Here is a 132534-nt window from a genome sequence, read left to right on the forward strand (position 1 = left end):
CCTCATACTCATCTGAACCTGACCCTCCTCTGCCTACAGTAAGATGTGACTCACCTTGGAACACAGCATAAACAGACTAGGGTTAGAGTCCTCATCTCTGAGCCTGTTTTTTGACCTGTAAATGGGGATCTAGTCATTCGACAAACAAGGAACCTCTTGCATGCTCTTTTTAAAAAATTAATTAGGCTTCGCCAGGTCCTAGTTGCCGCAGGGAACTTTGAGTTGCGGCATGTGGGGTCTAGTTCCCTGACCAGGCATCAAACTCAGGCCCTGAGCATTGGGAGCGTGGAATCTTAACAACTGAACCACGGAAGTCCTCAACATGCACTTGTTAAAAGGTAGAACCAATCGCTGCTTTCCTGGAGCTTCTGTCCTGGAGGAGACAGATACTCGACAGATCAACCCACACCTGACTGAGGCTGTGCCAGAGGTCAGTGCTAAGACAGAGAAGAAGAGGGAGCTGGGAGCGAGAGCAGTGATGAGACCCGAAGTCCAGGAAGCCCCTCTGACAAAGGGACTTTTAAGCCAGGAGCTGAAGGAGGAGCAGGAGTTAACGGGTGTACAGTCCACCCAGCGTGGGGGGAAGGCTGGAGGAGGCCTGAGGGATTGAGGGGAATTTCGGAGGGGACAGTTGACACTGTCATGCCGGGATGGGGGGTAGGAAGAAGATTCATTTCTTCCAGGAGCTGAGACAGGGCCAGCGGAGCAACAGGGTGGGGAGGTAGAGAGAGAGAGAGCATCCGGAGGCGGAGGCGGGAGGCCATGGTGAGGAGTCTTGAGTTTTATTTTCATCGCAGTGGAACTGTATCAGAGCAAGAAGGGTGTTCTTGCTATCTTCCCAGGAGAGACGTGGTGGAGATGTGTTTGGGGGTAGAATCCAGAGACTAGGTGAAGTGGAGGGTACCGGAGAGGCAAGTGGTATGAATGCTTCCCAGGTGTCTGCCTGAGCCCCCAGGTGGGTGAGGAATGTGACAGGGGAGAGGGAGACCCACAAAGGAGTGTGGGTTCTGTTTGCAACTTGCTGAGTTTGAGATAGAGCCTCCCTGGTGGCTCAGATGGTAAAGCGTCTGCCTGCAATGCAGGAGACCGGGGTTCGATCCCTGAGTCGGGAAGATCCCCTGGAGAAGGAAATGGCAATCCGCTCCAGTATTCTTGCCTGGAAAATCCCATGGATGGAGGAGCCTGGTAGGCTACAGTCCATGGGCTCACAAAGAGTTGGACATGACTGAGCGTTTTAGATTGGACATGACTGAGAGTTTGAGATGCTTGTGTCATCCAAGTGGAGACGTCTCAATCCAGATATGTGGAGCTCAGCCAGGATGCCCGCCCTGGAGACATGGGCTTGGTGTCCTCAGCACACACGGGCATTTATAGCCACGGGAAAGGAGGGGCTCTGCTGGGGAGAAGAGGGTCGGGGAGAAGAGGGTCAGGGAGAACCAGGGAGGTCTCCTCCCCCAGGTCACAGAGAGGAGGCAGAGTCTGATGTGACTCAGTGGAAGGAGCAGCTGGAGGAAGCTGAGGAAAGAAAACCAGGAGTGTGATGTCAGAGAGCCCAGAGAAGCAAGTGTTTTGGGAGGAGAGCATGGCCAAGGGTGTCTAATGCTGCTGACAGGAGGATGGAGGTAAGGCAGCCTCTGTTCCGGGACCGCTGAGGGGGCTGAGTGACCGGGAGCCATGAGGGCCAGCGCCCAGCCCCATGCTTGGCATGCAGTGAGTACTCCATACATTTACTTACTGTCATTACCAGACTCCTTAAGCTCATCAGGGCTTCCCTGATAGCTCAGTCGGTAAAGAATCTGCCTGCAATGCAGGAGACCCCGGTTTGATTCCTGAGTCAGGAAGATCCGCTGGAGAAGGGATAGGCTACCCACTCCAGTATTCTTGGCTTCCCTGATAGCTCAGTTGGTAAAGAATCCACCTGCAATGCAGGAGACCTGGGTTTGATCCCTGGGTTGGGAAGATCCCCTGGAGAAGGGAAAGGCTACCCACTCCATTATTCTGGCCTGGAGAATTCCATGGACTGTTACAGTCCATGGGGTCACAAAGAGTTGGACACGACTGAGCAACTTTCAGTTTCACTTAAGCTTATCAGAGGCCCAGCTGGAAGCAGTCGGCACTGTTACGTGGGTTATGAACATTAACCGAAGCCTGGAGCCGCAGAAGCTGGAGCTGGAGCTGAAACGCGGGGTGGGGGGGCCTGCCCTCGGGAGCCTCGGCTTTCTGTAGACACTGACAGTACCTGTCCTCCTGCAGCCAGCAGGGAGGGAGCTCTGGAAATCATATTCCTCCTGTCCAGCCCAGCCTCCCAGGGGCCAAACCCCAAAGGAAGTCTGTGGGCAGCGGGGCTGGGGAGGGCACAGGGCAGGCAGGGTTGGCCTCGGGGCGTGAGGCCTGGAGGACACAGATGCAGAGTGGATCCACAGGGCTCACTGCAACGGCCCAACCAGGGAGTGTCCGTAGCTTGTCCTCCTTTTCTGTCTGCATCTCCTGTGTCACCACACCCAGGCAGCCCAGGTTCTTGGAATCTACCAGCATGTCTCCCAGATGGAAGTTCTTCTATAAGTCCAAGGAGGCCATGACCTCTGTGCTCAGTGCGGATCACTTCGGCCACCTAATGGGTCTCCACACTGCCATTGCTTCCCAGTCCCATCCCTCCTCCACCTGATACAGGACTCACCTTTTAAAACCTCATTCCAGGACTTCCCTGCTGGTCCAGTGGTTAAGACTCCACCTGCCTGTACTCCAGTATTCTTGCCTGAAAAATCCGATGGGCAGAGGAGTCTGGTGGGCTTCCTATCTTATCCAGACTGGGAAAAAAAAAAGGATCCACCTGCCAATGCGGGGGACACAGTTTCGATCTGTGGCCTGGGAAGATTCCTCATGCCACTGAGCAACTAAGCCCGTGGGCCACAATTACTGAGCCTGTGCTCTTGAGCCTGAGAGCCACAACTACTGAAGCCCACGCAGTTAGAGCCCGTGTGGGAAGCCCACATGCTGCAGTGAAAACACAGCACAGCCAAAAAAAAACTGATTTCAGAGGGCTTCCCTGGCAGCCCACTGGTAAAGACTCCATACTTCCACCCCAGGAGATCGGGTTTAATCCCTGGTCAGGGAACTAAGATCCTACACAATGCAAGGCGTGGCCAAAAGCAAAAACAAAAACCTAATTGCAACCGAGCTCCTTCTCAGTTTACAAAACCTCCAGCAGCTTCCCTCTGCTCACCTGGCCTGCAAGGTCCTCTGTGCCTCCCCGTGGACCTAGTCCTGCACGTCTCTAGTTCCTGCCTCCAGGAGGCATTTCTCTAAAACAGCTACCCCCAGCCCTTTGAGTCACATCCCGTGTTTATCTCCTGCTGGTCCTCCTCACAGCCTGAAGCATTCTTCTCTATGGGTTTGATTACATATTGTCCATCTCACCGCCCTCCCAGGAAGCACAACCTCGCCTCCAGCTCTTAGCACATCATGACCTGGCAGGCAGAGGGCACTGACATTTGTTGACTGATTGGATGGACTGAGACTACGAGGCTGTGAAAGATGAAACAGTTAGACTCGGCTCATCTGGCGAGTAAGATGTGGGGATTGAATGTAGGCTGGCCTGATCCAAAACCCACAGGGCGTTCCTGGGAGGAGGAAGGAGAGGAGTCCCACAGATAGTCTACAAACAGGAGGGCGGGGCCCTGAGGGCAATAAGGGGCTTTTAGCCCGAGGAATGGTCTGTCTGCCACAACCTCAGGGAAGGGCGCCTTTGTGCAGAGAGGTTCTTGAGGCCCAGAGATTGCAGGGACTTGGCCAAGGTTACGTTATTGGGTCTTCCCAGGCACTGGTGGTAAAGAACCCACCTGCCAATGCAGGAGACACGAGATGCGGGTTCGATCCCTGGGTCGGAAAGATCCCCTGGAGCAAGGTATGGCAACCCACTCCAGTATTCTTCCCTGGAGAATCCCATGGACAGAGCGGCCTGGTGGGCTGCAGTCCATAGAGTCATGAAGAGCCGGATATCCCAGGACTCAAACCTAGGGTTCCTGATGCTTCCTTAGGGACATTGGCTGGACGGGGTGGCCCCAGCCTGTGTAACGGAAGTTAGGTTTCAGGAGGCAGCATACCACAGTGGTAGTTTTCTGGAATACCTGCTGTGAGCATTGGGAAAATTCTTCATCTTCTGTATGCCTCCTTCCTCATTTTCAGACAAGGAAGTAAAGCAGCCGACATTCATGAAACCCTCGGTGGATGCTGGCCGCACTGTAAGCCCTCAGTATATATTACCCCTATTTTCTTTTCTTTCAGTCTTTTTAAAAAGATACTCATTTTTTTATTTGGCTGCACTAGGTCTTAGTTGCGGCACGTGGGATCTTTTTTAGTTTTGGCATGAAAACTCTTAGTTGCAGCACGTGGGATCTAGTTCCCTGACTAGGAATCCAACCCGGACCCCCTGCATTGGGAACGTGGAGTTTCAACCACTGGACCACCAGGGAAGTCCCTATATTAGCTCTTTCCATTATTATCTGGGCCTGGGGTCCAAAATGGGCTTGCTGGGAAAATCCCATGGACAGAGGAGCCTGGTGGGCTGCAGTCCATGGGGTCGCAAAGAGTTGGACACGACTGAAGCAACTGAGCGCACACACTGGGCTCCAAAATGGGCTGCAGGTGGGAGCTGGCTTCCTGGAGGACGGGGAGAATACCTCTGAAAGACGGCTGACTGTGTGTCAGGCTCTGTGACACCTCCCTGAGTTCTGAATGTCTTTGGGAAGCTTCTAGGCTCTGAAGAAAGAAACGGCTCTAGGGGTGGTAGGTTCTAAAGGTGATGGTTGGAAGTTTCAGAGGCCTGGAGGGGACAGTTCTGCCCTGAAGCATCTCTCTCCAAGAGATGTGAAGTGGCCGTCCCTGAGTCCCTCTGATGTGTCCCCATGGTGATGAAGAGCATGAGAGATGGGACTGGAAAACGAAATGAATCTGTCTTCATGCTTCATGGAGCAGCTGGTATATCCAAATTGTTGGAGTAAAATGTTTGAGTTTGGGATTTCTTCTTGCCTTGAACAGAACTTTTAGATTCTCTCTCACGTTTTCTTGGAGATGGGGTTTGAGTAGGAACCAGATGATGTTTGCTGCTGAAATTCCGTAATACTTTCCTTTAAGGGGAAGTCAAGGATCAGGCGAGAAGGCAATGGTACCCCACTCCAGTACTCTTGCCTGGAAAATCCCATGGATGGAGGAGCCTGATAGGCTGCAGTCCATGGGGTCGCTAAGAGTCGGGCACGACTGAGCAACTTCACTTTCACTTTCATGCTTGATCAGCCAGAGGATCTTCAGCCCCGACCCTTGTCTCTACCTTCCGAACCCAGGAAAAGTCCACCGGGGAGAATCTGACCGGAGACAAGCTCGGCCTGGGTGGAGGCCCAGCCCTGCCACCTCCCAGCAGGGTGATTGTGAAGAAATCTCTTAACCTGTCCAGGCTTCAGCTTCTCCATCTGCACTTTGGGGATGATAAGACACAATTCACGGCACTGTCCTGAGGCTTAAAGGAAGGTAATTCAAGCTGTTTGCGCAGTGCCTGGCCCCAAGATAAAATACACCAAAATTCCTCTGAGGGGCTGCTGACACCGACTGCCCTTTGAGCATCCCCCTGTGATGATGGTACTAAAACAGGGACTAGGAGTTACTTGTCAACAGTGTGTATGTTGGACTTGCATTTGTGTTTATTTACATGTCAGTTACAGGCCTGAGAGAAAAGGTCTTGTCTTGCCTCTTTGGCACAGGTTCAGAAATCTCACATGGATTGTGGAAATAAAGTTTCTGTTGTGTTTGAAAAAAAATACACCAAAAGTTGAGTATTATTATTTTTTATTAGGCTATTTCATTCATCTTAACTCAATTAAATTATATATATATTTACATTTTTATTTATGTATTATTTATTTCTTTTTCGCTGCACTGGGTCTTCATTGCTGCACTCGGGGTTTTGCTAGTTGCAGTGAGCTGGAGCTACTCCTTCTTGTGGTGTGTGGACTTCTCACTGCGGTGGCTTCTCCTGTTGCGGATCACAGGCTCTAGAGCTTGGGCTCAGTAGTTGTGATACACAAGCTTAGTTGCCCCATAGCACGTGGGATCTTCCTGGTGTGCGTGTGTGCTAAGTCACTTCAGTCATGTCCGACTCTGTGCGACTCCATGAACTGTAGCCTGCCAGGCTCCTCTGTCCATGGGATTCTCCAGGCAAGAATGGAGTGGGTTGCCATGCCCTCCTTCAGAGGATCTTCCCGACCCAGGGATCGATCCCACGTCTCTTACTTCTCCTGCACTGGCAGGCAGGTTCTTTACCACTGGCGCCACTGGGAGGCCCAGGATCTTCCTGGACCAGGGATCAAATCCATGTCCCCTGCACTGGCAGGTGGATTCTTAATCCCTGGACCACCAGGAAAGTCCGAGTATTATTAGTTTATTACTGTATCATCTAGCCGTTTCTTCTTGCTCCGGAAATGTCAGGCCAATTCACACCGCAGTGAAAAACAAGAAGAAAAGCCAACGCCTTTTGGATGCCTGTTAGCCTGATGATACAATAACGCCAGTTACAGTGCTCAGAGCCGTGGCTACAAAACGTAGGCCACCTGTTGCCACGAGAACCTGATCCATCAAATGCGGCGGTTGAGGAGCTTATAACTGAGCTGTGTGTGAATGTGCCCTGGTGGGGTGTGCTGTCACTCAGGGTCAGGCCTAGCTACTGCCATGCCCACTGTGCCACAGAAAGGACAAATGCTGGGCTCGGCCACGAGAGGGTAGGAAAGGGTCCCACTGCTTCCCAAACAGCTGGGCTGCCCACCGTGCCTGCTCTGAATTGGCTTTACCACCAGCACTCCTGAGACCTGAGTGCTTTCCTCGTGTCAAGGACTGCGATGGGTCTGCGGTTCTACCGTACCAGCAAATACAAATGAGCCTGCCACAGGTTCATGGATGCTGGCAGAAGACAGGAGATTCCTGGGTCAGAGACAAAGGACCTCGTTATTCATGGCATAGTAAATAGCACAATCATCAGCATATTGACATCAGTCCTCTGGTCCCCAAGTCCTGTGGGGTGGCGCCAGTGGCCTGGGTAGATGACTGCACGCAATGGATTGTGGTATGGGAGCAGGCCCTAAATTTAAGGACTTATGTCTTTTTTGTTTTTTTCAAGTTTTTTTTTTTTTTTTTTTAACAATTCTTGTTTGTTTGTTTCTGTATTTTTATGTATTTGGTTCTTTTTTGGGTCTCGGTTGCAGTATGCAGGATCTTCATTGCATCATGTGGTACCTTCCGCTGGGGCACATACTCTCTAGTTGTGGCACGTGGGCTCCAGAGTGCGCAGGCTCAGTAGCTGTGTGGCATGAGCTTAGCTGCTCTATGGCATGTGGGGTCTTAGTTCCCTGACGGGGATTGCATCTGAGTCCTCAGCCCTGCAAGGTGGGATCTTAACCACTCAACCACCAGGGAAGTCCTCCCAGGTCTTTGCTGATGGGTGCTCTTTGCTCTAGAGGGAACGTCTATCTCAGTCTTTCATGGCTGTTCACAACATCCTTAAGAAGAGAGTCCGGGACAAAGGCAGTCAGTGCCTCTCTTGCAAAACGTGCATAAACTCAAAAGGATCCCTGGAGAATTGTGTTACAATAATATCCACCCCCCATTTCTACACTGTCTTGGCTTTTGGTGAATTTTCCCATGAGTTCACCACTCTGTTGGCAGATCTGATCGACAGAAGCTAGGACCAAGCCTGTTCAATTTGTCACATACAGCATTTAATTAAAGCTACTATCAATAAGACTGCAAGCAGCAGGATAAAGCCAACTTGCTCTTCTGACCTCAGCCATGCTTCCCAGCTGAACAAATCCAGAAAACAATAGGTCTACCTCAGAAAGCAGGTGGCTCGCTCCTTAGTTCTTTGCATTACCCTTTCCACCTTGGCCCAGAAGGCATTCAGGACAGTCCCACTCAGTTCACCGAGCAAGGTTGCTATGGATGATAGATTTCTTCCAGACTTCTCCCCTGAAGGCCAGAATCTGTGCAATTAATATATCTTCTGGAGGACTTTGCTGGTGGTCCAGTGGCTAAGACTCCACACTCCCAAGGCAGGGGGCCCAGGTTCAATCCCTGGTCAGGGAGCTAGATCCCACATGCTGCAACTAAGATTCCCGCATGCCACCATGAAGACTGAAGATCAGAATGCTGCAGCTAAGACCTGGCACCGCCAAATAAGTAAGTATTGAGTGTTAGTCGCTCAGTCGTGTCTGACTCTTCGTGATCCCATGGACTGTGGCCCACTAGGCTCCTCTGTCCATAGGGTTCTCCAGGCAAGAATTCTGGAGTGGGTTGCCATTTCCTTCTCCAGGGGATCTTAGTGACCCAGGGATTGAGCCCAGGTCTCCTGCATTGCAGGCAAACTCTTTACCATTTGAGCCACCAGGGAAGCCCAAATAAGTATTAGAGGAAAAAAAAAATATATATATATATATATATCCTCTGTACCTGGATTAATGCTTTCAGTCATGAGTGAGACAGTTCTTTGTCTTTGACCCCCAGGAGTCTTCTGTCTTCTGCTAGCAAGCAAGAACCTGTGGCAGGCTCACATGTTAATTTGCAAGTAGGCTAAAGTCAAGGAGAAATTTCAAATCACTGTTTTCTAGAGAGAGGCACATTAATATATGACTTCCACATCAGTCATGTAGTCTCAAGGGTACACATGGTACTTCTGGGAAGAAACATGGTGCCCCCCAGTTGGACCTACATCAGTTAGGGGGTCCCAGGTTGACAGTGCCTCCTCTCGGGTTGGTAGGCCTTAGGACTCCCAGCCCAATTCAAATAACTGAGTCTAGTCTTTTCTTTTGGAAGGCTTGGCTCAGGGCAGTTAGTCCTGTTTGTCTAGGCCACCGGCCAGATGGCATTTATCCACTTGATGGCATGACTGAGTGGTGATGGCTACAGGATTGGGCCTGGGGACTTTATCTGGAGGTGATGGGGTTGACAGGTATTTTATGTGGGAAGTACTTGAGGGCAGGAGGAGAAGGGGGAGACAGGATGAGATGGTTGGATGTCATCACCGACTCAATGAACATGCGTTTGAGCAAACTCCAGGAGATGGTGAAGGACAGGGAAACCTGGTGCGCTGCAGTCCATGGGGTCACAAAGAGTTGGACACGACTTAGCAACTGAACAACAAGAAGAGCTGAGGCTACCTCCTGCTCTTTCCTATCTCTTGGTAAAGTTAAGCAGAATGGCAGTCAAGTCAAGGTCAGAACTGTCTAGTGGAGTATGGCAGAGCTACAAGTCAGTCAAATTTAAACCACTTGAAAGAGTTTGACCAAGATGTTATCCTCAGTGCAGAAGGTTCCAGGTGGTTTAGAAAGACAGGAATGTTAGTGTCTTTCTTCCCCCCTCTCTCCCAGGGTCGGAGGTATCCCCTCCCCAGGTGCCAAGCTTGCTATTCTCCCTCCACTATCACAAAGTCAGCGTGCTCTACTCCCGTAGTAGATCAGCCATGACTTGTTTCCACAATTAGCTGAGAAGACTGCAGTCCAAAGCCCTCTACAGGCAGCAGCATTGTGACATTATCTGTTTCACATCTGGGGACTCCTTGACTGCGCCACCTTTTCCACAGTCTCTCCTGCCTGTACTTTTCATCTGGAATATTGTGTGCAAGAAGGACCGGGACATTTTTATAAAATATACAGAGACCCACAATGTCTACCACTCCACATGTGGGCCACTGTCAGGGGGACTCACGGAGAGAGGGAAGTGCACACTAAGCCCTCTAGGGATTCTCATGATCTAGACCCATGTCAGTCAAACAAGAGAATCCAGGTGGTTGAACCATAATATAGTGAGAATCCCCGCAGTCCCCTCCTTTATTTATTTTTAGTTTTTAGAATGTATTTTTTTGGCCGCACTGGGTCTTAGTTATGGCACACGAGATCTTCATTACAGCATGCGGGCTCTTCATTGCAGTGCGCAGGCTTCTCTCTAGTTGTAGTGTGCAGATTCTGTAGCTGCAACGTGTGAAGTTAGTTTGCATGTACGATCTTAGTTCCCAGAGCAGGTATCGAACCACACTGGAAGGCGGATTCTTAATCACTGGACCACCAGGGAAGTCTCAAGTCCCCTTTCTGACCGGGCTGTAACCCAGCGTTCACCAACCCCGCTGACCTGGAGTTTCTGTTAAGGGAAAGAAAGAAGCATTATGTCCAGGAATGGTGAATGGTGAGCCCTAAAATGCCAAAGCTGGTCTATATAAACCCCACCCCTCTCATCTTGATCATTATGAAGGACATGGCCTAGAGGAGGTGGTCCCATAGTGACTAAACCGCTGTACTGAGGTATGTGGACCAGGAGGAGGAGCCAGAAACCTCTTTGAGCTAATTTTTGAGGAGCTGTTTCAACATTCAACAGTACTTCATGCTTGTGGATGATTAGGGAGAACGTAAGGACCGCAGATACCTAGACTATCAGCCCATTGTTGAGTGGCTTTTGAGATGAAGGGTACACCATTGTTAGACTTCAGTTGGTCCAGAAAGCCAAGAACATTACACGGATTAGTCTCAAGAACCACAATGGTGTGACCAAACTTGACTGATTGATCTGAAAGAGTACCACTGTAAACTGAAAAAGTATGAAGCACCATCCACAGCCCCAAGAAGGAATCAAGGTCCTGTGCCTTCAATCTCTCAGGAGTGGGCAGCGACAATGCCATATACACTGTAGCCTCCCTCTTTGCAGGACGAAGAATTTTGGCTGGAATCACAAATCTGGCATGAAGTGGTGGCCTCTGCATCAGAGGCACAGAGTCCTACACTTTGTGTCCACTCTGTGATGGTGGACGTGCTGCTGTATCTGGTATGATGATGGGTCCGGGCAGAAGTGGAGACAATCTGGGCGTTGTGGGCTCGATCCACAGCTTGATTCCTGTCATCTCATCAGAGAATGGATCCTCAGCAGGGGTATCTGCATAAGTGATCTAGATGGTTTGATCAGCCATGACTTGTTTCCACAATTAGCTGAGAACTCTGTGGTCCAAAGCCCTCTACAGGCAGCAGGATCGTGACATTATCTGTTTCATGTCTGGGGACTCCTTGACTCAGCAACCACAGCCACACTGCATTCCAGCTGGAGCTGCAAGGTTCACACCATTTGGCTGACCTGGTCTTGAGTTGGTCAGTCTCGCTAAAGGTTTGGCAATTTTGTTGATCTTCTAAAGCAGTGGTCCCCAACCTTTCTGGCACTGGGAACCAGTTTTGTGGAAGACAATTTTTCCACAGCCAGGGGTGGTTGAGGTGGTTTGGGGATGATTTAAGAGCATTACATTTATTGTGCTAATGATCATCTATATTTGCAGCTGATCCCCAATGCTAGCATCACAACCTCAGCTCCACTTCAGATCGTCAGGCACTAGATTCTCATAAGGAGTGAGCAGCTTAGATCCTTTCTATGTGCAGTCCATAGAAGGCTTCGTGCTCCTATGAGAATGTCACACTGCCAGTGATCTGACAGGAGCTGGAGCTCAGGCAGTAATGGGAATGATGGGGAGCCATTTGTAAGTACAGATGAAGCTTCACTGGCTCGCCTGCCGCTCACCTTTGGCCATGCAGCCCGATTTCTAACAGGCCGTGGACAGGGAGTCGGGACCCCTGTTCTAAAGAACTAAATTGTAGGTGAGTTGATTTTCTCTAATCTTTGGCTTAAAGCTCAACCTTCAGAAAACGAAGATCATGGCATCTGGTCCCATCACTTCATGGGAAATAGATGGGGAAACAGTGTCAGACTTTATTTTTGGGGCTCCAAAATCACTGCAGATGGTGACTGCAGCCATGAAATTAAAAGACGCTTACTCCTTGGAAGGAAAGTTATGACCAACCTAGATAGCATATTCAAAAGCAGAGACATTACTTTGCCAACAAAGGTCCGTCTGGTCAAGGCTATGGTTTTTCCTGTGGTCATGTATGGATTTGAGAGTTGGACTGTGAAGAAGGCTGAGTGCCGAAGAATTGATGTTTTTGAACTGTGGTGTTGGAGAAGACTCTTGAGAGTCCCTTGGACTGCAAGGAGATCCAACCAGTCCATCCTGAAGGAGATCAGCCCTGGGATTTCTTTGGAAGGAATGATGCTAAAGCTGAAACTCCAGTACTTTGGCCACCTCATGTGAAGTGTTGACTCATTGGAAAAGACTCTGATGCTGGGAGGGATTGGGGGCAAGAGGAGAAGGGGACGACAGAGGATGAGATGGCTGGATGGCATCACTGACTCGATGGACATGAGTCTGGGTGAACTCCGGGAGTTGGTGATGGACAGGGAGGCCTGGCGTGCTGCGATTCATGGGGTCGCAAAGAGTCGGACACGACTGAGGGACTGAACTGAACTGAATCTTTTTTCTAGCTTTCCTTCTGTTTTCTTTGGATTTAGTTTGCTCTACTTTTTCTAGTTTCTTAAGGTAGTAGATTACATTACTGACTTGAGACTTTTTTTTTTCTTTTAAATATAAGAATGTACAGGGAATTCCCTGGCGGTCCAGTGGTTAGGACTTGCTGCTCTCATTGCTGAAGCCTCGGGTTTGAGGTTCAATCCTGGGTTGGAGAATTAAGATCATATGAGCCCTACAGTGCAGCCAAAAGAAAAAAAGAAGAAAAAAAAGTAACACACAACTATAAATTTACCTCTAAGCACTGCTGTGGCTCTAGCTCACAAGTTTGGGTACGCTGTGTTTTCATTAATCTCAAAGTAGTTTTTAACTTCCTGTGTGATTTCTTCTATGACCCATTAGTTATTCAAGAGGGTGTTAATGTCCACATATTTGTGAATTTCCCAAATTTCCTTGTTATTGATTGCTAATTTCATTCCAGTGTGATCTGAGAGCATATTTTGTATGGTTTTCACCCTTTTAAAAAAGTGTTTTCAGAGACATCCCTGGTGGTCGAGTGGATAAGAGTCTGCCTTGCAGTGCAGGGGCTCAGGTTTGATCCCTGGTCAGGGGACTAAGGTCCCACATGCTGCAGAGCAACTAAGCCACACACAACTGGAGAGTCTGAGGCCACAATGAAAGATCCCATGTGCCACAGCTAAGACCTAATACAGCTGAATAAACAAATAAATTTTTAAAATAAGTGTATTAAGACTTGTTTTATGGTCTAACCTACAGTCTATCCTGGAGAATGTTCCAAGTATATTTAAGAATATGACTTCTGCTGTTGTTGGCAAGAGTGTTTTATAGATGTCTGTCAGGACTTGGGCTTGACAGCTGTGATTTTTCTTTTAAAGGAGACTGCCTTAATAGGGGGTATTTCTGTCCCACTCTCATAATAACGTGTTATTTCTGCCTTGTTTTAATAGAAGGACTAGGAGAGTTTTCCAGTGGGAGCTGATCACAAGAATTTATCTAGATTTCTTTGTGTCACCTGTAGCAGTCAGTACTATAAACTCAAACAATACGAGCCCAAGCAGTAATCACTGCCTCATCTCTAGTTTGCTATGGGAGTTTGTCTGTCTCAAGGAAATTCCCCTAAGAGGGACAAAGCTCCCTTATAGCAGCCAGGACCCACTGTGAGGTGCGGGGTGGGGATGGAGGAGCTGAGACCTTGTGTTGTCATCTCAGAATGGATTTAAGATTGGCAGATAGCCTATAGAAAGGGCTGAGCTGTAAGATGGCCCAGCTGTTGCCATTCTATCTTACCAAGTATCACTTGCCCTACCCCTCATCTCCCAAGTGAGCCAGCCAAGTTCTAGTGGTTCATCTATTTGTTTTTGTCCATAGCAGTAGTGAATTTCTGTGAGCTGTTTCTACTCCTCAACCCCACCCAGGAGAGAGGAGTTGTCATGAGGAATAAATTAAAGGGAGTAAATGGGAAGATGAATGTAAGGGTCTTAGTTGAGGCCTGGTAGGATAAGCTGTCAAGTGGATATCGGTCATTATGATGACACAGAAGGATGCATCGAGGAATCTGGGGGTAAGGAGGAGCTGAGAGCTGAAGATAGTAAGGACCTGGAGGGACTGTGCCTATAGGCTAGAGTCCAGGAGTCCCTCTAGTCAGTTTGGCAGAACCAACCTGGTGTCAGGCCCTGAGTCAGGTACACTGCTGCTCTTGGTAGTTGGACTGCTGCTGGTAGTTGGACAGAGTGACTCAAGGCCCAGGGCCCTCCAAGGAAGCAGGAGGCAGCAAGTGTCCAAAAATGGAAGGTCCAGGGAGTCTCTGTAGGAGGAAGATGGGGTCACGAGGAGGCCATACTAGCTGCAGGTAAAACTATGAAAGCACGTTCTGCCAGTCAGAGACAGACTGCTGAAGTGGGAATCTAAGTCCTTGTGCCTCCACTTCCCTGGAATACAGTCTTGAGGCACTGCAGGCTGCACATCAGGGGGACTACTGCCTGCTCCACCTGCCTTCTCCAAACCTACTAAGGGAGAGAATGTGTATGGGGTAAAAAAGAGAGGAGAAACCAAACAAAAAACCCCACTGGGGCCAATGTTTAGGAAGCCCGAGTTATTTTAACAGCAACCCACTCAAGAAGAGCATGACGGTCATGTGCGTGCTGTCATGTCTGACTCTTTGCAACCCCACAGGCTGTAGTTTACCAGGCTCTTCTGTCCGTGGGATTTTTCAGGCAAGAATCCTGGAGTGGATTGTCATTTCCTCCTTTAGGGGATTTACCCCACCTAGAGACCGAATCCTGGAGAAGGCAATGGCACCCCACTCTAGTACTCTTGCCTGGAAACTCCCATGGACGGAGGAGCCTGGTAGGCTATACAGTCCATGCAGTCGGACACGACTGAGCGACTTGACTTTCATTTTTCACTTTCATGCATTGGAGAAGGAAATGGTAACCCACTCCAGTGTTCTTGCCTGGAGAATCCCAGGGACGGGGGAGCCTGGTGGGCTGCCGTCTATGGGGTCTCACTGAGTCAGACACAACTGAAACGACTTAGCAGCAGCGGCAAGCAGAGATTGAATCCACTCTCCCCTGTGTTGCCTAAAGATTCTTTACCACTTTACCACCTGGGAACCCCCATAAGGGTCACAGGCATGCATAACAAACCCCTAACCCCTACTCTCCAGCATGCGGCTGGGACCGAAACAGCACATGCCCAGCACAGCGATTGCCACCACCATCCCACCCGACCCCCGCCTCCATCAGCTGGCTTTTTGAGTGTGCCAACTTCAACAAAATAAAAAAACCTGCTTAGGTGCTGACTTTGCATCAGTCCCAGGCCTTTGGATGGGGATGGAGGGGGTAGTGGGGTGGGCACACTGGAACACCGAACATGCAGAAGGGGAGGGGTCTTGAAATAAGCTGAAAGGTATAGACTTTGCAGACAAACGTCCGTAGGTGTAGTCAAAGCTATGGTTTTCCCATAGTCACGTAGGGATATGAGAGTTGGACCATAAAAAAGGCTAAGCGCGGAATTGATGCTTTTGAACTGTGGTCCTTTGGACAGCAAGGAGATCAAACCATTTAATCCTAAAGGAAATCAACCCTGAATATTCATTGGAAGAATTGATGCTGAAGCTCCAGTACTTTGGCCACCTGATGCAAAAAGTCGACTCATTCGAAAAGACCCTGACGCCGGGAAAATATTGAAGGCAAAAGGAGAAGCGGGCAACAGAGCATGAGATGGTTGGACGGCATCACTGACTCAATGGACATGAGTTTCAGAAAACTCTGGGAGATAGTGAAGGACAGGGGAGCCTAGCGTGCTGCAGTCCCTGGGGTCCTAAAGAGTCGGACACGACTTGGAGACTGAACAACTGACGGGGAGAACTTGCGTTGCCTGGACTGCTTTCCCAGTTGAATGGCGAACGAGTGAGGCCCGAGGAGGCTCCACGCACGCGGAAAGGGCCGTTTGTTATTATCAAGAGTGGTGTTGTGATGATGCCAACCGCCCCGCCTGTCCCGGATCCTGCCAGTGCGGAAAGGGAAACACCAGGCAGGCGGAGGCCAGCGGAGATTTCTCAAGCCAAGCGATCCCCTCCAACTGCGGCGGGAAGAGAGACCCTGTACTGTCACTTTCGGGTCCAGAGACCTGAGTGGCATTATCACGGAGACGCCCCTCCTGACGCCCAGCCAGTCGAAAAGTTTTTGTCCACAGAATCCCACCGAGGGGCGTGCCAGTGGGACAGGGTCCAGACTGCAGGAGACACGCCCCACTCTGGGCATCGCGACGTCGGAAGAGCAGAGATAGCGTCATTTCCGCCCTCACTCTCGGCCCGACAGGGAAAGGCGGGGCAAGCAGAAGGCGCGCTGCTTGTGCGTCACTTCCGGTGAGTCTAGCGGCGACAACGGCAACATGGCCCTAAACGGCGCTGGTGAGGACATGGATTGCGGGGGCCTGTGGCTTCGCGGTTCGGGCGGCACCTTGCTTTAGCAAGACCTTCCGGCCCCTTGTGCCTCTCTTCCCCCAGAAGTCGACGACTTCTCCTGGGAGCCCCCGACCGAAGCGGAGACGAAGGTGCTGCAAGCGCGGCGGGAGCGACAGGATCGCATCTCCCGGCTCATGGGCGACTACCTGCTGCGTGGTTACCGCATGCTGGGCGAGACCTGCGCTGACTGCGGGGTGAGGAGATAACTCGGGACGTGGGATCCAGTATGGGGCCGCGGACCAGGCCACACGGCCCTTTCCCCATCTCTCCCCTCTGAACCCCATCGCCCGTCTCACCCCTGCTCCCTGTGCTTTCTGGGCCCTAGACGATCCTCCTCCAAGACAAACAGCGGAAAATCTACTGCGTGGCTTGTCAGGAGCTCGACTCAGACGTGGATAAAGATAACCCGGGTGAGGGGTCGAGGGTGCTTAGTGATAGAGGCTCAGGAACAGTAGTTGGGAGGTGAGAGTGGTATTTGTGGGTGGGGCAAGGGTGAGTTGCGTTCTCCTTTCTCCTAGAAAGGACCATTCATTCAGTAAGAGCACTAAGCACCTACTGTGTGCCAGACACCAGAGCCTGAGCTTATTAGGCATAGTTCTGATGAGAGAAGGCCTTATGCTGTTTGAGCAAGGGCGTAAATACCTCTGATACAAAAAAGAAAATGGATGTGTTCCCCTGTACTGGGGCAGAGAATACATCTCAAGTACAGAACAGTGAAGGGTAGGGAAGTGTCTCAGGGCTGAGGTGGGGCTAGGTATATCCTGATCATTCCACTGGCTTTCTCCTTTTTTTAGCTCTGAATGCGCAGGCTGCCCTCTCCCAAGCTCGGGAGCACCAGCTGGCCTCTGCCTCGGAGCCCCCCTTGAGCTCTCGGCCTGCACCTCAGCCCCCAGTACCCCGTCCGGAACACTGTGAGGGAGCCGCGGCAGGGCTTAAGGCAGTCCAGGGGCCACCCCCTCCTGCTGTGCTTCCAAATGCAGATGTGGTGGCCTGCACACAGGAGGCTCTCCTGCAGAAGCTGACCTGGGCCTCAGCTGAGCTGGGCTCTAGCACCTCCCTGGAGACTAGCATCCAGCTGTGTAGCCTTATCCGGGCGTGTGCTGAAGCCCTGCGTAGTCTGCAGCAGCTGCAACACTAAAAAACCCCTCCTGAGAAAAACCCTGTAGAAAAACAGCTGTTCCTCTTGTGTGGTTTGTTCTTTTTTTGGTTCTGAGTGTGCATGCAAGTCCCAGCTCCACTCGTCTTTTCCCTACTTTTGGTCTTTCATGGTATCACAGTGTGGTCTCCTTGATGCCCTGAGAAATGAGTGGGGCTTGTTTCTGCTCAGTATCCCCACTCAAAGGATGAGGTGGCAGAGGACTATGTGCTATTTTTTTTTTTTTTTTTTCTGGTGAGGAGGCCCCAACCTCAAAAGCAGAAACAGGAGGTGTGGATCTCTGAAGGAATCCTGGAACCTCCCCAGCCATCCAGCCTGTTCCCCACCCTTGAGAGAGATTTGGGGTTCCAGTCCCCTCGGTAGCTTCCCTTTCTTCCCCCAAGCATCCAGACAAGCATCCTGTCCCACCTCAGGCCCAGACCAGGTACTCAGATACTGACAGGATGTAGTCAGGTAGGGATCAAGGATGGTCTTAACCTGTCTCCTGACCACACCCCATCCCTTTTAGATCCTTTTCCTTGAGAGTTGTAATTGGCCAGAATAAACAAACAGTGTTGGGGAGGGGGAGGAACCGCACCCTCCGCTTTTAACCTCTTCCCTCCTCCTTTTTGCCTGCTTCCCTTCTATCGGTGGCCAATGCCCTGTTCTCTGGTCTCCTGGGGCAACGTGGTCGCACAGAGCCGTTGCCCTTTTAAGACAGGCCCCGCCCAGGCGGAGGGGGTGGGGCAGGGGCGGAGTCGGAGGAGTCCGGGTGGGAACAAAGCGCGGCCTGCGGGCGGCGGCTGGGCTCTGCTGGCGGGGCCACGGGGTACGGGGCCTGCGGGCGGCGGCCCGGGCGGAGCGTTGGAGAAAAAGAGGCGGCATCATCCTCTGGTACCCGCCCGGCCATGAATGGGCTGCCCTCTGCCGAGGCGCCGAACGGCGCGGGCTGCGCCCTGGCTGGTCTCCCGCCGTTACCGCGCGGCCTCAGCGGTCTTCTCAACGCGAGCGGGGGCTCGTGGAGGGAGCTAGAGCGCGTCTACAGTCAGCGCAGCCGCATCCACGATGAGCTGAGCCGAGCCGCCCGCGTCCCGGACGGGCCCCGCCAAGCCACCGGCGCCGCCAACGCGGGAACTGCCGCGGGTCCTCCTGGCTCGCGTCGCCCTGTCAACCTCGACTCGGCGCTAGCGGCGCTGCGCAAGGAAATGGTGAGTAGCTGGGCCTCGGTCAGCTAGGCGTTGGGGGGCGACGGGGCAGCCACCAAGCTAGAGTCCAGGCGCGGGCGGGGCGGGGTCCACAGGCAACGCGGTCTGGGTCTAGAGGAACGACAGAAGCCAGCTGGGTCAGAGGGGATACGGTAATAATTACAGCTATGTTTATTGGCAATAGTTCCCATATATTTTTAAATGCTTTACTAGTGTTATTTCTTTCCATTCTGCTGTCTTGTCCCTGTCTTGCAGATAGGGGTTACTGACTTGCCTAAAGATTCAAAGCTGTCCACAGAAACCTGTGCTTGGGAAGATTGGCTTGGGCGGAGGGGTGGCTGGCACTGCAACCCCAGCCCACTTTCAGTCTTTTGCAGGTGGGCCTGCGGCAGCTGGACATGTCCCTGCTGTGCCAGCTGTGGGGCCTGTATGAGTCGATCCAGGACTATAAGCACCTGTGCCAAGACTTGAGCCTGTGCCAGGACCTGTCGTCCTCCCTGCACTCAGACAGCTCCTACCCACCCGACGCTGGCCTGTCTGATGACGAGGAGCCTCCAGATGCTAGCCTGCCCCCAGACCCGCCACCCCTCACTGTGCCCCAGACACACAATGTCCGGGACCAGTGGCTGCAGGATGCCTTCCACATCAGCCTCTGAGAGCTGGGAGGGTGGGGGCATGCACCCATGAAAAAGGCTCAGAAACTCACCCCTCAGCAAGTACTCAGACTATAGTGCCTGCTTTCCCCCATACCACCTCACCTCACAGGAGGGCAAGGTCTGGGCCCCACGGAGGCAAAGATGCCTACCTTCTCGTGTCTTGGGTTAGCTGGCACTGCGGCGGGTACCTGGGCTATAGCCTCTGCCCATGGCACTGGTCCTCCACTTGTCCCACCTGTGGGACCTCCAGCGTGGCTGACCTTCAGTCTGGCAGTGGGGTCCAAAGCACTTCCCTTGGCATCTCTGGGACTGGAATTGAGTGGCCTGGCTCCTGTCTCTTCACCTTCGCTGCTGTTGGCAGCTGCTGGCTCAGGGGCATCCCACCTCTGGCCCCTGGTTCCACTGCCCTAGACAGGGGCTCTCCAGGACCCATTCCTGCACCATCCAAGGTCAGGAGGGCCAAGGCTCCGTGCTGGATATTTAAGTTTAGGGGTCAGCCTCTTTGGCTCATAGATAAATAAATACTGTCTCAGCATTGGTGTGTTCTGACTGCTTGGCTCTGGGGCGGGAAGATAGCGGTGATTCTGACAGATGCTGCCCCGCGCTCCGCCAGCGGGTGGCGCCCGAGACCCCGAGTTTGAAGAGGCTCGGCTGCGGCCGGGTGCGAAACGTCGGTCCCCAGGCAGAGTTGCCAGCCCATCGTTCCAAGCTGGCTCGGCGTGGTCTCGCGGTTGTGTGATTGCGGCCGAGTCACTTCCCCCCTCTGGCTGGAGGCCTGGAGCCCAACCAGCCTACCCACTCGCTTCGGGCTTTCCTGGCCGGCCGGGAAGGAAGGAGAAGCAGCCGCCCATCTCGAGGAGAGAAACTTTCCACCCCAAGTTGGGGCGGAGTTGAAGCGGCACAGGAAATGGGTGGGCCCGGGCAGGCGGGCCAGGCCGAGGGGCCCTGGGCGTGAGAGGGGAAAGCGCCTCCTGGAAGGGCCGGGAACGAGTGACCAATGGGCGGGAGGAAAGAGTTGCAGAGGCAGAAAGGGATGGAGCCCCAGTGCCCGAGGCCCCCCTAGAGTCCAGGCAAGCCTTGGAGGGGTGATGGGGCTCTGGGTTTCCATGCCTGAGACATATTCCCAGCGGCCAAACACCCCCATTCTCTGCCTGGCTCCCCCTCTACAGCACCTGAGACCTTTAGAGTTGTACATAAAAGGCTTTCTTTTACAGTGGAGAGCCACAAGGCTGGGTCTTGCAGCTAAACCGGGGTGTCAGCTTCTTTACCTCGTCCCCCAGTTAAGTCTGCACATTTGCGAGTGGTGGGTGCTAAGGCTTTCGCGCACACAATACCCCACAACTTCCTGAAACAAAGAGGAGAGGACCTCGAAGTTGCGCAGTTAGGCTTACCGGCTGGCTGCCTGTCCCCACGTCCGCTGCACAGTCACTTGCGCCCTGGAGAGAACTCAGCTGACACTCCTGGCAGTCAGACGTCCTGTTCAGTCCGAGCATTTATCAAGGACCAGGCTTCTGTCCATTCACAAACCTAGCAGAGCGTTTGCACTGACAGAGAGGGAACAGGCCAGTGTGCTGCTCTACGGCTCTCTCCTAACTCGGCCTGACACCTGCAGCGGTTCACGACCCAGCAGGCGGGCTGGCGATAAGGGCTCTAATCTAGGTGTGAACGCAGCGGTTAACGCCCCGAGGCAGGCTTTCCAGGGGAGGGAGAGTAAACACACACTTTTACTCTCCACGATAACGGATTTCATTTAGTAAGACCTGGCAAAAATCAGCCAGGTTCCACACTAAATGCTTTCCAAGGTTTCATTCTCAATGATGTTGTAAAAGGTGCAACTATAATTATCCCTATTTTGCAGAGGTAAAAACTGAGGCTCAGAGCGTTGGTACTTTGCCCAAGGTCACACACTTGTGGAGGTCAGCTGCTTGTGGGGTTTTGGGACTGCCTTCCCACTTGACAGCTGGAGAGCCAGGTCTGGAGGCTGGCAAGTGGGTGCTGCTCACCGTAGGGCCACTGGGGTTGGCCCCTAACCCTGCTCCTTCCTCCTCTGGTTAACACGTGGGTCGCAACAGGAGTCTCTCCCCAGCTGGCTCTGGCTCAGCGCACTGAGACCCTTCACGTCTCTTCTCCTTTCTGGTCTCTATTTCCCCAGCCTGTGAAATGGGGCCACCAGTACGTACCTCGCAGGGCTGCGGGCAGGAAGGGAGGCGGCTGGGCAGCGCTTTCGCGGGCGGGACCAATTGCTGGTGGCCCCCTGCCCCGGCCCGCGCGCCCCCTTACCCCGCCCGCGCCTCCTCACCGCCTCGGCTCGCAACAGGCGGACGCTGCGGTCTAGACGTCCCCCTAGACCCCGCTCTCCCTCCCGCGCGAGGCCCCGGAAGCCGGGCCGCCCCGCCCCCGCGCTCCGGCCCCGGCCCCCGCCTCCCGCCGGAGCCCCGCCCGCCTTCCGACGGGGGTGCGGCTCCAGGAAACGGCGCGCTCGCCGCTCAGCGCTCCAGCGACCCGACGCGCCCCAGACGACCCCGCCGAGGCGGCCAGATCACCGGCGGGCCCCCGCAGCGGCGGCGGCGGAAAGAGCGGCCCCCGATCCTGCGCCTCGGACCCCTCCGCACGGACGGGGCGGGCGGCGCGGATAGGATCCTGGAGGCCATGGGGACCTGGGCCGGGCCAGCGGTCGCGGACTAGCGGGAGTCCCGGGTCTGAGGAGCGGGCGGCGGAGGCGGCGGGGCCATGACCTCGGTGTGGAAGCGCTTGCAGCGCGTGGGCAAGCGGGCCGCCAAATTCCAGTTTGTGGCCTGTTACCACGAGCTGGTGGTGGAGTGCACCAAGAAATGGTGAGTGGGAGGGAAGCCTGGGGGACTCCCCAGACTGGCTGGGACCCCATCCGGGGGCCTGAGAACCCTGACCTCCGTCCAGTGGCCAAAGAGACCGCCCACTCCAGCCAGGGCCCTGGGGACCCAGACACAGAGAAGGGTCCTGGCGACTCTGGGGGATCCCCAGAGTTGGGGGACTGTGGGCAGCCTTTGGGGAGTGGAGGTCAGGAGTTCCAGGCCTGAGGATCTGTGTGGGCCCACACTTTTCTTAGCTGCGCTCAGAGCTGGGGAAAGGGAGGCCTCATATTTCTGGCCAGAGGGGTGGTTCAAGGTGGAACATCAGAAAACGGGGCAAGTTTTCAGATCCGCGGGTGGAGGGCCTGGGACAACCAACTCCATGACCTCAGTACAGCTCAGAACAAGGATGGTGCCCTCTCCTCCCCTGCCTGTTTGTTGAACCAGAGGAACCACCCGCCCCTTCAGCTGGAGTGGGCCCTGGGCGGCTGGACTCATTTCCATAATATCCTTAAAAGGGGAAACTGAGCGCTGGGAGTGATGAGGAGGGAGGCAAGCAGCAGCTTAAAGGGGCCCGAGGGTTTAAGAGGTTGTGGGTCCCAGAGGAGAGAGCCTGGAGAAGGCAAGGTGGTGGGCTGGGGGGAGATGTGTCAGGGGATGCAGGACCCTGACCTGGACTACCAAAGAGCCTGGGGGCGTCTGGTTCACATGCCCCCACCCGCAGCTGCCCGGGCCCCTGCGTCACACCCTAAATATACGTGCTCCTTGGTGTCAGCTTCCCTTGGCTGGATTAGAGCACAGCTGTGGGGGCCTCACCCAGCCAGGCGGGGCTAAATTTAGGCTCCCAAGAGGAGGGACAGGAAGGGACCGGAGGGTCCAAAGGCAGGGGAGTGAGCAGGAGGCCTGGGGTCCCTTGGGCAGCTGACAATCCCTGATCTTAACCGGGCCAGCCAGAGTGTGGTTCACACCATTCAGTGAGGCCCAGAAAGGCCCAGGAGCTGGCTGAGGTAACACAGTACCCGGCTGGGACTTGAACTCTGACCTGTGGCTTCTGTCTTCTGCCCCAGCATCCTGGGTGAAGCCAGGGGGATGCTGGGCATTATGGCAGAGAGCTGGCTGAGGGTGTGCGCAGTGTCAATGTGTCTGAGTCACAACAGGCGGGCAGGGCCTCCTGGACTTTCTTGCCTGGAGCCCCAGCTGGGAAGCTGCCCCTGCCCGGGTCACAGCTCCCCGGGAGGGTGTGCCCCACCTGAGTCAGGCTGCCCGGCCAGGCCCCGCCCTCCCCAGGCTCCCACAGTCCGCTTCCCCTTTCTGGGAAGGCCCCATGGCTGCCCTTGGCCGAGGCCTGCAGTGTCGGGTGCAGGAGGGCCACTAGACTCAGGTGTGTGCCCTTGCCCAGCCCCTAAGCTCTCTGGTCTCAGCATCCCCTGAAGATGACTGGGGAACCAGTTATCCTGGCTCAGCCTCCAGAGGGTCTGTGAGCTGGGTGAACCTGAGCGTCCTGGCACGGGACTGGGTGCAGGCACGGAGGGCTCTTGTGTTGCCCCCTCTGCCTGATGACCCGCGAGCCCTCCCCACCCTCTTGGGCAGCACTCGGCCCCTCCCTCCCAGGCCCAGCCACGTGCCTGGTGACTCTCTCCTCTGGCTTTGTCTCTGTCCCCCCGCATCTCTTTGCCTCTGCCCCAGCTTATGCTGTTCAGATGTCACCTTCTAGAAGTCCCCCCTGATGTCCCTTGTGGGAATGGGGGTCCCTGCAAAGAGAAGGGCTGGGCGTGGAAGGTCCTGGGAGGGTATCCAATGACAAGCTGACCCTATGCCTCTCTGTTTCCCAGCCTCTGCCCCGCTACCCGACCCTACACCTACCCCCATCCTCGAACCCTGGCACTTGCCGTCCCCTCTGCCTGGAGCCTGCCTTCTCCAGGCCCTCACACGACCCATTTCCTGCTCCAGCAGGGTCTGGGCTCTCCTTGGCGTGGACTGGGGTTATAGTGTGCACTCTACAGATATTTGTGAGTGAATGGACTCCTTTTACTCCAAGTTTGTCTCTTCCGCTGTCTCAGAGTCTGTGTCTTGTAGGTCCTTGTTGGGTTGCTGTCTTTGTCCCTGTATGTGCCCGTCTCTCTGTATGACTTTCTTCATAATCCTTGTTAACCCACAGGCCTTTGCCCTCTGGCCCAGGCCTCACCCTGCCTTGGCAGCCCCACCCTGCTCCTTGTGGCCCCAGATAAGGGGGCTGTTCAGCCCCTGTCCTGGGGGAGGGGGATGCGGGCAGAAGGAAGACTGTGGAAGAGATGGAGAGGCTGGGTGGGCCTGACTGAGTGGCCCCCTCTCCCCCGCCCCTCGCCTCCCAGGCAACCGGATAAGCTGGTGGTAGTGTGGACCCGGCGGAACCGACGCATCTGCTCCAAGGTGGGGAGGATGTCAGCTGGGGGTCCAGATTGGGGGTGGGGCCAGTTGGGGGATGGGGCGAGTGGGGGAGGGCTGTTGGGGGACTGGAGTTGGATTCAGATCAGAATCTATCGAAGAGAGTAAAAGATGGGGTCAAGGTTGGAGACGAGGACAAGGAGTGAAGGGGAGCGTTAGGATGGAGGGAGGACTCAAATGGCTCCTGTAGGCCCACAGCTGGCAGCCGGGCATCCAGAACCCATACCGGGGCACCGTGGTGTGGATGGTACCTGAGAATGTGGACATCTCTGTGACCCTGTACCGGGTGAGTCTCTAGCCCTCCTGCACAGAGGGGCAGTGAGCGGGCGATTGCAACCCCAGGGGCCACGGGAGATGGGTTATCCATCCAAATAGAAAAGAACAGAGGGTGAGACCAAGAATCATGGCAGGGGGCCTACCCAGCCTGAGTGGCCCAGGAAGTCTCCTTGGAGGAGGTGGCACTTACCCACCGCGTGAGCGAGAGCTGGGATCAGGAGCTGAAGCGCATACCTGCCAGGAGGGGCCAGCCTGTCTGAAGGCCCCAAACAAACACCTCCTCCTGAACTAGCGCAAGCTCTCCTCCCTGCCCTGCCCCCAACCCAGCAGCCCCTGTACTCACTGGTGCCCCTCCTCCGCAGGACCCCCATGTGGATCAGTATGAGGCCAAAGAGTGGACGTTCATCATTGAGAATGTGAGTGGCCGGGGTGGGCGGGAGCCTGGGGTCTCGGGGACTCTGGGGCAGCACTGATGCTCCTTCCCCTGCCCCCAGGAGTCCAAGGGGCAGCGGAAGGTGCTGGCCACGGCCGAGGTGGACCTGGCCCGCCACGCAGGGCCCGTGCCTACCCAGGTCCCGCTGCGGCTGCGGCTGAAGCCCAAGTCGGTGAAGGTGGTACAGGCCGAGCTAAGCCTCACTCTGTCCGGGGTGCTGCTGCGGGAGGGCCGTGCCACGTGAGTGCCTGCCCGCCCTCCTGGGTCCTAGTCCACAACCTCTGACGCCAGCCCTTACCCCTGGTCTCCAATCCGCAGGGATGATGACATGCAGAGCCTTGCGAGCCTCATGAGCATGAAACCTAGTGACGTGGGCAACTTGGATGACTTTGCCGAGAGCGATGAGGAGGAGGCCAATGGTCCAGGAGCCCTGGAGGCACGGACACGTGTGCCCCAGCCAGGTGGGCTCCCAGCTGGAGGTTGAGATCACCAAGACCTCGAGAGGGTGGGGGATCACCCAGGCCAAAAATCCTCTTGCTGTTTTGGGGCAGCGCCAGTGGAGGGAGCTCACTGCTGCCAGGGATCCCAGCCTGCCCAGCAGCCCTGAGTGTCCTGCAAGATGGGTTCCCAGTGCCCCCCGCCGCCGTGCCCCTGCCCTCTTCTCACCCTGAGTGTGCACCTGCCCACAAACCTGCTGGGAGACAGCTGGGCCAAAAGCACAGAGAGGGCCTGCGGTCTGGGCTTTCCACCCCTCACCACACAACCTCGTCCCTCTCTTTTGGTTGTTAAGGCTTTTTTTTTTTTTTTTCTGTCTGTCCATTTCTCTCTCTTTTTCTCTGCATCTGTGGGCCTGTCTCTTCTCCTAGGCCGGGGCGGTGCCCTGAGGCTGGGGCATTTCCCAGGTAGGCCCAGCATTCTAGTTGGGGGAAGGAGGGGGGTCAGACCTGCAGGGCCCTTCCTGGCGCTGACCGTGCCCCCAACACCCCACCCCCAGAGACCCCTCGGGAGCTGAAGACACTCTGTGAGGAGGAGGAAGAGGGCCGATTGCAGCCCCGGCAGGCAGGTGAGGCCCAGGCTGGGGTTGGGGCGGGCCCGGGGCGGGGGGGACTGTGACTTCCAGTCCCAGGTCCCAAGCCTCAGCATCCTCTCCCTTCCTCCTCCCTGCAGCTGCCAGCCCTTCTAGTGCTGAGGATACCAGCCCAGCCCCTGTGAGTGCCCCTGCGCCCCCAGCCAGGGCCTCCCGGGGCCAGGGCTCAGAACCAGCTACTGTAGCAGGGGGCCAGGTGGGGCTCAAGGCCTCAAGGCCCCCCGGAACCCTGCCAGAGACAAGGTGAGCTTTAGAATCAGCTCCAGCCCCTCTCACCCGTCTGCTCTTCAGAAGTTGTACACCCCGAGTCAACGTGCCTTTCCAGGGTCCCAGGAGTCTGGCAGGTGGGGAGGGAAGCTGGGATGGGGGGACAACTGAGCTCCTGCAGTGCATCCTTCTCTGCTCTCTCCGCAGGCCCTCAAGACAGCCAGGCCAGGACATGGCCGCCACTCCAGCCCCTCGGCTCCAGAAAGGCTCTGATGCCCCCTGGCCCCCAGTCCACCAAGGAGAGGATGAGGCCCCCAAAGCCTCCGGGGCTCCCCCAGCAGGAGTGGATTCTGCTGTGGAGACCCAGGCGCGGGCAAGCCCTCAGGAAGGGACAGAGGCCCAGGGAGCTGGGCTGGGCCCAGGAATTGAGAACAGAGACTCCAGCAACTCTTTGGAAGGGCAGAAACCCAAGGTTGAGGAGGGGGGCGCTGGAGACAGGGCAGAGGCTAGTGGGGTGGACACTGGGCATGGGCCAGGAGTCAGAGAGGTGAACAGTCAGAGGTCAGTGGTCAGAGCTGGGGAGGCTGAAGAGAGTTTAGAGATCGATCACGTGGATGTGGAGCAGAGGTCAAAGGTGAAACCTGTGGACACTAAGGGACCAGAGGCCACAGAGGTGACATCTGAGGCAAGATTCAAGGGTACTCCTGAGGCTCCTCCAAGGGGCTCTCAGGGGAGGACAGGGGTCAAGACCAGGGATGAAGCTCCCACAGTCCTGAGCCCAACACCAGAAGAGCCTGTGGGGCATTCTGGGCATCTTGGTGACCTCAAGGTGGCCAGGGCTGCTGCAGGCCAGGAGAGAGAGTGTGCAGAGGTGAGGGGCGGAGCCCCTGGTGTTGGGGGGACAGGCCTGGAGCAGGGGCCCTCTGCTGGAGCACCAAGCGCTGGGCCCCAGGTGAGCCGGTATGAGGGGGCCCCACCAGCAGCTGAACAAGGGGTGATGTCCAGGGATCTGAGGGTCTGGGAGGTAGAAACTGGGGATTCGAGCGTCCTGGGAACAGAACCTGGGGTGGCAGAGTCAGAGTTATTGGGAACCCAGGAGATCTCAGGGTCCCCAGAGATAGTGTCTGAGGCAGCAGAAGCGAAGACCTTGGGGACCCAGGAGACAGAGGCAGTGATATCGGGGGTCCTGGAGTCAGAGGCTGCTGAGATGGCAGAGTCTGAGGATCTAGGGACCCAGAAAACAGGGGTAAGCATTTCAGGAGCCTCAGGGACAGAGGGTGGGATGGCAGAGTGTAAGGAACTGGGGACCCAGGCAACAGAGGCTGGGGGTTCAGGAGTTCTGAGGACAAAGACTGGGATGTTGGAAATTAAGATGTTAGGGACCCAGGAGATATCTGGGTGCTCAGGGATACTGAGAAGGGAAGCTGAGACAGCAGAGTCTGAAATACTTGGGGCCCAGGACACAGAAGTGGGATGTTCAGGGGTCTCAGAGATAAAATCCAAGATAACAGGGAGCCAGGAGACAGAGGTAGGGAGTTCAGGGGTCCCAGGGACAGAGACTGAGGTAGCAGAAGCTGAGATACTGGGGATCCAGGAGATCGAAGCTGGGGGTTCAGGGGCCCCAGAGATGGAGGCTGAGACCCTGAGGACCCAGGAGACAGAGGTGGGAGATTCAGGGTTCTCAGGGTCAGAGGCTGGAATGGCAGAGGCTGAGGGACTAGGGAATCAACAGACAGAAACTACAGTTTTAGAGGCTGAGAAGGGAAAGGCTCGGACTTCCGGGGTCCAGGAGGCAGAGACTGGACTTGGGGAGACCCTCAAATATGAGGCTTTAGGGGTCCCAGTCGTAAAGCATGAAGTTTTAGAATCCCAGGGAACAGAGGCAGAAACTACAGTTTCAAGGGGCCAGGAGGCGGATACTGGGATTTGGGGGGTTTCAGAGGCCAAGTCTGGGGTTTGGGGGGCCAGGGAAGCAGAGATGGAAGTTTCAGGGGCTTCAGAGAACCCATCTGGTATTTTTGAGGCCCAGGAAGCAGAGGCTGGGGTCTCAGGAGCCGAGAAGGGAAAAGAAGCTGAGGGAAACCTCCCAGAGGCCAGCCTGATGGAGGTGCAGGTGGCCAGTGGGGCAGGGGCTGGGGTGTCCAGGCCCTCCGGGGCCTCTTCCCCAGAGGAGCCTGAAGAGGACAGGAGGCTGCCGGGCAGCCAGGTAGGAATGGGGGCCGCCGAGGGCCCAGTCTGCTGCTTCCCACTAACCTGGGCTGAGCGAACGGCGGCTCTGCATGGACCCACCTGGCCGACTGGGGTGGGGTGGGACAGGGGCTCAGCTTCCAGGAGCCTCTCGCCTCCTCCCCTCTCAGGATGCCCTGGCTCCCCAACCCTGTCTTCCCTGGGCTGCATGGAGTAGGACCCCGCCAAAGCTGATTTTCTAGGCTGACCTGGAGGTGTGGCTGCTGGTGACTTCTGTTCTTGCCTGGGGGCCACTGACCTTTTAGGTGACCTTGATAGATAACCTTGGAGCTGGAAACCCTTTGCCTGATGCTAAGGCCCAGGCCAGTGGTGTGCGGTGATTCCTGCAGACCCAGAGCTGGAGCTGTTTTGTGCCCAAGGGGCAGAGGGCGCAGGTCCCACCTCCGCATTCCCTGAGCCCATCCCTGTGTCCCCAGGCACCACCTGCCCAGGTCAGCTTCAGCCAATCCCTGCTGGAGTGGTGCCAGGAAGTCACTGCCGGCTACCGCGGCGTGCGCATCACCAACTTCACCACGTCCTGGCGCAACGGTTTGGCCTTCTGTGCCATCCTGCATCGATTCTACCCAGATAAGATGTGAGTGGCTGGAGGGGGTGGCAGTGAATGGGGAAGCCTGCGGAGGAGGGGAGGGTGGTGGGAATCCAGCCTCTGATCAGTGCTCTCCCTGCAGAGACTTTGCCTCCCTTGATCCCCTGAACATCAAACAGAACAACAAGCAGGTGAGAAGGGGCAGGGCTGGTGCTTGGAGGGAAGAAGGGTCCCCGGCTAGGCCCAAGCTGAGATCTGGGATCCTATCTGTGTGTAGGAGAGTAATCTGTGGGCTTCAGGCCCCCAGCACTGGCTTTTGGAGGTTCTGCCACTTACCCTTTTGGTCTTTAAACTGTTCGTTTTTCTGAGTTTAGTTATTTTTTTTTTAAAGCATATTTCCACCAGATGGTTTTCCCTGAAACCACCCTTTTGGTGTGCTGTTGCTGGGTAACGCGGGGGCGGATCCTGTTGCTAGATTTCTCCCAATAGGGGGGTGAGGGCGCTGCGGGCAAACCCGGGCGTGCCAGTCGCGGGGACCCCCGCGGCGGGCCGGGGCGGGGCGGCCGCGTCGCTGGGTAACCCTCCTGCATGCTCCTTAGGCCTTCGATGGCTTCGCGGCCCTGGGCGTGTCGCGGCTGCTGGAGCCGGCGGACATGGTGCTGCTGTCGGTGCCCGACAAGCTGATCGTCATGACCTACCTGTGCCAGATCCGCGCCTTCTGCACGGGGCAGGAGCTGCAGCTGGTGCAGCTGGAGGGCGGCGGCGGCGCGGGCACGTACCGCGTGGCCAGCGCCCAGCCGAGCCCGCCCGACGACCTGGACACCGGGGGCCTGGCGCAGCGGCTGCGCGAGCACCGGGCCGAGGCGCCCCAGCAGCCCCAGGAGGCCGCGACCCGCATGGACGGGGCGGCCCCCGAGGCGGCCTCCAAGGACCGCGGGGCCGTAGCCGCCCAGGAGGCGCGCTCCACCGAGGCCCCGGCCGACGGCCCCGGAGCCCGGGCGTCCGTGCCCCCGGCAGAAGGGCTGGTGAACGGGGTGGGGACCCCGGGCGCCACGGGCGGCGTGAGGCTGCGGCGGCCGTCGGTCAACGCGGAGGCCGGGCCGGTGCCCCCGCCCCGCGCGCACGGCTCCTTCTCGCACGTGCGCGACGCGGACCTGCTGAAGAAGAGGCGCTCGCGGCTCCGGAACAGCAGCTCCTTCTCCGGGGACGAGCCCGACTCGGGAGCGGCGGGAGCAGCGGCGGTGAGTGCCCTCCAGCGGCGCGGGGTCGGGAGAGCGAGGCGGCGCGGGGGTGAGGGGCGACCGGCCTCTGCTGGACGCCGAGGCACCGGTGCCACGGAGGAGTCCCCTGCGAGCTCCTCAACAGGGGCGCCCGTGCCCAAGGCCCGCCCGGCCCGGAGCCGCTGACTTTTGCTGCCAGCCTTGGGATGTCACTCAGTGGAGTCAGGCTGTAATAGGAAGTTCCCAGAAGGCTCCGGGAGTCAGCACTCAGCGCAGGCTCTTCATCAACTGTCAAGTGGGCTGGGGCATTTCTTTGGCTGGAGGTGCCCTGTAAACTGGGAACAGGGTTTCTGTACTCAAGGGAGCTCTCCAGGGCCTCCCTGCTCCAAGACTCTCCGACTTGGATCTTTAACTCCAGACGCTGGAGACCAGTTTCCTCTCTATTCTGATGAGGGAAAGTTGGAGATGGGAGACCCTGGTGGGTGCCCATGTTCCCCCCATCCCTTGCAGGTCTCAGGTCAGCTTCCCAGGGTGTCTTGCAGTGGTGGTTTGGTTGCTCAGTTGTGTTTGACTGTTTGTTACCCCATGGACTGTAACCTGCCAGACTCCTCTGTCCGAGATTTCCCAGGCAAGATTGCTGGAGTGGGTTGCCATTCCCTTCTCCAGGGGATCTTCTCAACTCAGGGATGGAACCCGGGTCTCCTGCCTTGCAGGAGGATTCTTTACCAACTGAGCCACCAGGGAGTCTTGTGGTCACTACGCTAAAAGGGAGACTGTTCCAGAGGGGTCAAGGGTTTGCTCAGGGACTCACAGCTGCCAACGTCCAGGCCCTGGACTCTCCAGCAGCACCATCCTGGACAGCAGGGGCAGCTCTGTCAGGCTGCTTCAAGCCTTCAGCTGCCCGGGAATGACCCCTGAGTTCTAAGGAAAAGAGGGAACAAACTGGGAAAGACTTTTTGGAAGAAGCAGCCACTTGAGCCAGGCTAATAAAATGGGCAGCTTTTCCCAGGTGAAGAATCCGAGGGGTGGTTCTCAAGAGGTGGGACCTCACAAGTAAACATGTGGTTGCAGAAAAGCTTGGGTCTAACTTAGGGAACTGCCAGTCACCTTCCGTAAGTCACCTCCTGTAAGGTCACCTCCCGTGGGCAGTGATGAGGCTGGCCTGGAGAGCAGGAGCCCTGAGTGTGGGGTCGGAGGTGCAGCATTGACCCTATGAATGAGAAACAGGGAGAGCATCAGAAACACCCAGAGGAGCTGTGCTGGACAGCTATCCTGGGCTGTGTTGGCCTGTGGCCAAAGCCCCCTCAGTGTGCGTCAATGGCTCTTTATATCTTAAAAGGGAAGGCTCTGTTACATTGTACTTGAGAGATGAAAAACTCCTGTTGTATTTGGACACAATTATTCTTATTAAAATACACATCCATGAGCAGTGGAAAAAGAAAAAAGGAAAGCTCGATTTTTCTGGGCCCAAGTCCCAGTGTCTGGTCCTTCCAAGCCAGACCCCCCGCTCCAGCCCTTGTCCCACAGGAGATATTTGGGGCTGCAGGGGCCCGCTTCCTTCTTGGCCACTCCCATCCCCCACCCTGTGTATGCTGTAGAGGAGGAAGGGCCTGCCCCCGGATAGGATGAAGTCAGGCAGCTTGAAGCTGGGGCAAGGCTGAAGCCAGGAGGCCCGAGTGCCTCTGGTGTGGCTCTGCAAGGGCTTTCTGGAGGAGGGGGCCACACAGGAGACTGCAGAAAGGGGAATTTGGGTCAGACGTGAGGAAGTGCTGGAATTCCCATCAGAGCAGCTGTGAGTAAGCTCAGTTGCTGCTGAGGTTGGGGTTTCTCCACTTGCCCGCCTCTGCCTGCCCTGTTGGTTGAGCACTTGCTTCCTGCCTGGCCTGCCCTGCTCCACATCATCAACTCCTCATCGACTCCTACAGTTCCCCTTCTGGGGGGGCAACTGATACCCCGTTTTGCAAGTAGGAATGTCGAGGCTCGGATGTGAAGTGTAAAGGGAGTTGGTTCTGGGTGTGAACCCCCAGGTCCAGAGACGGAACTCTCCAATGGTGCCCTCTACTGGGCCCAGCAGTCTGCACTGGCTGCGTGACCTTGGACAAGCCACATAGCTGTTCTCTTTTCCTGAAGATGAGAAGCAAAGACATGAAAGTTTTTTTGCAAAGTGGTTTAAGGGACCACTGCGGGGTGTTGTCAAAAAAGGGGGGAACTGTGTTTTTTCCTCACATGCCGGTCTGGAGCCCTGCAACCCCCTTGGGGCTTGTATGTCCTTTACGTACAAGGACACAAACAGGCCAGGTGGGTATGACTGGCCCAGAGGCAGACAGCAAATTGGTGGCCAAGCCTGGGAACAGACTGTTGGATTAGACAGTGGGGCCCAAGCCAGGCCCTGTTTGAGTGTCATCTCTGACCCTTAGTTTCCTCATCTGTAAAATGGGGAAGGTAAGGGCCCCTGCCTCACAGCGCTGATGGGAAGATGAAATGAGTCAGGGCACCCACAGCATCCAACACACAGATGCTTAATGCACAGCCTGCCATTACTGTTATGCGCTGTGCCCTTAGTGTGTCCTCCTGACCCCAGCCTCTGCCTAAGGAGACAGGAGTAGCCAGCAGCCATGGTGGGGTGGGAGCGGCGTTGGAGCTGTAATGGGAGAGGCCCTGGGGGCCGTGCTGGGGTTTGAGGAGGCTTCAGGAGGCATGAAAGTCAGGGAGGGAGGAAGAAGGCGGGTGAAGGAGCCTCTAGAGGAGGTGGGGCTGAGCTGGGTCATGAAGGGAGAGTTGACATCCAGCCGCCCAAGAGAGAGGCTGCTCCAGACTGAGGAAACGATTTGGGGAAGTGAAAGTCCACCCCTGGGGCTGGCGCATGGTGTCCGGATGGGGTTCGGGGCAGTAGGAGTTACTGTTGGAACTGCCAACAGGCCTTGGCAGTGAGACTGGGGACTGAGAAGGCGAGTGAGGAGACTGACACTATCGGGGTGAAGGTTTAGGGAGACCCCCCTCAGCTGTGGCCTGAGGGTAAGGTCAGCAGGCAGGGCGTGTGGCAGGGAGGGGGCGGCTGGTAAGGAGGCTGCCACCTACCCAGGCCAGAGAGGATGTCCCCTGAGCAGGGCACTTCCAGGGCTACGTCTCAGAGAAGTGCCGGGTCGGGTGGACAGCGGGTTGGCTCAGCGCTTTCTCCTCACCTTGTGACTTGGAAAGGTGGCCAGAGCAGGAGCCCTCGAGGGGGCCAGGCTATCAGCTGAGCTGAAAGTTGGGGGCCCGCAGGGCTAACAGTGCCAGCAAGTTGCTGGGGCAGGGCACCTGAGGGGCCAGGTGCCCTTCCAGGCTAAAATCGGTCGGTCCTGCCGCCTGTTCTGTACTGACGGTCATGTGACACATCCTTCAGGTGTGGGGATTGAGAAGGTGGGAGAGGAACCTGTTTTGGCCGGGAGTTGGAGGCGCTGGCTCATAATGGCCATGTTCAGCCTGTGTGGGGCCCCAGCCACGATCGGAGATGCTGGCGCTAGGTGACGGAGTCTGAGGAGGCCTGAGACAGCTCCACGGAGGAGGGGGCAGGAGGGGGAAGGAGAGGCCCCAGCTGCACCCCTCACAGCCTTTCACCTCCAACTCACAAAAGCCCTGTGGGGCCCCAGGAACGGGGACTAGGAGGCTCGGCCAGCGGAAGTGGACTGGCCCGACCACAGGGCCCGGGGTGGTGAAGGCCACGGCCTTCGCTCTAGGAGGCGCTTCTCCAGAAGGGGTGGAGGTGGGGTTCTGTGCGTGCTGGACTGAGAAGCTACTGGGGCAGGGAGGTTCCCCCTCCCCATGTGAGTGGCCCTTGGGCCTGCTGTCAGGGGAGCCCCTCCAAGCCCTTACTGGCCTCTTCCTCCACAGGAAGGCACAAGCCCTGACCCCAGCCCTGCTCCTGGCCTTCCCGCAGCCTCAGCCCCACAGCAGCCCTCTGGTGAGTAGCTTTGAAGGGGTGGTGACTCAGCTCAACTCAGCCAGCTCACAGATCCTGAGCTGGGGCCCCTCTGGAGGCAGCTGTCAGTTGTGGGGTCCCTCAGCCTGGTCTCTCTCCGCAGGTGGGACTCCTCCAGCGGAAGAACCGCCCCCAAGCCCAGGGGAGGATTCTGGGCTGGTAAGGAGGGAGGAGTGATGGGTGGGAAGTGGGAGTGGGAGGAGCTGATGGGTGGGCTTCCTAGGCAGGGCTTGGGCCAAACCCACCCTGTCCCTTGCCCCCGCTTTGCACCCCAGCAACGGTTCCAGGACACAAGTCAGTACGTGTGCGCAGAGCTTCAGGCCTTGGAACAGGAACAGAGGCAGATAGATGGGCGGGCAGCCGAGGTGGAGAAGCAGCTAAGGAGCCTGATGGAGTCAGGTGGGACAGGCGTCCGGAGTCCACTCGCCAGCACATGCCACCGCATCTGGCCTGCTCTGCAGCTCTTTCTGACCCTGGGAGGAGTTGGGAGGACGGAGGCTGGGGTCACCATCCCCATTTACAGCTGGGCACGCTGAGGCCTGCAGCCTGGAAGCAGCTTGCTGGAGGCACACAGCTCTGGTTTCTGGGATACTCAAGGGAAACCACGCCCAAACCCCCCACCCCACCCCCTGCCGCCACCTCCCTGCTCCTGACATAGGGGTCAGGGGCTGGCCTGGTGACTGTCCTGGCCTGATTCAGGTACCGACAGGCTGCAGGAGGAGGTACTGATCCAAGAGTGGTTCACTCTGGTCAACAAGAAGAACGCTCTCATCCGGAGGCAGGATCAGCTGCAGCTGCTGTGAGTGCTGGTCCTCCCCATTCAGGCCCTGCCTCTGCCCACCCAGGGCTGGCAGAGCAGTGTGTGCGTGCTAAGTTGCTTCTGTCCTGTTTGACTCTTTTTGACCCCATGGACTGTAGCCTGCCAGGCTCCTCTGTCCATGGGATTCTCAAGGCAAGAATACTGGAGTGGGTTGCCATGCCCTGCTCCAGGGGTTCTTCCTGATCCAGGGAGTGAACCCATGTTTTTTATGTCTTCTGCATTGACAGGAGGGATTTTTTTACCACTAGTGTCAACCTGGGCAGAGCAAATGCAAACATAATTACTTTGATTAGAACTCTTCACTGCTTTTTTCTTTCCACAAAGTTGTGGTTTCTTTCCTTCCTTTTTTTTTTTTTTTTTGAGAAATTGCTCAGCCATCTTAATGTTTTTTCATAATTTCCTGTGTAAAGTGTATACTTCTTAAATTGATACTGTTTTTATGAATGAGAAAATCGAGGCCCAAAGAAAACTGTGGCAGGTCAGTGCTGAGTGCCCCAGTTTGACCCCGTTCCTTTACAGTAAGGAACACTGAGGCCTAGAGACAGCTGAGCTGAGTTCCTGAGTGGGGTCAGAAGCAATTGCCTTTATAGTCCTGCATGGTGAAGGTGGTTTTGCCTCCTTTTTGCATCTTGGGTCATTTTTCAGAATAAATTTTAATCTAATATTTGCCATTTATGAATAATATTCATCCAAACAATTCTGAGTTGTTTCTTATTTTTTAAAAGGGGTGGGGTGGGGGGAGGAGACAATATGATGGGGAACAGTTGAAACAGAAGAGGTACTTCCCTGGCCGTCCAGTGGTTAAGACTCCCTGCTTCCTCTAAGGTGTGCAGGTTCCATATCCCTGGTGGGGGAACTAAAATCCTATATGCCGCTTAAAAAAAAAAACACAAAAAAACAGAAACGAAGGAGATAATTCCAAGCGGGGACTGGGGTATAGCTCTGCCTGCCTATGGCTTTGTGGGAACTGATGGTGAGGTGGGGTGGGGGCCAGGGAGTGGTCAGAACCCTGGACACTCTCGGCCATTCCCCTTTCCCTGACCTGGCACCCCACCCCCCAGCATCGAAGAGCAGGACTTGGAGCGGAGATTTGAGCTGCTGAGCCGGGAGCTACGGGCGATGCTGGCCATTGAAGGTGGGAGATGGGGCCGTGGGACCGGGGACCAGGACGGGACAGGGGCTGGCGCCTCCTGACCCTCAGCCTCCTCTGCTCGCAGACTGGCTGAAAACGGCTGCGCAGCAGCGCCGAGAGCAACTCCTGCTGGAGGAGCTGGTGTCGCTGGTGAACCAGAGAGACGAGCTGGTCCGGAACCTGGACCAGAAGGAGCGGACGTGAGTGGGGCCGGGATGCTCCGGGAGCTGGGGAGGCGCTGTGGGGGAGGTCAAGGAGGAGTGCTCGGTCTCGGCCCCGGGCGGCGGCCAGCGTGTGGGCCCTGACGCTGCTGGGGCTGACCGGAACCCGTTCCCTCCCAGCGCCCTGGAGGAGGATGAGCGCCTGGAGCGCGGCCTGGAGCAGCGGCGCCGCAAGCTGAGCCGGCAGCTGGGCCGGCGCGAACGCTGCGTGCTGAGCTGAGGCCACGCGGGCCCAGACGCCTTCGTCCCTCCCGGTCCGCCCAGACCGCAGCCTTTCTCGCCGCCGCGCCGGATCGCCGCTTTGGGCCTGCGCTCGGGAGGACCGGACCCGACGCGACCAGTAGGGGCCGCCGTGACCCTTTGCCAGGAAAGGAAGCGCAGCCTTTCGGGCCCCGACGGACAAGGGCGGCTGGCTGGGCGGCCGCGCCGTCCGGGCCGTATTTATTAGTCCGTGTGAGTGAGTGTGCGTGTGTGTTCGTGGTGGACTGAGGGTCCCAGGCGTGCCCACCCCGAGCCCGTACCCGATGGCCGGTTCCGGCCGGCGAGCTCCAGGGGGTGGGAGGGACGCCTGGTGATCTACCGCGCTCAACACCCCGCCCTCCTTCCTGTTCCTGGCGGGCAATAAAGTTGGAAAAGGCCACGCCAGGGCGCCTGGGCTTTCTCAGGGTGACCGGGGCTTTCAATAGACGGAAGGGGGTGGGGCCTCGGCCGATAAGGCGGTGTGCGATCCGCACTAGGACTGTGCAGGAATGGGGAGGTTTTCAGATGCCAGCCTAGGCGGGACCAGAGGCCTGACCTCTGCCTTTAAAGGATGATGGAGTTTGGGTTGTTGATGGCTGTAGGGAAGTCCCGTTTCGACAGAAGAGAGGAGAACAGCTGGCTCTGTTGCCTATTTTTTTTATTAACACATTATTTCCCGAGGTTCTCACATCCATGCCTTCCCTTCCCTCCTCCGGATCCTTCCCCAGCCACTCCGTAGGGCTCCCTCCTCAGGCTTCTCCACCTGCAAGGAGCGCAGCTCCATGACCGACACCTGTCAGCAAGCTGGGGCCTGTGCTGGGGCCGCTGCAGAGGGTGGCATGTTGCTCAGAGCCAGTTCGTCCTGGCCTAGGATGGCACCTTCGTCCTCAGCGTTCACAGGGCCGCTGGACCCGAAGAACTTCACCATGGCACGGACTTGGGGCAGCTCCGAAAAGGTCTCCACAGTCAGCAGCATGGCCAGGAGCCCCAGGAGCAAGTAACCTGGGGAGGAGAGGTTACTAGGGCAGCTCTCATGCTCCCATCCACCTCCCACCCACACAATTCTCTTCCCACTGCCAACTAAGACTCTGCACCATGCCCTGGGGCAGGGGCCTTCCAACCTGTGAGGCTCAGCCTCCCCCAGGGGCTTATGGGAGTTGTAGTCCAGGGTCTTCTTCCCTTCTCTCCTCCCCTCTACCCCATCCTCCTTAGCAGCTGGACTCACCCAGAAGCGCAAACTGGCAGAGGTGGTAAAGCACTGGATGCAGGCCACTGCCGTGGCCCGGCAGCAGGTCCCCCAGGCCGATGGTGCTGAGGGAGCTGAAGCAGAAGTAGATGGCCTCCAGCAGGCTGCAGTTACCCTGCACACCCCACAGCACCAGTGCTGGCAGCAGCACGAAGACGCCAACCACTAGCAGGCCCAGTGCAACTGCCTGCAGCAGTGCAGCCCTGGGCGGCGTCAGCTTCCAGCGGGTGGCTACCCAGGCCCCGGGGCGGCTGAGCAGAGGCACCAGGCAGTGGCGCAGGGCAGCCACAAGGGCTAAGGAGGCCGGCAGCCCCAGGGCCGCGTAGGCCACACAGAAGGCCTTTCCACCAGCTGATAGCGGGGCCATGTGGCCGTAACCTGGAGAGGAGAGAGCCACGGGTAATGAGGACCCTGGTGGGGCGGCTGGTGCCCACTTCCCCGAGCCTCGCTCCTGCAGAAGGCTGCCCTCTGGTGGCCAACACAGCCAGAACTATTCAGGGCCTGTTCTCTGTGGGCTCTTCCCCTTGTTCACTGGGGGTGTTGGTAAAGTTCCTGAACCTCTCTGGGTCACTCTTTTACATTCTGGAACATGAAAGGATGAAAAGAGAAGAGTCCCCCTCAGGCCTCTTGTAGCTGGGGTACTTCTGAGAGCTGCCGTCCTACCCCGAGGCAGCCTGACCTGAGAGATTCCTCAGTCTGTCTTTGATCCACACTTCCCAGTTCACCAGGTGAAATGTTACCCAGTCTTTCATTCATTCCCCAAAGGCATATCAAGTTACCCTGGGTGCCAGGCCCTGTGCTGGAACCTGCGTCTGCTCAGGTTCAGATGGGAGGCGGGCAGGAAAATCAGTCAAGACACCAGACATGGAGGGTTGCAAAAGAGGCAGTGTGCTCTTCAAGGGCGGAAAGGCATGTGCAAAGGCAGGGCAGGTGAAAGATCAGGGCCTGCTGGGGGAACAGGATCAGCTGGTCCAGGGCTGTAAAACACAGATGCCTCCAGGAGTCAGAAGTGAGCCAAAAGGGAGTGGTGGGGACAGAGGTTGGGGGGAGAGCACGCACACTGTCCCAAGGGCGGGCCCTGTTCTCCAACAGGGGCTTCTGGCTCAGTGCAAGTAGGTTTACAAGTTTCTCCAAAAGAAGGTGGAAAATGGGACTTCAAAAAATATTCAGGACTTCATTCGTGGTCTGATGACTAACACTCTGTGATCCCAATGCAGGGGGCCGGGTTCAATCCCTGGTCAGGGACCCAGACCCCATGTGCCACAACTAAAGATACCAGGATGAAGATCCAAGATCCTCCTGGGTGTTGCAACTAAGACCCGGTGCAGCCTAGATAAATAAATGAATTTCACACACTTTACACGGCAAACACCTCACTCCCACCCCCCACCCCCACTTCCTGGGCTCTGGGCCCTCACACTTGTTGTCTCCTCTCCCAGGAATTTCTTCGTGTCTGTCTCTGTGCCCTCTTGCCTGGGCTAACGTCTCATTAGCTAACATCCTCCCCCACACTCCTCCTGGGTTGGTGGTACCTGGGTTCACTCCATTTCCCTCCATCCAAGAATCCATCCCACCGCACAGGCTCCCCAGTCTCGCCTCAGGCCAGTGGGATCTGGGCACCTCCCCTGGGTCTCACAGCTGCCTGGGGGTGGGGCTGAGAAGGCCACGCCCCCTGGCACCTGAAGTTGAGGCACCAGTTGGGGTGTGTTGGTGGGGGGAGCCCCAGCCCTGATGACAGGCCTAATGAGGCCTGGGTTCTGTCTAGCAGTTTGGGGCTGGGGGAGGGCTGCACCCTCAGGAACCCTGGGTAGGGACTGCCTTGAGAGCGCCTTCCTGCCGCCCCGCCGGCCGCCTTACCCGTGGTGGTGAGGAGGCTGGCGGTGAAGAGCAGGGCTGAGGGCAGATCCCAGTTCCTGGCCTCGGAGCCATTGCCCAGGCTGGAAACCCCATGGGCCTGGGCTACCAGGGCGGTGCCCAGCAGCTCTTCCAGCGCCCCAGCTGGCAGGCAGGCCCCGAACTCTGCCTGAAAGGTGGCCAGCTCGGCCCTGAGGTTGGCCTGGAGCCGAAGGGCTGGAGGCCCCTCCAGGGCCTGGAGCACTGTGGCCCCAAGGCCCAGGGCCAGCAGGTGGGCCACAGCCAGTAGCCCGTATCGGGCCCAGGGCCTTAGAGCCCCCATGGTATGCCACCAGAGTCTGTCAGAGGTGCCCGGGGAGCCAACTCTCCACCACAGGCACCTGGGAGGGGCTGGGCAGGGTGGGGCTGGGGGGAGGGGCTGCGTGGGTGGCTGGAGAGGGAAGGAAGCCTGGGATGGAGCTGGGGTGAGTGGAGCCAGGAGGGCAAAGTGGGTGGCTGGAGAGGGAAGGAAGCCTGGGATGGAGCTGGGGTGAGTGGAGCCAGGAGGGCAAGGCGAGGCGGCTCAGGCTTGGGAGGGAGCTGGGGTCACTCCTCTGTTTCTGGGGGCAACAAGTTTCCCACCCAGGTCCCCAAAGCTGGGTGGTTGAGTGATGGGCGGTGAGGATCAGGTGAAAGCAAGGCGATTGACCAGTTCCCCCTCCCACAGTGGTGGTTCATGTGAGCTCACCCAGTCACAGACCCCATTCACTAGTCAGCAGGTCCCCAGACCCTGAGGACCCTAGGGGAGAGGACAGAGGCAGGTCCCTGCCCTCCCAGTGTTCCCAGGAGAAACCTGTTAGCAAGAAGGCAGGGCGAGTTTACATTGTCATAAACTCCCTGAAGGAAACGCCCTGGATGATGGGAGAGTGTTCTGGGGGAGGGGAACTTGGCCTGAAAAGCTCCCTTTGGAGAGCGACAGTTCAGCTGGGGAAGAGAAGAGGCCAGGCCAGGTGGGAAGGAGGTTGGGTGGTGAGAAAAATGGGGACCTATGGACAGGGCTACGGCCGGTACCCCAGATGAGAAGGTGGTGGCCTGGGCAGAAGAATGGGAAGAAGGATGGTAGGACTTGGGATGGGGCAGGCAGGACAGATGTGGAGGATGCTGCGTGCTCTGGAGACGTGAGGCTTGCGCCATTCCCAATCCTTCCTGAGAAACTTTTGTGCTCTCCCGAGTCCCCGCCCTGCTGAACACAGTAGACCTGGCTGTGGTGAGGTGCAAAGGGGAGGGGGAGAGGGAGCCTGGACCACGACTCCCACAAACCACTGGGGGATGAGCCCAGGGGCCCCTGTTCTAGGGCGTGGCATGGGAGGGGTGGTCTGTAGAACCCCCGTGCCTTCTTAAGAGAAGTGTGAGTGAAGCCAGGTGTCAGGGTGGATGACCCTCTTCTGTGTCCAGGCCTCAGGATAAAAACAAACCCTGGACAAACCCCTAAGATACCACCCAGAGAACTGTGGGCTCCTGAGTTCAGCAAGCTGCCTGGAATGGGTGCAGCATGGCCAGGAAGGGGCCCCAGGGGAGGTGGTGTTGTTGTGGGCCCTGAGAATAAGTGGGAACCACCCCGAAACAGGAACAATCAGGGCAAACAGTTGCTTGAAATGGTGGGAAAGGCCCGGCCAGGGTGGGAACAGGCAAGTAAGGCCCAAGTGTGTGGATGTCAGGGAGGCTAACAAGGGCCTTGTAACACCTGATGATCAATTGAACTTGATCCCGGGAGAGAGATGCGGTCCAGAGGATCCCAACCTTGGCCCAGGCCACCTGCCATTCTGCTGGGGGCCTGAGGTCACCAGGGTCATGGGATGGTCTGGATCCCCCAGTTATCTCGAAGAACGCTAACAGGCTGTGCTTGGGGAGACAGCTTGGGGAGTTTATTTGGCTTCATTGGATCCTGAGGCCATGGCCCCAGCCCTGGCCAGGGCAGCAGGAAGGCACCCGGAGAGCCCTGGCCCCAGATGACCCCCAGGGCAGGGGGGCCCAGGCACTAAGCCCAGGGGCAGGGGACACAGTAGTAGGATTTGGTCAAAAGTGCTGGTGACAGCTAAGGCTGGCCCCTCTCCCCTGCACCTCCCTGCTTCCCTGCACCGCCCCCGGGGGGCAATTCCCTGAGACAGGCCCTGGTCCTCCCAACCAGCTGGGTACAGTGTCGGGCCCCAGTGGGGCGGGTAAGTCGGGGGACCCACCCATTGCAGGTGTGTGTCGGGGGTGCAGGCCCCCCATCCAGTGTGAAGGCTTCCTGTGCAGTGTAGTGTTCCTGACCCCCAGAGGGGGCGGCGTCCCTGGGCGAGACCAAGGCAGCTGGAGAGACTGGCCTGGCTCCTATTCCAGTGTATGCTGAGGCTTCTCCAGGGTGGTGGGCGAGCAGCCAGCCGGCTCAGGGCCCTGCCTCTGGTGCCCACGGGGCCTGGGCACCCACGTCTTTGGTCTGCGCCCTGCAGTCCTGAGGGGCCCCTCGGAAGGGGTTGGCAGGCGGAGAGTCCCAGAAGGGGTCTGAGTCTGGGAACAAGGTCCAGGGTGCCCGTCGGGGCGCAGGCTGTGGCGAGGGCAGGGGTGAAGGCCGTGGCCCAGCGGACACAAAGCTCCATGGGTCGATGCGGCTGCGGAGGGGTGAGGGCCGAGGTCGACTGATGAGGCCCAGAGGCGGCGAGCGCGGGGTCCCTGGGGTGCCAGGAGCAGAGCGTGATATCCCCGGCGGCGGTGAGACGGCGCTGGCTATTCAATGAAGGGGAGGGGGCCCAGGTCAGGCAGTCACCGGCTCCTGGGTGTCCCCAGGGGGCACTGCCCTGCTCTGGGCTTCAGTTTGCTCATGGCAGTGAGCTCTGGGATTCAAGACTTCTATAACCCTTCCTGCTCCATGGTGCTGCGATTTAGCAGTTAAGAGTGAGAAAGCCTCAGGAGCAGGTCTTGATCAACCCAGCTGAGCAGCTGGTTAGAGTCCCTTCATTTCTCTGTGCCTTACATGTCAACCAAAAAATGGGTCTAACCGGAGTGCCTAGTTCATAGCACTGTTATCAGAATTGAATGAAGTGACCTTTCTAAAGGACTAGAAATAGTACCTGATCCAGGTAAACAGCCAGTAGGAGTTTGCTAAGAAGAAGTGAAGTTGTTCAGTCGTGTCCGACTCTTTGCGACCCCATGGACTGTAGCCTATCAGGCTCCTCCGTCCATGGGATTTTCTAGGCAAGAGTGCTGGAGTGGATTGTCAGAACCTTCTCCAGGGGATCTTCCCGACTCAGGAATCGAACCCGAGTCTCCCGCATTGCAGGCAGACGCTTTACCGTCTGAGCCACCAGGGAGTTTGCTAGGGAGATCCTCAATACTTCTATTATTTCACAACCGGCCTGGCCCGCCCCGATGGCTGAACGTAGAACTCAGCTCCCCACACCCCAGGGCGCAGCTGGAGGTCCAGCAGACAGCTGCAGCCCTGCTCACTGCCCTGCGGGTCCCCACCAGCCTCTCCTCCCCCGTCACCAGGCAGTAGGCCGCTTACCGCGCCTCTCCTCTTCGCGCCGGCGGCTCTTGGCTGAGGGCTGCCCCGCAGCAGGGACACCCAGCTCCAGCAGCAGGGGCGGCGCGGGGGCGGCCGGGCCAGAGGCGTCGGGGCTCAGCGGGGAGGCTGGGGTTTCGGGCGTCTCGGAGGAGAAGCGGATGAGCGGGGATGGGGGCGGCTCGGTGGGGGACGGCGTGGGCAGCGACGAGCGGGGCGGTGTTGGCGAGGGCTGTTCCACGCGCTCTCGGCCCGAGCCCCCCGGGGGTTGCAGGTCCCGGCCGAGGCCCAGCGAGGCGAGCAGGGCGGTGCCGCGCAATAGCGCGCGTTGGATCAGTTTGGGCGTCCCGGAGCCACTGCCGCGTTCGGTCGGGCCCGGCCGCCGGGGCTCCTCGGGCTCCGGGCTCGGCCGCGGGAGGTTACCTGGCGGCGGGTACACAGGTTAGGCCGACTTCCGGCGGCCCTGAAGCAAGGGCTGACTTCTGCTCCCCTGACTCCCCCAGTCCAAGTCCTCCCTCGGCATCCCCATTCTGGCTTTTCAGAAGTGTTGGGGGTGGAGGAGGGCAGTGCAACCTTTGAAAGCAGCAGGAGCTAAGCCAGGTGCCCTGGGGCCCACGAAAGGAGGGCTGGCTGGAGGGAAGGCCGAGGGTCCACCAAGAAGCAAGCTCAAGCCAGAGCAGGGCCGGCCTCAGTGCCCTCAATGGGCAGCAGAAGATATCCACAGGGGCCAGAGTCACAGCTGGGACCCGTGTGGTGCCCATCTCGTCCCTGGTTGGGCAGCCCTGGTCCTTCTATTTGCCTGCTCTGGCCTCCAGTGGTAACCTGTATAAGGCACACAGGCCAATTCCAATGTACACAACAGCTCTAAAGGGATACAACATTGTCCCTATTCCAGAAATAAGGAAATCAAGGCTCGGAGAGGTCAGTTGTTTGTGTCAGGCCTGAGCTGAGTGATTTAGGGGCATTACGTTGTCTGAGCCTCATGCCCCAGGGGTTCCCAGGCTTAGCTAAGGCTACCCTGCCCTGGATTAAAGGACACTATGTCCTAACCTGTGGGCCTAGGGTTAATCTGATTCCATTCTAGACCAAATGGGTGGGTCTGGAGAACCAGTCATTGAGGTAGGGCAGCCTGTGATGGCCCCCCACAAACCCCAATTTTGTCAAGTCCTCCTCAGCTCTAGAACCTACCATGGCTCTCCACGGCTGCTAGAAAAAAGCCTAAGCTCCTTGGTTGGGCTTTCAGGGCCTCTCTGTCTTCCTTGGGCCTGCCTGGCGTGGAGCAGTGGGTGGGGGTCCAGAGGAAGGAATGCAAAGCTGGGAAAAACGTGAGCTTCTGCAGTGAACCAGGACTTTGCTTGGGGTCAATCCTCAGCCACAACCCTTACCTCATCTCTCTCTTTTTTGGCTCGGCCCCAAGGCCTGTGCGATCTTAGTTCCCCCACCAGGGATTTAACCTGCGCCCTCAACAGTGAGAACATGAAGTCCTAACCACCAGAAAGCCAGGGAATTCCACCCCCCACCTCCACCCCATCTCTCTCTTATCTCCTACCCAACCCCACCCCTGCAGTGGCCACTGCCTTCTAAAATGTAAACCTGCTAAAGACAAGTCTCTGCTTAAACCTGCCCCCCCCACCCCAACTTCCAGATCCTTCCTGAACTGGCCCCAGCCTGCTGTTTCAGGCCTGGGAGTCCCTGGCTCTCAAGTCCTTCAGTGAATTCCAACCAGGATTCCTCTTCCTTAGGTCTGGTGAGCCCCATGGTTGCACACACACTGTTCCCTTCACTCAGCACACCTTTCCCACCTCGCGCTCAGTAGTCCCTTACTTAACATTTAAGACCCAGCTGAGAGATCACAGCTTCTATGAAGCTGTGACAGTGGTTTATAAAAAAGTACATATTTGGCTTTCATCTCATTCCTGGTACAGAACTCCCCAAACCCTTGGAATTTCCATATGAGAGTTCATATTGATGTCTTTTTATTTTGGCAGCCTTGTGCAGCATGAGGGATCTTGGTTCCCCGACCAGGGATCAAACTTATAACCCCTGCATTAGGAGCACGGAGTCTTAACCACTGGACCACAAGGGAAGTCCCTGATGCGGTCATTGTTGGAGGATGGGGTCTGCCAGGGGAACGGACTGTGTGATTAGAGGGTTGGAACTTTCAACTTCTACTTGCATCAGGGTTAGAGAGGGGCTGGAGATTGACTCCTGTCACCAATGGCCAATGATTAATCAATCACATCCACGTAATGAAGCCTCCATAAAAACCCAGCCAAAGGGTTTGGAGAACTTCTGGGTTGGTGAACCAGCAGAGGTGTGTGCCTAGAGGGGGCATGGAAGCTGTGTGCCCCTCCCACATACCCTGCCCTCCACATGTCTTCCATCTGTATGTCCTTGACCTGTATCCTTTATAATAATCTAGTAGTCTAGGAAGTAGATGGTTTTCCTGAGTTCTGTGACCTCTTCAAGGACATTATCAAATCTGAGGCGGGGGTCGTAGGAACCTCAGATGTAGAGCTGGTTGGAGAGGAGCACCGGTGACAACCTGGACTTACAACTGGTGTCTGCAGAACAGAGGAGCCTTGGAGTCCTGAGCCCTTAGCCTGTGGGGTCTGACGCTGATTCCAGGTACACGGTGTCAGAACTGGATTGGACTGTAGGACTTCCAGCTGGTGGCCCAGAACTGGCCGGTGTGGGAAAAGCTCCACACATATGGTGTCAGAAGTGAAGCAATAGAATGCAGAGGAAAACAAGAACTTTTCCTCTTTTAGAAGCTTTGCCAGGGACTTCCCTGGTGGTCCAGTGGTTAAGAATTTGCCTTCCAATGTAGGGGATGGGGGTTTGATCCTGGCAGAGGAACTAAGGTCCCTCATGCTGTGGGTCAACTAAGCCTGCACACAATGAGAAGCCCGTGTGCCACGATGATGACCCAGTGCAACCAAAAGAAAAGTTTAAAAAACAAAATAGAAGGTTTTTCAGAATCCCCTGTTAACCTATGTAGTTCTTGCTCATGCTATGCCTTGTATAGTCCTTCAGCCAGCCACATGCTACTCTCTACTGTACTTGTTTATTTCTGAGCCTGCCTCCTCTACCAGACTAGGCCCGCCCAGAGGTCAAGGCACTGCTGATCTCTAGCACGATGATGCCTGGCTCATTATATGTGTCAGGACATGTTTGATGGAAGAATCCATTCTTAGAATCCCTGTGACAACCACGTAAGGTGATCGCTGTTCCCCACTTTATAGGTGAGGAAACTGATCATTTACAGTGAGTTTAAAACATAACAGGGGAAAAACATGTTTAAAACAAGCAAAAAAAAAAAAGAACAAAGTGACGCTGGAGATCAGCACACCAACTAAGAATGGAAAGAAGTTACTGAGGTTGATATCCTGAGAAACTGAGATTCCCAGAAGTCAGAAACTTGCCCCAGGTAACTTGGCAGTAATTTTAATTTACCTCTAAACTCCCTGGCAGTAAGAGGTGGAAACCCTGTTGTTACGGAGAAAGCAGAAAAACCATTCTTGACTCAGAGATGAAGGTGAAATCACTTCTACAGGGCCTCATGGAAAGGACATGGCCATGTGGTAGTTGGTGGCTCCAGGGCAAAAGCTTCATGGGGCAGTTGCTGGCAGACCGTGCCCACCAATCCGTAACAACCAGTTCCCCAGGGGCCAGCACACCCAGGCAGGGACAAGGGGTGGGAGATGGGACTCCCCAGTGGTGTGGCTAACACCTGGGACAATCTCTCAGGGACATCTTTGATTCTTAGCTAGGTTTTTGACTCTGTAGGTGGTTGGGAGGTCAAGATCACTCACTTGTGGGTGGGCCAAGACAGCTGGCTGAGGGCTTGCACAGGTGCAAACAGATGCTCAGCCAGCAGCTGGGCTGGGACAAGGGATACCCTTTCAGGTAAGGGGGCAAGCTGGAGAAAGATGAGGTCCCTGCTCCTGGGAGCCCAGGGAAGATAAGGCCAAAGGGATCTGAAGGGATCTGTAGACCATGGTCAGGGGCTGCTTCTGCCTGCACATCCAGCTTGACAGGACCTCATGTTCTCCATTGAACTTTCTGGCCTGGGGCATTCTAGAGCAGGTGACTCCAAGCAGCCCCCTTGGCCTTCCAATTCTCAGTTCGGTCCCTGTAGCACAGCCTGCTTAGGGCAATGCAACTGCTGGAGCAAGAAATGGCATGGCAGATGGGGGTCCAGGGCCCTGCCTCTGGAGTCAGTGAAAGTTTTGCAACTCCATGGACTATACAATTCTCCAGGCCAGAATACTGGAGTGGGTAGCCTTTCCCGTCTCCAGGGGACTTCCCCAACCCAGGGATCGAACCCAGGTCTCTCGCATTGCAGGTGGATTCTTTACCAGCTGAGCCACCAGGGAAGCCCTGGGCTCAAATCCCTGTTCTGCTATGCGTCCTACTTCAAATCACTTTACCTGTCTGTGCCTCAGTTTTCTCCTCTATAAAATGGCACACGAGGGACCCAATAAATGTTTGCTGTTGTTATTACTGTGAATCCTAGCTTAGGTAATGGTGGAGGTGATGCATTGGGTGGGGTGAGAGGAGTGAGTCTAACTTGTTTGCTGAATGGGACTCTGGTCTGATGACAGCTGGGTCCTATATTCTGACTTTGAGAAGCAGGTGCAGCTGGGGGCTGTAAAAGGACCCTTGGGCAAGGGAGGCTGCAACTTTCTAGTCCCTGCCAATGCTGGGCAGTGCTGAGATGAGCCATGCCCCTCTGACCCAGGATCCCTGCTTTCTGCTGATCCCCTAGCTTCCCAAGTAGCTTGCAGGTGAGAAACCCCTTCTGTAAATGAAAGCTTCTGGGGAAGCTCACTATGAGCCTGAGTGTCAATATTTTCCTGGGTTCAGATCCTTAGCTGGGGGACTTAGGTAGATTACATTATGTCTCAGAGCCTCAGATAGGTATAATAATCCCTCATGGGGTTGTTGCTTGGATGGCATACCTGATACACAGCAAGTGCTGTTGCCATTATGGAAAACAGAAGACCCCAGAACTGCCCCAGATGCAGTGAGGGGGCCCTGGATGCCCACCCATTCAGCTTTCTTATCCTCTTTTCCACCTCCAAGCTCCCCAGAAAGGACTCTGAGGAAGCACAGTGCAGTAGCCACTTTTCTAACTCCACCCCACATGCACAAGTTCCTTTTCCTCTCTGCACCCAACTTCCTTTGGGTCCCAAACAGGGGCCACTGTTCCTTGTCTTCCTTTGCTCCCTAGAGCTTGCTGAGGGCACAGCAGCTGATGGAGGCCAGCCCTGCACAATGGGACCACTCTGGGCCCCCTGAGGCCTAGGCGGGATCTCCCTCAGTTGTGGGCTTATACGTCAGACCTGGGTTCTAGCAATGGCCTGCCTTGCCATAGTACCCATAGGAGTGCAGCAACAGTTGGCTGGGGGCAGACAAGGCCACTCACCATTGAGCATTGGGGGTGTGGAAGGAGATCCTAGGGGGGATGAGTCATCTGAATCCAGGTACCACGTGGCTTCATCCATGCGGGACCTTCTCCTAGTGAGGGAATGAGAAGGAGTCGCGCTTCGTGAATCTCAAGACTGCTGGGAGGCAGGAGCTGCTGGGTAGGTGGCAGTCAGGCACTCACCTCCCGTTCTGGGCTTCTCCAGGCTTGGGGGAGCTGGGACCCCAGGCCCAGCATGCTCGGCGCTCTCCATTGCTTGAGTCCTCTAGACGTCTTGGGGACTGTCGGCCCCATGCCTGCCCTGGCTCTGCAGGCTCCACTGTGGTGGGTAGGGTGAGGGGGGGAACCGAAGGAGTCTGAGTCAAGATCAAGGACCCTGATCCTTGTCCTCCCATCGTAAGAACTGGGCTCCAGGGGCAACTTCTTGGAGGATGGGGAGCGGATAGTCAGGCTGGGCCCCATCCCACTCCCATGGTAAGCTTTGGGCTTACAGAGAAATTGCACAAACTGGGGTGGGGTAGGTGAGTGTGGGTCCTGAGACTGGCAGTGGGGCATCTCTTCTAGTCCTTCAGCTGGCATTTGCTGCTTAGGAGTTAGCACAGACACTGCAGCAAACTGGGTCTGAATTCTGACCCTGCCACTTATCAGCTATGCAGTATTAGGAGTTACTTCTTTCACTTTTCTCATCAGTAAAACCTAGGTAATAATAAAGACATCTACCTCACAGGGTCATTGTGAGGAATTAATATTAGCAACTGTTAGTCACTCAGTCGTGTCTGACTCTTTGTGACCCCATGGTAGCCTATCAGGCTCCTCTGTCCATGGGATTCTTCAAGTGAGAATACTGGAGTGGGTTGCCATTCCCTTCTTGCTGCTGCTGCTGCTAAGTCGCTTTAGTCGTGTTCAACTCTGTGCAACCCCATAGACGGCAGCCCACCAGGCTCCCCGTCCCTGGGATTCTCCAGGCAAGAACACTGGAGTGGGTTGCCATTTCCTTCTCCAATGCATGAAAGTGAAAAGTGAAAGTGAAGTCGCTCAGTCGTGTCCAACTCCTAGCGACCCCATGGACTGCAGCCTAACAGGTTCCTCCGTCCATGGGATTTTCCAGGCAAGAGTACTGGAGTGGGTTGCCATTGCCTTCTCCAATTCCCTTCTTGGATCTTCCCAATTCAGGGATCAAACCTGGGTCTCCTGCATTATGGGCAGATTCTTTTTATGCTCTGAGCCACCGAGGACACCCTAATAATTAGCAAAGCACTTAGGAAAGTGGATGGTACATAGCATCATACAATTGTTAGAAAAAAAAAAGTTGTAAAATGACTGATGCTTGGGGAACTCAGATACCAGTTTAGATGGATGGGGAGGGAACCTGGGAGCAGGGAGGAAGAGGAGGAGGCAGTGCAAGGGATCCACTTCCAAGGATAAGGTTTGACGAAAGGGTAAGATCTGGGGAGAAGGACGTGGGCAAGAGGAGAAGCTGCTTACACTGGATGGCCCGGAACCGGGGAAAGGTGGGAGAGTCCCCAGCCCCGACCTCGAAGACGTTCCTCCTCCTGTCCAAGCCAGGCGAGGCCTGCACGGTGATGCGGTGTTTGAAGTCTAGAGTTGGGGGGAGAGAAGCAGAGTGCAAGTTTGTGGTGAAGGAGAGACAGGATCCTAACCCGCAGGGCCCCTCGGCAGCGCGAAGGCCACGCAGGCAGTGCTGGAATCCGGCCTAACACGGAGGCTAGGTGACTGGGGCCGGCCTCACTGGCTTCCTGAGATCCTGGATCAAGGAAATCCCCAACCCCGGCAAGCGCGGCGAAGTCGGAGAGGGCCCACCCCGTGCCCTCGGCCTTCCCAAACATTCATGAGCCCCGCCCCTTCCGGGCCGCAGCCACTCCCAGGCCGACATGCAAATATTCCCGCCAGAACCCGCCCACAGACAAGAACACACTCCCGATCCCACCTCTTGCAGCCTCCGCTCACAGGCCCACCCACCGACGCCCTAGACCAATCCCAGCGCGGTCAGCCACCCGCCTGGCCCCGCCCCACCGCCCGCGAAGCCAATGGCGGGCGGCGCGCTGGGGCCCCGCCCCTTACCGAGTGGCATGCTGATACGCTCCCCGCCGTCGCGCGCGCGGAGTTTGCTGCGCTTGAAGGTTCCGCGTCGGCGGCGAACGTGCGGCCGCTCGCGGTCGACTTGCTGCAGTAACAGCGTCAACTCACGCTCAAACACCTCCAGCTCCCACTGAGCCAGCAGGTGCTCGCGCCGCCGCAGCTGCTCTGCCTGTGAGCGCTGCTCCCGCGCCGCGCGGGTCAGCTCCTCCTCGCGGCTCAGTAGTTCCTGTGCCCAGGACAGCGAAGGCGGTGGCGTCAGGCGGGTACGGTCCCAGGCGCTCATCCCCACTCTCCGTGAGACGTCCCTTCCCGGTGTCTCCTTCCACCCCTGGGACCGCGACTCCTCCCACCTTTTCTTTGGCCCGCAGCTCGTCGAAGAGGCCTTGGATCTCGCGCTTCCAGCCTTCCTGCATGGAATGGAAGGAGTCCCGCGGCATTTCCCGTAGCACCTGTGCCTCCAGCGCCTCCAACTGCTGAAGGATGGAGGCGAAGTCGGGCCTGCGGTGGGGGTCCTGCGCCCAGCAGTCTAGGGAAACGGAGTGGGGACGGGGGTGGAGGGGGGGGGACAGGGGAAGGGGTCTGTGAGTGGATATGTCCTGTTGGGCCAAGGAGCTCTACCCTTCACCCTCCTGCCCCATCCCCTTACCAGCCATAAGCTGTGCGAAGGGCTCCGGGCAGGTGGATGGAATGGGCAGTGTGAGCTTGTTCACGGCCACACCATAGGCTACAGCAAGGCAGTCGATGCCACGATAGGGTACCTCCCCGGTCAGCAGTTCCCACAGCAAGACCCCAAAGCTGTAGGTGAGACAAAGGGTCTGTGTTCCCGCCTCGACTCATTCATTGCCATTTCACCCCAAAGCAACCAAGAGTAAGTGGTCTGTGTCCCTCCCTTGGCCTCTGCTTATCCATCCAGCCCTAGATTTTGGCTGCCACCTCTCCCACCCCCACGAACTCATATCTGTCTAGACTCCACCCAGCCGCACCTCCAGACATCGCTGCCTTTGGAGAAGGTGGAGGCCTTGATAACCTCAGGAGCCATCCAGGCATAGGTGCCCGCAGCACTCATTTGCGTGGTTTTGTGCCACTCACGGGCCAGACCGAAGTCCGTGATCTTCAGGGTCTTGTGCTCCATGTCGTCACCTTCAATGGGCTGCAGCAGCAGAACTGGGGAAGAGAGGCTGGACTGTGGTTCCAGGCTCAGGGGGTGGGATAGGGGAGGAGCTGGGAGCAAACTGTCATCGGACAGACATCCTGGCTAGGTAATGGGGGCAGTGAGGTGACCTGGTCTCAACCTTGCCAGAGCTCGTATCTGGGGCTGGGATAGAATGAGACAATAAACACAAGGCTGGGACATATTTACCAAGGGGCTCCTAGAGGTTAGGCATTTATACTCAGTGTTAGCACACACACACACATACACAAATCTGTGAGGTAAACATCATGGGATTCCCTGGTGGCTCAGTGGTAAAGAATTCACCTGCCAGTGCAGGAGACACAGGTTCGATCCCTGGGACAGGAAGATCCCCTGGAGAAGGAAATGGCAACCCACTCCAGTATTCTTGCCTGGAAAATCCTATGGACAGAGGAGCCTGGTGGGCTCCAGTCCTTGGCGTTGCAGAGGGTCAGACACGATTTAGCGACTAACAGTTCACTTCACTTCAGTAATTAGGACTCTGTACTTCCACTGCAGGGGAAACAGGTTCGATCCCTGGTCAGGGAACTACGATCCCACATGCCCTTGGCTCAGCCAATAAGTAAATAAGTAAATTGTAAGATTTGGGAAGATTTCCCAGAGGAAGTACCATTTAAGCTGAGACCAGAGTGAGGAGTTGGCCTCAGCTAGGCGATGGTAGGGGTTCAATCCCATGGACAGAGGAGCCTGGAGGCTCTAATCCTTGGGGTTGCAGAGGGTTAGACACAACTTAGCGACTAAACAGCAATAACAAAGACATCATTATCCTCATTTTGCAGAAGAGGAAACTGAGCAACAATTTGACTTAACCAAGGTCATAAGCAAACAAAGCAGGTATCACCCACAACCTGGTATGCGTGGTTCCAAAGCCAGTGTTCTAACTTTCCCCTAACCCTGCACAGAACAGAAATAGGCAATATGGCAGCCTCTCAGCATTTGTGACTTTGATTTCAAAAGAAACCTGTGTGTTGTCATTTTGTCGAGGCAAGAGTGTGATTTAGAACCTCCCTGGGGGTGGGGAGCAGGAGGGAACTGCCTGGTGAGAAAGGAAGCCCAGCGGGCACTATAGACCCCTGGTGCCCATGTCCCACTGTGGCTAGCACAGCCATTTCCAGAAGAGAGAAAGATTCCAAAAGATATCCACTAATGTGGCTAGATGTGATGAGAGATGAAGGGGTCTAAGGGTGGCTGTTGACTAGAAAGGAGTTTGGGACAAATGTAGGAGTGGATGGACACGGCAAGTGTTCCTGGCTTTGTCCCTCATGGGACCACCATACCCTGTATACACAGGAAAGCCAACAACTTGCAAATGTCTCACCAGGACAAGCACGGCTCAAAGGAGAGAGGTTTTAAAGGAAAAAATGTAAGGCAAAGTCAGAGAATCTTCGAGGGTCTGAAGAGGACTCTCTACTTTTCTGGTCATAGTCAACTGTTTTGTACAGAAGGGACATCCAAGCCAACGACATTTCTGAACACATATCCTTTCAGGGCACTGCTGCTGCTGCTAAGTCGCTTCAGTCGTGTCCGACTCTGTGTGACCCCATAGACGGCAGCCCACCAGGCTCCTCCGTCCCTGGGATTCTCTAGGCAAGAATACTGGAGTCGGTTGCCATTTCAGGGCACATCTCTCAGCAATCCTGCCCAGGGTGACAGCACCACGGAGGGGGCAGCGCAGGGTTCTGGGGTTGGGTCAGAGGAGACAGGCACCTTGTACAGGTGAGTCAGGGAAGACTTCTCAGAGGAGGTGGCACAATCAGGGTATTCACTCGTTTAGGCCTAAAGCCACAACTCCTGATCCTGCTGCTGGCCAAGCTCCCTGGGCCTCATGGGGGCATCTGGCACTGCTACTCAGCCCCTCCCTGCTGTCCTTGGCTCCCAGGGCCTCTGGCTGCTTGTGCTGTTTCCTTCAGGCCTCCCCACCCTTAGCCTTTTCAATGCCGGTGTTTCTCAGAGACTGGCCTCCCCTTGACCTTGGCCTACTGCCTCTAGGCTGTCCTGGCCTCTCCCAGGTGCCAGCTGCTCCCTCCTCACTGGCATCTCCCGTAAGTGGAGCCCTCATTCAGAAGTGGGTCCAGCTGCCCAGCTGTCACCCTACCTGGTCTCCATGCCCTCAACAACCACCTACATCCTCCCACTGTGCCTGGCAAATCTTCCTGCCTTGTCTCCAAATTCAGAGAACGGTCCTGCAACCTACCCTCTCCTCTGAGCTAAACTGGGGCTGACTCCTGAACAGTTAAAGCTGAGGATAACAACAAAAGCCAGAGGGTTATCATGAGTATTAAACAAGATCACCCTTTTTAAAGCTTTCACACAAGGATCTGACAGTTGTTCCAAAGATGCTGCCATGAATCTCAAGTTGACTCTCCTCTCCATCCGCTACCACATCTTATTCGCAGCTTCACAACAGCCTCTGGCCTGGCTGCTGGAGTCTCAGAACAAGACCATTTAGTAAGCTCTGTGAATATCCGTTTCAAAGAAGAATCGCAGCAGGCTGGGGCGGGTGGCTGGGGAGGGACCAGGCAAAGGGGTCCATGTGCTGGGGTTGGGGAGGGACTCCCACTTCCTCTGGTGCCAGGACCAACCCATCCTCTTGAAGACCAACCCCTGCTACTTCTTGGTCAGGTCTCTAGCCACCTGTGGTACCTCACGGACTGGTGAAGCACTTTCTGCACCAGTATCTCAAGCTGGGAGGCCAGCCTCCTTTTTTCAATTAGATCATCTGAAGCCCAGACAGGGGTGGCAACCCACTCAGTCTCAGGACTCCTTTGTACTGGTGACTTTTCTGCCAACCCCGTCCCCAGCTTGACCTCACACCTGTGAAGCCTTAGCCTCCCCTCCGTGAGCCCTGCTTTTCTCCAATGGCCTTGAATTTGTTCCAGCCCAAGCTGCTCTTCTGGTGTCTGATATAGACCTTAGGGATGGGGTGATCAGGAGTCACTCAGAGAAGGAGCTAGAGATCCCCCTCCCAGCACCCCCTTAGGTTAGGGCTCCCTGGCTCTGAAAAGGGACCTGGCCCCCAGCCCCCTCCCTAGACTGCCTCTGGGGAGCCCGGGAGTGGCCTCAGCAGCTCACACCTCTTCCGCTTCCCTCCCATGGTCCCTACTTCTCCTTTCTGGGAGGCCTGGCCCAGGTCTCCAATGGAGGGGGGAGTCCTTTGGGGGAGAATTGGGGGAGGTCAGGCCCAGGCCGGGCTGGCTGGTCAGTCCTGTGACTCGTGGGCCTGGAGAATTCCCCCTCCTCTCCCCTCCAGGCTTCCTCACAAGGCCCCCATTGTCCAGGAAAATCACGCCATTGTTTCCTGCCTGAGCCCCCCCAGCCCAGGGACTCCCCCCTGCCACAACGCCGCAGACAGCACCCCGGGCCTAGAACTGGGGTCTGTGAGGTGGGAGCCCAGGCTCAGGGAGGCTAAGGGCACCCTGCCTGCCCTTCACCACCACCCAGACTCAGGGTGAAAGCAGGGAACTGGGGGTAGTGGGGGTGCCATCCCTGGCTCCTTCCTCTCCCACAACCCCCCCCACCCCCAACTCTTTCCTCCCCTGCAGGCAGCTGGGCTGGGGAGAGAGCAGAGGCTGGAGCAGGGGCAGGAAGCCGGCTCAGGGGCAGCAGGAAACGCAGGAAGCGGTGGGGAGGGTGGGGAGCAGGGGCCTGGGCTATTGTTCCATTTTTTCTGGAAAGAAAACTGGAGGAAAAACAGTAGACGGGAGTCCCCTCCCCCCAGGCCTTCGGGGAATCCCCCTCAGGCTGGGGCAGGGAGTGAGGGTCCCTAGATGGCTGAGGCTCAGCAGCGCAGCTAAGCGCTGGGACCTGCACCGTATTGTGGATGAGAGGAGTGGGTGGGGTGGCTGGCAGACCTCCTGAGGCCCCTCCGGCCCAGGAAGGGACTTGGGTATCACTGGGCCCTGGTGTTCTGCTCCCCACAAGCCTCTGATCCATGGTCAGCCCAGGCCGGGAGGCTCAAAGTATCCATGCTCACCCCTCCGCGGGCCACCCGTGGCTCTCCAGTGGTCCTGCGGGCCCTTCCTCTTGCTCTTCGGTCTGCACCTTGGGCCCCAGCAGGCCCACCCACATCCCTACTACCGTGCCGGGTGCTGCCTCCTTGACTTTGCTCTCATCAGGCCCTGCCAGGACATCCAGCTGGGTGCCTCTCTGAACATGCCCTGCTCTGGGCCAGGTGTGAAGCTTGCCTGCTTCAGGAAGCCCTCTGAACCTGTCACTTGCTTGTCTCGGGCCCATGCTAGGCCATGCGTAGACCTGAAATGGCTGGAGATAGAGTGCCTCAAGTCTTCTTAGCCCTGCCACGCCCACTCCAAGTGCTGATTCCAGGCAAAGCCCTCCTGGCAATCCAGCCTTCAAACGTCCACACCCATGGCTGACGACCCACTGATGCCGGGCATTGGGTGCCCAACGATTAAGCCCTTTCATTCTCCCAATCACTCCCTTTTTACAGAGTGAAATCGATGCTCTGAGTTGAAATAACCAGCTAGAGAGAGTGCAGCCAGGGAAAGGAGTGGGGTTAGAATTCCATCCCTGACCCCAGCTTTGACCACCGAGGGTGGGGAGGAGGGGAGGGGCTTTTCCCTTTGAGATGTCTATTCTGGAGGAGCTGCCCACCACAAGCGGAGGAGACAGGAGGCACCCGCAGGACAAGTGGGCGCTCCCTGAAGATGAGGGGTGCCAGGATCCAGCATGCCCTTCCTTGACGTAGTGGCCATGGTAGGCAGGTTGCTTACAATTCTGAGAGATTCCAATTTTTTAACTTGGCACCTGTGAGTTGGGGTAAAGGCCTCCTCCAGGGGCTGGGGCGTAAAGGACTCTTGGGTGCCTGGGACTCTTGCTTTGGAGCTAGTGTGAGCCCAGGGGCACCCCTGGTCAACTGAGATGCTCCTAGAACAGTAGCTCCTGTCTCTAGTAGATCCCCAGGTAGGCTCAGCTGCGAGCTGGCAGTAGACGTGTGCTCAGGCCATGCCACCCTCCAACCACACTCCCCAAAACTCACTGTTGTTGGACTTGAGGTCTCGGTGGATGACAGGCACCAGGGCCTCGCAGTGCAGGTAGTGCATCCCACGGGCAATTTGCACGGCCCAGTTGACGAGCACATGGGGGGGCACACGCCGGCCAGCCAGGGCACGGCTGAGGGGCCCACCGGCAGCGTACTCCATCACCAGGCACAGGTTGGGCTCCTCCAGGCACACGGCCTTTAGGGCAATGATGTTGGGGTGCGCCAGCATGGCGAAAAGCCGGGCCTCCTGTCGCACACTCTCAGCTGTCACGCTGATGTCTTCGTCGGGGTCCTGGCGAGCAGCCTTCACAGCCACCAGCTCGCCTCTCCAGCTGCCCCGGTAGACCTTGCCAAAGCCACCGATGCCAATCACCTCCTCCAGCCGCAGCTCCTGGAAGCTGGCCATCTCGCAGGGGGGCGGACCGCCGCCCCGAGATACATAGTTGGACGGAAAGATGCCCACCTGGCCGCCCACCTGGCCCGCCCACCAGCCCTCATCGCCTGAGATAGCTGCATCCCGGGATAGCACCTCCACACGGTCGCCCTTCCGCAGGGCCAGCTCGTCCTGCCCGCTGGGCTCGTAGTCAAACAGGGCTGTCCACACAGGGTTAGCATAAGCTGCCGCCTTCGGGGACCCCTCTGGCCAGCCTCCGCCGCCGCCCCCGCCGCCCCCACTGCCACTGCTGTTCCATGACCCCAGTGGGCTCTTGAGGAAGAGGTTCTTCAAGGGCTCCATGGCTGGGAGCTGCGTTGGTGGGTGTGGGGGACCTTCCCGGGTGCCCCTGGTCCCCACCCCTGCTGACTGTCGAGGCCCTAGTCCCGGAACCTGGGCATCCGGGCTCTGGCCCTCAGCCCCAGACCCACGCCTCTCTGGGGATCCAGGAGTGTCGCCTCCCGGCCCCCTGCATCTCGGGCTTCCGGAGGAAGGCCACCCAGGGTAGTGTGGTCAGGCTTGGGGGGTGAGCCCCTGGGGCCTCCGGCGTCTCACCATGGCTAGCAAAGAGGGGCCCCGGCGTCCCTCAGTCTGGAGCAGTCCTGGGAGCCTGGCTCCAGCACCCCGCGAAGTGTAAGCTGGGCCAGCAAGGGGCAGCGCCTGGACTCTGTTTGGGTCTCCTTGCGAAGGGGGTGGCTGGAGTGTCTCTTGCTGGGGCTAGCTGTCTCTTCCTGGCTGGGCTCTCTCGACCCGATGGCTCCAACCCCGTTCCCTTCTTCCTCCTCCCTTTGTACTTTGGCCCCGGGGGCGGGAGGCAGAGGTGGAGGGTGGAGTTTCACTTTTTTCCGCTGTTCTCCCTCCCGCAGGAAACAGCATCAGATGACGCGGGCGGGTAGCACCGCTCCCCTCCCAGAGGCTGCGGGGCGACTGGGCCGGGGAGTTCCTGGGTAGGCGGGCAATGAGAGGCCGACGGAGGGGAAGGGTAGCCCCCACCTCCCATGACAGCAGGTTCAGGGTCGAGTTGGTTTCTGCTAACGACGGGCCATCTCTCCCCTCTACATCCGCATCAGGAAAACTCGGGCAAAGAACCTGGCTTGGGAAGGGGACAAACCCGAGTTTGGTCTTGGCCCCGATGCTGCAGGGCTGTGTGATCCATCCTCTCTGCGCCTCATTCGCTTTGCATCTGAAATTGGGGCCAGAAGCTCAGCTTTGCAGACCTAGTGGGATGGGCGGGCGTTGGGGGGGGGTGTGTTAAGACGAGGAGGACGGAACTGGCTGCACCTCGAGCTCTTGGAACGAGTTGTCAGGTCCTCCTTTCCCTCACCTGGAAAACCACTTATTCATGCCTCTTCCCCGTGAAGGGGAGGAAACCTGAGACTGTGGTCCTGAAATGTGCGTAGTGACTGAATTCAGAATAGCTAAACCGCGCTCGCAACCGCAGGATTGACCCCTTGATTGCCTTGAGCCTGTCACTTTAAGAAAAACGACGCTATCCTACTTCGACTATTTCTGCCTTTTTGAAGGAGCGCGCTCTACAATCTTAAGTATGAGCTCTGACCCGGAAGTAGAGGCCACTCATGACGTCTCACACTGAATAGGTTGGACCTAGAGGGGGTGTGCCCCCGTAGCGCCGAACTGTAGCTTTAGCTCAGGCAGGTCCACGCCTCCATCCTTTTCCCCGCCTCTTGTAACTCACTGGGAGAATTTTGCGCCAATTAACCCCGCCGTTACTCGATGGCCACTCAACTATCCCTTGGGTTCCGCCCAGTCGTCTCCGCTAGGCTGGCAACTTTCAGGTGTGCGCATGCGCCCAAGGGGTTTTGCCTTTCGGCTCGTCCCTTCCCTTAGACCCGGACTCTGCGCAAGCCCGTAGGTCCCCGCTTCTTATCGCTCTACCACCTCCCTGCGCTTGCGCATTCAAGCCTCCAGGTTTTCCTTTTCCGGGTCCCAACTTGGCTTGTTGGGCGCATGCGCCACTGCAGGTTGGCGGCTCGCGGCTCCTTCTTCCGGCCTCCCCCTTGGGCCGGCTCCCGCAGAAGCGGGGCGAGCGCGGAGCCCAAAGCGAGTGACCTGTGACCCCGGAAGTGGACCTCAGGGTCCCGGGGCTTTCCCCGGGCCGGAACCGAGGGAGCCGTCGCTGCATCCCCGGAGCACCCACCCCACGCCCACCTCTGGATGCCGCCGACGGGTGCCTGGCCCGTGCCCCGCGCCTGCCTGCCGACCCGGCCTTCGGGAGCAGTTCTGGGGCGGGAGTGGGTGCCAGGACCCCGCCTCTGATGCGGCTCCACCCCCGCGTCTGGGTCTCACACCGCTGACTTCCGGGCCGGCCCCGCCCCCTGCTCGCACCCTCGCCCCTCCGATCTCTCTCCCCAGTTGGGGGAGACCATGGCGTGAGCGCGAGGCCGGGCCCCGGGGCCCTCGGGCGCCAGGCGGGGCATGGGCCAGGGGCCGCCCCCATGAGGGTCCCGGGAGGAGGGCGCGCGCAGCAGCGGCGGGGCCATGGGGTCGCAGGTATTGCAGATCCTACGCCAGGGGGTGTGGGCCTCGCTCACCGGCGGTTGGTTCTTCGACCCGCACCAGAGCACCTTTTCCAACTGCTTCCACCTCTATGTCTGGATCTTCCTGCTCACCTTCCCTTTCTTGCTGTACATGGTGAGACGCTGCCGCCACCTGTAACTCCCGCCGGGGAAAGGGAGGGCAGATGTCACCGAGGGGTGCAAACTGACAGGGACTCCGGGCTGTGGGAAGGGGACTCAAAGCAGAGTTCAGAGTGTGTGGAGGAGAGGCCAGAATTTTCTGGCCAGGGTGACCTTGAGCCCCTCACTTAATCTTTGTCCAGTTAGTTAAGTAAAGGCAGGGTCTTCGTACTGGTTGTATGCAGGGGCCAGGAAGTCTTCTTGTGAACTTGTGAATCCTAACCTTGATGGCGGTGGCAGGTCCACCCCTTGTGGGAGCAGGGCTCTATGAGGAAGGACCTGACTTGCTGCCACCTCCAGGTCCTGCCCCCCAGCTTGATGGTGGCTGGTGTGTACTGCCTTGTGGTGGCTGTCATCTTCGCTACCATCAAGACTGTGAACTATCGGCTGCATGCTATGTTCGACCAGGGCGAGATTGTGGAGAAGCGCAACTCTACCATGGGGGAACCAGAGGAAGAGCCTGCCCAGGGGGACAACAATCTGCCCAGGTGGGCGAGGCAGGGCCTGTGCTGGAAATGGAGGGTTCTTGGTGCTTGGGCCTTGGCATTGGAGGATGGAGAGGGGGCTTGGGGAACATTGCCTCCAAGAGCGGTTGAATATTCCTTGATTGGCTCTGGATTTGTCAGGAGAATTGACGTGGAGGGAGGAGTGATGGGGATGGTGGGAGAGGTGCTGCGTGAAGAGGGAAGGTTAGCTTAAAGCTGATGTTTCTGTGCACTGCTAGAGATCCTGGAGTGGAAATGACTGTATTTCGAAAAGTGAGTTCCACGCCCCCTGTGCGCTGTAGCTCTCAGCATTCCGTGTTTGGCTTCAACCAGGTCTCGGTGAGTGGTCCCGGCCCTCAGCCTCCCCTACTCCTCTCCTGGGAGCCTGTCCCCATGTGGGTATGTCCTACACCTACTTTTTTGCTCTCTTGGCCCCTTCAAACTTTTCTCTTACCTGCTCAGGAGTTGCTGCCCCGGATAGAGGACTCTGGGCCCCTCAGAGGTAGGTGGTTGCTGTTGAGAACTGAGGTGGCGGTGCAGAACGGGGCCCAGCACATCGATGCCTTGAGGTACTGCTAATGCGTTTGGGGCTGTGCTTGTAGACATCAAGGAGCTGGTGCGGGAGCAGGGCAGCAACAACGTGATCGTGACCTCGGCCGATCGAGAGATGCTGAAGCTAAGCTCACAGGAGAAGCTGAGTGAGTGGGCATGATTGGCAAGGGCTTGGGGAGAAATCTAGCCGCCATGTCTTTGAGTCACCCTAACCTTTGCTTCCTGGGGCTCTCTTAGTTCTCTGAGATAGGACTTCAGTGTCCCGCCCCTCTGGGCTTTCAGAACTCGGGGCCGTAGGACCCTCTCAGCCATCAGCTCTTGATATAGAACACCTTTTTCTAGTCCCGGGTCTCCTTCTCTTCTGACAGTTGGAGACCTTCCCCAGACGCCTCCAGGGGCCGCCCCGGACCCTTCTCTCCCCAGCACGGACTCCTCAGAACGTTCTCCCCTGGCTGGAGATGGAGCCCCGTGGAGTGGCGGCAGTGTGGCTGACACTCCCATGAGCCCCCTCCTGAAGGGCAGCCTCAGCCAGGAGCTTAGCAAGAGCTTCCTGACCCTGACCCGGCCCGAGCGGGCCCTGGTGAGGACCAGCAGTCGACGGGAACAGCGCCGGGGAGCAGGAGGCTACCAGCCCCTGGACCGGCGGGGCTCAGGGGACCCCACACCCCAGAAAGCTGGCTCCTCAGATTCCTGCTTCAGTGGCACTGACAGGGAGACGTTGAGCAGCTTCAAGAGTGAGAAGACCAATTCTACCCACCTGGACAGCCCCCCTGGAGGGCAAGCCCCCGAGGGCAGCGACACAGACCCCCCCTCGGAGGCAGAGCTGCCCGCCTCCCCTGATGCCGGAGTCCCCTCAGATGACACGCTGCGCTCCTTCGACACGGTTGTAGGAGCAGGGACGCCGCCGGGCCCGGCCGAGCCTCTCCTGGTTGTGCGGCCCAAGGACTTGGCGCTGCTCCGGCCCAGCAAACGGCGGCCGCCTGTGCGGAGACACTCCCCTGCCACCGGCCGTGCCCCTCGGCGGCCGCTGCTGGAAGGCCGGGGCTTCTTCGAGGATGACGACACCAGCGAGGGCAGTGAACTGAGCCCAGCCTCCAGCCTCCGGTCCCAGCGCCGCTACAGCACCGACAGCTCCTCTTCCACTTCATGCTATTCCCCCGCGAGTTCTCGGGGGGCTGCTGGGGGAGCCCGAAAACGACGGGCCCCCCACGGGGCTGAGGAGGGGATGGCTGTGCCCCCCAAGCGGCCCTATGGGACCCAGCGGACGCCTAGTACTGCCAGCGCCAAAACGCACGCCCGCGTGCTGAGCATGGACGGGGCAGGGGGGGATGCCCTGCGGGGTCCCCCGGCAGGCTCCAAGGCTGAGCTGGAGGCCCAGGCGGGGGTGGAGCTGGCTGCCGCTGAGCCCACTGTGCTGGCTGCCGAGGCCCGCAGGGGACCTGCTGCCAACCAGCCTGGCTGGCGCGGGGAGCTGCGGGAGGAAGGTGCGCTGGGGGGAGGTGAGTGCCGGCTGGGGAGGGGCGGGGGTCGAGGCAAGGGGCAGCTGGAGGGGGGCCTGCTCAGCCTCCGACAGCAGGTGGACGTGAACACTGCTGTCTGGTGACGGTCATCTGCTGGCGCTTCAGATAAGCAGGGCTGAGCAGAGCGGAGGCCTTTAAGGCAGAGACCTCCGGCACCTGGCTCCAGTCCTAAAGCTAGCACTTGAGTCCTTTTCTTCGAGGTCTCTCTAGCCATGCTCGTCCTCCTGGGCCACCAGCGGAGCAGAACAAGTCACGTACTTATTCCCAGATTTAGAAATCACGGCCCAAGTGGTTAGGTCACCTGGCAGGGTCACAGAGCCTGGATATGGTTGGACTAGACCTGATCTTTAGCTCCACACAGGAGCACCTGCATCTCCTTGCCACCCGCCCCCAGGCTCTGTCCACTTCCTTGTCACTTAAAATCGCGGTGGGGGGCCTCTCTTTGGACAGCTGCCGAGGAGACTGGCAAGCGGGACCACTCAAGCAACGTGAGGCGGGCACAGGCCATCCGGAGGCGGCACAACGCCGGCAGCAACCCCACCCCCCCAGCCTCGGTCATGGGCTCGCCCCCCAGGTGAGCACCAGCTGGCTGCCTGGGGTTGGGGGGTGGGGGCCCACTGGCTCTGAGTGCTGCTGACAGCCCGTGGGCTGCCCCCTCCCCAGCAGCCTGCAGGAGGCTCAGCGGGGCCGTGCGGCCTCCCACTCCCGGGCTCTGACGCTGCCCTCGGCCCTGCACTTCGCCTCCTCGCTGCTGCTCACCCGGGCCGGTGCCAACGTGCACGAGGCCTGCACCTTCGATGACACCTCCGAGGGTGCTGTGCACTACTTCTACGACGAGAGCGGTGAGCCCCTCCCTGCGTCCAGTGGCCAAGCCTGTGGCCCAGCCTCTCCCCTCACTGGGAGTCATCGTCCCTGGAATTACACCCTTGGTGCCCTGGGGCTGGGCTGCCATCTGGAGAACCCAGCACAGGGTTTTTCTCAGGTGGGTTGGGCCTCGGTGCTCCTGTCCCTGACAGGCTGCCTTGTGTCCCACACCTGTCTGTGCTCCAGGTGTGCGGCGTTCCTACACCTTTGGCCTGGCTGGAGGTGGCTATGAGAACCCCGTGGGGCAGCAGGGGGAACAGGCAGCCAATGGAGCCTGGTGAGTCTCCAAGCTCAGGCTCTCCCAGCCCTGTGGCTAGTGGGCTGTCATTTCTGGGGGGTTTTATCCCTTCCTTCTTTGGGCAGGAGCAAAGACCTCCAGGAGGTAGCTCAGACCTCCAGGAGGAGAGGAGGGTGCGCGGCAGCGAGGGGCATGGAGGGGAGAGGGGCAAGCCTGCAGGGATCCCTTGGTTCCCTGGCTCCACGGGACTTCCAAGTACGAGGCTCCAGGGTCTTCTTGGATGCCTAGGGTCTGGGAGGGAGGCCCTCTGTGACCTGTCTCCTCTTGACACCCCTGTACATCTTCTGGGTACTCGAGTAGCCCCCCTCGGGCCCCCAGTTGTGGCCTGGCCTTGGCCTCAACCCTGTTTCATTCCTGGGCTCGCCCACAGCCCCGACCCTCACCTCTGCTGTTCCCACAGGGACCGCCACTCACATTCCTCCAGCTTCCATTCAGCCGACGTCCCAGAGGCCACCGGCGGCCTGAACCTGCTGCAGCCGCGGCCCGTCGTCCTGCAGGGCATGCAGGTGCGCCGAGTGCCCCTGGAGATCCCGGAGGTGAGAAGCCAGCATTGGGGAAGGACCTGCAGGAAGGGGTGGGGGATGCAGAGCACCAAGCGCTTGCGCGGGCCCCAGGAGGGCCAGGTGGTTCCGAGTGAGGGCTCCAGGGGCCCTAAGGTGGCTGTCCTGACCTTTGATGGCCAGCACAGGGTGCACAGAACATGAAGGACTCAAGTTGCTTATTTATTTACTCAGTAAGCGTGTCTGGAGTAGCTTCGTTACCCTGGCAGGGTCCGCAGTTAGTGGGGAGGGTGCAGTGGCACCCGCGAAGGGGACAGCTGAGATCACTGGACAGTGGCGACGGGTCGCTTGAGGCATGCTGGTCGAGCTTGTCTGTTTCAGTAGGGTTAGTAAGAGCACCTCTTCTTGTTCCTGAAAGTGTCCTGGTGTGGACAACAACTTATGTAATCGGTCAGGAAGTGACAAAAACACTAGGATTGTGTAAGGCACAGATTCAGAGCTTAAAGAACAATCATGAGAGTAGTGCCCACGCAGCCAGGGCCACTGAGAGACCAAGGGCAGCACCCAGAAGCCGTGCGTGCCCCTTCCCTACGTGCTTGTTCTCCTTCCCCGTCCCGTGGGAGAGCAGTGCGGTCCTCACATGGGCGAGGGCTCCTCCAGAGGCAGGGGCTGTGCTGTGGTGGCTCTCCTTGTGTCCCTGGAGTCTGGCACAGGACAGGCTCATGAATGCGTCCCGTAAACACTTGTTGACTTAAAGACCCACAAGCCCAGAGAGGTTAAGTAGGCAGCCCAGGGCCTCACAGCAGTGGCATTGGCACCCAGGCCTGCCCTCAGGGCCAGGCCTCCTTGTGCTCCAGGGTAGAGTGGTCAAAGTGACCCTGATGGCCACATCTGGGCAAAGGGTGGCATTTTTACTGGCTCCCGAATGGTAAGGTGGATTTCGCTGACCCCAGAAAGGGGCCAGAGATGCCTCCTGAGTGGGGAAGACAGACACAGGAGCTGGTAACCCTGGCCCTTGGCAGCTCCCACAGCCGTTGAGCCATATCTTGGGAAGCTGGAGAAAGGAGCAGGCCCTGGGGTGGAGGGTCAGGGCAGGCTGTGGGGCTGCTAGATGGTAGGGACTTTCTGTATAGACCAGCTCGTGTGTGCCGGGGGTGGCATGGACGGGAGTGGATCAGAGCTAATGACCAATGTGTGCCGGGGGTGGCGTGGACCGCGGTGGTGGGGGATGGGGCTGATGGCCAGTGTGTGCCAGGGGGTGGCGTGGACCACTGTGGTGGGGGACGGGGCTGATGGCCAGTGTGTGCCAAGGGGTGGCGTGGACCACTGTGGTGGGAGGGCGGGGCTGATGGCCGCGGCCGTGGGGACCGCAGTTTGACCTACTGGACCAGGACTCCCTGCACGAATCCCAGGAGCAGACGCTGATGGAGGAGGCGCCACCCCGGGCCCAGCACAGTTACAAGTACTGGCTTCTTCCTGGCCGCTGGACCTCTGTGCGCTACGAGCGGCTCGCCCTGCTGGCGCTGCTGGACCGGTGAGCACTCAGCCCCTCGGCTCCCAGGCCTCTGTCATTCCTGGCCCCAGGGCTTCCAGACTCTGGGAATGTGTGGAGGCCGTCATGGCCACAGAGAGCCTAACCGCTGGGTCACTGCGGGTGCGTGGAGGGCTGGAATTTGCAGTGGGATTGCTTCAGGTTCTTCTAGGGGCAAATGGTTGGCCTAGTTGGGGGTGCTCTGGTCATTCTTCTCTCAAAATTTTGCTGGAGGGAGACATGGCTTCTTCGTGTTGTGTTTCTATTTTTTTTATTTGCTTCTATGTTGGATTCAATTAAATTGAATCCTATATAGCCTAAAAAGCCAGCAAATCATCTGTCTCAGCTCTCTGTTTTTTCTGGGAGGAAACTGAGGCCCAGAAAGACAGAGAGGTCAGGTGACGTTTGTTGTCTGGGTGGCTTCCTGCGCTCTGGATTTCTCCCGGCACTGAGAGCGGTGCTTTGGGGAAGCGGGAGGCAGATCGGCCAGATCCCAGGGTGGTGGCCCCTGAGGTCTCCGGGTCTAGAGGGGACAGAGCCTGGGGTTGGGTGCAGGGTAGCGGTGGGCTGGCTTCCTGGAGCAGGTGCAGCCTGGCCCTGCCCAAGGTTATAGCTCCAGATACTCAAGATGATGGCTGGCATGGGCGCCACCCCGGATGTGGGTCTTTGTGGCTGGGTCCTGTCCCCCACACCCCCACCCCCTAATCCCTTGCCCCGCCAGTACGGGAGGAGGTAGGCGTGCTCTGACCCGGCGGTCTCTCCAGGACGCGCGGGCTGCTGGAGAACATCCTCGGCGTCGGCCTGAGCAGCCTCGTCGCCTTCCTGGGCTACCTGCTGCTGCTCAAGGGCTTCTTCACGGACATCTGGGTCTTCCAGTTCTGCCTGGTCATCGCCTCCTGCCAGTATTCCCTGCTGAAGGTCAGGCCTGGCTTCCGGGGTCTCCTCCCCCTCCTCCTACGACCCCTCTTGAGGGGGTCGAGCTAGAAAACAGATAAGATGCTTCAGGTCCGCTGTTCACCACCATCCCCCATCCAACAAATGAAGGAACTGAAGCTCAGGACGGTTGAAGGGGGAGTCCTGCCCTGGTCCCTCACAACGCCCCAGAAGTGGAATTGAACAGGTCCCAGGCCTCTGACGCTCCCGTGGGCGAGGCTCTCGTCACCATGTAGCTCCTGTCTCTTGCAGAGTGTGCAGCCGGACGCCGCCTCCCCCATGCACGTGAGTACAGGGGAGCGTGCCTCCCGTGAGGCCCGGGCCTGGGCGGGGCTGTGACCCTCACCCTTCCCCGTTGCCCCCAGACCCCTGGTCCTTTTGCCCCGACCCTGCCAAGCTCTCTTGGACCCAGGGCCAGGCCCGGGGCACGTGAGCATGCGTTCGCGAGTAGGGCGTTCAGTGAGGGAGGTGCGGCGCCTCACAGGCCCCCTCCCCAGGGCCACAACTGGGTCATCGCGTACAGCCGGCCCGTCTACTTCTGCATCTGCTGTCTGCTCATCTGGCTGCTGGACGCTCTGGGCTCCGCGCAGCCCTTCCCACCTGTCTCCCTCTATGGCCTCACGCTGTTCTCCGCCTCTTTCTTCTTTTGTGCCCGTGACGTGGCCACTGGTAAGGCCGGGTAGGGTTGAGGTTGCAAGGGGGTGGGGGGGAGCGAGGCCCTACGGGTGGGCTGGGGGTGCAGCCGGCAGACTGACCAGGCCTCCGCTTCCTCTCCCTGCCAGTGTTCACCTTGTGCTTCCCGTTCGTCTTCCTCCTGGGCCTCTTGCCCCAGGTGAACACCTGCCTCATGTACCTGCTGGAGCAGATAGACATGCACGGCTTTGGGGGCACAGGTATGACACCCAGGGCGGGGCTCCTGGGTAAGGAGGACGTGCAGGCCTGTGGGTCTGTGAGGCTATGAGGGTATACGACTGTGGGTCTAGCACTTTGCTGAGGCTTTTCCTGGTCTACATGGAAGATTCTAAGAGCCCATCTCTTCCCTTCCCTTCCCCACCCCTCCCGTCTCCTCCCCAGGCAAGTGGTTTAAACCCGAGAATGCAAGAGGCCCTGCAGGCCTCTCTGGGCTGGGGGAGCAGAGAACAGTGGGCCGGGCCCCGAGTCCAGGGGAGGTTAGCCCCTGGAAGTTGAGGGGCAGCGGGGCCAGTGCCGCGGGGGCTGGCGGGTGGGCTCTGGGCTTTACTTGCCTCCGCTCGCCTCGCAGCCGCCACCAGCCCCTTGACAGCCGTTTTCAGCCTCTCCCGCAGCCTGCTGGCCGCTGCCCTGCTCTACGGCTTCTGCCTCGGGGCCATCAAGGTAGGGATGACCTGGGAGGGGCCGGGAGGCGTCCAGAGCGGGGGGCTGCGGGATGGGGCTGTGAGTTGCGCCCGCAGTAGCCTCTGCCCCGGGTGAGGGTGCCCGCAGCCCTGACTGGCGCGGGCTCCCTCTCCAGAGCCCTTGGCCGGAGCAGCACGTCCCTGTCATCTTCTCCGTCTTCTGTGGCCTCCTGGTCGCGCTGTCCTACCACCTGAGCCGGCAGAGCAGCGACCCCACCGTGCTCTGGTGGGTGCCTGCGCGGACTGTCTGTGTGTGTCTGTGCCTGGCAAGGGTTGGGGGGCGGGGTCTGCACATGTGCCTGTCACCGCCTGACCCCAGGGCCTGTGGGAGGAGGGGCAGCCTCCCAGACCCAGGCCCCTGACTCTTCTCACGGCCCGAACCCCCAGGTCTCTGGTCCGGAGCAAGCTCTTCCCTGAGCTGGAGGAGCGGAGCTTGGAGACCGCCCGTGCTGAGCCCCCAGACCCACTGCCAGAAAAGATGCGCCAGTCAGTGGTAAGCGCCCGGAGTCTCGGGGTCCTGTCTTGTGGGGAAGGGTGTGTTCAGCCGCCGGTGGCAGCGGCACCCACACTGGTGTTTCCCGACCCTGCAGCGCGAGGTTCTCCATTCCGACCTGGTGATGTGTGTGGTGATCGCCGTGCTCACCTTTGCCATCAGCGCCAGCACCGTCTTCATTGCCCTGAAGGTTCGTGGGGCACAGGCCAGTCCTTTCGCCCAGGTCTTTGCCAGAGCGCACATGCCCCGAGGGCGGGGCGGCCGTGGCCTCACATCCTTCTCGGGCCCTGGTCGCTGTGCGCCGGGCGGCCCGTGGCTAAGCCTCCCCTCCTCCTTGCAGTCCGTGCTAGGTTTTGTGTTGTACGCGCTGGCGGGGGCCGTAGGCTTCTTCACACATTACCTGCTGCCTCAGCTCCGCAAGCAGCTGCCCTGGTTCTGCCTGTCGCAGCCCGTGCTGAAGCCGCTGGAGTACAGCCAGTACGAAGTGCGAGGTGAGTGCCTCCGGCCAGTCTGGGGCCCTCCACCGACCTGCCTTTACGAGCTCGGACCTCTCAGCTTAGGGTGCCAGCAGGGGGCAGCCTCTGTCCACACCGCCCTGTCTGCGATGGCATGGGCCCTCCGGCCCCTTCACTGCCCTCTGTACCCTCTCCTGTGCCACCCTCAGCCCCTGCCTCACTCTCGCCCTGCCTGCTCTGCCCTTTCCCTGCCCGCCTTGTGGACCCTGACGAGATAGAAGTAGAACTCCAGGAGGTGTTGTTGAGAGATACAGACTGGTTCTTAATGAACTAGATCAGTGTAGTGCACGCTGAATTGTGCAACACAGACTCCTTGGAGCTTGTATTTAAATCCCTGGATCTGTGGTGCGAAGGTCTGTGTGCTTGTTTTTCTTAGACAGTGAAGGATCTTGTTTACTGGGCCAGCATCTCCATGCGGCTACGTCACCTTGAGCCAGTGATGGGCCCGGTCCAAAGGTCCCTGTGACTGAGGGTCACTGTGAACTTGGGCCTCACCCAACCTGTCCTGACTCTGGTGGACACCAGGGGTGTTGTCATCACCCTTTATTTCAGACAGCCGAATGGGCAGAGCACCTGCCCTGAGCCCCCAACACGCCCTGCCTGGGCCTCATCGCCCTCATTTGATTTGCTGAAGATCAACACCCCCAGCTGCTCAGAAATTCTAGGGGCCCAGAATTGCACACCCCCACATCCTGGGCTCTGCCCTCCTGCCAGCTTCCCGTGGAGAGCACGCCTGCCCCCTTTGCAGAAGCAGGAGGAGATGCGGAGGGCCCGGAGCTCAGCAGCAGGCCCACCTCCTTGCCCGTGGTTGCAGGTGCTGCCCAGGTGATGTGGTTTGAGAAGCTGTATGCCGGCCTGCAGTGCGTGGAGAAGTACCTCATCTACCCGGCCGTGGTGCTCAACGCCCTCACGGTGGACGCTCACACGGTCGTCAGCCACCCAGACAAGTTCTGTCTCTAGTGAGGACCGCCAGCCCCCTGGTCATCCCACCACCTACCTGCCTGAGTAACCCAGGGGGAAACTGAGTCCCCTTGGCCAGCAAGCTTAAGTAGGCCCCCAGCTCCTGACACCCTTTCCAGTGAAGCACCTGCCTTCTCAGGAGCAGACATGTCCCTCCAGTACGCCTGAAGTTGAGGGGGTTAGTGACCTCTTCAGGGAGCAGAGATGAAGGTCGCTGGCCCAGAAGAGCTGGGCCCTGCCCAGCAGAGCCCAGGCTAGGGCCTGCAAGGGGCGGGCCCCACCCTCACTGCCTGGCCCCTAAAGCCTGCCTCTTGCCCACAGCTGCCGGGCGCTGCTCATGACCGTGGCTGGGCTGAAGCTGCTGCGCTCGGCTTTCTGCTGCCCACCCCAGCAGTACCTGACCTTGGCCTTCACCGTCTTGCTCTTTCACTTCGACTACCCGCGCCTCTCCCAGGGCTTCCTGCTCGACTACTTCCTCATGTCCCTGCTCTGCAGCAAGGTGAGCTGGGGGTCACACTGCAGCCCTGGGGGCAGGCCTCTCCTGCCTTGGTGCGGGAGACCCACCCCAGTCCCGTGGTATCCCCTCTGAGGGCCTTGGCAGTGGCTCCTCGTAGGGCAGTGAGCAGGCTGAGGTTTAGAGAGCATAAGTGCCTCAGGTTTCCTGGAGAGCTGGTGGTCAGCTGGGACTTGAACAAAGGCCTGTTCCCTGGCTCTGTACTGGAGGCCCGCAGTGGTGCCCACGGGGGACCCTGGCACAGGCCTGAGCTTTCATCTCACTCCCGTGAGCATTCTGGTCTGATTTCTGGCCTGGCCCAGGATGGTGGAGATCAAGACTGTGTCCCCCTCTGATGGCAGGGCCTGTGACTGTCTCTTAACTTTTGGTATCACAGCTGCATCACCAAGAGTGGCATAACCTGAGCAAATCATGTATCTGTTCTACCTCGTCTGAACCTCAGTTTTCCCATCTGGGAAGTGGGACAGTGATAGGAGGCTCCCAGGACGATCACATGAATTAAATAGCTAATGTCCCCTTGGGTGCTTTGTCTGGGGTTGCTAATGGTGTCGGAAGTCCCAGGGGTCTGAGTGGGCACTTGGTGGGCCCCCTTCTCTGTGAGCAGTCCGTGTATCTCTCACCTTCTCCCCTCTCCACCCCTGCAGCTGTGGGACCTGCTGTACAAGTTGCGTTTCGTGCTGACCTACATCGCGCCCTGGCAGATCACCTGGGGCTCAGCTTTCCACGCTTTTGCCCAGCCATTTGCCGTGCCACGTACCCAGCCTGCCGCTTGCAGCCCGGGTGGGAGTGTGCAGGGAGGGCTGTCGCCCGGATGGGGGGGCTCCAGGCGGGCTGGCAGGGGTGGAAGGGTCATGAGGGAGGCTGGGGAGGGTCCTGCGTGCCCACCACCTCCTTGACTCGCGCCCAGACTCGGCCATGCTGTTCGTTCAGGCCCTGCTCTCGGCACTCTTTTCCACGCCTCTCAACCCACTGCTGGGCAGTGCCGTCTTCATCATGTCCTACGCCCGGCCCCTCAAGTTCTGGGAGCGTGACTACAAGTGAGTCTCCTGGGCCGGAGGCGGATGCCCTGTGGGACCCTGAGGGGGACTGGTGGGGAGCGGGTGGAACGGGGCAGGTTGCCGGGAGATCAGATGGAGATTGGAGGCTGGGCTGTGGGGAACGGCACCGTGGGCTTCACTGAGGTGGCTGATCCACAGGAACACAGCTTGAGCCAGACCGAGGCCTGGGGCTCACACCCTGGGCTTCCTGGCTGTGTGGTGCCCCTGGGGGAGTCCCCTCACGTCCGTGAACCTTAACCTCCCCCTGTCACGGAGCGGGGTGCAAGCCCAGAGGGGCGTGGTGGAGGGTGGCGGGAACTGTCACCTGAGCCTTGCCCTCTTGGCCACCTGTGTGTCGCCCTGTCTCTGAACAGCACTAAACGCGTGGATCATTCCAACACCCGCCTGGTCACTCAGCTGGACCGGAACCCCGGTGTGTACCCAGCCATCGGGGGCTTTGGTGCAGGGCCGCCCTGGGGAGGGAGCCTTGCTCACTTGTCATGTCCATCTGTCCGTCCATCCTGGGTCCCAGGCGCTGATGACAACAACCTCAACTCGATCTTCTACGAGCACTTGACCCGCTCACTGCAGCATACACTGTGTGGGGACCTGGTGCTGGGCCGCTGGGGCAACTACGGCCCTGGTGACTGCTTCGTCCTGGCCTCCGACTACCTCAACGCCCTGGTCCACCTCATCGAGGTTGGCAACGGCCTCGTCACCTTCCAGCTGCGTGGCCTCGAGTTCCGGGGTGAGCCGAGGGCGCCACCTTTGTCCGTGTGTGAGGGCTGGACCCTAACCCTGCTCTACCCCAGTTTGCTGGGGCCCTTGAGCAAGGCCCTCTCCGCCACGGGCCCCACGGCCTGGGATTCCTAGTCTGAGCATTGAGGCGGCAGGCTTTCTTTGGCCCGGCCCCGTCCCTGCCCTGACTGTGGCAGGTCTGTAGTGAACAGGCTGCTCTGGTGGAAGCTCCGGCCTGGGGCTCCTGCTGGCCTGCTCTGTGGACTCAGGCCTGGCCCAGGTTGGGGCCCACGCATAAGCCCTGGGGAGTGAGCCAGCTCCTGGCCCTCAGGAAGGATGCACCTGGCAGGTTCCAGCTTCAGAAGAGGCCCCGAGTGCAGAGAGGCTCGAAACAGCTCAGAGCAGCACGAGCCCGAGCTTCAGTCTTTGCGTCTATAAGTGAGGGATCTGGCCCTGTCCGTCCCGTCACCGCCACCCCAGTCCCACCCCACCACGGCCACTGGGAGTTAGGAGGAGAAAGGGGCTCGTTTGTTCATCCGTTCACTAAGTGACGGTGGCTCCCGTCACCTCCAGGGGAGGGGCCTGGGCACTCTGGGGAGGAGGCAGGCGGGGATGGGCTCGTGTCCCCTGACTGGCCCCCCGTCTCCGCAGGTACATACTGCCAGCAGCGGGAGGTGGAGGCCATCACTGAGGGCGTGGAGGAGGATGAGGGCTGCTGCTGCTGTGAGCCAGGCCACCTGCCGCGGGTCCTGTCCTTCAATGCGGCCTTCGGGCAGCGCTGGCTGGCCTGGGAGGTGACGGCCAGCAAGTACGTGCTGGAGGGCTACAGCATCAGCGATAACAACGCCGCGTCCATGCTGCAGGTGTTCGACCTCCGAAAGATCCTCGTCACCTACTACGTCAGGGTAGGAGGGTGGGGCCGGGTGGCCGGGGCCCCACACTCAGGGCTCGCTGGGCAGGAGCTTCCCGAAGGCCACCTTCTGAGTCTCCGGGAGCCTGCTCTGCCCAAGGGAAGCTGGGGCCTCAGAGAGTGGAAGCATCTTCCAAAGAGTCACTGCCAGATAGCGCGTCTCTGAGGCCCCGTGACTCTGCCCGTTGGGGGCCTAAGGTAGGGGCCCTCTGTCACTGCCTCTTGGAGGCTCCCGTGGGGTGGTGAGTACTGGGGGCCAGCGTGCAGCACCTACACAGATCCTCTCTCTGGGCTTCGGTCCTGGGAGGGGCGTTGCTGACGACCACCTTCCAGACCACCAGCCCTGCCCCACCAGCGCACAGAGATAGTAACACTAACTGTGGCGGTCTTAACACAGTTTTAGGAGCAGCTGCCAAGCAGCGGTGCGTACCAAGGGGTGGGCTCTGCCAGGCACCTCTCCTGAGCTGGGAGAAGCCCACCACACCTTGCAGGAGACATGCTGCTGCCTTAGATGTGGAAAGTGCTTTGCCTGAGGCCCCAGCATCAGGAGGAAGTGCCGGAGCTAGGCTAGGCCCAGGCTGGGCCTCCCTGTCTTAACCTGTGCCCTCCAAGCCAGGCCTGAGGGGTCAAGACCTGTTGTGGGGCAGGGGGTTGAGGAGGCACAGTGTGGGGTCCCAAGGGAGCCCTGGGCTGGGTTCTGGGACTCCTGCCATGTCGCTTTCTTTGCCTTTGTTTAGCTTTTTGAGAAATAGAGATTCTTGCAGTTCTGTGAGGTGGCAGGAATGAGGAGGGCACTACAGGAGTGGGGTGACTAGGGGTCACAATCAGGTCCCCTCATGCTCTCTCAGCATCTGCCCTGCGGCGTGTCGTGGGCCCAGAAGGGGTGGGCGGCTTGTTGGAGTCCACGGAGCCTGCTCCCCTGAGGTTCTCTCTTGGACGGTCCTGTGTCCCCCAGCTGACCCTTGCTGCCAGTGGGTGGCCCCTCTGCGTCACTTGTCAGAGCAACTGCCTTCTCAGATGCCCCGTGCCCGCACTCGCTCCTAGGAGGGCTTATACCGTGGCCACTTTGCCCAGGCTCTTGGCCCCACGTCCTACCATGCTGCTGGGCTCCTGTTGCCGAGAGGCCCCTGTTCATAGCCAGCTGGACCAGCCTCTGCAGCTCTGGGTTCCCCATCCCTCCCCCAGGCAGAAGGCCACCCTGCGTTGGCTCCATCCAGGGCAGCAACCTGACTGGCTGCCAACTGTCGGCCTCAGACCGCCCATCCATCGTGTCTGTACCAGCCGCATACTGTCCAAAGGCTCTTCTCCATTCACCCACGCCCCTGCTTAGAAACCAGCAGAATCTCTCTTTTTTAAATACGTATTTTATTACTTTCTTGGCCGAGTCAGGTCTTAGTTGCGGCTCGAGGGACCCTCGTCGTGGCATGCAGCTTCTCTGGCTGTACACGGGCTCAGAAGTTGTGGCACGTGGGCTTACTTGCCCTGCGGCGTGTGGGATCTTAGTTCCCCAGCCAAAGATGGAACCCACGTCCCCTGTACTGCAAGGCGGAGTCTTAACCACTGAAGTCCCCAGCAGATTCTCTTAAGGGGTGGAGGAGCCCCTGGCTTGGGTACAGATGCTGTGCCTCTTTTTTTTGAGGGGAAGTCCTGTGATCACACTCATGCTATCTTGAAGGACCTGTGACCTGAGCACCTGCCACAGGCAGCACTCTCTAGTGGATGCTCTGTAAGGAGGGGTGCTTCCTGTCAGCTTTCCCCTTCCCCTTCCTCTTCTCTGACTGAGAGAAGGAGCAGACAGGCCTGTGTGGCTTCAGGGAGCTGAAATGGGAGAGGGGATGGGTGTCCTGGGAAGCTGACTTCAGCGCAGTCTAAGGCAGAAGCTTCTTTTTTTTTTTGGTTAGGCCACATAGCTTGAGAGATCTTAGTTCCCCAACCAGAGATCGAACCCAGGACCTCTGCAGTGAAAGTGCAGAGTCCTAACCACTAGACCACCAGGGAACTCACGGGGAGAAGTCTCTGTACCCTGACGCTATCTCTCCTAGTAGCCAGGGCGAGGGCGCGCCCCCAGTGACCCCTGCCCTCTCCTCACAGAGTATCATCTACTACGTGAGCCGCTCTCCAAAGCTGGAGGCCTGGCTGAGCCACGAAGGCATTGCGACGGCCCTGCGTCCTGTGCGGGCACCTGGCTATGCTGACTCCGACCCCACCTTCTCTCTGAGCGTGGATGAGGACTATGACCTTCGCCTCTCCGGCCTCTCGCTGCCCTCCTTCTGCGCCGTGCACCTGGAGTGGATCCAGTACTGTGCCTCCCGGCGCAGTCAGGTCCGGCCACCAGCACCCTGGGGCTGCCCTCTCCCCCTCGGCCTCCCCTCTCCCCGTGCGGGTTCTTCTCACCCTCAGCCTCCCTTGGCCTGGGCCCCAGTCCCTGCCCCAGGTTCCCTGTGCCAGGTCTGAGCTGGGCTCTGGGGACGGGGGTCCTTGTGCCGCAGCCTGTGGACCAGGACTGGAACTCGCCGCTCGTCACGCTGTGTTTTGGCCTGTGTGTGCTGGGCCGCCGGGCCCTGGGGACCGCCTCGCACAGCATGTCTGCCAGGTGAGTGCCCAGCCAGGTCTGTGGCCCTCCCCTCCTCTACCTCCTGACAAGCTCTGGGCCTCTGGCTGCAGCCCCCAGGGCCACATCAGTCCTTCCTTTAGTGCGGCTCCTCTCCCCATGGGACCTCGCCTGCCCCTCACCTTCGCCCTGTGAGGGACATGGGCAGGGACTGACCTCCTTGTCAAGATGGGGAAACAGGCCCAGCGTGAAGAGCAGGCTGCCCTCTGACCCCTACACACACAGCCAGCGCTGAGGAGCCCAGCGCGCCCGGTGCATTCACCCCCTCCTCCTCTCCAGCCTGGAGCCCTTCCTCTACGGCCTGCACGCCCTGTTTAAGGGGGACTTCAGGATCACGTCCCCGCGGGACGAGTGGGTCTTTGCCGACATGGACTTGCTTCACCGCGTGGTGGCGCCCGGGGTTCGCATGGCCCTCAAGCTTCACCAGGTAGGCAGAGGTGTGCCCAGGCAAGGCGGACAGGCAGTGAACTTGCCGCCCAGGGCAAGGGCAGCCCACCTCGGCCCTCCCGTCCTCCCCGCAGGACCACTTCACATCCCCAGACGAGTATGAGGAGCCAGCCGCCCTGTATGACGCCATTGCGGCCAACGAGGAGCGGCTGGTCATCTCTCACGAGGGCGACCCGGCCTGGCGCAGTGCCATCCTCAGCAACACACCCTCGCTGCTGGCGCTGCGCCACGTCCTGGACGACGCCTCGGACGAGTACAAGATCATCATGCTCAACCGGCGCCATCTCAGCTTCCGCGTCATCAAGGTGGGGCCTGCCGCTCACCCCTCCTGCCCGCTTCCCGCCGTGGCCTCCTGACCCCCTCCCACATGTGTGGCCCCCGCAGGTGAACCGCGAGTGTGTGCGCGGCCTCTGGGCCGGGCAGCAGCAGGAGCTGGTGTTCCTGCGCAACCGCAACCCCGAGCGCGGTAGCATCCAGAACGCCAAGCAGGCGCTCCGCAACATGATCAACTCCTCCTGCGACCAGCCACTGGGCTACCCCATCTACGTGTCTCCCCTCACCACCTCGCTGGCCGGCAGCCACCCTCAGCTGCGGGCGCTGTGGGGCGGCCCCGTCAGCCTGGGCGCCATCGCCCGCTGGCTTCTGCGCAGCTGGGAGAGGTGAGCTCTGACTCCCACCTCCGGGGTCACAGGGGAGGAAGCAGAGGTTCACAGAGAGGAAGTGGTGCCCTCCGGGGTCTGACTGAGGAAGCGCTGGAGCCAGGGGTGAACCCCAAGCTGACCCAACTGCACACCCTGCCCTCTCAGCCAGAGCTGAAGGTGGCCTTTAGCCTGAAGCACCATCAATAATGCCACCTTTAAAAACTATAGGGGCTTCCCTAGTTGTCCAGTGGGTAAGACCAGGTTTCCACCGCAAGGTACTAAGATCCCACATGCCTCACAATGTAACCTTAAAAAAAAAAACAGCCTGTAAAGTAGATGGCAGAATCTTTTAGAAATAGGACTAGGATCTGAGATGTTAGGTGCCTTGGGTTGGGGACTTGTGCTTGTGAGGGCATTGCACCCTCCTCCCCCCACCAACGTCGTCTCCATTTCCCCTCTCCCAGGCTTCACAAGGGCTGTGGTGCCGGCTGCAATAGCGGCGGGAACGTGGATGACTCGGACTGTGGCGGAGGCGGGGGCTTGACCTCCCTCAGCAATAACCCCCCCTTGGCACAACCCACACCTGAGAACACAGCAGGTGAGTGGGCAAGGCCCAGTTAAGCCCATGAGTGGGAAGGGCAGCCTAGTGACTGAAGTCTGCCCTGTTATCTGTCTCCCACAGGCGCTGGGGACCAGCCCCCCCCACCAGGCCCTGCCTGGGGCCCGAGGCCCTCCCTGAGCGGCTCTGGTGATGGGCGCCCCCCTCCTCTCCTGCAGTGGCCACCCCCTCGGCTCCCTGGACCATCCCCCGCTTCACCGGCTCTCCCTGAGGGTCCCAGGCCCTCAAGGCCCCCTGGCCCTGGTCTCCTAAGTTCTGAGGGTCCCAGTGGGAAGTGGAGCCTGGGGGGTCGGAAGGGACTAGGGGGATCCGACGGGGAGCCAGCCTCAGGGAGCCCTAAAGGAAGCACCCCCAAATCTCAGGTAAGGTTCTTCCAGCGGGGTCAGGTCTGGGCAGCTCAGGTCTGCTCTCCCACCGCCAACCTGTCTCCCTTCCCTCAGGCGCCTCTAGACCTCAGCCTCAGCCCGGACATCAGCACTGAAGCCTCACCCCCCAGAACAGTGCAGGACATTCCTTGCTTGGACAGCAGTGCTCCTGAGACTGGCACGCCCACCGGGGCCCTGGGCGACTGGCCTGCCCCTGCAGAGGAGCGAGAGAGCCCGGCAGCTCAGCCCCTGCTGGAGCATCAGTACTGAGTGGCCTGGCGCCCTCTGGGCCCCAGTCCTGTATTTGGGAACTTGGACCCCTGGCCTCTGGCCCTTTCTGCTGGACCACAGAACCGAGTGGCTTTGGCTTCCACATGTGAACCCTGACCTCTGGCTGCCTTAGCCAGAGCACTGGAACTGAATAGCCCAGACCTCTGACCTTGACCCCTGATCTCTCATCCCTAATCCACGGCCTGGGCTCCCCAAACTGAGGCAGGCAGCATCCCAGTCGGGCCCTAAGAGCCAAACCCATGGGCTGGTCCCGCTTCAAGCCCATGGCCAGGACTGACTTGGCCCCTCGGTCTGCACCGCCTGCTGGGGTGGCCCTTTGGCCTTGGACTTGGGGCTGAAATGTGGGAAAGGTGGGGTTCTTTTTCTTTTTTTCTTTTTTTTTTCGTGCTTCGGAGACACCAGAATTAATAACACTATTTTTGATTTTGGTTGGTAGTTTCTTCTATCTGGGGGTGTTTGGGTGGAGGGTGGAGCAGGTGGTCAAGTCAGGGTAGATGAGCAGAGAGGGATGAAGGATGTGGGGCTGGGCTCTGAGGTCAAGGTTAGACCAGGGTGGGACTCAAGTAGGACTGGATCCTCTTTGCCACAAGCCTGTTCCCTTTTTAAACTTTGACCTTAAGTGTGCAGTTCTGTTTCTCATGCCAAAATGTTCAAAGATTTCTAGCTCCAATGGCAGGTTCCTGCAATTATCAGTTTGACCCTTGCCAGAGCCTTTCTCTGAGCCTCAGTTTCTCCAGTTGTAAATAAGAGATGACACCTAAGGGCTTTTAAGAATACACGAGACTGCGTGTGTAGAGCAGCGCTTACAAGTACTCATGAATAGTGGCATTTTCTGAGCACTTGGTCTCTGTGCCCAGGCTGCAGCCCAACACTAGGCGTCCCGGTCTAGCCCCCAAGTTGGTTTGGAAGGCCGGTACACTTGTTCCGGTTTCTCGGCCAAGGGCTGGAAGCCCCACAGTTAAACAGCTTGCCGGGCCGGGCCTGGCTCAGGGCAGGCGCTCCGCCTGCGCTCCGCGCTGACCGCGGCCAGGCCTCGAGTCCCCTCCCGCTGCGCTTCCCGCCGCGGAGGACTCCCGGGCCGGCCCCGCCCCTCCTCCCGGCCCCGCCCCCGCCCCCGGCGTGGCCCCGCCCCCCAGGCGGAGCCGGCGCCTGGAGCCGCCGCTGGTGAGCAGGCAGCGGGACCCCAGCGCCGGAGGACGCGGCCCGGCGGGAGCCCCAGAGGTACTGGCGGGAGCCGGGGAGCGGCGGCACTGTGTCGGGCGGGACAGGGGAGGAGGTGGCCTGCCGGTCAGCCAGGGTGGTGTGTGGGTGGTAGGGGGTCCTCGCCGAGTTCGCCGCCTGCACCCTCCCAACCTCCCGCTGGGCTCTAGTCCGGAGTCAGCACGTCCAGTCCCCTGCCTCTGACTGGTGCCGCCCCCACCTCCTTTGCGTGGACAGCCCGACCCGGCCTGTGGCGGGTGAGTGAGTGGATGCGGCGGTTACCGGTTCCTCTCAGAGGAGCTGGCGACTGTCCGACTGCCTGCTGGCTGTGTGCTGGCTGTGTGCCGGGCTCCCCCTGTTCTGGGGCTCCCCTTCTCCCGGGGCGGCCTCCGACCCAGCTTTTGCACACCGCCCCCCAGTCCCGCGCCTGGCCTGGGAGGAAACATCTGTCGCGCCCCCTAGCAGTAGAAATGGGGTCATGACCTCCAGATGTGCTGGGAAGCGTCCAGAGCCTCCTCCTGGGGCAGCCAGGCCTTCCGGATCTGTGGGAGCGGGCCGGCCCCCTCCTCGCCAGTGACACAGGCCGCAAGGAATGTCCTGGCCTCAATGGACCCTGTGTGAAGCTGCTGGGTGGGGGGCAGAGCCCAAGAACACCCCTCAAGGCAGGGCCAGAGCCCAGCCAGCGCTGGGCCAGAGCAAGAAGCAGCCCCCAGCTGTTCACACAGATACACAGAGCTCGACCTGCACGGAGCAGGAGCCTGCACAGACCCCTGCCTCGTGTCCCCTCCCACCCCATCACACACACTTCACACACACACACCACAGCCCAGGCCCCAGAGCTTGGCCCATGGAGCCAGGGCCTGCATCTGCCACCATACGCTTAACACATGGCCAGCTTCGCTCATTTGCCTTTGCTTGCAATCTCCTGGCAGGGTTGGGAAGGGACAGGAAGGGTTAATTAACCCCATTTTGGAGATGAGAGAACAGAGGTTCAGGGTCAGTGTCAAGAACTTTGTCCTAGAAGAAGCTAAGGGAGGAGGTACTCTGAGCTCTTGGAGGCCTGCCCTTGCTTGGTTCTAGAGCTCTAGCTGAGGGGTACAGAGCGTGTGCGCCCCCCCCCCCCCCCGCCAGCCCAGCCCCAGGCAGCCCTAGCTGACGCATGAAAACCCGCCAGCAGGTGCCTGCACCCCGAGTGGGTCACCCACAGCCCTGCCCCAGCCACCCACTCCATCCTGGGTTCATCTGAGGGTGGCCGCCTCACGTGCTCACACCACCCTTTCTTTACACCTGCCCCTGGTCTCGACACGTTTCCGCACTTAGCAGGTCCCTGGGGCCTTCGGTGTCTCACTCATACATCCTGTGAGAACTCAAGCCTTAGCCCAGCCCCCACCTGCCCCACACCTACTCACACAGAGCTCGGAGTGGGGAAGTACAGCATCGCTTAGGCCCTGCAGACTGACAGGCCCAGGTTCAGATCCTAGCTGATACAGGGTTGCTCTGGGCAAGAGCAGTCCCTTATGGGGACCTCGGTTTGATTGTCATGTGGGGCTCAGAATGCCCTGTCAGCCTCAATGTGGCCAGGTAGGCTGAAGTCCCCATAGGTCCCAGTTCCAGCAGAGGGGCCTGGTCACCAAGACTCCCTCCCTTCCCCCCAGGCAGGGCCACAGAAGCCTGCAGGAGGGTGAGCCCAGACCTGTCCTTCAGGTTAGGGTGACCGAGGTCCCATGACTGAGCTGGTGTGACCCCAGCACCTTCCTCAGGATGTGGGGCCGGGCAGGGGGCTGGGCCCAGAGCTGGGGCCACTTCCTGCACTGAAGGAAGTCCTCCTGCTGTCCCTGCTGACCTGCCACTGCCCCCTGGGAACCCCTTCGTCCTTGAGGTATTGAGGCATTGAGGGCCACGGCATTGAGACCCAGCCGCTGGGTGCTTAGTTCCTCTGGGATCCTGGAGGAAGTGGGAGGAGCAGGGAGGAAGGTCTCTGGGGACAGGACGTCCTCCCTTTGTCAAGTGGGCAGGACCCAGACACTAGTGGCCCCATGGGTTTCCCGTCCCAGCGGAGACAAATCATCTGTCTGGTTCGGCCACGTCTTGGTGGGGACCCTCACCCTGGGCCCAGATCACAGCCAAGGTGTGTGAGTGGGAGCTGGGGACGCCTGGCGGCCCCAGGGCGGCCCGGGGCTCCCAGACCCTCAGGGCCAAGGTAGCCACAGCCCAGCCCCTGGCCCTGCCCTGCGCTGAGCTGGAGGAGGGGGCTGAAACCTCAGCCCCAGGCAGACGAGGAAGTGGCCAGGAAAGCGGAAGCGGCTTTGATGGTCGCGGAGGGGGCCGGAAGCCAACCCGCGTGGGGAGGACCAGGCTGGGGGCTGGGTTCCTGTTTTCTCCCCAGGCCCCTCTCAGCAGCCCACTCTTCCCTCAGGGCAGGAACCGGCCTGCCGGCTGGGCACCAACCACCCGCGCCCGCCAATGCGGCCCGGCACCCGGAGAGCCAGGTCCCCAGGTCTGAGGCGCGCCCATGTGGGCCGGCGGCGGCGTGGGGAGCCCTCGGCGGGGCCCGGCCCCTGCGCCCACCGATGACCTCTTCGCCCGCAAGCTGCGCCAGCCGGCCCGGCCCCCGCTGACGCCGCACACCTTCGAGCCCAGGCCGACCCGGGGCCCGCTCGTGCGCAGCGGCAGCGATGCAGGCGAGGCCCGGCCCCCGACGCCGGCCAGCCCTCGTGCCCGCGCCCACAGCCACGAGGAGGCCAGCCGCCCCGCCGCGCCCCCGGCCCGGTTCTTCTCCGACCCGCTGGCACTACTGGGGCTGCCGGCGGAGGAGCCGGAGCCTGAGTTCCCGCCGGTGCCTGAGCCCCGCTGCTTCGCCCACTACGACGTGCAGAGCCTGCTCTTTGACTGGTCTCCGAGGCCCCGGGGACCGGGGGCGCAGGCGGAGGCCAGCTCTGGGACCCCCGCCGCGGCTCAGGACCAGACTGCTAGCTCGGACTTGCTGCTCGAGGCGCCTGGCTTTGTGAGCGAGCTCGGGGGCGAAGGCGAGCTGGGCCTGGGGGGACCAGTGTCTCCACCTGTGCCCCCGTCACTGCCCAACGCGGCCGTGTCCGTCTTGGAGGAGCCGCAGAACCGGACCTCCGCCTACAGCCTGGAGCACGCAGACCTCGGCGCCGGCTACTACCGCAAGTACTTCTATGGCAAAGGTAAGGGTCACCTGCAGCGCGCTGTCCTTTCTGTCGAGTCCCTGGCTATGTAAAGCGTCAGGCTCTGTCTCTGGGTCAAGGCTGCCCCGCTGTAACCACCTCCTTGCAGCCAAGCCAGGCCTCCCCTCACACCCAGACATGTTCCTCTGCCTCTGTTGGGTTCATCGTACTCCTCTGGGCTGGGGAGGGATTTCCTAGGGCTGTTGCTGGGAGCTGAAATCTGAACCCCTGCACCTGGGCACTTTGTCATCATCAGTGTTCACACGGGAGAGCCCCGGATATTCTGGGGAAGAATATGGGCATGCTGGGCAAGGCCATGCAGGATCTATCTAGGCTTTGGAGCAGGGAGGCATGGCCCTCTGGATCCGGGGCGAGATATACGGGCAAGGCTTAGGGCCCAAGCATATAATAGGTGCGGACAGGAGTCAGGGTTTGGCTTGGTAAAAGGTGGGCGGGGCTGAGGAGGGGATGATCTGAGCTAGTGTGATGGGACCTGGGAGGGGGGACTTGGTGATGGGTGTGGTTGAGCGAGTGTGGGACTGCTGAGGGGCGAGGCTGGTCATCTGCCTCCTGCTCCTGGCAGAACACCAGAACTTCTTTGGCCTGGATGAGGCCCTGGGCCCGGTGGCAGTGAGCCTGCGGCGGGAGGAGAAGGACAGCAGCGGAGGGGGCACTCTGCACAGCTACCGCATCATCGTGCGGACCACGCAGGTGGGCCGGGGTCATGGGAGCCAGGCTGCGGACTGCCTCCGGAGCCGCCTGCATGTATCCTGAGTGCCCCTACATCCTGTCCTTAGCTCCGGACCCTCCGAGGCACCATCTCAGAGGATGCGCTGCCACCAGGGCCCCCCCGAGGCCTGTCCCCGAGGAAGCTTCTAGAGCATGTGGCCCCACGGCTGAGCCCCACCTGCCTGCGCCTGGGCTCAGCTTCACCCAAGGTGCCTCGCACGCTGCTCACGCTGGACGAGCAAGTGGTGAGTGGGCAGGGCACTCCTGTCCTAGAGCTAGACCTGGTCTGAACCCAGTCTGCCCAGCTCCCAGCCACCCAGCCTTGACCTCACGCTGGACGAGCAAGTGGTGAGTGGGCAGGGCACACCCTCGTCCTAGAGCTCAACCTAGTCTGAATCAAGTCTGCCCAGCTCCCAGCCACCCAGCCTTGACCCTGATCTTGAGCTGGACAGGGACCCCAGAAGAGCTAGCTTTTCAAAAGGAGGGCATGAGAGGTCATCTGGAACCTTGCCTCTCAAGAACAGCAGCATCCACATCACCTGGGGGCTTGTTAGAAAGGCAGGTTCTGGGTCCTAACCCAGATCTACTGACTCAGGCCCTGCACGTGAAGAGATCCCGAGATAATTCCCATGTGCCTGTCAGCTGAGGAGCACTGTCTGATCGCCACTCCCTCTTCTTGCAAGTCCCTCTCATTCTTTGTCAGTTTGCCCTGCAAGGCCCTGCTGGGTCTCCTGCTAGTTTGGGTTGCTTGCTCCTTCCACTGTGGGCCCACCCAAGCCAGCTGGAAGTCCTTCCCTCCCCTGTGCCAAAAGTTACTACCTACTGGCCCTGACTTTCCTCCTTGGTCATTCAATGTCAGTCACTCAACAAACATTTCCTCATCCCTTGGTACCAGGCTCCAGACTGGATACTGGAGACTTGTCTAGACCAGGTTCTGTCCTCAAGTAGCTCACAGCCGGGTGGGGGAGAGACCCACAGAGAATCATGGATAATGATGAGTAAGATAATAGTGAAAGGGGGATGCTGAGGGCTCTGTGGGGCACCAGTGTGGGGCTGATGACCTTCCTTGGCCAGGAGGTTAGCATCATGGAGGAAATGCAAGAGCTCAAACCAGGAAGGGCAGGCATGTTCTGGGCAGAAGGAACAACGTGGGTGAAGCTTAGAGACTAAGAACTGTTGCATCAGGACCCTGTGGGCAGTTCAGCGTGGCTGGAGTGGGGCTAGTGGGGACAGGGTGGCAAAGGCTGGCCTTTGGTCCCGAGGGCGCTGTGAAGCTGTGGAAGATCTGAGAGGTCAAGCAGCCCTCTGGCTGCAGTGTGGCGGCCGGACTGGAGGCCAGGCTGAAGGCGGTCGCAGTTGTCCAAGCCAGGCCTGGTGGTGACGATGGCAGAGGTGAAGAGGCGGTAGTCCAGGGACAGAGTGGCTGGTGGGGGTATTGAGATTCCCTCCTTCTTGGCCCCTGAGAGTGGTATTTTTGTGGAGCCAGGGACCCTGGAGGATGGGTGGGAGGGAAGAGTCACAGGGAGGAGGTGAGGTGCCAGGTGCTAGAAGGACATCCATGCAGCTGCAGCTGGGAAAGGAGCTGCGCTGGAGGCCAAGATGGGGGTGTTGTCCGTGGAGACGGCTGCTTTGGCCACCGAGGGCAAAGAACAGGAGTGGAGAAGAGGCCCAGACACGAAGCGGGTGGTCCCTGGGGTCACAGGCCAAGTGAAGTTCCTGTTGTCCTAAGTGCCAACCAGGGTGAGAGCATGCCAGGGTGAGGCCATGCCTGTGGTTGTTAAGAGGGGCTCGGGGTTTAAAAGTTGGGGTGGAAGTGTGGGGCTTTAGGAGTCAGGAGGGATGAAAGTGGGGACTGTGAGTGTAGACAGGCTTACTGTGAAGAAGGGAGGCAGGAGCTGGAGGGCCCTGGGCTCGTTGGCACGGTGGCAGGGCGCCCTGAGCTGTGCACAGTTAAGCCCAGATGCAAAGGAGCCAGAGGAGCTGGGAGCAAAGGGTGAAAGGTGGTGCGGGGCTCCAGAGGCTGCGGTCGAGGTGCCTAGGACTCCAGGGAGGGGAAGACAGGCTGGCCTTGGGCTAAGGAGGATGACTGTGTGGACGCTGATTGGGATCGAGCACCTTCTGTGCAGGGTCCTTTCCGTGAACCACATCCTCTGTGGTCCCATGAGAACCAGCCACCTCTCTGTTCCTTCCCACCTTGCCCTCCTCTGCCCTCCTGAGCGCCCGGAGCAGGAGAGACTGAACCCACTTGATAGGGTCATGGCTTAGAGAGGGCAGAGGCAGTCCGATCCCCAGGCCAGTGTCCCGTCCATGCCCCAGGCCCCCCGGGGTGTTGCTGGGAGACGGAGACCTGAGCCTTCCGCCTGTGCCCTCCCCTCTGCAGCTGAGCTTCCAGCGCAAGGTGGGCATCTTGTACTGCCGGGCGGGCCAGGGCTCAGAGGAGGAGATGTACAACAACCAGGAGGCAGGACCCGCCTTCATGCAGTTCCTCACCCTGCTGGGCGACGTGGTGCGGCTCAAAGGCTTTGAGAGCTACCGGGCCCAGCTGGACACCAAAAGTGAGGCCCAGGGGGTCAGGGTGGGGTGGGGTGGGGTGGGCGGAGACCCGTGCTGAAGGGCAGGCTGCCTTGCCAAGAACTAGCTGCCTGCTCACTTTTCTGTCCCATCTTGTCCTAGGGCTGGGGCCGGGGGTGGAGAGTTCTCCGGGTAGGCTAAGGACGTGCATCGGGGGTTGCGAAGGCTGGGAGGAGGGGCTGGGACTGTCCCCCAAAGCCCTGGTGCCCTACTGCCGGAGCTGGGCCATGGGGGTTTGTGGGCACCACCTCCTCCCACCAAACACAGCCCTAGCCCAGCCCCAGCCTGTTGTGTTGGAAAGGTCCCGGGGTTCCTGGGAGGTGACCTCCTGCCTTCCTCTCTCAGCTGCTCCGCACATGCTGGTGCCTAAGCCAACATCTGTCCTCTCCTGGGACATCCGCCCCTGCCTCTCTTAGCAGATCGTTTCTCATTTCTGTCTTCATTCTGTTTCAGCATCCCAACCCCAGGGGGAGGGGAAAGGGGAGCAGTCAAGGCTGAGGCCCTTGGAGCCCGTGGCCTAGACCTTGGCTGGTGGTGGGAAGGAGTTGTCCACCTGCTGGCTGGGGAGGACAGAGGCTCCAGCCTGTGGGCAGGGACGGCAGGTCCAAGCCACCCAGATTCCCCTTGCTTTCCCGCGGTGTCCCCAACTCCCCGGCCACAGCGGATTCCACAGGCACGCACTCCCTCTACACCACGTACCAGGACCATGAGATCATGTTCCACGTATCCACGATGCTGCCGTACACCCCCAATAACCAGCAGCAGGTGTGACGGGGTCTCTGGGGAACTAGGGAGGGGTGCTGCGGGGACCTTGGCCTGAGCTCTGCTGACCCCCAGCTTCTCCCTCCCAGCTAGTGTGACTCCCCAAAGACAGACACCCCAGGCCTGCACTGGGGGGCCGGTGGGGGCCACGGGTGCCCAGGCGCTGCCTGGCTTGAATGAGCAGGGACATGGGGAAGCCCTGTTCACATGCCCCTCCTCCTGACCCCCAGCTCCTGCGGAAGCGCCACATCGGCAACGACATTGTGACCATCGTGTTCCAGGAACCGGGCAGCAAGCCCTTCTGCCCCACCACCATCCGCTCACACTTCCAGCACATATTCCTAGTGGTGCGGGCGGAGGCGCCCTGCACTCCGCACACCTCCTACAGGTGGGCACCCCAGGGCTCCAGTTCTGCCAAAGGTGCCTCTTCTTGGACCTTCCTTTTACCCCTGACTACGGCCTCCCTCGCCATAGGGTGGCCGTGAGCCGCACCCAGGACACGCCGGCCTTCGGGCCAGCTCTGCCGCCTGGCGGAGGTCCCTTCGCGGCCAACGCTGACTTCCGGGCCCTCCTGCTGGCCAAGGCGCTCAATGGCGAACAGGCGGCGGGCCACGCACGCCAGTTCCACGCCATGGCCACGCGCACACGCCAGCAGTACCTGCAGGACCTGGCCACCAACGAGGTGACCACCACGTCGCTGGACTCTGCGTCGCGCTTTGGCCTGCCTTCCCTGGGCGGGAGACGGCGGGCAGCCCCCCGGGGCCCAGGCGCTGAGCTGCAGGCGGCAGGCGCGCTGGTGTGGGGCGTGCGCGCGGCGCCTGGGGCGCGGGGCGCGGCCGGAGCCGAGGCAGGCAGTTCCGACGGCGCCGAGGTGCCCTGCCTGCTGGGCATCTCGGCCGAGGCGCTGGTGTTGGTGGCGCCGCGCGATGGCCGGGTAGTCTTCAACTGCTCATGTCGCGACGTGCTGGCCTGGACCTTCTCCGAGCAGCGGCTTGACCTGTACTACGGCCGCGGGGAGGCGATCACGCTGCGGTTCGACGGGCCCCCTGGCCAAGCCGTTGGCGAGGTCGTGGCGCGCCTGCAGGTGAGGCGCGGGATTAAGTTTGGGGCGCGGCAGGGAGGAGCCTGCTTTGGGACCCCTCGTTTCCGCCGCCTCTCCTGCGAAAGGGAGGGTCAGAGTGGCCGGGGCACACCCAGTCCCGGAGCCTGGCAGAGCTGTAACTGCGGGTCCCCAAGCCCTCTTCCGCGGGGTGGTTGCTAATGCCCTTCCCGGGGGGTGGGGGTGGGAAAGGGTCCGTGTGACCTGGGACGTCCCGGGGCTGGCGCTGGGGCCGCGCGCAGCGCCGCTCACGCCCCGCCCCGCCCCAGCTGGTGAGTCGGGGCTGCGAGACCCGCGAGCTGGCGCTGCCCCGCGACGGCCAAGGCCGCCTGGGCTTCGAGGTGGACGCCGCCGGCTTCATCACGCACGTGGAGCGCTTCACGTTCGCCGAGACAACGGGGCTGCGGCCTGGGGCGCGCCTGCTGCGCGTGTGCGGCCAGACGCTGCCCAGCCTCGGCCCCGAGGCCGCTGCCCAGCTGCTGCGCTCGGCGCCCAAGGTCTGCGTCACCGTCCTGCCCCCCGACGACAGCGGCCGGCCCCGCAGGTCAGGGTGCCGGGACTCAGGGCGGTGGGAGGACCGGGCAGCTTGGCCACCGCGTTGCTTAGCTTATGCTTACTGTGTCCCACTGGCGACAGGAACCTTGCGTGGAGGCTTTTCCCTTAGAGAACCCCACGTCCCTTATTTAATTTCTCTGAACGGCACGTTCCTTATGGGTAGAAGGAAGCCAACTAAGCACTGTCTTCACTGCGGGAAAGATCGTACTGCAGCCCCGCCTAGCTTTCTCAAAGACACCCTCACACATACTATTGACTGACTATCTGCTACTTTAAAGTAGAGACATGCTAGCTTCTCCTGTAAAGAGAGAGACGGAAAATATTTCAGGTTTTCTGGGCTATCTGGTCCCTGCTGCAGGTGCTCAACTCTCTCACAGGTGCTCAGAAGCATCCACAGATGTCACGTAAATGATGAGTGTGGACTCTGACGTTTGAATTTGATATGACTTTAACATGCCATTGATACATTCTTTTTGTGTTTTTTTTCCCCTAACCATTTAAGATTGTAAAAACCTATCCTTAGTATTCAGTACTCCAGAAACAGGCACATCTGCTAAAACAGAAAAAAAGCCAAGAGGCTGGATTTGTGCCCAGGCAGTACTTTGTGGATCTCTACGCTGAGTGGTTTTCCCACGTTATTTAAACCTTCACAGCAAGCCAGGAGATCAGTAGAATCATCTCCATTTCATGGTTGGAGAAGTTGACATACAGAGTGATTTGCTCAGGATACACGCGGGCAGCCCTGTGATTTGAACTGAGGTCCCATTGACAGAGGAACCTGGTGGGCTACAGCCCATGGGGTCACAAAGAGGCAGACATGACTGAAGTGACTGAGCACACACGCACACACATGCCCGCGGGAACAATGGCCAGCAGCCAGGCAGGCTGCTTTCACTGTTGTTAGGCAGCTGGGCGTGCTCTCCTCCTGGAAGCGAGTCTCCGGCACAGCTGGGAGTGGGGCTGGTGGTGCTGGACACTCCGCCTGACCCCCTCTTCCCCCCCGCAGGAGCTTCTCGGAGCTGTACACACTGTCTCTGCAGGAGCCTAGCCGGCGGGGGGCTGCAGAGCCGGTGCAGGATGAGGCCCCCGCCGAGGCCCTACTGCCCGACACGAAGCAGCTGCTGCAAGTGTGCCTGAATGACAGCGGTGGTCCTCCAGGGCCTGGGGACCTGGTGGAGGAGAGGACCGAGTTCCTGCACAGCCAGAACCCGCCGTCACCCAGCAGGTACCCCCTCGGCCTCCCCTCTCCTGCACCCCAGGAGGCCTCTGCAAGCAGGGGCCACAGGCGGGCACAGCTCCCAGTGCTGAGCCGTCCCTGCCCTCGCAGCTCCCTGTCCGATGAGGCCCCAGTCCTGCCCAACACCACCCCAGACCTCCTCCTCGCCACCACAGCCAAGCCGGCAGCACCCAGTGAGGGTAGGGAGACACCCCCGACTCAGGTGAGCAGAAGCAAGGCTCTGGAGCCCCACAAGCAGGGGTGGGCACAGTGGTCATGATGGGCATCCCCCATCTATACCCACTTCCGCCCCCCAGGACGGGCCAGGCAGCCCCGGTGGCTTTGAGGACAAGGACGAACCGGCCCCTGAGCTGAGGGCCTCCTTTTTGCCACGAACCTTGTCTCTGAGGAACTCTATCAGCAAAAGTGAGTCTGGAGCAAGGGTGGTGTGGGGGTCTAGGAGCAGAGTGGGAGGGGGCCTGGCCTGCGCTTCCCTGGCTGAGCCCAGCCTCGCTGCCCACAGTCATGTCTGAGGCGGGCAGCGAGACCCTGGAAGACGAGTGGCAGTCCATCTCGGAGATCGCCTCCACTTGCAACACCATCCTGGAGTCGCTCTCCCGGGAGGGTGAGGCCACCAGGGTGCTCCGGGGGTAGGGGGTGGGAATCAGGGGTGCGGGAGCCAGAGTGGGGCTCTCTCCCTTTACGTGCCCGGACGGTCCCTCTGTTCCCACAGGACAGCCCATCCTCGAGAGTGGAGATGCCAAGGGAACTCCGAAGTCTGATGCTGAGTAAGCCTTCCACCGACTTACCCTCACCCTGTGCCCGGTGTTCATGCCCACGCAGTAGAGGGAAGCTCTGTACACCTGAGTCAGAAGATGGGGGTTGGGCCCCTCTCACACGGGTGGGTCTGGGTACCAGCCCGTGGTGCCGCCCCCAGCCCCGGTCCCCCTGAGTCCTGACTTCCATGTCCCCAGGCCAGAACCCAGCAGCCTGTCCGAGAAGGTCTCTCACCTGGAGTCCATGCTCAGGAAGCTGCAGGACGACCTGCAGAAGGTGACACGGCGGCCGCGGGTCGCGGGGACTCACGGGTGCCCTGGGAGCGGGGCTGGGGGCCCAGCCACCCTGACTCCTGCCTCCCCCCACTCTCGCCCCCGCAGGAGAAGGCAGACAGGGCGGCCCTGGAGGAGGAGGTGCGGAGCCTGCGGCACAACAACCGGCGGCTGCAGGCCGAGTCTGAGAGTGCGGCCACCCGCCTGCTCTTGGCCTCCAAGCAGCTGGGCTCCCTGGCCACCGACCTGGCCTGAGCCGTCAGGCGGGCCTCAGCCTGGCTGCCCATTTGCTGGAACTGCCCGGCTGCTCAGGGCCCCTGGGCCGCACAAACTCCTCAGGAACGCTCCCTGCGCGAGGCGCGTCTTAGCACTGCCCCACTCCCCGGCCCATTATTCGGTGACACAGTTGCCCTCACCCCACCCATCTGTAAATATTCTGTGGAGAAAAGGGGACTTCAGGGAATAAAGAAGCCACTGCTCTTTGTGTCTACACATGTGTGCACGACGTGATGGGGGAAGGGGTTTTGCTCCCATAGGCTCCGGCCAAGCTCCCGGGACTGGTTAGGGAAGCCCTGGGGACACTGGTTCAGAGTTGGGCTGCCACAAACTGGGGGGTTCTCTGAGGCTAGGCCATTCCTTGTTTTCTGTCCCACAAACATTTATTTGGTCTGTTGGGAAGCAAGTCGCCACACTCTGTACCGATTCTGCTTAACTGTAGGAGCCAGGCCCTTTCCCTGCAACCAAACCCAAGGGGCTGAGATCAGAGGCAGAGAGTGGACCTGCTGGGCAGGGGAGGGAAGGTGCTGGCCACGCCCCCCTTTAAAGGCCCTGACCCCGGTACAGGAAGTCCTCTCCTCTCTGCAGACACTGAGCCCCCAAGCCTGGCACTCCTGTCACCTGGCCAGATCTTGCAGGGCCCAGTTCCAGAGGTAGGAGCTTCTCTGCCTTAGCTGCCTGGGAGATGTTTCCATGTCTCCAACTCACTTTCCTCCTCACCAGCGTCTGACCCCTTGTTCCTCACCAGGCTGGGCTCTTTCCCATGAGTAGCAGGTCCATCAGCGGGTCCAAATTTGGATTGTGTCTAAACTCTGTTTTCAGGACCTGAGGCCCAGACAGGGCACTGACTTGCCCAGCATCACATGCCTTGTCCAGCCCTGCTGAGACCCAAGCCACCGACTTAGGCTTTGGCAGGATGAGCCAGGCTATGAGAAACAGGGTCGGGATCAGGAGGAGGTAATGTGAGTTGCAGAGGTTTACTGTCCTGTTCACAAGATAGAGAAGTTAAGGGTATCCTGGGTAGGACCAGTTGGGGGCCTACTGGACTGGAATTGGCTTTTGCAGGGACCCAGGGTAGAGGAGGATGGAGCTGAATCAGAAAGGGCTGTGAATGGGGGCACTGGGGTTCCCAGCACTGGGTCCCAGCTCTCACCTGGTGGACTGTAGTGAGGATCCCTCACAGGCAGGGTGGAAGGCTCTGGTTACTCTCTGGCTGTGAGTCTGCAGAAAACGGGGGTCTGGTGATGTGGTGGGTAGATGTTCAAAAGGAGGGTGATGAGATGTGGGTGTCAGAGCCCTACAGGGAAGATATGGCCAGGGAGGTGGCTGTAGTTGCAGCCCCAGTGGGCAAGGTGGTTGCTTAAACTAAGGAATGGCCGTGGGGGTGGGGATAACCGGGCACAGCTGCCAGGACCAAGTGAGGAAGTGAACTCAAGTTGCTAGGGGAGAAGGTGCAGAATCCACGGTGGTGGCCGTTTCCGACAGGAGCCCTGGAGGCTGGTAAGGCCATGACTGCGGGGAAAGGGCAGGCCAGGGATGGCTAGGGTCCCTTGGAGCACCGAGATTTTGAAAGACCTGAGGGATGTCAGGGTGAGATGTCCAGAGTGCGGGCGCACAGGAGAGAGAAGTCTGAGCTGGAGACAAGGATTTTGGACTGGTGAGCCATGGTCATGATGAGGTCACTCAGGGAGTGTGGGAAGGGCCAGGAGAGGGCTTTCGGGGGAGCGCGGGAGGTCACTTCAGGACACTGGGGAAGCCGAGAAGAGCGAGGCACAGCCTGAGGTGGAGGACCCGAACTCACTAATTCCCTCCGGGGCTCAGGCTGGCGACACTGCGGGCAGTTTCGGCCATCAGTTTACTCCGGTGAGGAGTTTTACCACCCCGCCAGGTCCTTCCCGGCGCTCGCCCTGGCCCCGCCCGCAGCGCAGCAGCTGCAAACCTCACCTCCGCACGCACTCCGGCCGGGGTCCTGACCCGGCCACGGCTCTTGGGTCCCGCCCCTCGGGCGTTAGTACGGCTGGGCCAGGCCCCAGGGTGGCACACCTGCTTCAGACCCCGCCCCCCGACAGAAACGCCGCAGAGCAGCACGAGTCGCTAGATGCTTTCCGCAGAGCAGCACGAGTCGCTAGATGCTTTCCGGTTCCCCAACATTCCGCCGCCAGCTGGCATCTTTTCTCGTAGACGCCATCGGAACCTGCACCCTGGGCCTCCTGTGTTCCCAGGGGACTCGCTAGATTTGCAGCAACGTCTCACTGATACCTGAGTGCTCCTGCCTTCACCCTCCCGCAACCCTGCGACGCCATCGGCCTCAGGATGGGCTTTTTCCGAAGCGCACTGCCTGGCCGCCCTGTTGTAGAAAGCTATCTGTGCGCTTGCGCACTCGGGAAGGCAGGCCCTCGCTTATCTAGGGCCGGTGGCTGACTGCTTTACTGCGCGTGCGTCGGGACAAAACGGAAGGATGTCCGGCTCTAGCCCTTGGGCCATGGCTTGGTTTTTGTTCAGGACTCCTGGGCCGTGCGCGGTGGTGGAGAGGAGGCGGCTTCGGATTTAAGATTTCCTTGGTCCTCCCAGGGCAGGGTATGAAAGGACAGACCTTCACCTGGCACCTCCCAGGTGAAATCCAAACCTCTTAGCCGAGCCTCTTCATCTTTTACAGACTGACCCATCGAATCTTTCCAACATCGTCTCTTACCCCGCTTACCTATAAATGCTGGCTAGCCCCTCTGTATAGACCTGAAGCTAGCATGGCCTTTGTGAAGCCCTTCCTGAAAATGCTCCCTCCCCACAACTCCTGGGTACAACCGGGCTCTCGCTAGGCTAGGACTTCCCCTCGCCCCCACACAGCCGCCTGCTTTCATTCACTGGCTGGTAGCTAGGAGTGTCCACAGGTGTCCGTGGACTGCAAGCTCCCCAGTGGCAATGTATTCTCAAACGTGTCCCTCCAACTCTGTATCACCAACATCCAGCCTGAAATGACCAGGAAAGAGTGTGCTCAAAGAAGACCAATCTCTAGCCAGCATGGCAACAAATTTATTAGTTCAGAGTAGAAAAAGCAATAGTCTATAAATGGTTTGATTCTTCAGTAAAAACTGAGCCTCTTGACTGGAGAGCAGCCAGCCTGCTCTCCCCGACTCTGAACAGCTTGCCCTACCATTAAGGCACTTGAGAAAAGGAGAACAGAGCAGTCTCAGAGAACCTCCCTGGATCCTGGAGAAGGCCAATACTGCCCCACCAGTCCCCTCCAACCACAGCCCAGCAAGGGAAGAGCTGGCAGAGAGCTCCGCGGGCGGGGAAGGCCAGGCCCTCAAAGGCTGGTAGTTAGGCACAAAGAATGCCGCACCAGAGAGGGGCGCATAATGGGGATTATTTTGCCTGAAGGTATAAATGAATCTATGATTTGAGGAAGACACTTGTAATAAGGCTTTGTGGCCTCCAAGGCCATAGCTCCAGCCTGCCCATCTCTCTAGGAGAGTACTAGATGCTGAAGGGTGAGGTTGGGGGACCCCAGAATTTTCTGTAGAGCCTGGAGCCGAACATCAGGATAAGGGATGGAAGAGCTCTTCCCAGCTCTCCCCTTTCCAGAGAAGTTAATGCTTCTGCTTAAGCACCTCCAAAAAGAGAGAGAGATACTGTGAATAAAAGAATAAAATGCACCCCCCCTCCCCAGGAAGACATCACCCAAGGCAGCTGGGGGCAACTGGAGCCCACCCTCCCAGAATCCATCAGTGTGTGCTTTGGGAGGGCTTCAATCCCTTGCTAACCCACTGCGCTGGGCAGGGCAGGTGTCACCCCTTTAGGAGCTGATCTGACTCAGAAGGGCTGAGAAGTCCACATCCGCGATGGAGGAGAAGTCTTCATCCCCCGAGAGGAGGCCATTGGTGAGCCCAGGGGGCCCCAGGGGAGTGGGAGCTGGGTCAGGGGGCCTTTGGGACCCTGTCACCAGGCGAGTTATAGCCTCAGGGTACTCCATCAGCATGGGCTCAGTTGTGTGGGGGCCCATGGGTACACCCTGGTTCAGCAACTGCTGAAACTCAGAGTTGTCGACAGATGCCAGGTCTGTGAACACGGCAGGGTCAGTGTTGTTGCCAAGCAGAGCCCCCAGGTCTTCATCGGTATCAAACTGCAGCTGCAGCAGGGCCTCTGTCAGTGTCCCTTCCCCGGTCTGGTTGGTCCTGGGGGCAGGCGGGGTCACAGCCTGAGCCAGGCCTGGGGCTAGGGCCTGGGCCAGGGTTGATGCCATGCCTGGGGCTGGGGCCGGGGCTGGGGCCAGGACTTGGGTCTGGGTCAGGACCGGGGTGGGGGCTGGTGCCAAGGCCGAGGTCTGGCTTGGGATCTGCCCAGAAGGAAAGACCATGGGGGAAAACTCCTCAAAGTTGATGGTGCTGAGAGATGGCGTAAAGGAATAGGGCTGGGGAGCTGGAGAAGAGAAACAGAGAGGCAGGGGTCAGAGAAAGCCTCGCCCCCCATCCTCTGTGCCCCAGCCGCTGCCTCGAGTGCTGAGGCTCAGCCCTTCCCTGTGGTGTCACCGCCGGCAACCTACTCCCTCTTCTTAGCCAATCTGGCCTCCCCTGTAGGGCCCAGTTCCAGGCTCACCTCCGTGGAGCCCTGCCTGTCTACCCCGGCCCACAAAGCTCTCACAGCCTTCAGAAGAAAGGATGCTTTCAGAACGGGCACAACCTTGTGCCCGAGCAGCCAGCAGGGAGCAGTGCCTCTTCCTCCTCCTCTGAGACATAGCAGCACATGCATTACAGGTTGCTGTTTTGCTACTTCAGAGGGGACTGTTTGGTTGCCCCACTTCAATGGAGAACTGAGAGCAGAGACTGCATTTTTGAAACTTCTGCATCTCAAGGCATTCAATGTGGGTTTAACCGACACCACAGGGGTTCTCATCCCCAGGAGGGTGCTGGTTCCTGGGACACACCTCCCAAGCCTCTGATTCCCCAGGTCTGTAAGGGGCCCGGGAATCAGCATCTTCACCGCTTCCCAGCTGGCTCTGATTTTAGGCCACCAAGGCTCAGGCCCTGAGAAACAGGAGCCCAACAGAGTGCAGGTTTCAGACACCTGCTGGTGAGACTGCTCGACTCCCTCCAAGAGGTGTCGAAGCCATGGGTGGAACAGATTTGAGCCTACAGTTCCGGTGTGATGACCTAAAGGAAATCCTCACCTGGCTTGGGGATGGAGGCTGAGCCGCGGTTAGGCACAGCGATGCGCCGGGTTGGAGGCCGGGGGTCGGTGGGTCCTGTGGGGTGAAGGCTAGGTCAGTTCTTGGTGTCTAGGGTCCCCTCCCTACCCACTGCTCTCTGATTCTCCCGCCGCCCCCTCTTACCATTGAAAGGGCTCTTTTTCATGATGCTCTTGAAGGTCTCGTACGTCCTTTTGCGCTTCTCCTCAATCCGGTGACGATCGTCTGAGAAAGTAACGGAGGGAAGTGGGTCCTGCTTGTACCAGTAGGACCCCCAAAGTTCCCAAAGGACCCTCGGGAGGTAGGCGAGAGGACAAGCTTTTCCAAGACCCTTTCTCTAAATCTCAGCCGATGAGAAGAGCAGCACAACTCTGTGACACTCCACAATTAAAAGAACGCCATGACTTTTTTGAGGAGACCTCCGTTAGCTGAATCTGCCCTCCAAAGGCGACACAGGTGACCCCAAGTCAGGGGCCAGGAGCCGTCGCAGGGCCCCCCTCAGGCTTCTCTCACCTGCACCACTGACGGCCCTGCTCCTGTCCAGCCCTGACCAGGCCTGGTGCTGTGCGCTCTGCGCTCTGGGGCAGCCCAGGCACGACAGGCTGGCTTAAGACTTCAACAGACTCTTAACCTTCTGTCTGATGGTTTCCAAGTTTAGTCTGGAGCTTTCCAAACTCTCTAACTACTGTAGCACTTGGATAAGCCCAAAGCACTCAACATCAAGAGCCCAAAGCGAACCTCACCGTCTCACCTCAAACACCTGACCCTGGTTCTCTCCCCTTCGGTGTTCCCGCCCTACCTCTTTTGCCCTGTTCCCAAACCTTGGACACATCCTCAGCAGCTTCCTCTTTCTCACACCCCACCATTCACCCTCTAGACACACATTCACCAAGCACTTGCGTGCCAGGCTCCATTCGAGCCACGGGAAGTATGGCCCTGAGTAAGCAGACAAGGTTCCTCTTCGCCAAAGCTGTGACATCCAAGTGACAGAGGGGCACTGACACAAGTGACAGGAGCTCTGAGGTGGCGGCCCAGGGTGACGTAACAGCACCCAAGTAAGGTCAAGGAATCTAGTTTAGGGGTCCAGGGAAGCACTGGTGTGAGCCCACCACGTGAAGATCTGGGGGCCAAGCATTCCGAGCACAGGCAGCAGCTAGAGCACAGGTCCCCAGGAGGACACAAAGGGCCTGTAGGGCTCAGGGTCTCGGAGGAGGCCAGCGGTGGGTGAGACGGTCTCGTGCGTTCCGTCTGTGAGGTTCATACAGCACCCTCTCTCCCAGAACGACTGGAACATCTTCCAAAACCTCCCCACCTTGTGTCCCCCGTCTCAGATCCTCTGCCGGCTGCTTCCAGACCTGCTCACATCACTTCTCTGTTCAGAAACCTTTGGTGGCTCCCAAGGCCTTAGGATGTGACCCCAGATGAACACGAGTCCAGCCTTCAAGGTCCTTCTGCCGGGGCCTGCTCACTGCCCGACGATGTGAACTCCTGCCACAAAGCTGTCCCCAAACGTGCTGTGCCCGCTCCCTGCCCTTCCACTCCACCCGCCTAGAGAACGCGCTTCTGGGTCTTTCTCCAACCTAAATGCTACCTCCTCCATGCAGCCGGTTCCAGTTCCCACAGTATTCTGCACACACCTCGCTGCTTCGTCATTCTGTGACGTAGGCTCTGCTTTGCATGTGTCTCTTCCTCATGTGACCGAGCTCCCAAAGGGCAGGGAACGTGTCTTATCCATCTTTGGATTGAGAATACCTGGCGCAGAGCCTGGTGCCAAGTGGACACTCAGTCCTCATCTGGTGGAATGAACTGATGGCCGTTTCAGGCCTTGTTTTCCAGACTGTTAGACAGGTCCCAGGGCAGGACACACTTTCAGGCTGGATGACAGGCTTCAGATAAAGGATCATTTTGGCTGTTCCTATTTGAGCAGATGCCCGAAAGCCCTGACCACACCATGGCTGTGTGGTGGTGATAAGTACAGATACAGTGCGGCAACAGGTCCCTGGAGCCAGACGGCCTGGGTTCAAATGAGGTCTGGGTCTATAACTCACTAGCTATGTGACCTCAGGCAAGTTAGATGCTATCTCCCACCTCAAAAGGTTCATGAGAGAATAAAATCAGGTAATTCACTGATATGCCTGGAATAGGGCCACACGTCACAAGAGCTCAGTAAGTCTTGGGCATCACTATTAAATGAGGTGAGAAGACTCTGATTATTATGGAAATCTCTGCCCAACCCCAGCTTCTGACCTTCACCTACAGCTGTGGCATCCAGCCCAGCCTCACTCCCACTGGCTGGAACCCACAGCCCTACTGCTGCCCTGCCCAGCTGGGTACCTGTGTCTGGCAAGTACTGGAATTCCATGGGCTCACTGAGCTCCCGATCGGAAGGCCGCCGCAGCTGCATGGAGACGCGCACAGGGGCCTGCAGGCCGGGGTCCGCGTAGGGCGGCGTCCGGAACACGATGGCCACTTGCCGGTGCACGTCAGCTTGTGAAAAAGAGCCTCGGGCCTCCCAGCCTGGTCCCGTGAAATACACCTCGATGTCCTCTGCAGGAGACAGGGCGGCCGCATGGGTGCTCAGCTCCCCCAGCCCACCGCCCCCTGCAGTGGCCGATACTTGCCTCTAGAGATGCATGGCCCTGCTGTCCCCAAGGAGTTGGGGACAGTGCTTAAACCAGCTCCCTAATACTTAGTGTGTCTGCTTAGCCTTGCCCCTCGCCTCCTGCTCCTGGGTCCAGCCCTCGTTCTGGCTGTGTACCTTTCTGCACCTTGTCACACAGCAGGAAGATCTCATCCCCGCCAAGGCAGCTCCCAGAGTTCCGATTCACCCGGCAGATCTTGAGCTCGGCGGTGTTGGGGGCGCCTGAGGGTATGGGAATAAGGAAGGAATCTCTAAATCACCAGTGGTCTCCCGGGCTGACCTGCAGGAAAAGAAGGCTCCTGCCCAGCCTAGGGTCAAGGTTGTCCAGAGTTTGCTGACTACACCTCTGCAGCCAAGGTTCAACCATTCCCATTGGCGCCTCACACCAACCAATTCAGCAACTCTTTATCTACCGGTACCTATTCCGTGCCCAGCTCTGCTCTAGGCCTGAAGAACATAACCACACACAAAAGGTAAACATCTCTGCCCTCACAAAGCATACAGTCCTATGAGAACCAAAGCGATCACAACTGCTGTTTCTCCACCTGACCCAAGCAGTATTCAAGACCCATTCATACCCGCCTTGGCAATGAATCCTTCCCTCCTGAGCCCCCCACCCCCCCACACACTGGTTCATCCTGGTTTTCCGGCCTTGGGGCTCCAAAGCCTTTTTATTTTCACGTATCCTACTGACTACTTTAAAACTGCAGTTGACCAATGTCAGCCCAATCCCATCTGTAAACTTCCTGTGAGCTTTCCTCATTGAATTCTTAGTTTCTAACATTATCTCGTTCCTGGAAGTTCATTTCCTGGAGTCATCAGTACAGTTCTGGGCACACCAACCTCTCGTCATGGGCTGGAAATGCCTGTCTCCCATCTGACTCCCTGCCAGCCTGGACGCTGCACCTCAAGGGCAGCTCTGCGTCTCCTTTGCCTCGTCTTTTTGGGCAGCACAGCGCTGGGCACAGAGGGGATAACTGATGTGCTGGACGACTGGATGAAGTCAGAGCGACTCTTGGAGGTCACGCCTCCCCACCTCTCCCTTCCTCCTCACAGGCCCACCCCTCTCCCCCTCCTGCGGCTCCCTGACCACTCACGGTTGTCAAAGATGGGGTGAGAGAGGACAGGCGCCAGGCGGAGGGGCCTGCCTGCCGGGTCCCGCACTGTCACCTGGAAGCAGAGCCGGACGGCATTCAGGTCGTAGTCCCCGCGCTGCTCTTCTATGGGAACTGTCAGAAAAATCGATGGTCAGGAGAGCCGGGGCCGGGGCCGGGGATGGAGCTGGGGTGGAGCGGGGTGTGCGGGTAGCTCTGGGCTGGGAGGGCTGTTGGAAGGTGTGTGAAATAGCAGGAGTCCTAGAGGAGGGCGGTGGGAAGGTTCTACACCCATCACTGACTCCACCTGTGACCCTGGATGTCCTGTCCCCTATGTCCCCGCTCTCTGTCTGTTTCTCCAATGGTAAAATGTACTGAACGGGTGTATGTACTGAACGGGCACCGCGTCTTGGCCGGTGAGGGACACGTGAGGGGAAGGTGGCCTCAGAAGCGTACAGCAGCTGGAGGTGCTCCAGGCAGGCCCAGGCCTCCGCCGTCGCCGCCCTCACCTTGGAAGGGGTTGTTGTTGGTCTGGATGCGCTGGCTGATGGCCTGCTCCAGGTCCCGCTTCTTTACACACTGGATCCCCAGGTTCTGAAAGCTGAGGCCCCCCAGGCATAAGCTCCACTGTCTCCAGCAGAGCCTGGGCCCTCCTGCCTTGCCCATTCTGCCCCTTATCCCCCACCCACTCACCAGGTGATCATTCCATTCTTAACCCCCTTGAATGCCACCCCACCCAACTGTGCCACGGTGAAAGCCACTCCTTACTTTGGCTGACAAGGCCCTGTGCCCTGCCACCTGGCCCCAGCCACAGTCCCTGCCAGCTCCCTACGCTCTGCCCCAGGGCTTTCTTTTACCCCCTCCAAAGACATGACACTCGTTCGTATTTCAAAGCCTTTTGCACCTGTTCATTCTGCTGGGCATGTCCCTTCTGTGCTTCTCTACTTTCTCACATTTAGGTCTTACTTTCAAGAAGCCTTTCTGACCTCCCAGTGCAAAGGAATGGGACCAGCTCCTTCACCTCCCCCACCTCAGGCTATTCTTCCAATCTGTTACTGCTTCATTTTCATCACTGAAATGATGACTTTCTAACAGTATCTTGTTCAGTTATTTGTACATTTATTTACGGTCTGCCTCTGTCAACCAGTACATAAGCTTCAGGGAAGACCGTTGGTTCAATGGCTTTCATTCTGACTAGAAGAGATGTGACACTCCAGCCACAGGAGTCAGGGGTTCAGAGGTGATTAGGGACCCACACCTTTGCCACAGAGCTCACATGGAGCTCCTCCTATCCACTAGAGAGAGGAGACACACAACTTCAAAACAAAAGAATCAGCTTTCAAAGCTGGAGAGGGAGCAAGCAGTGAGGAATTCTGCCCTCTGTCCAGAAACGATTAACATTGTAACAGCAATGTAACTGCCTGCTTTTCCGATTCCCATCTCATCACCACCTTCCACCACCCCCTGCCACCCCTAAGAAGCTCACCTGTGGATGCAGCGGTCCGGGCAGAGCTCAGCCTCATAGAAGCCATCCCGGCAGTCTTTCCCCACTAGCTCGTGGGGGTGAGGCCGGTGAGGGGGGTCCTTGGTGACCAGGGAGATGCGGACTGTCCCTGGCCCCGTGTAGCCATTGATCTGTCCAAAGTACAGAGAGCACCCTAGAGGGCTGGAATTCCAGACCCAACTCCCAGACACAGATTTCAGGATGGGGGGGTGGGGTGGGGGCTGAAAGCAAGTCCCAGCCTTATTGACTCTGGGTCCCCCGCCCTGGGGCTCTGCTGACCTTGATAGTGGGGTGGGTCTTGGTGGTGTCCGTGCTCCTCTCTCCAGGGATGCTGCCAGCTGAGCGGCCCTCACACTTGTAGCGGAAGCGCATGCCCCGCTGCTTGGGCTGCTCGATGATCTCCACATAGGGGCCAGAGGCCTGCGCCGGCTCTGCAGGGGACATGCGGGCCAGGCCCATCAGCCGGCTGACCCCATCGCTCCTGACCCTGGGGAGCTCCTCCCGACCCATTGAGAAAGGATGGTCCACTTACCTGCAGGGAAGATGAGGGGGAAGAGGTCTGAAAGGAGAGGGAGACAAGGGTCAGCAGGAGCCCACATCCTGTCCTCATCAGGGAAGGCCCGCTTCCCTGAGGTGAGAGGGAGCCAGGCTCCTTCTCTGGGACAGTCAGGGCCTGCTACCTGGAACCTTCAGGGAAACTAGGGGCGTGGGTAATGGAGCCAGAAGCACCCTTTTCCTGAGGGAAACCAGGGATGGCCGCCTCCCTCCACCAGGGGAAACTGAGTCACGGCCTTTTCTGTTTTAAGTTACACTAAGGGAGGGCACCCCCACTATCCCTAGAGGAAACTGAGTCAGATACATTCTCCTCTAACAAGGAAACTAAGTTGGAACTGCCCAAGCCCCCCCACCCCGGGTCCCGGGGGGAAACTGAGTCAACGCTCCCCCCAACACCCCACACCCAGGGGGAAACTGAGTCAGACCCCCCGATGCCCGCCCCGCCCCGCGCCACCATCCGGCCGGCCGCTCCCTGCGCAGCGCCCATCGGCGTACGAAGGGTCAGAAGGCGGAGAGGGGCCTCCCGCCGCGGTCCCCGCGGCCCCAGCGCCGCCATCCCGCGGGGTCAGGGGGCGCCCTCACCGTCCATGGCCGGGGTCCCGGGGGCGGGGCCGGGGTCGCAGCTGGGCCCGCGGCGCGCGCTACTGTCGAGCCATTCGCCAGAGGCGGAAATGCGCCGCGCGCGCCCGCCGCCGCGTCACTGCCGGGAATCCGATCGCGCCTGCGCAATGCGTCTCCGTCGCCCTCGTCTGCGCCGCGGGTGCCGCCGCCACTGGGAGAGATTCAGGGGCGAACGCGCGCCGCGCGGAGGACAGACAGGCCGTGTGCAGGGTGGAGAGCCTGCTTGCGCCGCCGCTGCCGGCGACCCGGAGCTAGTGCGCGCCACGCCGGGCACCGACAGGCAGCTCGCCTGGAGGCCGCTCCGGGGGCTGGCGGGGCAGCTCGGCTCGCTCCCGAGTCTGGGCCCCGCCTGGAGGGCGGGGCCTGCGATTACTCACTATGTTTTTAGGGGATTTCGGGGGCCTCCTCCCGCCGATCGGAGGAGTTTGGTGATGTCACCCCGAGCCGGTCTGGAGCCAAGCTAGGGCTGCCGGGCTTTGACCGCCCGCCCCGCGCAGGGAAAGGCTCCGGCCTGCTTCGCCCGCAAAGGCCAGGTGGCTCAACTCTTCACGGTTTCCTAGTCAATAAAAGTGCTTCTTGATGCTTATTGCCGCATAAGCACTTTTTAATTTCCAGTCCACCCCAGTCTGGATGCAACGAGGAAAAAGAGAAGCGGCCTGGACCTCCCCACCTGGCAGTACTCGGATCGTGGCCTTCGCGGAGCCTGCTGCACGTTAGCGTGATCAGAGGCTCCGCGCCGCGTCCGCTCGCGCAGTACCCGCAGGCTCGTCGGTTTAAGATCATCCACACTGCCGACCCTCGGGGGCAGTGGGTGGACAGGGGTAGTCACCCAGGGGTAAATCTCTGGAGCTCGTCTCTGCAGCCTGACACCTCTGTTCCGTTTGAACTCCCTTACCCGCCCCTCCTCCCAGGGCTTCCTGCTGGGGTCCAAGAGTTTCTCAAAGCATTTCCACTAATTAACCGTCTCTGTGACTCCTCGCCGAGGGTATCGTCCCCCAAGGTTTAACCCCATACAAGCACGTACGAGCGGGTTGGGGGTCGGGCTGGAGCACACACCGCCCCCGGGAGGATTTTTCATCCCACAGTGAGGATGCTCCACGGCTGGCGGCAGTCTTCCCCAGATGCAGGAAGGCTTTTTATTTTCTCTAAGTTTGTTCTAAATTAGGGAATCGTGTGGGAATTGGAAAAGATTGGAAATTCTGACTTGCTTTCCCAGGCTCAAAAAAAACAGGAAGAGAAAAGTGAAAACAGTTAACCACCCCTCCCACTCATTTCGGTTTCATGTGGCTGCCCCGGATTAGAAAAGGCACCTTACTCTTTCTGAGGAGGCAGTCGTCAGGAAGAAAGAGTGGATTAATTATAATCTTCGATTAATGACACAATCATCATTGAGGCTAGCATGGTCCTCCTTTTAAAATTTAGATATGTATACCTTTCAGATTAATACGAGTTCCACTGCACCCACTGCAAAACTCAAGAGGCTGGATGGAAAAGCTTCAGAACTTCTATCTACCCACCTGCTCCTCACCTGTTCATCTTCTCCTTATCCCAGTGTCTAGGGTGCCATCATCCACAATTCTGTATTTGTTGTTCCTTTGATTTTTCTAAATAAAAAAAATTTAAAGAAAAAAAATTATATATACATGATGTTTGTTTTTGCTTAGTTTTGAACTGTAAGAGAGATGGTATTATTTGTTGTCCTTTGTTATTTACATTTTTCACTCAACACATTACTAATATTCATCTGTTTCCTAGTTCATTCAATTTTTTACTACTGTGTACTATTCTACAAACATATCACAGTTTTTCATTTATTCCTCCTGAGGGTGGCCATTTGGGTTTCCAGTTTATTGCTATTATAAACAATGTTGTTCAGAACATTCCTGTGAATGTCTCCTGTTACATATATCCAGAATTTTTCTTGGGTATATATCTAAATGTGATTATTAGGGTATAGAATTTCTGTTTATCAGTTTTCAAAATAATGCCTTGGTTCTTTAACATCCTCCAAAGTTAATTAATAAGCATTTAAAAAATATCTTAACGAATGCATGGATTTAAACGTTTTTCATGTGTTTTAGGGATTCCACGTGTTGCAGTGGTAAAGAATCTGCCTGCCAATGTAGGAAATGCAAGTTCGATCCCTGGGTCGGGAAGATCTCCTGGAGGAGGAAATGGCAGCCCACTCCGGTATTCTTGCCTGGAAAATTTCACGGACAGAGAAACCTGGCAGGTTATGGTCCATAGGACAGGCAAAGAGTCAGACACAACTGAGCACGCGTGAGGTGCTTTATTCCATTACAATTATTACTGAAGTTCAAATTGTTCCATCATTGGCCACAATATATAAATAACTCTTAAAACTCAATAACCAAAAAAGCAAACCACCCAATTTATTATTTTTTTATAATTTTATTTATTTTTGGCTGTGCCGGGTCTTCGTTGCTACAGTGGCTTTTCTCCAGTTTCAGAGAGCGGGGCTACTCTCCAGTTGTGGTGCACGGGATTCGCATTGTGGTGGCTCCTCTTTTTGCAGAGCACAGGCTCAAGAATTGTGGCACACGCGCCTAGTTGCTCCAAGGCATGTGGGATCCTCCCGGATCAGGAATTGAACCAGTGTCTCCTGCAGTAGCAGGCAGATTCCTTTACCACTGAGCTACCAGGAAAGCCCCAAACAACCCAATTTAAAAAATGGACAATGAACTTGAATAGACATTTCTTCAAAGAAGATAAAAAGTGACTAATAAGCACATGAGAAGATGCTCAACCTAATAGCTATCAGGAAAATGCAACTGAAAGTTACAATGAAATACCACTTCATACTCACTCAGTTCAGTTCAGTTCAGTCACTCAGTCGTGTCCGACTCTTTGCGACCCCATGAATCGCAGCATGCCAGGCCTCCCTGTCCATCACCAACTCCTGGAGTTCACTCAGACTCCTAGTCCATCGAGTCGATGATGCCATCCAGCCATCTTATCATCCTCTGTTGTTCCCTTCTCCTCCTGACCCCAATCCCTCCCAGCATCAGAGTCTTTTCCAGTGAGTCAACCCTTCGCATCAGGTGGCCAAAGTATTGGAGTTTCAGCTTCAGCATCAGTCCTTCCAATGAACACCCAGGACTGATCTCCTTTACAATGGACTGGTTGGATCTCCTTGCAGTCCAAGGGACTCTCAAGAGTCTTCTCCAACACCACACTTCAAAAGCATCAATTCTTCAGCACTCAGCTTTCTTCACAGTCCAACTCTCATATCCATACATGACCACTGGAAAAACCATAGCCTTGACTAGATGGACCTTTGTTGGCAAAGTAATGTCTCTGCTTTTGAATATGCTGTCTAAGTTGGCCATAACTTTCCTTCCAAGGAGTAAGCATCTTTTAATTTCATGGCTCATTAGGATGGCTGTTAGCAGAAAAACAAAACTACAAGTGTGGCTGAGAATCTGGAGAAATTGGATTCTTTGTACATCATTGATAAGAGTGTAAAATGGTACAGGTGCTGTGGAAAATAGAAAACAGTATTTATCAAGAAATTAAACAGAATTACTATATGATCCAGCAATTCCACCTCTGGGTATAACACAAAACAACTAAAAGGAGGAACTCAATCAGGTATTTGTAAACCAGTGCTCATAGCAGCATTATTTACAATAGCCAAAAGGTAGAAGCAACCCAATTGTGAATGGACAGATACACAAATAAACAAAACATGGTATATATCTGTGTGTGTGTGTGGGGGGGGGGATATGTGTGTGTGTGTGTGTGTGTGTGTGTGTGTGTATCTCATTCAGCCTTAAAAGGGAGTGAAATTCTGACATATGCTGCAATATGGATGAACGTTGAAGACATTAGGCTAAGTGACATAGTGTGTGTGTTAATCACTTAATCATATCTGACTCTTTGTAACCCCATGGACTGTAGCCCACCAGGCTCTTCTGTCCATGGGATTCTCCAGGCAAGAATACTGGAGTGGATTGCCATTTCCTTCTCCAGGGGATCTTCCTGACCCAGGAATGGAACCTGGGTCTCCTGCATTGCAGGCAGATTCTTTACCGACTGAGCTATAGGGAAGTCCCTAAGGCAGACACCAAAGGACAAATACTGCACAATTCCACGTATTTGAGGTACCCAGAATAGTCACATTCATAGGGGCAGGAAGTAGAATAATGGTTCTCAGTGGTTGGTCAGTGGGGCGGGGAGCAATGTGGTGTTAGTATTTAATGGATGTAGAGTTTATGTTGGCGATGAACATTCTGGAGATAGATGGTGGTCACGGTGGTACAATAACGTGAATGTACTTAGTGTCACTGAATGGTACACTTAAAAGTAGTTAAAATGGTAAATTTTATATTATGTATATTTTACTACAAAAAAAATTCTCAGTTCTCAATCAGTTGTTCATTTGGTCTGTCTCATCCTGTAGACAAAACACTCGCGGTAACGATACTAACTCTACCACCAATAATGTGATTAAATATAGAGTATATTTGTATAGTTTTTGTTCTCAGGTCATATTCCATTTTGGGATTTTCTGTTGTTGTTGTACATATATATTATCAAGTTAAGAAAGCTCCTTTCTAGTTCTAGTTTAAGGTGTTTGTGATAAATGGGTGTTGATTTTTTTTTTTTTTGGCCACACTGTGGGGCTCATGACTCTTAGTTCCCCAATTAGGGATTCAACCCAGTCCCAGCAGTGAAACCACCGAGTCCATAACCACTAGAGCCCCAGGGAATTCCCTGGCTGTTGATTTTTATTAAATTTTTTTCTGCTATCTATGGAGATCATATGATTTTTCTCCTTTATCTATAAGTGCAGAGTATGACATAGATTTCCTAATACTAAACTATCCTGCATTCTTGGGATTCACCTAGCTGCATCACAGTGCGTTACACTGTTAAATTTGATTTTTTGACATTTTAGGAGGAGGTTTTGCAACTACATTTGTAAATTAAGTGGCTGTAGTTTTCCTTTTGGGGGGCCTTGTCTAATTTAGGTATCAAAATTGTATTAGTATTTATAGGGCTATTTTGACTTCTCCTGAGTTGATTTTGAAAAGTTGTGGTTTTTCTAGGAATTTATTCTACCTAAGTTTTAAAATCTCTTGGCATTAAGTTGATGATGACTTTCTTATCTTTTTAGTATCTGCTGTAAGTATAGTTATGTGTCCCTTTTCATTCATTACATTATTTGCACTTTCTATTTCTCTGTAGACTTCTTGCCAGAGGTTTTCTGAGAATCTTTTCATGTGCTTATTTGTTATCCGTGTATCTTATTTAGTGAAGTATCTATTCAAATATTTGCCTTTTTAAAAAATTTGGTGATCTTTTTGAACTATATGTGGCTTTCTATATTCTAAATACAAGTCCTTTGTTGAGTTTATGTTTTGCAAATATTCTCTCTCAGTCTGTATCTTGCTTTTTCATTTTCAAAACAGTATTATTTGCAGAATAGTGAAAGTGAAACTTGCTCAGTCGTGTCCAACTCTGCGACCCCACGGACTATACAGCCCATGGAATTCTCCAGGCCAGAATACTGGAGTAGGTAGGCGTTCCCTTCTCCAAGGGATCTTCCCAACCCAGGGATCGAACCCAAGTCTCCTGCATTGCAGTTGACTCTTTACCAGTTGAGCAGAATAAAGATATTTTAATTTTGCTTAAGTCCAATTTTTTCTTTTGTACTACATGTCTTTTGTATCATGTTTAAAAAATCTTAGCCCATCTACAGATGAATGGATGAAGAAGATGTGATATATAATGGAATATTACTCAGCCATCACAAGGAATGAGATCTTACTATTTGCAACAACATGGATGGACATAGAGGGTATGACGCTTAGTGAAGTAGGTCAGACAAAGGCAAATACCGTATGTTCTCACTTACGTGTAGAATCTAAGAAATGGGACAAACGAACAAATCAGATCAGATCAGATCAGATCAGTCGCTCAGTCGTGTCCGACCCTTTGCGACCCCGTGAATCGCAGCACGCCAGGCCTCCCCGTCCATCACCAACTCCCGGAGTTCACTCAGACTCACGTCCATCGAGTCAGTGATGCCATCCAGCCATCGCATCCTCTGTCGTCCCCTTCTCCTCCTGCCCTCAATCCCTCCCAGCATCAGAGTCTTTTCCAATGAGTCAACTCTTCGCATGAGGTGGTCAAAGTACTGGAGTTTCAGCCTCAGCATCATTCCTTCCAAAGAAATCCCAGGGCTGATCTCCTTCAGAATGGACTGGTTGGATCTCCTTGCAGTCCAAGGGACTCTCAAGAGTCTTCTCCAACACCACAGTTCAAAAGCATCAATTCTTCGGCACTCAGCCTTCTTCACAGTCCAACTCTCACATCCATACATGACCACAGGAAAAACCATAGCCTTGACTAGACGGACCTTTGTTGGCAAAGTAATGTCTCTGCTTTTGAATATGCTATCAAAGTTGGCCATAACTTTCCTTCCAAGGAGTAAGCATCTTTTAATTTCATGGCTGCAGTCACCATCTGCAGTGATTTTGGAGCCCAGAAAAATAAAGTCAGCCACTGTTTCCACTGTTTCCCCATCTATTTCCCATGAAGTGATGGGACCGGATGCCATGATCTTCGTTTTCTGAATGTTGAACTTTAAGCCAACTTTTTCACTCTCCACTTTCACTTTCATCAAGAGGCTTTTTAGTTCCTCTTCACTTTCTGCCATAAGGGTGGTGTCATCTGCATATCTGAGGTTATTGATATTTCTCCTGGCAATCTTGATTCCAGCTTGTGTTTCTTCCAGTCCAGCATTTCTCATGATGTACTCTGCATATAAGTTAAATAAACAGGGTGACAATATACAGCCTTGACGAACTCCTTTTCCTATTTGGAACCAGTCTGTTGTCCCATGTCCAGTTCTAACTGTTGCTTCCTGACCTGCATACAAATTTCTCAAGAGGCAGATCAGGTGGTCTGGTATTCCCATCTCTTGAAGAATTTTCCGCAGTTTATTGTGATCCACACAGTCAAAGGCTTTGGCATAGTCAATAAAGCAGAAATAGATGTTTTTCTGGAACTCTCTTGCTTTTTCCATGATCCAGCGGATGTTGGCAATAGATACAGAGAACAAACTAGTGGTTACTAGAGGGGAGGGGGTGGGAGGAGGGGCAAAATAGGTGAAGGGGATTAAGAAATACAAGCTGCTACTTATAAATAAGGCACAAGGATGTAATACATAGCACAGACTATAGTTACTATTTTATAATGACTCTGTATAGTGTAAAATCTCTAAAAATATCAAATATGCTGTACGCCTGAGACTAATGTTATGTTGTTACGCTTCAATAATTTTAAAGAGTTTTAAATTTTTTATTTATTTACTTTGACCGTGCTGGGTCTTCATTGCTCCGCAGGCTTTTCTCTCGCTGCGGCAAGCGGGGGCTTCTCTCTAGCGCTGCGCCAGCTTCTCACTGTGGTGGTATTTCTGGCTGTGGGGCGCGGGCTCTGGGACTCCAGGGCTTCAGCGGTTGCTGCGGCGCGTGGGGTCAGTAGCTGCGGGTCCCGGGCTCTAGGCACAGCCTTAGTGGTTGTGGCCCAGACGCGCAGTTGCTTCACAGCACATGGGATCCTCCCCTATCAGGGGTCAAACCTACGTCTCCTTCACTTTACCACTGAGCTACCAGGGAAGCCCTTCGATAATTTAAAAAAAAAAAAAAAATCTTTCCCAAACTCAAGGCCACTGTGATTTTCTTCAATTTTTTTCTAGAAGCCTTATAGCTTGAGCTCTTACATTTGGGTCTATAATCCATTTAGAGTTAACTTTTGCACATGGTATTGAGTAAGAGCTTGCTTCTTTCTTTTCTTTTCCTGTTTTCCACACAATTATTGAATTGTTTCAACACCACTTCTTGAAAAAAATTATTCTTTCTCCATTGAATTACTTTGGCACCAACTGACCATATATGTACGGGTGTACTTTTGGACTCTCTGTTCTGTTGTTTGTATCGACATATGTTTATTTTATGCTGATACCACAAAGTCTCAATTACTGTAGCATTATAATACATCTTTTTTGTTTCCTGTTGGCCGGGAGACTCGGCCTGTACCACCTGCAGTGAAAGCATGGAGTCTTAACCACTGGACTATGAAGGAAGGTCCTTGATTTTATTTTTGTTCTTTTTTTTTCTTTTGCATTATATCTGGAAATTAGATACTATAATCCTTCAACTTTCCTCTTCTTTTCTTTAAAATCCCTTCCATTTTCGTATAAGTGTTAGGATACAGCTTGTTAATTTCTACACTTCGCAGAGCATGGACATCTTAATATCAGCTTTCTCAGCCATGATCTCAGGTATATATCTAGCCTTACTTAGTTTTCTTTAATTTCTTCACGCATTGTTTTGTAGTTTTCAGTGTATAGGCCTTACACATATTTTGTCAAATTTATCCCTAAGTTTTCAATATTTTATGATATTTTAATTGTTTTTAAATTTTAAATTTATGATTGCTTATTGCTAGTATATAGAAATTTATTGTTGGAAATTGCATCCTGCAACCTTGCTGAACTCCCATTTTAGTTCTTGTAACTTTTTTTTGTGTGTGAGTAGAGGGTAAATTTCTTAGGATTTTCTACATAGATGATCATATTTTTTATAATAAAAGCATCTTTGCTTTTTCCTTTCCAATTCATATAGCAGAATGCCTTTTAATCTCTTCTTTTTTCCTTTTTTTTTTTTTTTTACTTTATTGTACTGGGTGGAACCTGCAGTACAAGTCTGAATAAAAGTGGTAGAGATGAACATCCCAGTCCTTTTCCCAAATCTTAGGAGGAAAGCATTCTCTTCCACCACTAAGCAACACGTTTGCTGCAGGTTTTTCTCTAGAGGCTTTTAATTAGGTTGAGGAAGTTCCTTTCTATTACTACTTTTCTGAGAGTTGTGCGGTAGTTTGAGCATTCTTTGGCATTGGCTTTCTTTGGGATTGGAATGAAAACCGACCTTTTCCAGTCCTGTGGCCACTGCTGAGTTTTCCATATTTGCTGGCATATTGAGTACAGCACTTTCACAGCGTCATCTTTCAGGATTTGAAATAGCTGAACTGGAATTCCATTATCTCCAGTAGCTTTGTTCATAATGATGCTTCCTAAGGCCCACTTGACTTCACATTCCAGGATGTCTGGCTCTAGGTGAGTGATCACACCATCATGATTATCTGGGTCGTGAAGATATGTAGGGATTCTTTATATATTCTGGATACAGGTACTTTTTCAGGTATTCGTGTTGCAAATATTTTCTAGTTATTTTATTAATAAGTCACAGAAAGAACATATGGAAAATGTAGAGGAGAGGTAATATATCAAAAGACAGTGGTGCTTCCCTGGTGGTCCAGTGGTTAAGAGTCCACCAGCCAATGAGGGGGACACAGGTTCAATCCCTGGTCCAGGAAGATCCCACGTGCTGCTGGTCAATTAAGCTTGTGCTCCACAATGACTGAGCCCACGTGCCTCAACTCCTGAAGCCTGCATGCCCTAGGCCTCTGCTCTGCAACGAGAAGAGTCACCGCAGTGAGGAGCCCTCGCAGTGATACAAGAGACAGCCCTCACAGCAATGACGACCCAGCGCAACAAAATAAATAAATAAGCAAATAAATAAATCTTTTTAAAAAAAGACTGAAAGAGAGAGACATAGTGGGGACTTCTGTGGTGGTCCAGTGGGTGACTCCGAGCTCCCAATGTAGGGGGCTTGGGTCCGATCCCTGGTCAGGGAACCTAGATTCCACGCATCACAAGAAAGATCAAAGATCCTGTGTGTTCTAAGACCTGGCACAGCCAAATAAATACATGTTTTCAAAAAGGCTTTATTAAGTTAAATGTGTATGTTTAATATGATCATCTCAATAGATGCAGAAAAAGCATTCGGCACAACTGCACTCATCTCACACGCTAGTAAAGTAATGCTCAAAATTCTCCAAGCCAGGCTTCAGCAATACGTGAACTGTGAACTTCCAGATGTTCAAGCTGGTTTTAGAAAAGGCAGAAGAACCAGAGATCAAATTGCCAACATCTGCTGGATCATGGAAAAAGCAAGAGAGTTCCAGAAAAACATCTATTTCTGCTTTATTGACTATGCCAAAGCCTTTGACTGTGTGGATCACAATAAACTGCGGAAAATTCTGAAAGAGATGGGAATACCAGACCACCTGACCTGCCTCTTGAGAAACCTGTATGCAGGTCAGGAAGCAACAGTTAGAACCAAACATGGAACAACAGACTGGTTCCAAATAGGAAAAGGAATATGTCAAGGCTGTATATTGTCACCCTGCTTATTTAACTTATATGCAGAGTACATCATGAGAAATGCTGGGCTGGAAGAAGCACAAGCTGGAATCAAGATTCCCGGGAGAAATACCAATAACCTCAGATATGCAGATGACACCACCCTTATGGCAGAAAGTGAAGAAGAACTAAAGAGTCTCTTGACGAAAGTGAAAGAGGAGGGTGAAAAAGTTGTCTTAAAGCTCAACATTCAGAAAACGAAGATCATGGCATCCGGTCCCATCACTTCATGGGAAATAGATGGGGAAGCAGTGGCTGACTTTATTTTTCTGGGCTCCAAAATCACTGCAGATGGTGACTGCAGCCATGAAATTAAAAGATGCTTACTCCTTGGAAGGAAAGTTACGACCAACCTAGACAGCATATTCAAAAGCAGAGACATTACTTTGCCAACAAAGGTCTGTCTAGTTAAAACTATGGTTTTTCCAGTGGTCACGTATGGATATGAGAATTGGACTGTGAAGAAAGCTGAGTGTTGAAGAATTGATGCTTTTGAACTGTGGTGTTGGAGAAGACTCTTGAGAGTCCCTTGGACTGCAAGGAGATCCAACCAGTCCATTGTAAAGGAGATCAGTCCTGGGTGTTCATTGGAAGGACTGATGCTGAAGCTGAAACTCCAATACTTTGGCCACCTGATGCGAAGAGCTGACTCATTGGAAAAGACCCCAATGCTGAGAAAGATTGAGGGCAGGAGGAGAAGAGGACAACAGAGGATGAGATGGTTGGATGGCATCATTGACTTGATGGACGTGGGTTTGGGTGGACTCTGGGAGTTGGTGATGGACAGGGAGGCCTGGCGTGCTGCGATTCATGGGGTCACAAAGAGTTGGACACGACTGAGCAACTGAATTGATAAAAAAAACAAGCAAAAGATTTGAAAAGAAACTTCACACAAAAGAGAGATATACGCAGGATATTGGGAGTTTGGGATCGACGTGTACACACTGCTGTATTTAAAATAGATAACCAACAAGTACTTAAACTGTACAGCACAGGGAACCCTGCTCAATACTTGGTAATAACCTAAATGGGAAAAGAATTTGAAAAAGAATAGATACACATATATGTATAAGGGAGTCACTTTGCTCCACACCTGAAACTAACACAACATTGTTGATCAACTATACTCCAATATAAAATAAAAAAGAAGTTAAAGACGCACAAATAGATAAGCAATAAACACATAAAAGATGTTTATCATAGTCATCAAAGAGAATTTCCTGGCATCCCAGTGGTTAGGACTCTGTGTTTTTGCTGCCAAGGGCCCAGGATCCATTCCCGGTAGGGGAGCTAAGATCCAGCAAAGCCAAAAAAAAAAAAGAGTCATCAAAGATGCGGAAATTAAAACTATAATAAGGTACCACTTCACATGTACTAGAATCAAATCAAGCTAAAATATCAAATGAGCTCATGTGGAGCAACTGGGACTCTTGCTGGTGGGAAGGGGAAAGGGCAGAACCACTTTGGGAAACTGGCGTCTATAAAGTTGAGTCTGCGTTTGCCCCTGACTGGCTCTTTCTCTCCTATGTGCTTTCCCAAAATAAAAATTTTAAAATACATTCCCCCAAAGTGCAAGGATATTTATAGCTTTTTTCTAGTATGAAAAGCTGTAAACTACCTAAATATTTATCAACAAGTGAATGGGTAAAGGAACTGTGGTATAGTCACACAGTGGACTGCAGTTATTGCACCCTGTACCCCCCACCATGAAAAAAGGTGCCGTACCTGGTGGCTATTGTTCGCATTTAGACCTGAGCATATGCTGCACTCAGGAATTCTCCTCGGTTCCATTCACTGAGTGCCTGGAAGGCTGCCAGGTGTGGCAGGGCCCAGAGCAAGACAGAGCTCTAGGTATATGCAGGCTAAGGTACAAGGGTTTGCTTCTGCTTCTGCTGTTAGTTCCAGCAGAAGTGGGAGCCATAGGAGTACTGAGTTCATTTTAGGACTAATTCAGCCTCTCTTGTGGGTTTAGTTCCAAATGGGAGTCTCAAAATCAGTGTTTTAAACTTCTTCTGAAAACAGTTTTTAATCGGAGTATAGTTGCTTTACAGTGTTGAGTTAGGGGTCTGAGAATTTTTAAATGTTGGCCTAATGCTAATTACATTTGCTGAATAAGAATTACAACTTTATTGTCATTGTTGATAAAAGTTGTTTCTACAAATGCACTTTGTATTAACAGAGTTTAATAAAAAAACAATGTAAAATTGGCTACAAAACAATCTAAATAGTTCTTTTGTTGGAGCAGATTGTTCTAACAGAGAAGAGGAAGAGTAAAACTAATCCTTGACCTCCCTGCTTAGCTAAAGGACTTAGAACTAAGCTATCTGTCGGTTCTCTGACATGTTTGAGAAATCTCTGCACCAGTTATGGATTTAGTATCTGTCTCGATGTGTTTGTGCTCAGACTCTGCAACCGCATGGACTATAGCCCTCCAGGCTCCTCTCTCCATGGAATTTCCCAGACAAGAATACTGGAGTGGGTTGCCATTTCCTCCTCCAGAGGATCTTCCTGACCCAGGGATGGAACCCACGTCTCTTGCATCTCCTGCACTGGCAGGCAGATTCTTTACCAACTGGGAAGCACATCTGTCTCTATAAATCTCCTAAAAATGGCACTTTCCCTATATCTGAATATTGTCCTGCCAGAGATGACTTGGAAGAGTGTGAATCAAAATTCCATCAAACTTGGACTTCCCTGGTGGTTTAGGGGGTGGGAATCTGCCTGAAGCAGGCACGGGTTCAATCTCTGGTCCAGGAAGATTCCACATTCCGTGGGCAACTAAGCCCTTGCACTGCAACCACTGAGCCTGTGCTCTAGAGCCTGGGAGCCGTAACTACCCAGCCCTTATGCTGCAGCCACTGAAGCCGACACACTGAAGCCCGGGCTCCGCAAGAGAAGCCACCACAAGGAGAAGCCTGCGCGCCGCCACGAAGAGTAGCCCCTGATCAGCACAGCTAGAGAAAGCCTGCCAAGAGCAGCAGAGAACCAGCACAGCTGTACATACATACATACATGATAACAACTTTTTAAAAATTCTATCAAACTAGAAGAGTGCACTCGAGTGTTTAATGAGGGCACTGTTGTGTCCCTTTCTGGCCACCCACCCATTAATTTGCTTCTTGTGTGATCTGTCCTAGTTTACTGGGCTGGGAGCACCAGCTCCCCCCTCAGCCACCGCCTCTCCCTTCCCCGGCACAGTAACAATAGCTAATGTTTGCTGAGCTTTGGCGGTGAGCCAGTTGTTGAGCTAAATGCTGTAGGAGGCTGAAGCTTTGAATCTGGTGCTTACAGCCAGCCTTTGAGGCAAACGTTGTATCACTAGGATGGCTGTATTACAGATTTAGTAATAGGCTCAGAGACACTGGGTAACCTGCCCAAGGTCACACAGCTCAATAGAGGAGCCAGGATTTAAACCCAGTTCTGTCTGACTCAGGAGCTGACATCTTGTTGCAGGAACCTTTGGCTCGGGAGCCCAGTCCCAGATGCAGTGGCTGGAAAGACCCACAGGGGCCCTTCGGGTCTGCCTTGAAGCAAGTCACCTTCCTGCCCCGCCTAACTCTAGCTTCCATGTGGTCAGCTCAGGCGATAGCAAGCTCACAGCAGCTCTGGGTTTTCAAGGTCCTTTGTGACTAGGGTCAAAATCTGTCTCCCTCTGTCCTCCGTGAGATTGTCAGCCTTCTGCTTATGGAGCCTCAAAGAAGGCACTAGGCTCCCCACCCTGGGGAATCCCCTCAGATCTTGACCCAAGCAAGGTATTTACTATGTACCCACAATGCACGTGGGACAGAGCAGTGAGCAAGACAAGCTCCAGCTCTGGTGGAATTGACATTTTAAAGGGAGAAATTAAAAAGTTCCATTTTGACAGTGATACCTCCACCCACCCAGCCCTTCTGGCCTTTCTGGATCATTGCGGATTTCCAGGTTCGAGACCCTTGGAAAGGTGGTCCCAGAGAAGGTAGCCACATAAAAGCCAGGGCTATGGGGCTGGCTCGGGTGGTGCGACGCGAGATGCTCTGACTTGGGGCTAGAGCAGCCGTAGGTCCAGGGCAATCCTAGAGCTTCACGCTGTTCAGATCTTGGCAAAGAAGGAAAGAAAATCCTGCTCCTTCGCTGGCATTCACAAACAAGCAGCAGCAAGACAGGCCCATCCACCGGCCTCCCAACTCCCAAACTCAGAGTCCCCCTCCACCAGCCCCAGCTATCTCCTGCATCCACCCCTCCTTCCAGAGCAGAGCCCATGGGCACTCGGGACTAAGTTCATTCCACTTTCTCCGGCTTAGTTTGCTTGCCTGTACTCAGCGCACTGCCCCCGGCCCAGCTTCTCAGTTCCTCCCCACATTCTGGCCTCTCTACACCCCCAGTCTCTCTCCAGTCCAGCCAAGGCCCAGGAGCAAGTGTCAGCGCCATTCCACTGCTCCTCCTCAGAGGCATCCAGAAGAGGGTCACAGGTCAAATACACACACAAACACACACACTTCCTTTCATCTGGAGACACTCCCTGTCTAGTCACTGACTCAGGACACAGTGGAACAAAAGGAGCCACGATGCTGGTTTCCGAGTCATGAACAATAGATTTGGAAGAACGACTGCTCAGCTACTGAGCCCATCAACGTCCCACCCTCCCCAAGGGGGATAATGAAAGCGGGGGACAAGGGAGGCGCAGCAGAGGCTTCGGAAAGGAGCAGAGAAGTTGGGGTGTACCCAGGAAGAACCTATGTCCCAGTTCCCACTGGGCCACACCCTGGCTGAGGTGTGGAAATGAAAAGAGAACCCGGAGAGCCTGGGTTGCTCACAGCCTGGGCGCCTGCGCTATGCTTCTGGGCTGGCTGGAGCCGGGTCAAGTGTGTCTGCAAGGATAATGGCCAATGGGAGCCCAAGAGTCGATGTGAGAGGTTTCACAGAGTCCCCAGGCATCAGCAGGGATCAGGGCACCGGAGAAGGCTTCCCCCAGCCACCAGGAGCTGGTAGACCTGGAGTGGTCCTGCTCTCAGTGTGGGGAGGCCCAAGATGCACCCGGAGGGACCAGGTGGGCTTCCACAGGCGCAGCAGGGGCCAGATGCCTCTCCCCTAGGAATACTATCTCGCCTCTGTGGAGGGCTTAGAACATGACCCTTCATGTGAATGAATCTCATTTAAATCTCTCAAAACAACCCCGTATGACACTGATTCTCATTTTACAAATGAGTGGATTGAAGTCCAGAGAAGGGAAGACGCCGTGCAGAAGTGGCAGGGCAGGACTTTTCACTTGTTTTTTTCTGTGTGTGTTTTATTTTTAAATGGATTTTCTTGTACTGATTTATTTTTGGCTGCCCTGGGTCTTGCTGCAGCGCTCAGGCTTTCGCTAATTGCAGCCAGCAGGGGCTACTCTGCAGCTGCAGTGTGCGGGCTCCTCATTGTGGTCACTTCTCTTGTTCTGCAGCACAGACTCTAGCTGTGCGGGCTTCAGCAGCTGTGACTCGTGGGCTCAGTCGCCCCTCAGCATGTGGGATCTTCTCGGACCAGGGACGGAACGTATTCCGTGCATTGGCAGGCAGATTTCTCACCAGTGGACCACTAGGGAAATCCCTTTGGGGCAGTTTTAATTAATTAATTTTCCTTTTCATTATTGGGTCATATTTTCCTACACTTTTGCATATTTGTAACCTTTCGCTGGTATCAGGCCTGATGAATTTCAGTTTTTTGTGTGCTAGGATATCCTTGTATTCCTACAAATAGTTTTGAGTTGTATTCTAGGACACATTTAAATTACTTTGAAATGATTTGGTACTTTGGATCTTGCTTTGAGATTTTGAAGGTTTTTTTTCCTGTCACACTAAGCAATTCTCTGATACCAACTGGGTGTCCAACTATTCATTTCAATTCTAACACTATCTATAGATGACCCTCTTCCCTCAGGTTCCGTAATTCAGCAGAACAACTCACAGAGCCCAGGGAAATGTTGTATTATAAAGGGTATACCTTGCTGCTGCTAAGTCGCGTCAGTCGTGTCCGACTCTGTGCGACCCCATAGACAGCAGCCCATCAGGCTCCCCCGTTCCTGGGATTCTCCAGGCAAGAACACTGGAGTGGGTTGCCATTTCCTTCTTCAATGCATGAAAGTGAAAAGTGAAAGTGAAGTCGCTCAGTCGTGTCCAACTCTTAGTGATCCCATGGACTGCAGCCTACCAGGCTCTTCCATCCATGGAATTTTCTATGCAAGAGTACTGGAGTGGGGTGCCATTGCCTTCTCCATCCATGGGATTCTCCAGGCAAGAATACTGGAGTGGGTTGCCATTTCCTTCTCCAGGGGATCTTCCCGACCCAAGGATCTTCCCCACCTAGGGATAGAACCCAGGTCTCCCGAATTGCAGGCAGACACTTTAACCTCTGAGCCACCGGGGAAGCCCAAAGGGTATACCTTAGTAACCACCAAATGGAAGAGAAGGTGAAGTAGAGGGGTGAGTACAGACTTCCATGCCCTTTCTGGGCATTCCACCTTCCCAGCACTGGGTGTTCACCACCCCGGAAGCACTCCATACCCTGTTTAGGAGTTTTTATGGAGGTTTCACCATGTAAGTGTGATTGATTAAGTCATTGGCCATTGGTGATTGAACTGAATCTCTATTCCCGCTCTTCGCCTTCAAGGTTGGGGCAGGGGGCTAAAAATTCCATCCACCAATCACAAGGGTAGTTTCTTAGGCTACCTGCTCTATTCTGAAGTTATTTAGGAGCCCACCGATAATAACCTCATTAGAAGGCAATGGCACCCCACTCCAATACTCTTGCCTGGAGAATCCCATGGATGGAGGAGCCTGGAAGGCTGCAGTCCATGGGGTCGCTAAGAGTCAGACACGACTGAGCGACTTCACTTTCACTTTTCACTTTCATGCATTGGAGAAGGAAATGGCAACCCACTCCAGCATTCTTGCCTGGAGAATCCCAGGGACGGGGAGCCCGGTGGGCTGCCGTCTATGGTGTTGCACAGAGTCAGACACGACTGAAGTGACTTAGCAGCAGTAGCAGCACAAGTTTGGCTATGGTTGAAAAGGACTTATGAATAACAAAAGACATCCGTATTACTCAGGACATTCCAAGGGTTTTAGGAACTCTGTGCCAGGAACTAGGACAAAGCCTAAATATATATATAATGCTTTGCTGCTGCTGTTGCTGCTAAGTCGCTTCAGTTGTGTCCGACTCTGTGCGACCCCATAGACGGCAGCCCACCAGGCTCCCCCATCCCTGGGATTCTCCAGGCAAGAACACTGGAGTGGGTTGCCATTTCCTTCTCCAATGCATGAAAGTGAAAAGTGAAAGTGAAGTCGCTCAGTCGTGTCTGACTCTTAGCGACCCCATGGACTGCAGCCTACCAGGCTCCTCCATCCGTGGGATTTTCCAGGCAAGAGTACATATATATAAATACATATAAATAAATTTATATAAATATATATTTATATATAATAAATATTTAATACTTTATATATTTTGTACCAGGGATCTGTTAGGTGGAAACAGAACAGCCTTTAGCCAGGAGCTTATTATTCTTGACTATTGAGGCATGACCCTTCTAGGAGTCAGTGCTCCCTGTAACATTACAAAGTCTTCCTTTCCGACTGGTGGGAACAGGCACTGTCTTTGACCGTGAACGTCAATTAGGTTGGGGTTCCCAGGAGGCTCAGTGGTGAAGACTCCGCCTGCCAATGCCAGAGACTCAGGAGACGTGGGTTCCATCCCCGGGTCCACTCCAGTATTCTTACCTGGGAAGAATTCTTATTCTTATTCTTGTCCTGGGAAATCCCAGGACAGAGGAGCCTGGTGGGCTATAGTCACAGGGTCACAGAGAGTCAGACACGACTGATCGACTGGATACACACTCACGTCAATTAGGTCAACTTGGTCAAGAGTGTGTTCAGATCTTCTCCACATTCACTGGCGTTCTCTGAACTTCTATCAATTACCCACGGAGGAACGCCGAACTGTGGTTTTCTCAGTTTCTCCTTTCAGTTCTGTTGGTTTTGGCTTCACGCATCCAGGAACTCTTACTGAGTACCTACAGTTAGGGTTTTTATGTAATCTTGAAATAACCCCTTTATAATTATGCAATGTCTCTCTTTATACCTGGTAATATTCCTTATTTCAAACAAAGCTATGGCACTCAGCCACCAGCTCAAATGACCAACATCATGGCTCCAGGGGAGCCCTTCCTTCCCCTCCATCTCTACCTTAGATGTAAGTCCACACCTCAAAAATTACTGAGATTAAGTACCCCCCTCCCAAGGCATGGTGGATCTCAAAACAGAAACAAAGCTGAATAGTGGAGAAAGTCAAGGTTCTCTGCTTTGACAGCAGCAATGTGACTGCTGCACAGAAGGATACTATTTAATGTCAGAGACTGACTCCACTCCAGTCCTCCTAGGAGGCAGCCAACCCCATAGCATCTCCTTCTTGTGGGGGTGGAGGGATGTGCAGGAGGGATCAACCCCTCTCGGAGTACCAATCCCTGGACCATCAGGGAATTCCCAGCATCTTCTTTCTCTACTTCCAAATTACTTTTTCCAGAGCCCTCCCACTCTCTTGCACACCCTCTACCAGCCAGATCCTTTATGTTCTGCCCAGAAAAGTCCCTACTCTCTCCTTGATCCCTCTGTCTCTGAGGACCTCGAAAGTCTCATGGTTGTCACAAGGAAGAAATTCTGCATGGGCAGCTCCTCTCTGGTCCCCATGGTCAGCTATTCCAAACATTTACCACCTTTTTAAAGCCTCCAGGGACTTCCCTAAAGTCCAGTGGTTGAGACTCTGTGCTTCCACTGCAGGGGGCACGGGTTCAATCCCTGGTTAGGAAATGAAGATCCCACATGCTGTGTGGTACGACCAAAAAGGGGAAAAATTTAAAGCTTCTACATCCATCTGGATCTGGCTGGCTTCCTGCTCCCTCCAGAAATAGAGACCAAGGAAGAGGTTCTCAAACCTCAGGAGACCTCAGCAGTGCCAAAGCCCCACGACGTCGTAAGATAAATCTGCAGTCTTTGATTCAATAAAGTGTATTTTAGCATCTATTTATTGTATACTTACTCTGCTGGCCCTTTATGTTCAACAGTGATTTATTTCTCACAAACACCAACTGAAAAATGTGAATAACAACTGGTGTTGTTATTCACATTTTTTAGACCAGGAAATTGAGGTTCAGAGAAGTTAAATTACTCACCCAATCATATAGCTAATAAGTGGCAGAGTAAGGATTCTTTCTGGAACATTAGGTTTATTCAGTAGTATGTTAAAACACTTTTATGACAGACCTCATTTCTTTAAACTTTAATTAAATAAAGAAATAGCAATGTAAAACAAATTCTACTCATAAAGTAATATTGAAAGACTTGAAAGTAATATTGAAAGTGTATTATTCATTACACTAAATGTGAGAGACCAGATACTTGCAATAAAAGACAAACTGCCAGATCAGGTTAAAAAAACAAACAAACAGAAGCTTTTAAGTTTAATTAGGTCCCATTTGTTTATTTTTGCTTTTATTTCCAATATTCTGGGAGGTGGGTCATAGAGGATCCTGCTGTGATATATGTCGGAGAGTGTTTTGCCTATGTTCTCCTCTAGGAGTTTTATAGTTTCTGGTCTTACGTTGAGATCTTTAATCCATTTTGAGTTTATTTTTGTGTATGGTGTTAGAAAGTGTTCTAGTTTCATTCTTTTACAAGTGGTTGACCAGTTTTCCCAGCACCACTTGTTAAAGAGATTGTCTTTAATCCATTGTATATTCTTGCCTCCTTTGTCAAAGATAAGGTGTCCATATGTAAGTGGATTTATCTCTGGGCTTTCTATTTTGTTCCAAGCTGTGGTACATATACACAATGGAGTATTACTCAGCCATTAAAAAGAATACATTTGAATCAGTTCTAATGAGATGGATGAAACTGGAACCTATTATACAGAGTGAAGTAAGCCAGAAAGAAAAACACCAATACAGTATACTAACGCATATATATGGAATTTAGAAAGATGGTAACAATAACCCTGTGTACAAGACAGCAAAAGAGACACTGATGTATAGATCAGTCTTATGGACTCTGTGGGAGAGGGAGAGGGTGGGGAGATCTGGGAGAATGGCATTGAAACATGTATAATATCATGTATGAAACGAGAAAAAAAAAGAAAAGAAAATGAAAACACATTTCTGACAAAAAAAAAAAAAAAAGATGGCATTGAAACAAACAAACAAACAAACCAGCCAAATAATATAGTAGTAAAATCATCAGACTTTCTAAGAGACCAGAACTTAATGATTCCAACCACTAAAAAGAATGGATAATGCTGTAAGGATGATGATGATGTAACCTGATGGGAACCTAACAATGGCTACAATGGCGATCATATGATAATATATAAAATACCAAATTAACATGCTGTACACCTTAAATTTCCACAGTGTTATCTGTCAAATGCATTTCTCTTTCTTTGGTAATTTTTATTTTTTTAACACTTATTTATTATAGGCTGTGCCAGGTCTTAGTTTCCACATGCAGGTTCGTTAGCTGTGGTAGGTGAACACTTAACTGCAACATCCGCGACCTAGTTCCTTGATCAGGGATTGAACTCTGGTTCCCTGCAATGGGAGAGCGAAGTCTCTCTTAGCCACTGAACCTAAAAAATTTTATTGAAGTATAGTTGATTTGCAACGTTGTGTTCAGCTCAGTTCAGTTCAGTCACTCAGCCGTGTCCTACTCTTTGTGACCCCATGAACTGCATGCAGCACGCCAGGCCTCCCTGTCCATCACCAACTCCCAGAGTTCACTCAGACTCACGTCCATCAAGTTGGTGATGCCATCCAGCCATCTCATCCTCTGTCATCCCCTTCTCCTCTTGCCCCCAATCCCTCCCAGCATCAGAGTCTTTTCCAGTGAGTCAACTTTTGCCCCATGAGGTGGCCAAAGTACTGGAGTTTCAGCTTTAGCATCAGTCCTTCCAAAGAACACCCAGGACTGATCTCCTTTACAATGGACTGGTTGGATCTCCTTGCAGTCCAAGGGACTCTCAAGAGTCTTCTCCAACACCACAGTTCAAAAGCATCAATTCTTCGGTGCTCAGCTTTCTCACAGTCCAACTCTCACATCCATACATGGCTACTGGAAAAACCATAGCCTTGACTAGACAGACCTTTGTTGGCAAAGTAATGTCACTGCTTTTCAATATGCTATCTAGGTTGGTCATAACCCTCCTTCCAAGGAGTAAGCGTCTTTTAATTTCATGGCTGCAGTCACCATCTGCAGTGATTTTGGAGCCCCCAAAAATAAAGTCTGACACTGTTTCCACTGTTTCCCCATCTATTTGCGATGAAGTGATGGGACCAGATGCCATGATCTTAGTTTTCTGAATGTTGAGCTTTAAGACAACGTTTTCACTCTCCTCTTTCACTTTCTTTAAGAGGCTTTTTAGTTCCTCTTCACTTTCTGCCACAAGGGCGGTGTCATCTGCATATCTGAGGTTATTGATATTTCTCCCGGCAATCTTGATTCCAGCTTGTGCTTCTTCCAGCCCAGCGTTTCTCATGATGTACTCTGCATAGAAGTTAAATAAGCAGGGTGACAATATACAGCCTTGACGTATTCCTTTTCCTATTTGGAACCAGTCTGTTGTTCCATGTCCAGTTCTAACTGTTGCTTCCTGACCTGCATACAGGTTTCTCAAGAGGCAGGTCAGGCAGTCTGGTATTCCCATCTCTTTCAGAATTTTCCACAGTTTATTGTGATCCACACAGTCAAAGGCTTTGGCATAGTCAATCAACCACTGGAGAAGGGAATGGCAAACCACTTCAGTATTCTTGCCTTGAGAACCCCATGAACAGTATGAAAAGGCAAAATGATAGGATACTGAAAGAGGAACTCCCCAGGTCAGTAGGTGCCCAATATGCTACTGGAGATCGCTGGAGAAATACCTCCAGAAAGAATGAAGGGATGGAGCCAAAGCAAAAACAATACCTAGTTGTGGATGTGACTGGTGATAGAAGCAAGGTCCGATCCTGTAAAGAGCAATATGGCATAGGAACCTGGAATTTTAGGTCCATGAATCAAGGCAAATTGGAAGTGGTCAAACAGGAGATGACAAGAGTGAACATCAGCATTCTAGGAATCAGCAAACTAAAATGGATTGGAATGGGCGAATTTAACTCAGATTACCATTATATCTACTACTGTGGGCAGGAATCCCTTAGAAGAAATGGAGTACCCATTATGGTCAACAAAAGAGTCCGAAATGCAGTACTTGGATGCAATCTCAAAAACGACAGAATGATCTCTGTTTCCAAAGCAAACCATTCAATATCACAGTAATCCAAGTCTATGCCCCAACCAGTAATGCTGAAGAAGCTGAAGTTGAACAGTTCTATGAAGACCTACAAGACACTTTTAGAACTAAAATTCACTCAAAAAAGATGTCCTTTTCATTATAGAGGACTGGAATGCAAAAGTAGGAAGTCAAGAAACACCTAGAGTAACAGGCAAATTTGGCCTTGGAGTATGGAATGAAGCAGGGCAAAGGCTAATAGAGTTTTGCCAAGAGAATGCACTGGTAATAGCAAACACCCTCTTCCAACAACACAAGAGAAGACACTACACATGGACATCACCAGATGATCAATACCGAAATCAGATTGATTATATTCTTCGCAGCCAAAGATGGAGAAGCTCTATACTGGAGCTGACTGTGGCTCAGATCATGAACTCCTTATTACCAAATTCAGACTTAAATTGAAGAAAGTAGGGAAAACCACTAGACCATTGAGGTATGACCTAAATGTTGTGTTAGTTTCAAGTAAATATATTTCAATTAAAAAAAAAAAAAAGACAGACCTGCCAAAAGCACTGTGATATTGGCATAACAACAGATACAGGGACTAATGGAATAGAGTTAAGATCCCAGAAATAAACCCTCACATTTATGGTCAATAAATTTTTTTTATACAAAGTTAAAAGCACGTTGTATTTCCTTCCTGACCACTTGCCCAGTCCCCATCTCATCGAGAGAGACAAGCTTCATCTAAATTATTTTATCTGATTGATGACTGTCATTTATAACTTTATTGCTACTTCTGTCTTGGGTATTTCTTTGAAAAAGATGTATGGATTCATTACATATTCTTATGTATTGTCTATAGATTATAAGATAAAGTCAAGCATATATCAGCTGATAGTTTTTGTTGACCTGTCTTTATACTTAGAAATGTCTCTTAATAGTAGGCTTCCCTGGTGGCTCAGGTGGTAAAGAATCTGCCTGCAATGTAGGAGACCTGTGTTGGATCTCCAGGTCAGAAAGATTCCCTGGAGAAGGAAATGGCAACCCACTCCAGTATTCTTGCCTGGAAAATTTCATGGACAGAGGAGCTGGCTGGCTATAGTCCATGGGACATGACTGAGCAATAGAATTGGACACAATTGAGTGACTATCACTCACTCACTCAATTTTAGACAGGAGTGCCAGGACTATTCAAAGGGGAAAGGACAGTCTTTCAACAAATAGTATTGGAAAACAGGATATTCACATGCAAAAGAATGAAGTTGGACCTTTTCCCTTATACTATGTGCAAAAATTAACTCAAAATGAATCAAAGATAAATCTAAATTTAGCAAGAAAAGCAGAGATCAATATGAACAATCACATTTTTCAATATCATATTGAAAGACATGTTTTAAAATGGAACAAATAGAAAGCTATCCTAGATTTTTGGATAGTTAGACATAATAGCATAAAATGATCGCTTGTCCCCAAAATTAGTATATACATTTAATGCAATTTAAATTAGTGTTCTACATTTTTTTGGCTACGTGGTATGTGGGATCTTTGTCCCTGAGCAGGGATTGAACCCAGACCCCCTGCAGTGGAAGCTCGGAGTCTTAACCACTGGAAAGCCAGGGAAATCCCTAAATTTCCTCTTTTAATAGCTTTAAATGATTCTAATGCTTATCTCAAATAATACAAGTCTGGGATTAGTGAAAATATACAAAAAAGAATCGTGAAGGGGCCTCACTTTTCAAGAAGGAGCCACTGTAAGAACACTGTAATCACAGCAATTTGATATTGGGAAAGAATTAGACCTGCAGATTTATGCAGCTGAATTAAGAATATCAAGTTGGGTTCCTATCTATTTTAGGATTTAATATATGACACATGCCGAGTGTCGATTTAGCAGAAAGGGGCTGTACTAAGTAATGGCAGGTGCCAGCACAAAGTTCACTACCCACCCAGAAGAAAATACAACTGGCTCTATCTCTTATGCTAGTCTCCAAAATATAAATTCCAGAAGGATCTAACTCTTAAATGTAATAAATTTGTTGTTGTTGTTATGTTCAGTCACTAAGTCGCGTCCAACTCTTTGGGACCTCATGGACTGTAGCACACCAGGCTTCCCTGTCCTTCACAATCTCCCCAAGTTTGCTCAGATTCATGTCCATTGAGTCAGTGATGCTATTTAACCATCTCATCCTCTGCCCCCCTCTTCTCCTTTTCTTACAAGATTTTTATTATGTTTTTTGTTAACATAATAAAAATATTGTAAGAAAATTTTAAAAATGAGAAGACTCTCTTAACCAAGACTGGAAACCTAGAAGTTATGACAGGAATAATAGGCATATTTGACTCAATTAAAAATGTAAATATATGAATGCCAAAAGATGCTGGAGACAAAGCAAAGAAACAGAGAACAGATTTAGAAAAAAATATTTACAGTTACATCCCTGGCAGTCCAGTGGTTAAGACTCCACTGGTTAAGTGGAGTGGTTAAGTCCAGTGGTTAAGCTTCCAATGCAAAGGGGCGTGGTTTCAATCCCTGGTCAGGGAACAAAGATTCCACCTGCAGTGCAGTGCAGTGTGGTCAATAAAATATTTTTTCAAAAAAGGAAGAAAAATATTTACAAAGCAGAAGGCAAGAGCAGCTTCCAGTATATGTGTATATGTTAGTTGCTCAATTGTGTCTGGCTCTTTGCAAACCCATGGATGGTAGCCCACCAGGCTCCTCTGTCCATGGAATTTTCCAGGCAAGTATACTGGAGTGGGTAGCCATTCCCTTCTCCAGGGGATCTTCCTGACCCAGGATCAAACCCCGGTCTCCTGCACTGAGGAGGATTCGCTACCCTCTGAGCCCCTAGGGGCCCAGCAGCTTACTATTGCTCTACAAATCAAGGACAAAGAACTCGATGGAAAAATGAACTGAGCATATAAAGAGGCATTCACAGAAGGAAAATTCCAAATGGCAAAGGAAAAGATGATTAAACTGAAAAGTTAGGAAATGCAAATTAAAAGGATATAGTTCTGCTGCTTTGCTAACTAGTCTGGCAAAAATTTAGAACTTTAGCATCTGTTGGCTGAAGATGATACAGGGAAACAGAAGTTTCCATGCATTTTTTGTGGAAATGAGATATGTTACTTAAAAAAAAGCACTCAGCTAATATTTAGCAAAACACAAAATTCTTATATCTTTCAACCCAGCAATTCCAACCCTTAGACACTATGAAAGATTTATTGCAGCAATATTCATATTGGCATTCAACCAAGACCAAAGCAATAACATACAGGTAGCTGAGTTCCACTTGTAGGATATTATATCCATTAAAAAAGAGTGAATTACAGCAATATCAGTTGACTTGAAGAGAGTTCCACGAAGTATTGCTGAGTGAGAAAAGTGCAAAGGTGCATTTGGTACAAACACTTCTAGAAATGAGAAAACAAAACAAAACCCACATCCTGTAATATACATTTGCACATACTTACAATTATATATAGATTTATTCTTGATTATGAGTATTGATAAAATATGAGAGGATACATAGCGGAGTGTTAATCTGGGTTATGGGGGGTGTTGGTGGGAAATACGGGTGAAGTGAGGGAGAAGTCAAGGAAAAAGGACAAAGGAAAATTTAGACCGTATAAAAAACATGGATTATGACCATGTGTTCATTGGGATCTCCAGAACCAATAGTAGGTATAGATATATATTCATATTTTCATATTTGCATGGGCTTCCCTGGTGGCTCAGATGGTAAAGAATCTGCCTGCAATGCAGGAGACCTAGGTTCAGGCCCTGGGTCAGGAAGATCCCCTAGAGAAGAGAATGGCAACTCACTCCAGTATTCTTGCCTGGAAAATTCCATGGACAGAGAAGTCTGGCAGGCTATAGTCCATGGGGTCATGGAGAGTTGGACATGACTAAGCAACTAACATTTGCACATTTTTTCACTTCATATTTTATTATATATAATTCTCTTCCTCTATTTCTCTGATTAGGAATTGGTTCACATGATAAGGGAGGCTGGGACATCCGACCATCTGCTGTCTGCAACCTGGAGGCCCAGGAAAGCCAGTGGTCTAGTTCTAGCCAAATCTGAAGGTCTGAGAACCAATGGTGAAAGTTCTAGTCTGCGGTTGGAGACTGATGTTCCAGCTCACACAGTCAGACAGAGCCAGTTCTCCTCCTCTGCTATTTTGTTCTATTCTGGCCCAACGGATTGAGGGAGACCCCCCCACAGTGAGGGGAGCCCTCTTCTTTACTAGCTCTGTTGATTCAAATGCTAATCTCATCCAGAAACACCTTCATGGACACGCCCAGAAATAAGGTTTCCTCAAATAACTAGGTGCCCTGTGATTCAGTCAAGATGACACATAAAATTAACCATCAAAGATCATATAGGCATTTATGTAAAATTTTAGATAAGTGACACATCTGAAAAAATGTTCAAACTAAAAAATCTGCCTTGCACTGGGGTGATCGCACCCTAGGGGCAAGGAGCTGGGTGTTTATTCTCCTTCTCCCATCAGTTACTGGCTGAGAAGTAGCTTCTGGAGGCGTTCATTTCCGGCATTCCCTATGCACGGGCTGGATACCCTCCTGTGGTCCCAGGAGGTCTCTGTCAGAGCTGCAGGCATATGCATGAGAGGCCTTCCCTGTGCACAGAGAACATGGAGGGGACGGAGAGGGGCAGAGCAGTGTCTCCTCCGGATATGTTGCAGTTTTGCAACGGCAGGCAAAAGTGGGATATTGAGAACACTGAACCATGCTATTTGTGGATAAGACCTATTGATTTTTGGATGCTCACCATGTACTGAATATGGTACCCGACCTGCATGGGCATCATCTGTAGGTGTAACCATCATTACCCCTGTGACAGAGCAAGGAGTATCTCTCCAGTGCTTCCACACAGAAACTCTTCTAAAGAGGTGGAATGTAGATGGAGCCCCTGTGCTGTTGACAAGTAGAATGGAAGGCAGGTGCCATCTTGAAGAAGATTGCTCAGCCTGACCAGAGGCCCATTTCCCCTAGCACTTTATTCACACCCTTCAAGCCCAAATCCCTGAAGCTGATGTAGAAGTGTGGGCCTTTCTCTCTGCTAGCTACTTTGTATATGGCCAATAAAGGATGGTGACACGGCAGGAGATAAACAGGACTTTATAATGTTTGTGTCTAATCAGAGAATAGAAATCTTTTTAAGAAAAAAAAGTTAATTTCACATGAAATAAAAATTTTGAGTGGCTTCCCTGACAATCCAGTGGTTAAGATTCCGTGCTACCATCGTAGGGAGGTACAGGTTCGATGCCCCGCTGGAGAACTAAGATACCGCAAGTGATGGGACATGGTAAAAAAAAAAAAAAAGTTTTTGAAAAGCCTTCACAAGCCCTCCATCTTCAGGAGAGTGTTCTAGGCAGAGCTCAAGTTAACCTACAGCTCGGAAGACCTGCCAAAGTGTGTTTATTCGAACAAATAGAGTAAGCACGAATTAATGCTATCTGACAACAACAGTGAAAGTCCACTCTGCCAAAGTAGAATAAGAAAATTTCAGATAAACTTTAAGACGGCACACTTCAGGATCTCCTGCTTGCCAGCCAGTGCTGCTGTAGCCACTCAGACCATGCCCCCAGTCTCTCTGCTGAGGTGGGAGATCTGGGTCCCAGGGTGTCTGCCCCACTGGCTCTGAATTTCCTGGAGCTAGGCTGCCAAGGGTTTGGATACGGGACTGGAAGGAAGGGCCTGTGTTTGAATGATGTCTCTGCTAATGCTTGGCTCTGTGGCTCGGTTGAGTCCTCAGATTTCTGAGCCTTCATGGTTCCCCTGTTAAATGGGTACAGCACCTAACCTGAGGGGGACGTCAGGATCAGATTCATTCCTCCAGGAAGTGTTCACTGACAGTCTCTTTTGTGCGGGCACCTGGCTGGCTCTGGGAAAATAGGGATGGATGATGCAGAAACAGCCCCTGGCCCCATGAAGGCTGAGTTTGAGGAAGCCAGGAGGGAAGTAGATGTCATTGGTTGACAAGTAACTGGGGCTATGAGGTCTGGAGGTCTTCCTGAAGGAAGAGGCATCTGATCCGAGAAAGCATAATGGAGGGGGAGACAGAAAGAGCAGGGACCAGCCTAAGAGAGAGCTTGATGGGGGAAAGGATAGAGTCCAGGACATGGTTTGAAAGCCAACAGTCCTTACTTTGTCTCCAGCTCTAGAGGGTGAGTCTCTCTACCTCCTTCCCTCTCTCTCTTATTCTTTCTCTGTTATCCTCTCTCTCTTTCTTCCCCTTCCCCATGGATGATCCTGCTAAAACCATAAGTTAATCTTTACAGCATTTTTCTTAATACTTCATACGATTTCAAATAAAAATGACTGGAAAAAAATAAAAATGACTGAACATACGTACTAAAAGTTTCTGAGGTTTCTGTAAAAAAAGATATAATAATTCAAACATTTATTATTATGAACTAATATATCACAAGACTATGTCAATGACAAATAAAAATAATCTCTACCCGATTCAGACCTCCGATAGAAAAAAGAAAAGAATAAAAGGAAATAAACACATTAAATGTAAGTTAGAAGCCAATGACTGAGAAATAATACTGGATACATTTAACATTTAGAATTACCATTCTTAAAATGAAAAGATAAAACATACAAAGTTGATAACTGTTTCATAACAAATATTCCAGATGGAAAAATTTTTCTTTCATTTTGCTTCGATCTTGGTCAAATTGTTGAATGGGCGTCCACAAGCATCTTCAACTAGGGAGTACGCATTCCTTTGTGAAAGCTCACTTCCTTAAGCAGGAAAATGTTTTGTCCACTAGTCCTGATTTTGGTTTTGCTGTTGAAATCAATACTGTTAATTCAGATCAGTTTCTGGTTTCCTTTTGGAGTATTACATAACATCCACATCTTTTTTTTTTTCTCTCTCTCTCTCTCATCTTGAAGTAGTCACAAAGAACTGTAGCCTACCATGAATATTTAAAATACTAGGCTACTGTGAACACTGTTGGGTAGTATTTGAATAATGTAACATTTGGGTCTTCCAGCAAGATTAGCAGAACTACACAAAATCCCTTGGTGAAATGACCAAATTAA

At 55.3% G+C, this 132534-nt stretch overlaps 8 protein-coding genes and 1 non-coding gene across 28 annotated transcripts; 5 read left to right on the top strand and 4 right to left on the bottom strand.

The window, feature by feature from the left end:
• Positions 1-15916: 15916 nt before the first annotated feature.
• Positions 15917-17528, top strand: ZNRD2 (zinc ribbon domain containing 2). The gene is made up of 4 exons (XM_061406965.1): positions 15917-16301; positions 16398-16549; positions 16681-16765; positions 17150-17528. The coding sequence occupies exons 1-4, from the start codon at positions 16283-16285 to the stop codon at positions 17491-17493; spliced, it is 600 nt and encodes a 199-aa protein (XP_061262949.1). The 5' UTR covers positions 15917-16282; the 3' UTR covers positions 17494-17528.
• A 102-nt stretch (positions 17529-17630) lies between these two features.
• On the top strand, positions 17631-19886 carry FAM89B (family with sequence similarity 89 member B). Its single transcript, XM_061406966.1, has 2 exons — positions 17631-18698; positions 19073-19886. The coding sequence occupies exons 1-2, from the start codon at positions 18399-18401 to the stop codon at positions 19349-19351; spliced, it is 579 nt and encodes a 192-aa protein (XP_061262950.1). The 5' UTR covers positions 17631-18398; the 3' UTR covers positions 19352-19886.
• Positions 19887-21859: 1973 nt separating this feature from the next.
• EHBP1L1 (EH domain binding protein 1 like 1) lies at positions 21860-37378 on the top strand. 13 transcript variants are annotated; one of them, XM_061406953.1, is made up of 21 exons: positions 21860-22185; positions 24531-24588; positions 24794-24889; positions 25242-25295; positions 25374-25552; positions 25631-25773; positions 26179-26214; positions 26307-26375; positions 26480-26642; positions 26814-27558; positions 28630-28812; positions 29270-29427; positions 29522-29570; positions 29979-30620; positions 34473-34542; positions 34664-34719; positions 34836-34959; positions 35260-35359; positions 36442-36515; positions 36598-36712; positions 36854-37378. In XM_061406953.1, exons 1-21 carry the CDS (start codon positions 22082-22084, stop codon positions 36951-36953), a joined length of 3318 nt encoding a protein of 1105 aa, XP_061262937.1. In that variant the 5' UTR covers positions 21860-22081; the 3' UTR covers positions 36954-37378. The 13 variants fall into 13 exon arrangements, with proteins under 13 accessions (XP_061262937.1, XP_061262938.1, XP_061262940.1 ...); XM_061406954.1 differs by having other exon boundaries at positions 28636-28812; XM_061406956.1 differs by having other exon boundaries at positions 26814-27078.
• On the bottom strand, positions 36443-40528 carry KCNK7 (potassium two pore domain channel subfamily K member 7). The gene is made up of 3 exons (XM_061406964.1): positions 40077-40528; positions 38199-38597; positions 36443-37975 (listed from the first exon to the last, which is right to left on the bottom strand). Exons 1-3 carry the CDS (start codon positions 40393-40395, stop codon positions 37770-37772), a joined length of 924 nt encoding a protein of 307 aa, XP_061262948.1. The 5' UTR covers positions 40396-40528; the 3' UTR covers positions 36443-37769.
• A 1427-nt stretch (positions 40529-41955) lies between these two features.
• Positions 41956-58051, bottom strand: MAP3K11 (mitogen-activated protein kinase kinase kinase 11). The gene is made up of 10 exons (XM_061406978.1): positions 57313-58051; positions 52108-52288; positions 51771-51919; positions 51475-51650; positions 51107-51350; positions 50510-50623; positions 49208-49343; positions 49025-49116; positions 43597-44016; positions 41956-42818 (listed from the first exon to the last, which is right to left on the bottom strand). Exons 1-10 carry the CDS (start codon positions 58049-58051, stop codon positions 42481-42483), a joined length of 2589 nt encoding a protein of 862 aa, XP_061262962.1. The 3' UTR covers positions 41956-42480.
• Positions 58052-59457: 1406 nt separating this feature from the next.
• On the top strand, positions 59458-79069 carry PCNX3 (pecanex 3). Of its 7 annotated transcripts, none has more exons than XM_061406974.1 (35): positions 59458-59544; positions 60745-60932; positions 61169-61268; positions 61392-61431; positions 61532-61627; positions 61850-62980; positions 63452-63575; positions 63665-63843; positions 64052-64142; positions 64564-64699; positions 66037-66197; positions 66959-67112; positions 67380-67412; positions 67625-67796; positions 67910-68020; positions 68389-68480; positions 68617-68726; positions 68888-68993; positions 69091-69183; positions 69334-69484; positions 70323-70467; positions 70790-70967; positions 71627-71735; positions 71890-72019; positions 72394-72452; positions 72552-72767; positions 73409-73662; positions 75759-75989; positions 76157-76260; positions 76558-76705; positions 76800-77030; positions 77110-77384; positions 77831-77964; positions 78049-78347; positions 78426-79069. In XM_061406974.1, the coding sequence occupies exons 2-35, from the start codon at positions 60763-60765 to the stop codon at positions 78618-78620; spliced, it is 5958 nt and encodes a 1985-aa protein (XP_061262958.1). In that variant the 5' UTR covers positions 59458-59544; positions 60745-60762; the 3' UTR covers positions 78621-79069. The 7 variants fall into 7 exon arrangements, with proteins under 7 accessions (XP_061262958.1, XP_061262955.1, XP_061262952.1 ...); XM_061406971.1 differs by lacking the exon at positions 59458-59544 and adding an exon at positions 59738-60400 and having other exon boundaries at positions 66055-66197; XM_061406968.1 differs by lacking the exon at positions 59458-59544 and adding an exon at positions 59738-60400 and having other exon boundaries at positions 63668-63843.
• Positions 75593-75665, bottom strand: TRNAE-UUC (transfer RNA glutamic acid (anticodon UUC)). Its single transcript has one exon. It is a non-coding gene; the product is annotated as a tRNA-Glu (tRNA).
• Positions 79070-79762: 693 nt separating the features above from the next.
• On the top strand, positions 79763-91500 carry SIPA1 (signal-induced proliferation-associated 1). 2 transcript variants are annotated; one of them, XM_061406975.1, is made up of 16 exons: positions 79763-79862; positions 82258-83029; positions 83613-83740; positions 83827-84003; positions 86139-86313; positions 86991-87094; positions 87322-87479; positions 87566-88175; positions 88460-88734; positions 89752-89970; positions 90073-90184; positions 90279-90387; positions 90485-90586; positions 90695-90749; positions 90936-91014; positions 91119-91500. In XM_061406975.1, the coding sequence occupies exons 2-16, from the start codon at positions 82354-82356 to the stop codon at positions 91263-91265; spliced, it is 3126 nt and encodes a 1041-aa protein (XP_061262959.1). In that variant the 5' UTR covers positions 79763-79862; positions 82258-82353; the 3' UTR covers positions 91266-91500. The 2 variants fall into 2 exon arrangements, with proteins under 2 accessions (XP_061262959.1, XP_061262960.1); XM_061406976.1 differs by lacking the exon at positions 79763-79862 and adding an exon at positions 81853-81969.
• A 2796-nt stretch (positions 91501-94296) lies between these two features.
• Positions 94297-103243, bottom strand: RELA (RELA proto-oncogene, NF-kB subunit). Its single transcript, XM_061406986.1, has 11 exons — positions 102845-103243; positions 102240-102266; positions 101987-102138; positions 101690-101838; positions 100713-100804; positions 100207-100338; positions 99227-99331; positions 98803-99015; positions 96613-96693; positions 96451-96525; positions 94297-95702 (listed from the first exon to the last, which is right to left on the bottom strand). Exons 1-11 carry the CDS (start codon positions 102849-102851, stop codon positions 95080-95082), a joined length of 1656 nt encoding a protein of 551 aa, XP_061262970.1. The 5' UTR covers positions 102852-103243; the 3' UTR covers positions 94297-95079.
• Between the last annotated feature and the right edge of the window lie 29291 nt (positions 103244-132534).

Source organism: Bos javanicus, chromosome 29, assembly GCF_032452875.1.
Source record: "Bos javanicus breed banteng chromosome 29, ARS-OSU_banteng_1.0, whole genome shotgun sequence".
Classification (NCBI taxonomy): Eukaryota; Metazoa; Chordata; class Mammalia; order Artiodactyla; family Bovidae; genus Bos; species Bos javanicus.

What these genes read in the sequence shown, in the direction of transcription:
- ZNRD2 (XM_061406965.1), top strand. An exon ending in AGACCTGCGCTGACTGCGGG is followed by an intron (nt 16,550 to 16,680) that starts GTGAGGAGATAA and finishes TCTGGGCCCTAG; the next exon opens with ACGATCCTCCTCCAAGACAA. An exon ending in CGTGGATAAAGATAACCCGG is followed by an intron (nt 16,766 to 17,149) that starts GTGAGGGGTCGA and finishes TCCTTTTTTTAG; the next exon opens with CTCTGAATGCGCAGGCTGCC.
- FAM89B (XM_061406966.1), top strand. Translation starts at nt 18,399, where the DNA reads ATGAATGGGCTGCCCTCTGCCGAGGCGCCGAACGGCGCGGGCTGCGCC. An exon ending in CGGCGCTGCGCAAGGAAATG is followed by an intron (nt 18,699 to 19,072) that starts GTGAGTAGCTGG and finishes AGTCTTTTGCAG; the next exon opens with GTGGGCCTGCGGCAGCTGGA.
- EHBP1L1 (XM_061406949.1), top strand. Translation starts at nt 22,082, where the DNA reads ATGACCTCGGTGTGGAAGCGCTTGCAGCGCGTGGGCAAGCGGGCCGCC. An exon ending in GACACGTGTGCCCCAGCCAG is followed by an intron (nt 25,774 to 26,178) that starts GTGGGCTCCCAG and finishes CTCTTCTCCTAG; the next exon opens with GCCGGGGCGGTGCCCTGAGG. An exon ending in TCAAACAGAACAACAAGCAG is followed by an intron (nt 29,571 to 29,978) that starts GTGAGAAGGGGC and finishes CATGCTCCTTAG; the next exon opens with GCCTTCGATGGCTTCGCGGC.
- KCNK7 (XM_061406964.1), bottom strand. Translation starts at nt 40,395, where the DNA reads ATGGGGGCTCTAAGGCCCTGGGCCCGATACGGGCTACTGGCTGTGGCC. An exon ending in CAGCCTCCTCACCACCACGG is followed by an intron (nt 38,598 to 40,076) that starts GTAAGGCGGCCG and finishes TCTCCTCTCCAG; the next exon opens with GTTACGGCCACATGGCCCCG. An exon ending in CTGCCAGTTTGCGCTTCTGG is followed by an intron (nt 37,976 to 38,198) that starts GTGAGTCCAGCT and finishes TCTCCTCCCCAG; the next exon opens with GTTACTTGCTCCTGGGGCTC.
- MAP3K11 (XM_061406978.1), bottom strand. Translation starts at nt 58,051, where the DNA reads ATGGAGCCCTTGAAGAACCTCTTCCTCAAGAGCCCACTGGGGTCATGG. An exon ending in CTTCGCACAGCTTATGGCTG is followed by an intron (nt 51,651 to 51,770) that starts GTAAGGGGATGG and finishes CCGTTTCCCTAG; the next exon opens with ACTGCTGGGCGCAGGACCCC. An exon ending in CCGGTTCCGGGCCATCCAGT is followed by an intron (nt 49,344 to 50,509) that starts GTAAGCAGCTTC and finishes TACCCACCACAG; the next exon opens with TGGAGCCTGCAGAGCCAGGG.
- PCNX3 (XM_061406967.1), top strand. Translation starts at nt 60,248, where the DNA reads ATGGGGTCGCAGGTATTGCAGATCCTACGCCAGGGGGTGTGGGCCTCG. An exon ending in CCGTCTTCATTGCCCTGAAG is followed by an intron (nt 69,184 to 69,333) that starts GTTCGTGGGGCA and finishes TCCTCCTTGCAG; the next exon opens with TCCGTGCTAGGTTTTGTGTT. An exon ending in TCAGCTTCCGCGTCATCAAG is followed by an intron (nt 77,031 to 77,109) that starts GTGGGGCCTGCC and finishes TGGCCCCCGCAG; the next exon opens with GTGAACCGCGAGTGTGTGCG.
- SIPA1 (XM_061406975.1), top strand. Translation starts at nt 82,354, where the DNA reads ATGTGGGCCGGCGGCGGCGTGGGGAGCCCTCGGCGGGGCCCGGCCCCT. An exon ending in ACTCCGCACACCTCCTACAG is followed by an intron (nt 87,480 to 87,565) that starts GTGGGCACCCCA and finishes CCCTCGCCATAG; the next exon opens with GGTGGCCGTGAGCCGCACCC. An exon ending in AGGTCGTGGCGCGCCTGCAG is followed by an intron (nt 88,176 to 88,459) that starts GTGAGGCGCGGG and finishes GCCCCGCCCCAG; the next exon opens with CTGGTGAGTCGGGGCTGCGA.
- RELA (XM_061406986.1), bottom strand. An exon ending in CCCCCTCATCTTCCCTGCAG is followed by an intron (nt 102,139 to 102,239) that starts GTAAGTGGACCA and finishes TGTCCCCTGCAG; the next exon opens with AGCCGGCGCAGGCCTCTGGC. An exon ending in CAACAACAACCCCTTCCAAG is followed by an intron (nt 100,339 to 100,712) that starts GTGAGGGCGGCG and finishes TTTTTCTGACAG; the next exon opens with TTCCCATAGAAGAGCAGCGC.